The following is a 132,033-nucleotide window of genomic DNA, read 5'->3' as shown; positions in this document are numbered from 1 at the left end:
TAGTCTCGCTGAGTATGTGCCGGAGTTCGTTCCATGGTACTCACGCTCTGCTTTCTTCCTCTTTTGTCTTCTTCTCCCTCCTTTGTTGGCAACCGTTGGCCCGATTCTTTTGGACAGGTTTGAGATGACGACGTTAGCAAGGTTACCCTTCCGGCTTGGCCTTGGCAGGGTTATGGACGCCACTGGTTATCTTCGGGGCTCTTAGTCCCATTTGTATCTTGTCCGTATTTTGACGCTTTATTTCCTTTATTTGTGACTTGGATCTTTGTATTGTATATTTGTATTCTTGACTCGTTGGAGTCGTTGTTGTAATATATGTTCTTTTCTGGGTTCCATCGTGAACTGGATGTAATGATAATACCTTGTGTTAATTCCTCTTGCATCACGTGTGTGCTTCATCGCTCACGTCATGTAGGACGGCGTCTCTAAGATCGATATCGTGCGGATTTTGGCGGGATCGCTCGAATCCGCAGAATACCGGTTTTGGGGGCGTCACAAGTTGGTATCAGAGCCAGGTTTGACGATACCCCTCTGGTCCGCTCTGCCTGTAGGATAACCTTGCCAACGGACGTTGTTGTGTCTAGCGTCAAAAACTATTTTCTGAAACTTCGTTGGACAGATCTGATTAGCTCTGCTTTTTCTCCTTGCCTATATTATGTCTTCTCTTACCTATCCGATGTTTTGAGTCTTCTCTCTTATCTGAGTTTTTTTCCGAGTCTTAGGTTTCCACGTGGGTTGGACGTTCCTTTGCCTTCACCTAATAGGATCGATCTTCGGAGGATCCCGGCAGAAGAGCATCATCATCGGCGGAACAACGACTTCTTGTTGGTGGTGTCGACCAATCCGCCTGGAGCAACAACTCTTGTTAGTGGTGTCGAGGAGATCGACGTGTCACCAGAAGATCTGATAGCTTCACCTCTCTTCCCTCGCCCCGAGGTTAACATGGTGAAAGAAGACTCGATAGTTTAACCAACTCCCCCTTAGCTTGGTCCCGAGGTTCCTTGTTAGTGGTGTCGGTTGTAACGGAAAATATTCCAAACTAGTTTTGCTTGTTGTTTTATTTTTCGCGTCAGCGTGACGTCATCTGCATATTTTTCTGGCATATTTCGACTGTGAAATTATTTTGTCAAAAACCCTATATTTTGTTTTGCTAATATGTCCCGGCGATTTAATAAAGGCGCCCCATCCTTTTCTTATTTAAATTAAACTCAAAATAATATTTTTCGGTCCGTTCTGGTTAAATAAAATGTTTTGTCGTTTTGTTAAATTAAAAGTAGGCATAAGCCTGCCAAAGTTTTGGCCCAAAACTAGCCCAAGCCCGCCTACCCCTTTGGCCTATTTAAAGGCAGTGTCTCCTTCCCCTTCTTCCTCCTCCCCAAACCCTAGCCTCCACTTTCCCCAAATTCTCGATCTGAAATCCCCACCTTTCTTCTCCAAAATTTCCACGTGTGTTCTTCCAAAATCCCCAACTTTTTCCTGCTTTTTCCTCTCTAATTTCTGGTCGCCGGCCGCTTTTCTCTCCGTCGCTTGCCTTGTTTCCGCGTCGCTCCTCCGACAGGCCCTGCCTTGATCTCCGCGCGCAGGAGAGGAGCTTCCTCCGCCCGGTTTCTTTTTCGCTCGCTGCACCGCACCTCGTCGCTCGCGCCAAACCACAACGCCGCCGACAGCCGCAGGTCCACCAGCTTCCGCACCGCGCCAAGCATCGCGCCACATCACAGCAACGCAGCAGCATATCTCCGCTTGATTCCGTGCACGTTATCGCGACGCCGCTGTCGACACGGCAACGAGCGCACGTTATCGATCTCTGCGTGTGGAAACTCTTCGAAAAAAATTAGAGAACCATGGCCTCGACAATGTACGTTTGCCTGTGTACGCGCCTCGGTTTACCCATCTGCAGATCTGTTCTGCTTGCTCGACCTATGAACGGAGGGAACCAATCTCCCCGGCCGCTGGGCACTACGGCGGGGCATGTGCCGTTCCAGGACCTCTTATACCGCGGGCTGGAAGAAGGCCTCGTCGTCGCACCACCGCCACGTCCAAGGACGAGCCACACCGCCGGGAGCCGATACAATATGTTCGTCGGGGTAAAACTTCTTTCACACCTCCTGGCTCCCAATATATGCATTATCATATCCTACACTTCTCATATCTAAATTCATATGCTAAATTTACATCTGGACAATACTTCAATTGGATTAAACTGGATTAATTCGTAGGACATACTACTATGCAATATGGTGAAGTCAGACAAAAGTTCTTAACGAGGCCACCTAGAATGTTTGTCGACTTTTAACTCCTGAACAGAAAAGCAAGAAAAGGTTGAACACTATCTCTTAACTACTCTTTTCGTTCCTAAATGTAACCATAGACAAGCTTTGAAAGGAACGTCGTCCTAGCAACCAGCAACCTAAAGGAATAAGAACTACTGTGCTACCACGATGTCTAGCCCTGATGCTCCTGCCAAACGCCATTGCTTGGCATCGTCTAAAATGTGCCTGCTCAGCTTTGTTGCATCATACTATTTTCTTTGTGTATTGCCGAAGACCCCGTCATTCCTCCTTTTCCACAGACCCCAGCAGATAGAATCACCATTGAATCAAACCCTTTTCTTCTTGCTTCCTCCAAATTTCTCCTTTCAATGGTGCTTTCAATCACCATTGAACCAGCAACCTAAAGGACTACAAGAATATGGTCTTCTTAACTACCACTTCCATCACCGCCCTTGTTGCATGGAAGGTTTGGAACGAGAGGAACGCTCATTGTTCTGGATATCAAAGAGGCGAAGCTTTGAGTCACTGCGGGCGCCAAGTGTTGTGAATTTCATTCTGGGGGAGTAGTCTCCCTCTTAGCCCTCATGTTTTCATGAGTTGGTATCTCTTTTTGGACTTTTATTTGTCTCAGGCCTTGTACTGCCACTCTGTTTCTTTCTATCTTAATAATTGAAATGGCAAATCCTTTTACCATTTTTTGAAAAAATGGTCTTCTTAACCATTATACTTCTAACTAATCGTGGACTGTTTCCTCTAACAATTTCTCGTGCGATATGAATTCGAGTCCAAGTCTGTGAAAAAAATCCCCATACAGACGCTTGTTTCGTAGACAATGCTGGCGGTGGTCAATGTTAATGTCAACTTATGTACTAGCATTCAACAAGTGCAAATATTTACAAAGCCCTAACATTTCTGTTTAAAACAACGTCTAAGTGTACAATATAAACCACAAACCACTCTTAATTATACATGTGACATTTTCAGTTCACCTACTTGATATTGTTTGTTATTTTGCAGATGTTTTCTGCCACATTTGCTATCATATTGGCAGCGGTAATTATCTGGGCGACAATTTCGCCTCGAAGCCCTGAACATTTGAATCGCTATCAAATGACAGCACTTCTAGTTTTTGAGATTACGGTGACGGTGCTTGGTTATTTGATTGCCAGAGATCCAGATGACACAATATAATGCCAACACTTTACCTTCTCGTACAACTGTCCAACAGAGAAAGATTACGATACAAAAGGTTCAATGTAAAGAGAGTAGATCGCGTTCCTGCCTCCTGTCCACCAGAGACTAAACTTAAGGGAATAAATCATTGGTCCAGTGGCACGCGGGTGGCTGTACCTCCACTTCAAGGGATTGAATCCAGATTTGATGTCTTGTATTTATCAGTACAAGGTAGCTTTTAGTTCTTTAACAAGTTGCTAGACGGAGCAGAATCATTTCATACATTTTCTTGTGATCGATATTAAAGAGTTATCTGTGTGGAAAAAAGTACTTCCACTGCTATAACACTATGCATTTGGAGTTCCGGTAGTAGGATCTTTACCAAAGTAAGTCAGCTAGACAAGTACTCGCCTTGAGCTCGGCAATATATATCGTGAGGCAAAATAATTGATGCATATATATAACACACTAGCTAAATACCCGCGCGTGCCTACGGAACAACAATAAAATATTTGAACAACGATTAAAATGTGGCTCTATTTTATGTCATGGGTGGCACGCTTCTCTTTTACAGCCTTGTCTTACTCTTGCTTCTCCCTCTGTAGCAACCACTATCCACACCTTCTTCCTGCCGTGTCTATTTCCTGTGCAAATATGTATTTCTTTCTTTCAGTCCTTTGTCTATTTTTCCACCCCGTCTACGAAAATATAATTGGCTCCATCTAGAGTTAAATTTACCGGATGAACTGGACTAATAAACCCGGCCGGAGGGAGTATCAGATTTGATTATTAGTAAATTCATTGCTTAAACATGATGGTTTCTGTTGCGAATTAATCAGTATTGCGAGTTTCTATTGAGCACAAGCAGATGCGATTTTGCATGCCATTACATCAACCTAGCTAGGTAGTACCAGATCAGGTCATGCATATACAATCTCAAATTAAAGTTACAATATTGCGTACCTTTTTTTTTCCGATGAAAAGCGCTTTATATTACTTAAAAGGCTTAAGCATTACACCCGGCCTCTGCATAACTATGATACACACAGCCGCTCAATCCAAGAGTTTCAACATAAAATAAAAAGGAATGAGGCTCTCTACAAGTAATCATCACAGAAACTACAAGAGCGCCTATGGTGATGGAGGACCAATCCGTAGATTACGCTGCCATCCATGTTGGATAAAAATATCCCTTGCTATATCCTCCAACCGTGTAGACACCTCCATAAACAGATCGCGATACTCCACACGCTGTAGAGACGACCATGAACGGAGCGTAGCTGTGCACCGGTCGATAACCTGCATAAGAGAAGAATTTTTATCATTAAAAACCTTGTCATTTCTACGTAGCCATAGTGACCAAATCATGGCAAGCGCTCCCACCCTAATAAGTAGTTTAAACCTATGATCCACACCATTGAGCCAAATTGCCGAATATATTCGCAACGCTACGTGGTGGGTATAAGGTAGAACCTATCTGGATGACTGACCATATAGATCTAGCAAATTTGCACTGGAAGAATAAGTGTTTGATAGTCTTGTCATGGTGACAGAAAGACACACTTTTTACTTTCCTGCCAATTGCGTTTTGCAAGGTTATCTTTGGTAAGAATTACACCTCGAAGAAGATACCACGCAAAAACCTTAGTTTTGAGTGGGATCTTTATTTTCTAAATTTTATTGTTGTTATCAACTGGCATATCTGGCTGTATTAAGGCTTTGTACATAGAATCCACAGAGAATTTACCACTCTCATGTAGATTCCAATGAAATTCATCGGACCCCTGCGTCAAATGGACCAAAGCCAGACGGTGTAGCAAGAAATTCCAAGATGCTAGCCTAGGACCAACGAGATCTCTTCTGAACGACACATTTGGTGGTGAAGTTTCTAACACCTTAGCGAGCGTATCACTTTTGTGCCACACAATATTGTACAGAGCTGTATATTGTTCTCGGAGCATGGCATTACCTAGGCATTTATCCTCCCAAAACCTTATTTCCGAGCCATCCCTAGAGAACGAACCATATGGGAAGAATAATTTCTTCGTCGCTATTAGGCCAGCCCAGAAGTGAAAGGGGTTCATTTGAATATCCTCTTTGATCAGTAGGATATTCATTTGAAAGCATCCGATCGATATACCAATAATAAAGTCTCCAGTCAACTGGTGGAATACATGGCATCAACCTGGGAGCATTAGCCGATCTGGTACATCAATACATGTTCCTATGCCCATTCCAATCTTGTCTAACTTTGCTAACTTCCCCTTCTATACCCGTATCTTGTTCGTTCTGGAAACACGTCTTCCTATTCCATCTTTTCCCGAATCTCCCTTAACGGAAGAAATAGAAGCTCGAGAAGGAATACCACTAAAAACCTAGTTCGCTCTCAAATAAAAACCTAGTTCACTCGCTAAAGCATCCATGGCTGAATGGTGAAAGCGCCCACCAACCTAGAAAGGCAAAATGGGTCAAAAAGTAGGTTCGACTCCTGCCGGATGCACTGCCTCTTAAAGACAGAAACAGAGGAGGGAAAGAAGGTAGGGCCTCTTTGATTCACAGGATTCTAGAAACGCAGGAATAGGAAAAACGCAGGATTGCAGTGTCATGCCCACTCTAATCCTACAGGATTTCATATGCACCAAGTTTGTTTGATTCTATCCTACAAAAAACAAAGGATTCTGGAAAAGAGGTTTGAGTGGATGTTAGATTTCCTATGAAATCTAGTGCAAAGTATTCCTTAGGAAAAATTCCTGTGGGATTCAATCCTACAAATCAAACAACCACTATAGGAAAAATTACGAAGGATTTGAATCCTCCAAGATTCCTATGCAAATCCTTTAAATCAAAGAGGCCCGTAGTATAGGGAACATGCTTTTGGATTCTTATCGAAAGTGAATCCCTCTAACACTTCTGTTAGTGTTTTATGAGAAAATCTTTGCAGAGCCTAGACACAACAAGTGTGAAAATCCTTAGTCACTAGGCAAGAAAGCTCGATGGGAACAAAAAGGATACAATTAGTTCAGAATAAAAAAACATGTAAAATTTCAAAGGAAAGAAGGAATGGCAAGTTTCCCTCCATTGAACATCAATCAATCTATAAATAGGTAAAGGAAGGCGTATCACAGGGGTATTTTTATTTTTTCTATTCACTTCCGTGGGGTTATAAATGGAAAACATGAACACAAATGAAATCGTATTGAAATTACATAAAAAAAGAAAAGGGAGGAGTAGCTCTTGGTTTAAAGAAAAGGGAGGAGATGGATCGAGTTCAGTCTTTTTCCTTTCTTTGATGATCTTCAACACATCTATTTTAATTCCCTGTGAGTGAAGGATTTCTCGTATGGAGACTCTCCTCTTGAGCGCTATCTGATCTGATTTTCTTATTTCAAATATGGGACGGGCTCTGTTGTGTTGCTATTCTGGTGTGTGGCATCACACCATTTTTCTCTCATGATGTCACCGATGAGTGGAGTTAAACTGATGCTGGTCTGAAGATGCTTCCGTTGCAGGATTCCATATTTCCAACGCGTGCCTATGAACATCAATAGCTTCCCCTTCTGTTTTACTTTTTTGGCCTTCTCTGCATTGTGATCTGGATTCTGGAAGTGGACTAGAACAGGGCATGGAGGGGGTGGAAACTCTGCAATGACAGTGTTGTGCTGAATATATTGTATCACAAGTGACAGATGATGAATCAATTTGTGTGTGCAATACTGATGCTAAACCTCTGCGCGAATGTGCACACTGGTGCTGTGGTGTGCACAGCTAGCTAAATGAATCACTTCTGTGAAATTGATATTTGCTGGCTTGATTATGCTAATCATCAAGATTAACAGCCTGCTGCACTAACATGCCGACGGTTTTCTTTTGACTAGTTGACTGATCTCCTTTTTTTATGTATTAGCAGGATGTCTCTGAAAAGATAACTTCTGGATCTAACGGGATTTCTGGTGAGAAATCCAGTAGATCAAAGTCCAAGAACCTTGCTGTCAAATCAAAAGCAAATCTCAAGGGTGCTTTCTCCTTAGCTGAGCTAAAAAATGACACCTCCAAAAATGGAGGTAAGCAATGCAGGTTCAGATTTTACTTGGTGAAGTAGGACTTCTATGACACTTCCATTATCCTTCTTACTCTATTGAATGGTGTTTCAGGACCTCATACACAGAAAAGGTATCAACTAAAGGACTTATCATCGAGATCAATGGTAAGAAACGGTTTCTCTTTTGGCTTAGTAGTGTTGAAGATTTGAAGTAGTCTGCATTTCAGTTTTAAACAATAGCGGAATTGTCTCAAGAGCATAGCCAACACATGAATTCTGAGCACAATTAAGGTGTTTTTACGGCTATTGCTTTGATGCCTTAACCGATTGGGTTTCACGATCGACAGGATTTTCAGGAAGTTGAATGGTGAAGGCCAAATGTATGTGTAGGAAGTAGGAACATTGTTACCTGTGGCATCAATAGGAATTTCATATGTGTTTGCTTGTCTTAAACTTGCAGTAATTTTACACTATATAGTAAATTAATCCTTGGCGCCAAGTTTTGCACCTTTACTAAGATTTGTCACCTGATGAAAAATTACTAATGAACTTACGTACTTACTATATAAATCTTGACATTAAGTGCTAGGTCTGGTGCAACTGCTCTTAGATGTTTATACACACGTAATTTTTATTGTTATTGAGTCGTAGTCCTAGTCATCTATTAGTCGGTTATTAGTTGTGTGGTTGCTGGTGACCTCGACTTGAATAAGCAGTGATGGATCTTCAGAGACATGAATTCAGGATTTAATGAAGTGATAGAAGCATGTATTTAGAGATATGAATTTTCATGGGCTAGTATCACAATATTTTTGTAGGTGTTGGTGTAGAATGTGTGTCCTGTACTCCCTGTAATCATCTCTGCTTAAAGAAGGCCATATATCTTTTTACTAGTGGATCCTTCCGAACTCTTCTACTTTTCTAGCATAGGATACTGAACTAGTCTTGTGACAGGATACTACTGTTGATGTGAAGGAGAACCAAGGTCAGGAAGTAGCACATGAGGAGAATCCCAAGTCATGTGAACTTGAATATGGAAGCTACTGCCTTTGGTTTGTTGAGCACAAGGAAGTGATGAAAGATGCTATTGTGAAGAGGCTTAAAGATCAACTTTTTATGGCAAGAGCCCATTATCCTAGTATTGCAAAAGTGAAGAGCCATGAAAGATTTACACGTGAACTGAAGCAAAACATTCAAGAACATGAGCGCATGCTCAGTGATACCATTGCAGATGATGATCTTCCACCGTTGTGAGTCTCATCTTAGTGTTAATAATAACTGCTTCTTTGATTTTAATAAAGCTTATACTTCATAAATGATTAACATGAGCAGTAGCAATTTCACGACTTTTTTTTTTGTCATACGGTTTATTAAATATTTTCTGATCCTATCTAAATTGGGTTTAGTACTAGTCAGACTGGTAACATAGAAATATGACTTATATTCGACCAATGTGATGTCTAATGCTTCCATCTGGCATTTTTATGGAGACCTTAAACTATCCGTGATTGTACTTAATGCACCCCCCTCCATTCCATTTTTTCCCTGATATCTTTATCTCTATATGTGGACAGCATGATTTATTTTCATTTCAATAATTATATGTTCGGTTGGTGTATTGACATCATATAGATTATATAGCTTATTTGAGAGACAGTGCTATCATGTCTTTCTTTATTGCGTCAACTCAAAATTTCCTTGTTTCAAGCAATGAAGTATACAACACAGACAAAGATGTGTATAGCATTACTTTCTAAATACTGCATGTATTTTTATTTTGTCTGTTCATTATTTCCAAAGGTAATGGCTACTTACTCTTTTCAGGTTTACAAAGAAGCTAGAGAAAATGGAGCACACAATTGAAAGGGTCAAGTCATGTGACGTAGGTTGCTCTAATGTTGAACGGAAACTTAGACAGCTACTTGATCTAACTGAAGATGAAGCTAATTTTCACACAAGGCAGAGTGCATTTCTATATCATCTCGGGGTCCAGACTATGCCGAAAACTCACCATTGCTTGAACATGAGATTGACATTAGAATATTTCAAATCCACATCTATTCACACGGACCAGTTAAATGAGCAAAGGCTTGATAGCCCTACCTTCCATCACTATGTAATGCTTTCCAGGAATGTACTTGCAGCTTCAACTACTATTAACTCAACAGTTATGAACTCCAAGGTGTAAGTTCCTCCAAATGATTGAATTTTTAATAAGAATTCATCTCGGTGCTAATTTATGTCTTATGGCACATTTCAGGATTCTGGCAGCATTCTTTTCCATTTGTTTACCAATGCGCAGAACTTTTATGCGATGAAACATTGGTTTTACAGAAATTCCTATCTGGAGGCTACTGTTCACGTAACTAACATTGAGGATCACCAGATGCTCTATAAGGATGGTGATTCTCTTGAGATGCAACAATTATGGCCTACAGAGGAATTCCGTGTCACGTTTCGTAATCATTCTCAACCTTTCCAGAGGCAGATGAAAACTGAATACATTTCTGTTTTTGGCCATTCACATTTCCTCCTGCCTATTCTTCTCCCTAGCTTGAATAGAATAGTTGTTCTGGACGATGATTTGATTGTCCAGAAAGACTTGTCATCTCTGTGGAACCTCGATATGGGCGATAAAGTGATAGGTGCTCTAGAGTTCTGTGGAATTAGATTAGGTCAGTTGAAATCTTATATAGAGGAACATAATTTCGACACTAATTCATGTGTGTGGTTCTCTGGTCTGAATGTCATTGAATTGGAAAAGTGGAGGGATCTCGGCGTTACCAGCTTGCATGATCAATCGCTCCGCAAGGTCAGTAATACATGCCACTCTCTCCATCTTGATCATTTCTAGAAAACATAACTCATCTGATGCATTACCTTCACTTTTGTAGTTGCAAAAGGACAGTTCGTTATCACATCGACTTAAAGCACTCCCTAGAGGTTTACTTGCCTTTGGAGACCTGATATATCCTTTGGAAGATTCATGGGTTCAATCAGGTCTTGGATATGATTATGCAATTAGCCGTATCGATATAGAAAAGGCTGCTACTCTGCACTATAATGGCGTCATGAAAGCTTGGCTTGATCTGGGGATACATGATTATAAGAACTATTGGAGGAAGTATATGACTCATGGGGAGAGATTCATGACAGAATGCAACATACATCAATAGCAGTGACAAGATGTAATGCACACTGCATTTGTGGGAATTTGAAGCGGCAAACCTCATGAACTTGCTTGAACAAAGGGATTGCAATGAGAAGAAACTGGATGCAGATGAGTCAAGTACACCTCCACTGTGTCAATACGTCAATTTGACAAAGGAAAATAAGCTAAACTGCTTCCTGCCAAAACATCTCCAATTTTACAGCTAGGGAGCCAGCAGGGACACCAGCATGAAGCCTGTTTGTTATAGAGTCAGATGAGTCTTTTCATTTGCTGCTTGGAATTGCAAAAGTGCAGCTCCTTGCAGATCATTTTTGTATAAATTCTTTCATGCTATTCTTTTTGCCCATTGTGAAAGAGCTACACCGAGGAACAACATTGTTGACAGCGGCACGGCATGTACAGAGAACAAATGCCTCAACCAGCAACAATCTGCTTGTCATTCATGTGCCGCAAGGACGACTGTTAATGTCGTGGGATGTTGATCTCAATAGATGGCATGGTATGTTGATGTTTGATTGGCACTATCGCGTTTTCTGCAATGATGGCACGTTCTAACACATACAGCCTGATCAGCTTCAGTAAGACTGTAAGCTTAATCTGTTAGGTGATTGCTGATTTCTGTAAAGAACACATTGGCAGCTGGTAATACAATATATTTCCCTTTCGGCACTTGTAAGTCTCCGACAATGAATCGGATTACCCAAATACCTAATAGGAAACTGACCTTGTCCGCAGCCAAACAATTCGGCATACAGATTGGCATCGTCTTGAGCCTTACCGAAGCAAAACAACTCACTCTTACGGAAATTGATTTTTAGACCCCATAACTGCTCGAACGCTGACAAAATTAACTTCAGGTTTCGTGCCTTTTCGATATCATATTCCATAAAGAGGATTGGGTCGTCAGTGTATTGTAGGATAGATAATCCACCATCAACAAGATGGGGAATCACATCTTCAATTTGGCCATCATACTTTGCGCGCTCAGTCATGACGGCGAGCATACCAGCCACTATATTAAATAGCATGGGCGATAATGGGTCACCTTGTCGTAGCCCCTTCTTTGTCTGGAAGTATTTGCCAGTGTCATCATTGACTTTAATGGCTACACTAGCTCCCGACACGAAGCTATGAATTACAGCACGCCACTCTGCAGAAAAACCTTTCATTCTGAGAGTCTGCTGGAGGAAAGACCACTTAACTTTATCATACGCTTTTTCAAAATCAATTTTTAAAATCACACCATTCAACTTTTTCCTATGTAGTTCGTGTACTGTTTCATGAAGGATAACCACCCCATCTAGGATGTTACGGCCTTGCATAAAAGCGGTCTGAGACGGACGAACCACATGGTCTGCCACAGTGTTTAGCCTTATCGTAGCAACTTTGGTGAAAATTTTAAAACTAACATTAAGAAGACAGATGGGCCTATATTGTTGGATCCTTTCTGCTTCTTTAACCTTAGGTAATAAAATTATTTCACCAAAATTCAGGTGAAACAATTCTAGTTGTCCATTATGAAGAAAGCTGGACAAATCTAGAAGGTCCGATTTGATGACATCCCAGAAGTTCTGGTAGAACTCAGCCGAAAAACCATCTGGACCAGGGGTTTTGTTGTGTTCCATTTGGAAAACCGCCTTTCTTACTTCCTCCTCAGAATAAGGTGCAGCAGGTAGGTTATTTTCTTTGGCTTTTGAGCTCAATTTCATGTGCGGAAAGCGGGCGAACTTCTGCTAACTATTCGAGGCCGTCAATAATTGATGAAAGCCACTGCTTTTCTTTTTAAGTAAACCTGTTGTGTGTAGTGCCCAACCACCAAGGTGTTTGCGTGTCGCACGCATTTTATTGTTCCACCTCTGTATTAGGGACAATAGGTCTTTCACATATCTTTTTCACCATGTCCTGAAAGCCCTCACGGTGTAACCATCCAAGTTCAAACTTGAATCGGTGAGTACACTGTGGCCTAGGCAATCCAATGGTCAGCAAGATGGGAGCGTACCTTGGGTTCATAGTTCCAAGTCACGTCTCTTGCCAAATTCATCCACTATGCCTATAGCTCTCTTCTGGCCTTCTAGGGTACCAATTGCTATCACTGTCGGCTGTCGCCGCCGCTAGCAGCAAGGATAGGCCTAAAATTGAGTGGCCTTCGGTCCCTTCTTCCAAGATCCCTAGACTGTTTATCGATCGATCTAGTCTTTTTGATCGTGCATGGGCCACGTGCGGGTTACAATTTTTTTAGGCCGGTCTGATCGTGCATGGCCCACAGGCGCTGGAGACAATCGATCGATCGATCTGGTCTAGCGATGACGTACAAGACCGATTGCAATTTAATAGTAAAGATTGTCAAGGTTTTTTAGTTCAACTTTACAGGCACTTGGGACTAACAACTTCTACTAGGGGTCACTACCAGCTATCGACTTAAGTCCGGGAACAAGTGGGGCGAGTAGTGTACTTGGAGCCAAAGGTGGGAACTCAAAGGATCCAAAGCGTGGACCTGTACGATCACACACTTAAGGGGTAAGAACCCACTCGGACTGGATCGGTCATAGAGTCCCAATGGATCTCAAGTGTTGAGCTCATATTGTAGTGGAGGAGATTTACCCACAAAGGGTTCTAGAAGTTCCACGACCTAGCCGTCACCACTTCCGCGCACAACTTGCATGAACTAACCTAGCAGCCCGCCGCACGACGTTTCTCCTTGTACATGCGGATACTTTGGGGGCGTTCTTCCTAATTGCAGCAAATAAAGCTACTAGTAAACTGAAGTAATGGTGTTTCTTACAAAATAAAATTGGACCAGGTTTATAGATTCACTTGATCTCTTCTTCGGAAACACGGTGTCACAAAATAAAATCCAAACATGCAAACGATAGGGTTATCAACTTCGAATGGTAACAATGCTATGTTGAATGGATCGAACACAGCATATCAAGCCATGGGAGTCTATCATTGTTTCTTTGTGATAATTCATCATATGGAACACTGGAACACTAAAACATAAGAAACACATGAACGAAACAGTTAAACTAAGCGCAAAATAGGCACTCACAATGTCTGCACGTCCTCCTCACCCAGTAAGAATCTCATGTTAGTACTGTATAAAAGAATCCAAGTGTTCTCAATCCAATGAGCACTGAGCAAACGTATATTGGATGAGATCACATCCTGGAACCATGTGATTGGGGGAAGCCGTAGCGAAGTAATCAAAGAAACACCACCAGAAGCATCTACTGTAGAAAGGCAAAATACCAAATCACTACAATCCTAAATCAATATCCTGAACTTCTCTATATGGCAAATTCATGTACAAACGCCCTTCTCAAAACTGCTAACTAGAAGCATCTACTATGGAAGCACTCGATCGGTTGGCAAGCAAGGCACCTTTCTCTAAATTTCCAGCTTCTCATTCCTGGGCGATACCGCATCACATGCCGCTTCTGTGGCATGACTGCAATAGAATGTGCAGAATACTTAGGAGGCAACATCGGTATAGGGAAAGCTAAGAGAAAGTTAAAAGAATGGTTAATGTACCTGTAGGTAAAACAGAACGTGAAAAAAACATGAAACAGCTAGGAAAATTAGGACAGCGATCCATGCGTCGGGTGCTAGCATCACGTAACCATAGAGGATAACTAAAATGGTAATCCCTGCATAGACAAGTTTCATATATGTGATCACAAATCATGAGGTATATATATTTCGAGCGAGCAGGTAAAGGTATACATATTCATAGAGTATGGATAATAACATAGTTGCTCCATTTATATCTAAAGAGTTCATATGAAGAAATACAAATTTAGACTATAAGTTACACAAGTTTCATTAGGTAGATAACCATTTTAAGTGATTGTACTATGCTACTTTTGTAGTGGTCACATTTATAGTTAAGTGGCGGCATTTATAGTTTAATTAGGCCGAGGGACAGACCAAGCCCCAATGGCTGCATCGCCAAGTTTGCTGAAATGCTAGTCCAAAATATACACTGTGCTATGAGTCCAAACTAAAATGTTCAGCATTCCAGTTTTCATAATAAGTTTAAATATGCAAATTCCCGTTATAAATGTACCCAATTGTTTCAGAGTGTCAAATTTACACACTTAATTTTCAAATATGGTATTCTGGAAATAGGATTTTGGATTTTTGTGAACATGAGAAATTCATAAGTGAAACTATGAAGTGTTACTAGGTTAAACTGAATTAAACTTTTGCATTCAAATAAAACTAGAGATAGTCATAGTAGATCAAGGCACACAAATAAACAGCCAGTGCATTCTCATAAGGCTCGAAAAGAAATACACAGGGAGATTGATTCGTTTACCTAGCATAGAAAGGTGGCTGGATAGCCGAGCATACTCCATCAGAAGCCTAGTCTCGGGGCACAAACTGGCAGCTACTCCTAGTGACACCAGGATCCACCAGGAACAGAAAATGATATTAAACAACCATAGCTCATTATCAGAGAAGTTGTCCGAGCTAAGAATTCCCTGCCTCCCCATGTAAGGGAAGAGGCGGAGGGACATACCAAGCCCCAATGGCTGCATCACCGAGGTACCCCCCTACATCATGTCAGAGTTACAATTAGTTCTTGTTTAGTTCCTAAAAGTTTACACATTAAGACGATCTTTGAAAATTACATATATTCAGTTGAAGATATGAGGTTCACATCTGGGAATTGAACTTGGGTTAGCTAATTTTCTATCAGAACCAAATTTAGCATGTTCACAAAATCTAAAAATTATACAACTTCCAAAGTTCAGAAGAAAGAATGCAGAAAAAGTACTAAAGATCAGAAAATAGCATTTACGTTCGTAAGACAATTGTGTGCTTAGTGTTTGTGGCGTGTGGGTATTTATTCGATCAGCAAAGATAGTAACAAACACACTACTGAGCTAGTTTAAAGAACACCCACGACAGAGAAATAGCCTGTATTGCAGGCATATGTTGTACTATTTCTCATTTCCTTTCTTCTTTTGGTTTGTAACAAATCTAACGAAGAATTGGTAGAACAAGTTCGACCTGCCCAGCAGTCCAATTGGATCACTCTTGCAAACTGAAAGATCAAAACATCTAGTGGAAGAGAAGAAACTTATCCAAATTAACATGCATATGCAAATATTCTACAGTGAATGGACAGGAGGTACTGCACATTGCACTGTATATAGCCAATGTGCATCCATGAACAGAAGTCAACTTTCCCCCCGAAAAAACCGCACTTCTATAGTTGACAAACAATATAGTAAATATCAATTACACATATCCATGGCGCTGCAGTAGTGAACCAAATACAAGAACACCACAATGTATAAATTCAGAACCAAGCCAAGGCGAGTAATGGTAGTTTTCCACTCTTCTTGGCCATCGCCAAGCCCAGCGGCGACTGTAGAAGTGCATTTCTCATTCCCTTTCTTCTTTTGGTTTGTAACAAATCTAAGGAAGAATTGATAGAACTAGTTCGACCTGCCGAGCAGTCCAATTGGATCAATCTTGCAAACTGAAAGATAAAAACATCCAGTGGAAGAGAAGAAACTTTTCTAAATTAACATGCATATGCAAACATTCTACAGTGAATGGACACCAGTACATCACAGAGGAGTACTGCACATTTGCACTGTGCATAGCCAATGTGCAACAGAATCCATTCCCCAAAAAAGGCACTTCTATAGTTGACAAACAATATAGTAACTACCAATTACAGATATCCATGGCACTGCAGTAGGAAACCAAAGACAAGACCACCACAAGGTATAAATTCAGAACCAAGCCGAGGCGAGTAATGGTAGTTTTCCACTCTTCTTGGCCATCGCCAAGCCCACCGGCGACAAAGTCCCGGTCCAACCCCCCTGAGCATGGCCATGGCCATGAAAGGCACCACCATATATCTTCCTCCCACCTCTCCACCCCCAACCCCATGCCAGGATTCTTGCCGACAAACAAAAACACCATTGCAGTTCTTGCGCCTAATTAACAACCCGCCTAATTGGCTACTTTCTTGGGGAAGAAAGTTCTTGGAGAAGAAAGAAAGGAAATATACCTCGGCGAAGGATCGCACGGAAGAAGGCCGAACTCTGGAGGTGCAGAACGCGGCAATCTGACCCAGGAGGCCTCGATTCTGCTGGCGGGCGAATCCCAGCATGGTGGCCTTGAGGTCGGCGGCCATCCGTGTCAAATCCTCGGATTCCCTCGCGAGGTCGTAGGCTGCGTCTGCCAGCTCGATGTTGACCTCACGAGCGGCCATGGACAGCTTGGCCGCGCAGGCCCCGAGCTCCACTGCCGCCCGAGGCCTGGTGTACGCGTCCGCGACGGAGAGGGCCATGACGGCCCGCGCCATGGAGTCCGCGGACTCGGTGAGGTGTCCCGAGGCGGGAGGATCCACCTCCGCGGCCGCGGCGGCGGTCTGCCTGGCCAGGTCCACCAGCTGGCTAGCCCGTTCCGCTCGGACGGCCGCGAAGGCGAGGACCGTGGAAGCTAGGAGGGACCTCTCGAGGTCGTCGACGTCGTCGACGTCCTCCATGGCTTCGGAGTGCCGAAGATCTCCGCGGGGCGGATGGGGGAAGAGCGGGAGGCGGTGGCTTCCTTGGCAATGCGGCCGGATGGGGAATTGTTCTTGGAATCGCGGGAGAAAAAGAGGGGCGTGCAGGGGAATCGGGAGATTTTATAGAGGGATGCGATTGGGGTATGGGGACTTGGGGAGAGGGGTTGGGGCGGCTGGGGGAGGATCTCTTGCTCGTAGCCTCGCCTCAGAGCAACGGCGCCGTATCCGAGCGCGGCCGAGCGCATCGTCCCTGCGTGCCTGCAGCCCCGAACCGCGTCTGCACGGCCACGCCCGGGACGGTTACCCCGCGGCGAAGGAGCGGCACCGCAGTGGCATGCCACGGCGCCTGGACTCTTTGCTGCAGTCACGGGGCGGCGCCGTCGAGCTTGTGCTTGATACGGGGCCTGTTTTTGCTGCCATTTTGGGAGGGGAATAGGAATGCGAAAGGAAAACCCAATCCCATGTTCGGCATAGGACCGTTGGGTTTGGCCGTACGAGAGAACTGCGTAGACCGTTTTGCCCTCAGCTGTCCGCGTTGCTATTTTTGACCCAACGGAGGTGAATTTAGGGCATCTCCAGCGGGCGCTAAAATCTGACGCGCTAAAATCGTTTTACAGTGCCTGTTGTAAAGACCCATGCTATAAACTTGTGTAAATAGACCTTGTATGGTCCATATAAATAAAGTGCATTTCATGACATGCAATCTAGGCATTTCTAAAAAAATTAAAAATCAACTCTGAGTAAAACTTCGCAAACTTAGACCTAGAACCACATAATTCCTTGTTCCCTTAGCTTATTAACATGTATATCTAACCCCTGGAATCTAATAATGTTCAAACAATAACACACATGTAAAATTGGTAAGGATAGTATTTGAATCAAGTGAAATTTGCTCAAATGCGCAAAATGGCAGAACTGGAAGATTAATTATTAGGTGTGGATTCCTTCATGTAAAGGTCATTAAATTTTATATCTGGGCCTTATATGCTATAATATAGCTCCAGTAAAAATTTCATGATTTTAGGAGTTCAAATGCACCTACCTCCAGTTCAAACTCAAATTGAGGCATATTTGAGCTTTTGAGCAAAATTCAGTCAAATACATTTTAATTTGAGTTGAAAATTTTACAGGAGATAGGTTATAGGTATATTAGCTCCTGTGAATTTTGGTAGATTTTATTGCCTAGCTTAAGGTCCCAATAAAAATAAAGTAGTGCCTCTGTACCTAAAAAGGGCATCAACCAGTATAGGCGTATTTTCCTTTTTCTGTCTCCTCCTTTAAATGGCCCCATTTGAGTTTCCTCTTTCCGTTTTCCGCTTTCTCTTCAGTGCTGGCACCATTTTCCAATTCTCTTCTTCCTTCCCGTCTTCTCTTCTTCTCTTCTGGGAGGCGCTTCTCGCCTTCCCGCTTTTCCTTACTGCATGCATGCGGGGCCTGCTCGCCAGCGATCGTCTTCCCCGTGGCACCGCCCCGCCAGCGCGACACCCCGGCAACCCTTCTCACCAACCCCGCAACCCACCTCTTCCCCATCGTCGCCCTCCTCAGTATAAAACCGGCCTCGGGTGCTCCGGTTGCCTTCTTCCTTCCTCCGTGAACTCTTCGCGCCCTCGCCTCGGCCAACCGAAGCTCCCAACGACCGGAACACGCGCGGCGCAGCAAGCTCCGGCCGCGTCCGGCGACACCGAAGAATGTCGCCAGTGTTCCCATTACACCGGTGCACCCTGAGCTTTCCTCTCTACTCCTCTCGCTTCCCCTTGCGACGCTGAGCCAAATCCCCCTCTCAATTGCACACTCCGGCCCGAGAAAACCACAGATCCCCTTTGTCTTCCCCAACTCCGACGAGTTTCTTCCCCGACCGATTCTCTTTTCTCGGTAAGCCTTCTTCCTCCTTATGGCCTCTATGAGCTCCCCTATACTCCCCTCTACTCATTCCTTCTCTTTTCCTGTCTCGAAGCTCCCTGAGCCGACATCTTGACGTAAGCTTCCGCCACCGGCGTATCGCCGCCGTCGAGGGCTCCACACGTCGTTCCATTCTCCGATCCGACACCAACAACCGCTTTCGGGAACCTTCGAGAAGCTTCTACCCCAGATTCAAGGTCTCAGACGTCTCCCCGAGCTTCAGCGCCGTCGTCCCCTCCATCTCCGGCGAAGCTCCGCCGCTAGCTCCCTCCGATCTTCCCTCCGGCCTCACTTCAGCGAAAACGAGACCTCGGTAAGCTCCTGTTGCCTCCCCGCTCTCTCCCTTCCCCTCTGCACCGCCGGAAGGCAACTCCGGTGAGTCCTCGACGAGCCTCCGGCTGCCTGGGAGCGCACTGCCCGACCAGCCGACACTGAACCCCCTCACATTTTGAGCCAGGCAATCACCATGTGCCACGTGTGTTGATGCGAAAATCTCCACACGTGACCTGGGAGATCTGCTTAACTCCAGTGCAGGGTCAATCCGGACGCGGTGAAGAAACCAAGGCGTGCCAGTTGCTTTTGTCTGCAAAGCAACAAAGGGAAGGAAAGTTAGATTACTTGGGTCATCGGCCCAAGGGGGCCGATGCACAGCCGATGGCTACCTGTTGCGAGAAGCTGACTATGGCAAGTAATGTATTCGTTTTGACTATCGGCTTGTAATCTAAAACATGCATGAGCCGATATGACAGTAACGCCAGTTGATTTGTTTTTAGTGATTTATATGTTTTATATGACAAGCTATCGGCTAAACGCCCCGATAGAACTATAAACCAATTCAACAACTAGATCGTTCTTGTTTTAGCTAGTTCGATAGGAGATCGGACCCAACCGTTGCAGCCCTAAAGAGGAAAACTAGAACAATACTAAGTTTAGCCGATTCAATTGATTTATAGTGACTCGAGTAAAACAGATCTAAAATAAAGCAACCATATGAATATAAGCTACGATAGATCGGACCTAACCGAGACAGTATGCAGCATAGATTCAACATGATGAACTAAAAATCAATCTAGATTACCGGATAACTAGCAAATATGCTGACGCAATTAGAATATCGGAATTAACCGAGAAAGTACTAATTAGATCAACATAGTTTACCAAGGTGACGAATCCAAGTCTCTCGCCGAGATCGGAGCCGATGCAGCCCGCTCGAGACGAGAACTCGTCGAAAAATATGAGGCGATGCGCCGAAAGTTGTATTGATTGTTGATTCTTGATTACAAGCACCCGGGGCTATATTTATACCCGCAGGACCGTGGCCTAAGGCCGACTCGAACACGACTAGGACTCTAGAATCTGATACGATTACAACTGACTCCTGCTTCTCCGGGCCCATCATTATCCCTGCGCTCCTCTTGCCGGGCCCACATCCGGTCGCTTCGTCTTGCCCCGAACAGCTCGCCGCAGGGCACGCTTCACCTTCGTTTTACTCGTGCCACTTTCTACCCGCAGCCACTGATTTGTAGGACCAGCCGATTTCTGGCGTTAACACATGCCCCCAAGTCCGGGGTATGGGATACCATGCGCCGGATTTGTTTTCCTCTTTTACAGCACCCATTTACTGCCCGTTATATCAATCTTTTCGCCACAGAAGTTCTCCTCACCCGAACTCTCCATCTTCACCTCTCTGCTTCCATTGCGCTCTTGCTTGCGATCCATCACGCTTCGTCTCAGGCGAACTTCTGGTACTGGCCGTCGTTCCTTCGAGGACAAACTTCCCCAACCGATCAGCATTTCTGCAGCTGCTTCATCTCCGATCTTCATGGCCACTCCGGAGTCCGTTCCTGAGGTACCTATCTCCTTCGAATCTCTTTTATCCATCTTTTGCTTGCTACATGTTCTTCTAGTTCTTCTTTTTTACTGCTCTGTCCTTTACTTCCGTTTAGAACCTCAAGAACCAGATCATCATCCCCTGTGCTCAAGTTCCTAGTCACTACTACCTAGGACCCATGGGTAGTGAAGACCCTTTAGAATTCATAAATGCTGAAACCAATAGGATCCCCTTTAAGAACAGCGTTGCTTCGGCGAGCGACTGGCAGAATAGTTTTAGATCTTGGCCGAGCCATATTGCGGGATGGAGGAACTGGTACCGCTGCGTATCGGCTGCTATGACCCAACATTGGGATGAGATGAACATCAGCCATTGCATCGGCCTGTCCCTGGCAGAACAAGAAAAGAATGAACCTCTGTTGGCTGCCGCATCTTACTTTTGGTCCGATGCTGTAACGTCCCAGAATTTTACAATTCTGGAACGTTAAATAAAATAATTACTTTAATTGAAATATTAGCTTTGGAATTATTTTGGTTGTGAATTTCTGAAGGATTTGAAAATTTTAAGACTTATTTAAATTTTTCCACGCCATGTTTGAATATTCAACAAAAGAGTGGATTAACATGACTATCCAAATTATACAACATGGTTGGGACATTTATGTAAGTTCAAAGTTATTCTATTTTGGACCCATATGCATCTTATGATTTCCACCGGATTATTCTTTGCATCCAAATAAATCCTATGTCCTATTTGAAGGATTTACTAACACACTAAGATTCCAATTTGGATGCCATGACCATTTGAGAGCATCGTTGGAATTATTCAAATCGATTAGAAATGTTCTCCAACAATTATCTAAATGATAAAGAGAGGGAATAATATGACTTTCCTAGTTATAAAGTTGTCAACATATTTAACGATTCACCTATGTTTCTCTCTATATTTGCTTTGTCGTGTTCATTTTGTTTTCGAGAGGAAATTATCAAATATTCGAGAAGAGGATAACGTGACATCCTCGTGTGCAAATGTTATTCCAACATTTATTCCGTTGTTGAGAGTGGGATAACGTGACTTCCAAAATTATATATATAGTTGGAAACATTTGCTATGATTTCAAAGTGAGTGATTTGGTGTTATAAAGCTATTTGGGAATTTATTGAACCATATAATTATTATGAGATTTTATTTGGAGTTCAACCAAATGGGATATTTAGCTAAGGAAGGGTTTTAGTGCAAAGTATGCCAACACAATATTTTATTGGAGTTTAAACTAATTTATGAAACAAAGGTTTCATAATAGATTTCAAAACCTATTTTATTTATTACTTATAAAGCCCTAATGACGTTTATATAAGCAAAATTATTTTACTTATTTTATTTTCAAAGGATTCAAGTCCCAAAAGCTCATACTTTGGAGGATTTGAATTTACAAATTTACTGGAATTTATTTGGACTTATTTGATGTTAGGAATCAAAAGTTATTAATAAAAACAGAAAATGGAAAAAGAGAAAGGAAAAAAAGAAAAGGGAATGGACCGACCCAACTGGGCCGGCCCATCTCCACAGCCACAAGCACGAGCTCGTGCTCTTCTTCCTCCTCTGCACCTAAGAAGGAAACCACTCCTTCCATGTTTTCTTCCTTCGATTTCTTTCCTTCCCGTGCGTTTTTCTCCGAAAGAAAACCACCCTATCAATCCTCACCATCCCAGGACCGATTCAGGAAATCAATTTGAAGCTTCCTCTCATAATCATAGTTTCCAAAAGAGGCGCCCCGAATGTCGGTCGTCGACATCCACGCCCGATCTCCCTCCTCAGCCACTATAAAAGGATTCCACGCGCGTCACTTTGAGCCTTTGCCTCTCCTCTCCCAATCCAATGTAGAAAGTTTGGCCTTAAAACCTCTGTACAGCCGGCTACATCGACGTCTTCCTCCACCGGTCACCGCCACCATTGATGCCGGTGAGATCACCCCGAACCTCCGTTCTTCAATTCCTTTCACCGGTGCACTCACGTGACCATCTCCTACCTCCGTGACAAGGTTATGCGATCCATCTCTATCGTTGGCCGCGCCGTCCCCGACCCCATGCCGACGCCGCGCCCGGAGCTCCGCCCGTCGCCATCCGGAGATGCTACGACCGCGCAAGCCGCGTCACGATGTCTGCCTCGATGTCTTACACGGCCCCATCGAACCCTACATTGACATCATCGCCGTCCTCCTTCAACTTCGGCGAACTCCGTGTCTTTTCCGGTGAGCAACTTTTCAGTCGCAGCAGTTTTTGATTAGCCATATTTAGAAGCCCATATCTTTTGATCTGTGTATCATTTTCGGCCGAATCGTTCTGGTGTAGTTAGAACACATCTTTTACGTTGATAGGACTCCATCAACGCGTGGAGGAACAGAGAGAAGGGCGGCACCATGCCGCAGAGGAGGAAGCGCACGAACACCCGGAAGTCGTTATCCTGGTGTTCGACGCCCGCCGGGAAGATCCGCGTCTCCCCGTGCTCGTTGAAATTGGAAGCGACGGCGTGCCGGAGCTTCCCCAACGCCTCGCCGTTGTAGCCGGGGCGGAAGAAGGCTACTTTCGCGCGCATCTCCCGCCTCTTCTAGTCCTTGGCGGCGGCCGCTTTGAGTGCTGCCTCGGTCTTGCTGGTCGCGGGCTTCTTCGAAGACTGGACCTCCTTCCCCTTTCTGGTGGTGGGGGGCGCCATGAGGAGCGAGGGTAGAAGCTGGCAAGAGCGTAGGGATGCGAGATGCGGAAGAGGATGGAGGCAAAAGGGCAAAGTGTTGCTCCCCGTTGCCAACAGTGGAAGCTTTATGACGCCCGGTCGTGTGGTAACGGCCGGTTCCGTACCCTACGGGTGCGCGGGGATAACTCCTAATCATTGGGAGTAATGCGCGGAGTGGCCATAACTACCCCATTTAGGGGGGGGGATTAGGGCGGAAATCTCGCGCCCACTACTCTGCTTTTGGCGGTGCCGTACGCGGGGCAGCGAAGGGACGCGGGCCCGCAATTGATCGGAAGCCCACGCGTCGGTTAAGGGCGTAGCCCGGCAACCGGCTAGGAAAGACCCTTCCGGGGACAGGTGATGCCGGCCCACGCCCGGGGGCTACTGTCGTAACCAGTGGCACCCGGGGTACCACCGCTGGGCGACGCGTGGCCCCCTCCCCCGGGTTCCCGGGAAGGTCTCATCCCGGGGAGCGCCAACGAACTTCCCGGCAAGCTACCAGCCCGAAATGGGCTAGCGGGGCTTCCAGGAATATTCCCGATTAGTCACCTCCCGGGAAGCTGCTTTCCGGGAGGAGGTTCCCGGGCACGCTGGGCCCGGATGCTTCCCGGGCCGACTTGCGGGGACTGGAGGCTCCCGGACGCGTTCCCCCGCCTCGGGTTGTGGGGCCCACTGGACAGCGCCACACGGCCGCGTGGCGGGCGGGGAACGCGCGGTCCCACCAAGGCAAGGAGTAAGGCGCGCGGCTCAGTAAACGAGCCGACCGACGGGTAGTTACCCGTCGGGTCGAAGGAACAGTGGTTGTCCAATCCTACCCTAGGGTCTTAGGCCCCTAGCAGCGGAGGTGGCACCCATGCATGCCACCAACTCACCAGGGAGAGTTGCATGCCTCCCCGTTGGACACTTGTAGCCCATGCACCGTTGCACATGTGGCATCCCCTTGTGTATGAAAGGAGGACCCATGCCAACGGTCTAGAGGAGGGGAGGGGAGGTTTTGGACGGGCTAGTCAGTTGGTCAGTTAGTTGGTTCCGACGAAGCTCGCTCGATAGATGCTTAGTGGTTCCAGTAGGCAGCCAGCGGAGAGTGGTGAGGAGTGCCTAGCCACTGAGAGAAAGCCCGGGAGCTTGCCTGGCAACCTGTGAACATTTGATCCGTAATCAATATCAGCTCAGACAGGCAGGACGTAGGGTTTTACACCTCCGGGTGGCCCGAACCTGGGTAAAAATCGTGCGTACGTCTGTTCTTGGACTAGCGCGTACCCCTAGCACTTTGCCTCGCCGGCCGTGCCGGCGATCATCCGGTCTCCACCCCAGACGCCCCTACCGAACCTGAAAGGGGGACGTGGCTGCACGCCCCCGGTGTCGGAGCACCGAGCGACGACAGTCTCCATGAGCTTCTGTAGTGCATCTTCGTTGGAACTTGCTATTCACAGTATGCTTTTTCTGGATTAGCCACATTTCGAAATTAATATAAATTGTTCCATTGATCCGTTTGGTTCCAAAACTTCTGTAGATCATCAATTGGATCATTTTCTACACATTAGTGAACTCCTTGCACAACTTAGGATTGATCTACAGAGGTGCATCTTCAATCAAAAGTCGTATCTGTTAAGACTGTCACATCAGTTAGCTGTCTTCCGGAGCCTATATCTTTTGAGCCATTACTTCAAATTAGATGATTCTTTCTGTAATGTCAAGATCAAATCCAAATATACATCCTAGACCTATTTTAAAACCTTTCCAAGTTCATCCACACTAGTGCATAGTCATGGCAAAACAGTACCTTCAACAGTTTTCCACACTTGGCCAATTCTAAGCCTTTAGTTACAGAAACTTTGTTATAGATTAGCCTTTTTTGTAAGCCTGTATATTTTGACTCACAACTCATATTTAGGTGAAACCAGTGGCTTTTGAAATACCTAGTGCTCCGGCACAGGCCTGGCTTCCGCCCCCCGGGCCCGACTGCTCGACGTGTCGCAGCCTGTGAAAGCGGATTCCTGATATGCGTGTTCACGGCAGGCGAAGAGACGGAGAGGATCAGAGTTAACCAATCTCACCTCAATGTTAGATGCTCGAATTTGGTTGGAATCAACTGGGATTTGGACATCCTTTCTTTTTATCTCCATATCCTTTTGCTAGAGCTCAAATGCTTGATTTTCAGTTTGTCTCAATCACTTTTTTGAAAGCCATTGGATCTTCATTAGATGGTTGGATCTTCATGTGTACTTTTCGGGCCCGCGCTTCACACCCGCACCTGCAAACCCTCTAACCCATTAAGAGGACACCGAAGAGACTCGGTAGTCCGTAGAGTGGAAGCTTCTTGTTTCCTTTCTTTTCTTTTTCATTTCTGCCGGATAGGGGAAGGAGACTCGGCGAGCTTGCAGGAGGGAGCGAGCTTGCGGGCTATTCTCCCCGGTGGCTGCGACGGCGATCTGTCGACGGGTTGTGTTCCTTGGTGTCTCATCCATTCCCCCCAGATACATCGCCTAGGGTTCGCAGAGGTAAATCCCCCCCCCCCCCAATTTTTCTCAATCAATTGATTCGAATCCCTGCGTTTCTCCTCGAAATCCATCTCCTAGTGGTTCGCAGAGGTAAATCTCCCCCGTCTAGCCTTCTTCTCCGGCTCGACGACGACAACCGGTCGGCCTATCGGTGTCCCCGGCGGCGGCATCTCTTCCTCCAAGAAGCACCCTAGCGCTTTGTTGAGGTAACCCACTACAAATTCCCCGATCTATTTCGAATCAACTCGATTCGAGTTGCATACAGGACCCCATAGTTGTTTCATGAAGCATGATGTATTTTGCGTGTAAATTTTCCCCATTTCCATGTGTTTTTTCTACTATTCTAGGGTTTGTTTGTGTTTATTTTCATTTCCTTTTCCATTTTCTGGGCTAACCTAATAGGCTTTGGTTTCATTCCCCACCCCATAGTAAGAGGTTTTAGGGATATGAATTTTTTTTTCACTTCTATGTAACTGTCACAGCCCATCAAAGGGCCCAAGGAGGCCTGCGGCGCACGCAAGGGCAGCAGCCCTGCGGCGGCCCCGCCGTCGTCATCCGATTTTCATCAAAATAAATATTAGGGAATAAATATTTAGGAAAGAAATAGATTGAGATATATTAGGAAAAGAATTCAGGATTTGCTTTGTAAAACGTATTCCAATCTTCTACAAATTTACAAACCAACATGCTAAAATTACCTCTTCAATGATCTTAACTGCCACACGATGATGAAGTCACCCAATGCCCCAAAAAGCTTCGGTCTCTGAAAAGTCTTACCACATCAAACATCCAATGGACTGTTAGGACTCAAGTTATGGACACTACAAGTTGGAAGCACATAAAGGATCATATATATATTCAGTAACCACTTGAATGCCGACTGAAATATTAACAATCAAGTTTCAGAGAAAACTGAAACTGAAATTAATATGAGCAATACACAACTGAGCATATTTTACTCACATTGAAATCTCATGATGATACAACAAACCGACCAACGTGGATTGCTCAGATGAAACCTCTCCTCAACCCGCGACATGCGACTCCACACACACGGTACGCATCCTCCCATAGCACAGATGCCACGCAGCTACACAACATTTGTATCACCAGGGAAGCATCATTGGACACACACGAAGCCACCTTCGCAAAGTCAACCCAGCACTTCTACCTCTCATGAGAGATCCAACACTAGCGACAGCCATCTCGCCCCTGGTGCAGCAGATGCCCCCCCTGACAGCGAGTACATGGATCATCAACTCACCAGCACAACAGGCGCCACCTGAGACGCAACACCTCCTCTATCCACGACGCAACTTCCCAGATGAGTACGTACGGCATCTGACAGGAGGGGCACACCTTTGGCCCATCCACATGACCAAAGACGCGCCACTGGAGGACTGGGACACCTTCAGTCGGTGTCTCGCACGCAACTTCGGACCGCCCATCAACGGCGACTTTACCGGCGATCTGGCGCCACCCCGACAGGCCAACGCCCCGTACGACTACATCTACGCTTTTGAGTTCACCAACGGACTCCACGCCACGCTACGGGAGGCACTACGGCGGAAGGCGCCCCGCACGACGGACGAAGCGATCCAACTCGCTCGTCTGCTCGTTGTCCCTCCGCTACGTTTGTCACACGACTCGACGACAGGAGACGGACACAACGCCATGGACGACTCGGCTATGACGGCCGGGACGCCTCCAGGGCCGATCCAGCCGGCTCCCCCGATCCTCGACGATATCGACGCCCCCGTCCCCTACGAGCTCTTCAACGAGCTCCGACTTGCGAGCTCCGCCGACGACGACATGATGAGCGTGCCACACGCACAGGTGTTCGACCGCGCCAACCTCGTCGCTACCCTGGAGGCTCTCGTCTGGCCGAGCCTCGCCAGCACCATCGAGCTCCGGGCGGGAGCATCGGCCTGGAAGCCGCTCGAGGCGGTTGCCCGACGTCCTCGCCACCGGTGCAAGCCTCCCTGGCGAGCATCTTGCTAATGGAAGAGCTACCACATAGCTTCTTGCCATTAGTGACGGTCTTCTTCTTCGACGACAACGGTCACCACCCCGCCAGCTTCAACGGCGTTCCCATTGGTCCAAGAGAGCAATGGCCTCCCACCCATCGGCCCAGCATTGAAAAAGGTCAGCAACCTCATCTTCGGCCAGCTCACTCACTCTATACAAATAGATGCAACAATCTTCGGGACATGTTGCTTCGTCTAACCCGTCAACGTCTACAGCCGTGCAACAACACAGCGCGAGGACGCGCTGTCAGGAAAAGGGGGAGGAGATGTCACAGCCCATCAAAGGGCCCAAGGAGGCCTGCGGCGCACGCAAGGGCAGCAGCCCTGTGGCCGGCCGCCGCCGCCGTCATCCGATTTTCGTCAAAATAAATATTAGGGAATAAATATTTAGGAAAAAAATAGATTGAGATATATTAGGAAAAGAATTCAGAATTTGCTTTGTAAAAGGTATTCCAATCTATAAGGAAACCTTTAGAGATTGCTTAGTGTGCAAGGCAATATTATTTAGGAAATAAAATAAAAGGAAATAGGAATTAGATTGCTTAGAAGCCATGTCTCCTTGGGACTATAAATACAAGGGGATCCTTAATCATTTGGAATTAAGAAAGAAATAATCAAAGGGGTAAAACCCTCAGCTCTCAAGCCTTCAAGCTCTCTCTCTCTCAGCCTCGCGCGCCGCCGCTGCCCCATCACCACCGTGCGCACGCACGCGCGCCCCAGCTCGCGCGTGCCGCCGCCCCAGCGCCGCCGTTCGCCGCTGATCACCGCCCACCGCCGCCCTCACAGTCACCGGAGCCCGTCCGGACTGTGACAGTAACGTGCCTATTGAGATTGATGGAGTGTTTAGGTCTCTAGTCTGTGAACTCTAATTTCTGCATTCATAAAGTCGGCATTAATCTCATTTATGCGACCACCAGCGCATTCGTCTTCCACGGCCCACCGTCGCCGCCTCTCTCCTCATCTGGCTAACTAATGGGGCATTAGTTAGTCAGTCCCATGTGTCTTGGGTTGAGCATGCATTTATCTGATTCTTAATATAGGTTTCTTATGAATGTCTTCCATCATGAAAAAACATATTGGTGATATTTGTCAATCTGTGGATTTATAGTCAAGTTGAGCATGCCCTGACCAAGCGGGATTTGTCAATCTCTGTGTATTTAGTCCAGTTCGTGGTGGTGGTCCATAACTGCCTGCTTCCGACGTCATCGGCATGCTAAATGAACTCTGACATCATTTGTTTAGATTTGATTACCCCAAATTGGAACCCAATTTTGTTGTTGATTATTTTCAATTTAACTATGTCTTATTTCTTTTCAATTAAGCTTCATTTTTCCCTACTTGTTTTATTCTTTCTGTCACATGTTAGCATTTAGCTTGGTTATCTTCCTTTGTTAATATTCTATTCATGCCTATCTCCAGGAGAGTGTGGTTGGTCCCGATCAACAACTGCAACAACAATTTTTATGCGTACTGTTCAGTAGCAACTCTGATTGTCCTTTTTTTATCTTCAGGTCAACAATAGCAGCACCACTTTTACAGTTCTGCAGGTCGATTAATACAACCTGGAGATCATCAGGTTTTCAGCTTCCACCAGTCTCCTTATTTTCTGTTTTCAATTTGTGTAGTGCCCATTTCATGCTATCGACTCTTAGCTGCATGTGTTTTTTTACGAAATATTCATTCTTAACCCATTGATTTGTTTTGTTTAAAATATTGCAGCTAACCTGTGTGTTTGAGTAGGTTAGGGATTTGGCTGGCTTTGTGTTGTCTAGTCATGCTTGGGCCAGATAGGTAGAGCTCTGCCTACTGCATTTGTGCATGAATGATGTCTTTTTGAATTCAGTTTCAGTTGCATTATTGTGTGAAATAATATGTAGATTATACATATTTTTAATTTCCTTTTGTTGGAACTTGGTAGTGTAACCAGCAGTCAGCATTCTTTATTTATTGTTGGCAGAAAAATGTTACTGATAACAAATATTTGAACATTTTTTCGTTGTTAATTTGGTTCACATCCGTATGGTATAGTCTTTTATTCTCTTGTTTTATCTCTTAATTGTAGGTATATACCCCGGATCTCCTTGTTACCATGTGAGCAGGGCTCAGATTATTTCCTGTTGTTGCATAGAGCTCTTTGGGCTCAGATTATTTCCTGTTATTTCCAATCAATTATCCTTGGTCCAACGGGGAGAAGGATAAATCCTTCCAATTATCCTTGGTCTCACGGGGATAAGGATAAATCCTGACAATTATCCTTGGTCGCACGGGGGAAGGATAAATCCGTTCAAATATCCTTGTTCCGACGGGGAGAAGGATAAATAGGAACAATTATACTTGGTCGCACGGGGAGAAGGAGATAAAGCCAGACAATTATCCTTGGTCAGCGGGGAGAAGGATAAATTGTAAATATATCCTTTGTCAACTGGGGAGAAGGATAAATCGCTACATTTAGGGTGTGTTTGGTAGCCCGCCTCACCTTGCCAAGCAAATCTCACCTCATACAAGCTGACCTTAGCTAAGCTGAGCTGGGAATTTGCAGTGTGTTTGGTAGCCTGTATCTGTCTAGCCAAGCTGAGCTGAGATGTTGTTTGGTAGTCTGCCTCAGTTTAGGCATGCTGAGCTCAGATTTTGTTTGGTAGACTGTATCTGAGATAAGTTGTGGTTACCTCCTCCCTGAGCCGATGAGATTACCACGCCATATAATTTTTTTAGCAAAGACGTCACTTTATGAAACATATAAGTAGAAAGCATGAACACCAACATTATAAATAATATTTAAAAACACATAACAAGATCCAAAAGTGCATACACGTTCCATAATAAATTCATATCACATAGTCTGCATGCATACATGCTCCCTAATAATCCATAGTACATAAAATAGGCATCCATAAGTTCTAATTCCATTACACCATAGATAGTTTTTCATCTCGCATCAAGTCAAACAAGATCAGGATTTTTTGCAATGATATGCTTGAATGCAGCTTGACGAACATCAGGTTGTCACTTCATAACCGACAAGTTGGGTTAAAGCTTTTGCAGCTCGACTAATATGGATCTCTTTGAATCATTTGTCGGTCTTCACACCTTTCGCCGCTATGCCGACTAGACATCGCGGCATGCATGCTGACATAGGAGGGGTCCAAGTCATCACCATCCCGGTCTTCTTGGCCTTAGCACCTACGTCCGGAACTTCGTCCACAGATTCAGCCATCTACACCCAACAAAATGACAGTTTTCAGCACCAATATGACACATTTCAGCAAAATATAACACATTTCAGCAAAATATGACACATTCCAGCAATATATAAACATATTTCAGCAATATATAAACACATTCCAGCAATATATGACACATTCCAGCAATATATTCCAGCAATATATGAACACATTTCAGCAATAAAATCAAGTATCAAGTCACAACATGATTCATCAAATGTTTGCGACCCCCCTATTCGCCCACATCGCTTGTGCAAATTCATCTCTCTTTTGTTTCCAAGTTTGATTATCATAAGCAACGCCATTGTGCTCCTCATCATCGGGTTCTGGTTCCCATGTTTCCTCCGGTGGAAAATATTCATCCTCTCCAAATTGAAGTATCCAATTATGGAGAACGGCACAAGCTATCACTACTTTTACTTGGGTCTTGTAAGGATGGAATGGCTTATTATAAACAAATTTCCAATGGTTCTTGTATGCAGCAAAAGCCCTTTCAACCGATATCCTCAGAGAAGAGTGTCTTAAGTTGAACAACTCTCTATAATTTTTTGGATGATTCCCTCCACCATACTCCTTCAAGTGGTATCTTGTTCTACGATATGGTGGAAGGAAACCCGGTCTCACAGCATACCCGGCATCAACAAGGTAGAATTTTCCTATGAAATTGCAACTATTAGCTACAGCAAATACTATTGAGAAATATGTAACTAATAGGTTTAAATTATTATCTGGAGGAAGAGACAACCCATCATTCCTCTCCACGGCATCCGCAAGTATAAGGGCATCATGGGCTGATCCCTCCCAACCAGCAAGCACATAGGTAAACTTTAAATCAAAGCCTACCGCAGCCATGACGTTTTGGGTAGTGCCATCTTTTCTACCCCTAAAGGCGGCTGAGATATTTATTGGGACTCTAGCAAGCACATGTGTCCTATCGATTGCTCCAATACAATCCTAATTTGTAAATACAAGTATTTTCTATATCAGTCTTCTCAAAATAAATAGTATCTACATTTTTGAATTGACATATAAGTTTACCTTGAAGTACGGATTGAAGCGGTTGTTTTCTTGAATTTTAGGATGGATTTGAGTGGAGGGAGGACGGATCATCTCATCTCGCAACTCTCCAACAGCATATAACACCGCCTTAAAGTACCTACTAATAACTTCAGTAGATCTTCTAAAAATTGGTTGTAGAGCTCTAAACCTTGTGTTGTGGCCAACTACTAGGAGAAACATTGCTACTTGTTCCTCGACAGAAGTATGGATACTATCTTTCAATAATTTTCTCTCTCTAAATAATTTGCACAAATGAAAAAAAGGTGCTCCTTTCATCCTTAGCTGATTTGAACAATTTATGTCACTAGAATGATAAATATATCTCAAATTTGATTCCCTAGCTATATCCATATCAATCCTACGACCTATTGGTAGCATTGGAGTTTTCCTAGCTCTTCTTGAGATAAAGATCATGTATGCACCAACTACCGCTGCGAGACCGGCTGCTTTCACAATTAATTGTCGTCGCTTTCTTGCCAAATCATCCATCTAAACAAATAAAAACAACAACAAATAGTGCTGTAATACACATCATAATGGCAACTCTAGCAGTGCTGTAATACACATCATAATAGTGCTACAATGGAGGCAAAGAACAACAATATACATCATAAATCTGTCCACAAGCATTGTCCAAAACCACAAGCACAGCACACAGAGAATGGAGGCAAGAACAAGTATGTACCTCGGATCTGGGCAGAGAACACCTGCTGCCTGGACTTTTTGGAAGGAGGAGGTCAGTATGGGGGAGCAGAAGCTTGCAGCCGTCACCGGAGAAGAGGAGGTCTGTATGGGGGCGAGGTCGCCGGGGGGCGTCACCGGAGAAGCAGCTGTCGCGGGCTCAGCCTAGACTGACGGCGGAGCTCCCGACCTCCATGCCGTCGACGAGGGCCTCGAGGGTGGCAGGCGTCGGAGGGCGGCGGCGGGCGTTGCTGGGGGCGTGGAGAGCGGCGGCGGGGGCGTGGAGAGTGGCGGGCGTCGGAGGGGCGTGCAGGGCGGCGGGCGACGTTGGGGGCGTGGAGGGCGGTGGCCGGAGGGCGGGGGGAGGCTGGACGGCGACGGGAGCGTGGAGGGCGGCGGGAGGTGATGCGGGAGGCGATGCGGGAGGGCTGCGGCTGTGGAGGGGAATGGATTGGGGTTTCAGGTGGGGCAGGGGGTCTGCCCGGTTTGCCCTAGCTGAGTTGCACGCGCGCGGAGATTTTTCGGTAGCACGGGGAGTTGTTTTCGGGATGAATTCGGCCGAGCTGAGGACAGAAGCTCGATTTGGAGTTCGCAACCGGCCTGGCCGAGAGCCATTTTTTGCATGAGCTGGGCATGGCTGAGATGCCTCACCCGGTCTACCAAACACCCAAATTTCGGTTGGGTTGGGCAAATCTGAGGTCGGCCGACCTACCAAACACACCCTTATACTACATCTACACTTAGACAACACTGTGGAATGATAACTGCTGGCAAGGATAAACGGATAAATAAAGTTTACTGCAATGCCAGGAACCCTAAATCCCAAAACCCTAAACCCTAAAAACTCTAAACCCTAAACCCTAAACCCTAAAATTCCTAAACCCTAAACTAGAAAGTGATCCACTGAAAAGTCGCAACCCTATTCTTTCTTTTCACCAATGAACTGATCGGTGACTTATGTGATTGTGTGATCCACTGAAAAGTCGCAACCCGGATATCCTTAATTATCGTTTCAGGATTCAATGCTTTATTTTAGAATTGGCTCGATCAAAGGTGCACATTAGTTTACTCCAATACCTACGCTCATTATTCCTTGATTTGTCTTTCCGCGCAAGAAAAAGGAAGTCAAGAGGGAGCTCTTTTTATTTGTAAAGAAGGGCAACCCAGCATGCATGACTCGTTTCTATCTCCTTCGAAGCCCGTCCCAAATTTCGTGGACGATAAACGTGTGTGGGAATAGCTGCGAGTCTGTCAATCTGTTAAGTCGCCAGCTGCCTTGGTCTCCAAGCCATGACTAGTTACATTTATTGTTTCGTAGGTCAAAGAACAAAACATTGAAGTTAAATAATTTGTAAGCAACGACCAACTAGTCAGTCGTTGCACTACTTGCCGTGCAAGGTTGGAGATTCAAAATAAAATATAAGTAATCAAGTTCGTCAGTTCGTGCAGCAGTACAAGCTAGGCACTCGGTAGAGACTGAATAGCAAAGTGTCTCACGGATGATGCATCGGTTGCCTCAAATCCTCAATACAATACCCGGTCGACCACCCAGAGGCGTGCTATATATACCGTTCCCCTCGCTCTGGCTAGAAACAAGCGAACACAGAGAATACTGAAAAGTAAGTACACATACGTACATACAGCTCCATACCATATAGGACAAATGGCCAGTGACGATGAACTGAAGCTTCTGGGCACATGGGCCAGCGCATGGGCTACCCGGGTGAAAATTGCCCTCCACCTCAAGGGCCTAAGCTACGAGTACGTCGAGCAGGACCTCGATAACAAGAGCGAGCTCCTCCTGAGCTCCAACCCGGTGCACAAGAACGTGCCCGTGCTCATCCACAACGGCAAGGCTATCTGTGAGTCGCTCGTCATCTTGGAGTACATCGACGAGGCCTTTGACGCAACAGGCCCCTCCCTCCTCCCTGCTGACCCCTACGAACGCGCGTTAGCTCGGTTTTGGGCCGCCTACATTGACAACAAGGTGCATGCATGTAACGTTACGCTTGAAGTGGCCGGGTTTGTTGTGTGTGCGCATTTTGCATCTCTTTTCACTGTAGACCTCAACACGGTTAGTCCAACCAAGTAGGGCTTAGGTTCCACAATCCAGACCAAAACCCATGGGCGAAACCCCAACATAAACAGGCCCGCATCACTGGCCGGAGGCGTACCTAAGGGTGGACAGGAGGTCCCTCAAAAAAATAAAAAGGGTGGACAGGAGGTCCAGGGACGCCACTGTCACTGGCCCAGGATTTGAACAGTTCTACTTGCAGTTACTAAACTTTAGATGGCGATCGATCGTATACAATTGTTTCAAGCTAATGAATATATTATGTGTGCGTGTGTGCAGTTAGCTGTCCCGTGGGCCCAGGCATTCAAGGCCAATACAAAGGAGGAGAAAGCCCAAGGGCTGAAGCAGACGTTGGCAGCGGCGGAGATGCTAGAAGGTGCTCTCAAGGAGTGCTCCAAGGGGAAGCTCTTCTTTGGTGGCGATAATGTTGGGTACATGGACATCGCGCTAGGTGGTCTGATCACGTGGCTGCAGGAAACGGAGGAGCTCTGTGGTACCAAGCTCTTTGACACCGCCAAGACTCCTCTATTACTGGAGTGGATGGAGCGTTTTAGCGGGTTGGACGCAGCCAAGGTATCTCTGCAGGACGGCGGTAGGTTGGTCGAGTTTGCCAAGATGAGGCGGGCTCAGATGGCTGCTGCTACGACCGTGCCTCCAAAGAACTAAATTGAGCTAGCACGACAACATGACTCTGATAGGGCTCAGAGGATAAATATGGATATTTGTTGCAGAATAAAAACTACATGGCGATGTAGTATTGTCGTTGATTGTTGTCTTCGTCAGATGCTTGATGTAAAAATAAAGAAGGTGTGGCCGAAGCTTGTGATTTTTGTCGAGGCCCTATTTAAGCGGAATCTCTCTTCCGCGGGGCTCCGCCCGTACCGAAACTGGCGGACGAACTATGCTCTAAGAGCCTTCTTCCTGTCCATCTTCATCCTCCCCAGACTCCTCCTTCCCCGAGCGAGTCCGTTACTCCCGGCGCCGCCTCGTCCTCCGCCAGTCCGCCGCTTCCCCTCCCTTCGCGGCTGCCGGCGCTTCCCCTCCCTTGCGCCTGCCTCACCGCTCGCCTCCCCCGGCTGGATCCGACCTGGGGCCGCCTCCCTGGCCGGATCCGGCCGGGCCGCCGCCGCCCCCGGCTCCTTCCCAGGTAAGTTTTTCCTCTTTTGTTTCTTTTTTTCGAAATTAAAAAGTCAAAAATAAAAGATTAAAAGTTCAAAATTAAAACCTAGAAACCTAAAAACTTCCAAATAAAAAGCAAAAGTTCAAAAGATAAAAAGTGCAAGTCCAAAAGATGAAAAGTAAAAATTCAAAAGATAAGAAGTTCAAAAAATAAAAATAACAAGTCACCAAAAATGAAAAAAAAAATCCGACGGTCCATTTTTGGGCTGTCGGAATTCGTCCGCCAATTAGTGCCCCCCCCCCCCCCCCATTTAAGATTCGGTTTTGCTATTGAGTAGTCACATGTTTTATAAATAGAGATATGTCACGTGTTTGGCCGTCGGATCTTAATCCAACAATAGAACATGGGAGATGAGAGAGTAAAGATGAGCATCAAATCTTAATCCAACGGATCTGATACGTCGATTGAGATTTAAAGCTTTTTTCTTAAATAACATGCGACTTAGAAATAGCCACACTCTTTAAGATTTAAGACACGAAAAATAGGAAAAATACAAAATAAAATTAGAGATAAGTTTTCAGAGGCTTTGTGATTTGAGCAGTTAAAGGTGTGCAACACACTCAGAGCAAGAGCAAGCTGAAGCCTTGAGGAAAGTTGATGGCGTAGTCTTCCATCGATCGAAACGATGGGCAAGCCATGTGTGTGTGGGGGGGGTGGAGGGGGTGTATCTCCCGAAGATAAATAGCTACGGACACTTACAGTAGTGTTGTTCTCTTTAGCACTCCCACCGTTTCATAATTCCTCTCGTTGTTTCGGTATAAACTGTTCTGGTTTCTGCTGCATTTGTATCGAGGATGACGTTTGTGTCTCCTACCTTTAGCTCTCAGTTAGGTGATGATGGATGTTTGCTTTGGTGGACATCTAGCATGTATCTTCATGTTTACATTCTATCTCAAGAAATTTGTACTAAAATGTTTGATTTCGTGAACGAAGTTGGGAAGTAACCAAATACAGATAAACTACCAACAAAGAAACTCATAATTATTGATTAAAATCACTTAACGGCGCAGCGAAGCGTGCGCATCCAGATAGTACTGTATTATGTAAAGAGTTTCATGCACCAAAACAGCGCACCCAAAAACGTAAGCTCATGGGAAAAAAAAACAATCCACTTATACTTCAACAGTATAAACGCTGGTCGACAATAACTAAGCATTTACAGCAGCACCCTCATCAATCACATCCTGGAGGACAACACGCCCGGAACTTCCCCATGAGTGCCAGAGTCAGCGCGAGTCAGATGGAAGTCAGGGCCAAACACTTCCAGGAAGGCAGCTCTATTATCCTCAGCAACTTTCTTACGGTACTCGTCAGTGTACTTAGCCGGGTCAACCTCGACGTAGCCAAAGGTCTCCTACTCCTCACGGACGCGTTTCTGGTACTCTTTGAGCTCCAGCTGGCCCTTGCGGAATTCTTCGACGAAGGCAGCATCCACGTCCTCATCTCCGGAGAACTACTTATCCTCGCTGAAGTCTCAGGACAAGATGTACTGGAGATCTTCCTCTGCCATCACGAAGATCTCCTCCTCCTCGTCGTCGCTGTCAGCGTCGTCCGCGGCAGGCTTCTCCGAGTCGCCTTCAGCGGCAGCGGCAGCGGCATCAGCATCAGCAGGCTTCGTCTCTGTGTCAGCGGCGACGGCATCGCCGGTCTTCTCTCCAGCCAAACAGCCGGCCGTCGTCGCCTCTTCTTCAGCGGCCACCATGAAATCGGTGGTGTAGCACGGATCCTGTTTGCTGGTCATGGCTTGATCCGACATGATCCCGAGAGGTTTCGTCGGGCAAGAGTTGGAACCCTAGCTTTTGATTTGGGGTTGGCGCTGTGGTGTTGATCTATCTTAAAGAGAGATTTGGGCTAATTATGGATATGCTTGGGTGGAGTTCGTCTCGGATTTCCGTGGGGCCAGGCAAATTCCAATGGAAGACCTCAATCCATAATTCAGAATCTGTTCGTTAACTCTGCAGTCCAGTAAATCCTTGACTCCACGATTTCTGGCTCCCCTGCCAAAGAATTTAGGACTTGTAGAAACGGTTCTGAACTCCAGACTCAGAAATCATGTTCTGTTCTCTGCGATTTTCAGAAACCTGCTGTTTTCTGTTCTCTGCAACCTGGCCCGTCTCCTGTGGGATCGGTACATTCTGTTATGCTCTGCATTTGCGGCTGATTACAGAAAACAACAAATTTCATCTGTATTTGACTCTCTAGGGAATAATTCACCAGCTGTGTCAGCTCATTAATTACAGTTACATAAAACAGGGGTATGTGCAGAATCATTCCAATACTGTTACAGTTTCAGCTCCAGGTGATTGCAGTTACAGTTACAGAAGCCTTCATCTGTTCCCTTGATGGAACGTCCCATTTGCGCACATCCCACTGCTGATGACCGCTGCACGATGGAAGGCACGGTAAGGCTGAGCCCAATTGCAACTTTACCTTAGAGAAATGAATGGATTGGTAGGAACTGCACTTAACCAGATGTGTTTCTTAACCTGATTTTAACCTATACCGAGTATGAACTCCGACTCCGGCGGTTTCTCCCATGGACTGGCAGCTGCTGCTGTCTTCAGAGAATACCCAGCTGGCACAAGACTTCGACAAGATAACATGCGGTGATCCTACGACTCAATAAAAGCTAAAGCTACGAGGAGCATTGTCTTTGAGCAAGCTCAACGAGGGGGACCACGAACAAGGATTGTGCTTTCATAATATGTACCTGTACACTCAAAGCACACAGTTAGAACCACAAACGAGTTGTCGTCTACACGAAAACCACTAAAAGAGAGAAATGACCCTTCACTCTCCCCCTTTTTGGTGATTGATGACAACCACAAAGATTTGCAACAAGATATTATGATAAGCACAAGAGTTTGAAAAATGGAGACGGGCTCCCCCCTAGACATGTGCATGAATCAAAAATTGCCTTTGAAATGCAACACATACATGTTAAGGACAAAACTCCCCCTCAATTTTACAAACTCACAAAAGGTGGAGCAACAAAATAAATAAGCACAAATGAAGCAAGCTCTACCAACAACGGATATAACGATGTTCAAATACATAAATAGTACGAGATACATGTCTTACCACATGCATAACATAAACATAGTTCAACAGCGAGATAAATAAGACAAGTTCACAAGATAAAAGATCAAATGAAAGAGCAAGCTCGTGACATACCAAGCAAATCCCGCGACCCTAAGGAGCATACTTCTACCCCTTTGACATCGAAACTCCAAAAAGGGACAAATATGCCCAATTACACGTCCCAAGATGCGTTCACCCAGCTAGGAGGGACACCCCTGGATGCTCCACGGTGAACCGGAGTGCGAGACGGAGAGCCATCATCATCCTCAGAATTTGACCACTTGCTATAGTAAGAAATCCACTTCTCCTTTGGAGTGATAGTCTCGTCGTACCCACTAGAAACTGGCAGCTCAAGCTTCTTCATCATCAACGCTTGTGCGGGAGCATAATCCCCGCGTTCGGTCTACGAGGGTATGTCACCGAATCCCTCATAGTTACAGCATTAATAATAGATAGGTCTTGGGCCTTCGGGTTTGCGTAGCTATAAAAATTTTGTTTTTAGCATCGAACCCCAACAAAATAACAGAAAAGCATCTGGAAGACTGCTACAGGACAGAGGCCCATGAAGGACCCGACTAAACCCAGAAGCCCAGAGGTAAGTCGACGGAAGATTCCAGAGGATGAAGGTTTTGTCTCCAACACGGAAGGATCAAAGGCGGTTTCGCCCAGAAGCCCAGAGATAAGTCCAGATCCAGTACGAAGCCGGAGGGGAAGTCTACCTAGTTTAGGCTAGAATAGGAAGGTTCCAACTTGTAATACACGTAGAACTAAGTCCATGACTTGTACGGGAAGACCAGCTGCCTCATATATATGTGAGAGGTGCCGGCTGATTGAACTAAGCACACAATCAACAATCGACATATCGTCTTTTACCCTACTTTTACCCTCAACCTTTGTCCCTGCTTCCGGCTCTTCGGCGACTTAATGTTTAGTTTTCGCTGCAAGATTCGATAACCGAGTTAGTGGCGATCGGGTCGACCTAGCTCAGCCAATAGTCGCTGGAACCTCACACGGGGTCCATCCCAAGGAACTAGGGCTTCTGGTTTAAAGAGCGTTGTCCTACTATCTTGCGTATCGCGCTGTAGGTTAGCCTCCTGCCGGTGCATTGAGGTGCATCACCCTTGCTCCTGCTGGCACCCGAGTTACAAGAAATCTACCCTTAGGTGTTGGACGGCAAACATCTTGGCAACTCCATCCGTTTTGCGAGTGTGGGGCCCCGATTAAAGGGCAACATACGGTGATCCTATGACTCAATAAAAGCTAAAGCTACGAGGAGCATCGTCTTGAGCAAGCTTAACGAGGGGGACGACGAACAAGGATTGTGCTTTCATAATATGTACCTATACACTCAAAGCACCCAGTTAGAACCAGAAACGGGTTGTCATCTACACCGAAACCACTAAAAAAGAGAAATGACCTTTCAGTCTCCCTCTTTTTGGTGATTGATGACAACCACATAGATTTGCAACAAGATATTATGATAAGCACAAGAGTTTGAAAAATGGAGACATGCTCCCCCCTAGACATGTGCATGAATAAAAAATTGCCTTTGAAATGCAACACATACATGTTAAGGACAAAGCTCCCCCTCAATTTTACAAACTCACAAAAGGTGGAGCAACAAAATAAGTAAGCACAAATAAAGCAAGCTCCACCAACAACGGATATAACGATGTTAAAAAACATAAATAGTACGAGATACATGTCTTACCACATGCATAACATAAGCATAGTTCAACAACGAGATAAATAAGACAAGTTCACAGGCTAGAAGATCAAATGAAAGAGCAAGCTCGTGACATCCCAAGCAAATCCCGCGACCCTAAGGAGCATACTTCTACCCCTTTGGCATTGAAACGCCAAAAAGGGACAAATATGCCCAAGTACACGTCCCAAGATGCGTTCGCCCAGCTAGGAGGGACACCCCTGGATGCTCCACGGTGAACCAGAGTGCGAGACGGAGAGCCATCATCATCCTCAGAATTTGACCACTGGCTATAGTGAGAAATCCACTTCTCCTTTGGAGTGATAGTCTCGTCGTACCCACTAGAAACTGGCAGCTCAAGCTTCTTCATTATGGCCTTCTGACGTTGACGAGCATACTTGTCTTGGCGATGGGCCCTGTAGAGGCGCTCCTGAACATCCAAGTTGAGGAAAAAAGCCTTCTTCATCTTGCCATACATCTTTGAGAGCCACTTGGGTTCTTCCTTGGGGGGGGGGGGGGGGGCACAGAGGAGGATGCACCCATACCCATAGGCTCTGAAACAGTCCTAGGCTGCCGGTGGGTCTTCACTTTGAGCCTCTTTGGCTCATGAGGAACCGAGACCATGTCTTGCTCGATCCTTGTCTTAAACTTCTTGGTCCACTCAATAGAGATGAGCTGCATGATGTAGGGTTGAGCTCCTCTCAACCAAAGCAATCCAAAGTTCTTGGTAAAGGGCATGCATCACATCAAGCTTCTCATTCCCATCCTTCCTCAAATGAGTTTGCAACATAAGATCAATGGAGAAGGCACGAATCTCATCAAAGTTACCTCCCTTGACTGTGATGGTGTTGCCATAGATCCTAAGCATGATATCATAGAGGGGCTTGAGGTCTTCAATCTTCCCATGCACTCCCCAACCTTCAATGTAGAGAGGGGCCAGCACGTCCCGCCCACAGTGGGCATAAGCGAGCGGAGGCATAAAACTGGCACACAAAGGACTCATCATGGTGGCAACGGAAGTACATAATGGGTAGGAGGCCAAACTTCTCGCATAACTTCAAAGCTTCTCCAAAGTACTCAAGTTGTGTTAAAAAAAAAGGTTTGTGTGTTCAAGTCAACATCAAATCGATCCTCTAAGCCCATCATGGCAACCAGCGACAGCTCAGCCTCCCGTGGCTCATGGTCCTCGTGCTGGACACAGACTGGGCTCCGCTGGCCCAGCCCATTCTCGTTACCCCTTTGGGACGGCCCACGGCCCACGTCCAGGGAGCAGGACACGAACCCTAGCAGCAGGTCCCTCCTCCACCCCCGCACCAGTGTCTCCGTCCGCCCCCTCCCTGACTCGTTCCACTTCCCCCCGAGCCGCCTCCCTCCCTCACCACCGCCCCGACGCTCGGCCACACAACGCCCGGCCCGGTGCACCTACTCCCCGCATACCCCAGCTCCATTCCCTTGGAAATGGAAGACGACACCACCACGACGGCGGCCAAAGACGCCGTATCCATGGTTCTCCGGCTTGACGGACTTCTAATCGAGATCCTACTCCGCGTCGCCTTCCCCACCACCCTCGTCCGCGCCGCCGCCGTCTGCAAGCGCTGGTACCACCTTGCCTCCGACATGGGCTTCCTCCGCCGCTTTCGTAAGCTCAACCCGCCCCGCCTCCTCGGGTTATACATCCATGGATCCCCAGTTTCGTCCACCCAGAGATTCGTCCCTGTGCTCCCTGAGCCCCCCGAGCTGCTTGCCGCCGCCGTCCGTACCGTCGAGGGCTACAGCTTCCCCACGCGCGAGTCTGAGGCAAATTTGGCACGTCACTGCTGGAACGGCAGCGTCTTCACCACCCTGTGCGGCAATCTATATGGATACCAACTTCAGCATGAAGTGCACAATCCACTTTGCCCCCGTGCTACAGCCATTAGCATCAACCCACCGCTGACGTTCAATCCAGCACCACCAGCGACAGGGTTTGAAGTGCTGACCAGAGAGGAAGAAGACGGCAGCTTATCCTACTATTATGTGTTTATGGAACTTTCCTATGATGAGATTGGGTCAACTGTTCCGCCAAAACATTGGACCGCGCGAGTGTACATGTTGCAGGATGGCATCTAGCGCAGCCATACCACAGCCACGCCACGGATCCCTGTTGGGCGGGCAGGACACTCTGTGCTGATTCAAAACAAAGTCTACATGACTGTCACCATGAGGGATATCAGTGTCTTGGATTTGAATACGTCAAGCTTTTCAACAGTTCAGCTTCCAGATGGAGTGCAGCATCCAGCTTCAGACTTCATGCTGTCCTGCACCCCCGATGGTTCCAGTATCTACCTCGTCGAGCTGAAGGACTTTCAGCTTTGCATCTGGATCTACAAGGGAGGCTGCTGGTCCATTGGGGACAGAATTCTGCTTGTCATGTGTGCGGGTTTGATGATTTCAGATTGCACGATTGAGGACGCACATTCTTCTTCTCCTTGGATTAAACATGTGGGGGACCACGCTGAGTTTGTGCTCTTGCAAATGGGTCGACATGTCCGATATCTGGATACGAGGTGCAGGACATTGCGCACATTGTATGAGATGTCAGCGGAGGAACAAGCTTGGGAGAGTATTGCCATAATTCCTTTCATGATGATCTGGCCTCCCGTATTCCCTTCCCTGAGGTATGATCCTGCCAGGTTTGCCTTTTAGCCTTTAGATAATGTGAACAATGCTCTGTTTCAGTTTAGCAATGAGTGTCTTCGATCACACTGTTTGGTGTAGCTGTAGAATTGTGTTTGGTATATGATTGATATCTTGTGCCATTTTGAAATGCTTCTTAAGTGACAGTTTAGAATGATTGCCTTAAGATCTTTTTCCAAAACGTTGATCCGTAATGGGATTAACAGTCCATATTCTGCATGTTGATGTTGCATAGTTGCTCAAGTATCTCTTATGCATGATTCCTGATTCAGATATATCATAGCGTAAGTTTTTGTTCGCATGGCGAGTAGATATACAAGTTACCAATGGGTAAAATCTTCTTGCGCGGAATTTTTCATATGATCTGCTGGACTGTATCATGAAAAAAAGTATGTCTAGGATATGAAGGATTTCAAAAACTTTGCAGGAAAAATGCATTACTTCAACTTTCTGGCGTACACAATGTTTGGCTATCATTTTAGTAGCCCCGTTTAAAAATTCAAAGTTTGTATCTCCCAATACACTGTTATCCTTAATACCAGCTTCATTGGTTTTAGCATTTCTAATTGAATGACTCCAGGCTTGTTACCAGCAGCATGCTTAGTGCGAAACTACAATTGGACATTCAAAAGTATGAACTTGGTTTTATGTCAGGAGGTTGATGCATAATAGAATTATGTTCTGTATGTGGAATCAAGCTATTGCTTGGTGGATCGTGTATCCGAGTATCTCTCTTATGCATGATCTCTGATGCAGATATATCATAGAATATTTTTCATTTCATATGACCAATGGATAAATGTACTACAATATAACAATTGCAATGGGTAATTTGTGCTTGCATGGAACTTGTGCATTTATGATAAAATTGTTTACTGAACTGCAAAATATCATAAGGGAAACATGCCTCCATAGGATATGAAGGCATTTAACCTGTATCTCTGTAGGAAAGCATGCATTACTTATATAATATTTATTAATGATTTTTGTACTAGCCACTTGTATTTGCCGTTCATTTTAAATCCTGGCAATTCTTGTATCCTGATCTTCGTTATGCTGTCTTTGAAACAGAAATTGCAATGTGCAGAAGTAAGATACCAGGAAGCTCTTGGGATGGTATCTACGTCAAGTGAAGTGGTGGCATCTCGGGAGTTACCTGCATTTCTTAAGTAACCATAGCAGTTCGGACTGCCCTTATTATGTTCTGTAATGGATTTATCAATTAGGAGTTAGAATTCGACTTAACCGGAGCAGCTACTGCCTACTGCTTACTCTCTCCATTCCAAAACATAAGTCATATAGATTTTTCTCATTTGTTTCACAATACACCTCATTTTTCTCTTCATACCCGCACCCGGCCAATAACTACTCACAACCACTTATTATTAATCCAATATGAGTGGTCAGGCACTAGAAACGAGAGTTGCCTTCGTCCAATTGCACAAATCTATATGAGTTGTGTTTTGGAACGGAGGGAGTATCTCCTGCGGCATGATCACTCTTTGGTGACTTGGACTTTCGTTTTGTGTGGTCGAGAACTGAAAAGCCAAAAAAATCATTAAATATAACTCAAAATTCTTAAAAACCTAAGTTAAAAAATGCATATAAATTTGTGAATTATAAAATGTTTGCATCAATAGTAGCATGGCCTTCATCTGTATCTCAAGCAATCAGCCTTTTTACCAACTAAAGTGAAGTTTCTTCTTTTGATAATTCAAATGCATGCTAAGCTAGCAATCTGAGTGGGGATGAACTTATTATATTTGCTAAAAGTTCCAAATATCTCACAAAATGATAACTAAAAAATTCTTCAAGATTTAATTTAGAAGAAAACTCATAGAGATCTCTGAAATAGAGATAGCCAGCCTAAAAGTTCTACATGTAAGCAGATTTACTTAAACATGTGTCTTCTCAACAGGAAACAGAGCTTCAATAATGTCAAGTTCATGATATGAAAAAACATACAGCGATTAATGAAAAGATATGCAAAGCTGTTTCCTATAAAATATGCATATACTGAGAAATTATAAGTAACATCTGTATCTCCAGTACATGCAATTATATGAATCATCTGCCATTGATAACTTATAACTTGCTAAATTACCTTATATTGCACAGATAAAGATACGTAAGACATCTCTTGAGTGTCTCCTTCCTTCTGTAACCACTAAAGGGAAAAAGCACTTGTGATTATAGCAATAATTGGAGCTTGAACTTAATCTGTACACCCATTCACATTCGACATTCAAGGTCTTTATTCCCTTTCGTGATTCTTGATGCATGGTCATGTTGGGAGATTATAGTGGCATATCTATTATTATATATTAAATTGAAATCGGTGGTGAGAGGGTGGGCGACATAGGTAAGGGGTGGGCGCCGTAGGTACAACAACAACAACAACAACAACAACAACAACAAAGCCTTTAGTCCCAAACAAGTTGGGATAGGCTAGAGGTGAAACCCATAAAAACTCACAACCAACTCATGGTTCTGGCACATGGATAGCAAGCTTCCATGCAGCCCTATCCATCGCTAGTTCTTTGGTGATATTCCAGCCCTTCAGATCTCTCTTTACGGACTCCTCCCATGTCAAGTTTGGTCTACCCCGACCTCTCTTGACATTTCCAGCACGCTTTAGCCGTCCGCTATGCACTGGAGCATCTGGAGGCCTGCGCTGGATATGCCCAAACCATCTTAAACGATGCTGGACAAGCTTCTCTGCAATCGGTGCTACCCCAACTCTATCTCGAATATCATCATTCCGGACGCGGTCCCTCCTTGTGTGGCCACACATCCACCTCAACATGCGCATCTCCGCCACACCTAACTGTTGAACATGTCGCCTTTTAGTCGGCCAACACTCAGCGCCATACAATATTGCGGGTCGAATCGCCGTCCTATAGAACTTGCCTTTTAGCTTTTGTGGCACTCTTTTGTCACAAAGAAGGCCAGAAGCTTGGCGCCACTTCATCCATCCAGCTTTGATTCGATGGTTCACATCTTCATCGATGTCCCCATCCTTTTGCAGCATTGACCCCAAATATCGAAAGGTGTCCTTCTGAGGCACTACCTGCCCATCAAGGCTAACCTCCTCCTCCTCCTCCTCGGGCGTAGTAGTACTGAAACCGCACTTCATGTACTCGGTTTTAGTTCTACTAAGTCTAAAACCTTTGGACTCCAAGGTTTGTCTCCAAAGCTCTAACTTCCTATTGACCCTCGTCCGACTATCATCGACTAGCACCACATCATCCGCAAAGAGCATACACCATGGGATATCTCCTTGTATATCCCTTGTGACCTCATCCATCACCAAATCAAAAAGATAAGGGCTCAAAGCTGACCCCTGGTGCAGTCCTATTTTAATCGGGAAGTCATCAGTGTCGCCATCACTTGTTCGAACACTTGTCACAACATTATCGTACATGTCCTTGATGAGGGTAATGTACTTTGCTGGGACTTTGTGTTTCTCTAAGGCCCACCACATGACATTTTGTGGTATCTTATCGTAGGCCTTCTCCAAGTCAATGAACACCATATGCAGGTCCTTCTTTTTCTCCTTGTATCTCTCCATAAGTTGTCGTACCAAGAAAATGGCTTCCATGGTCGACCTCCCAGGCATGAAACCAAACTGATTTTTGGTCACGCTTGTCATTCGTCTTAAGCGGTGCTCAATGACTCTCTCCCATAGCTTCATTGTATGGCTCATCAGCTTAATTCCACGGTAATTAGTACAACTCTGAACATCCCCCTTGTTCTTGAAGATTGGTACTAATATACTCCGTCTCCATTCTTCTGGCATCTTGTTTGCCCGAAAAATGAGGTTGAAAAGCTTAGTTAGCCATACTATCGCTATGTCTCCGAGGTCTCTCCACACCTCAATGGGGATGCAATCAGGGCCCATTGCCTTTCCTCCTTTCATCCTTTTTAAAGCTTCCTTGACCTCAGACTCTTGGATTCGCCGCACAAAACGCCTACTGGTATCATCAAAGGAGTCGTCGAGTTCAATGGTAGAGCTCTCTGTCTCCCCATTGAATAGCTTGTCGAAGTACTCCCGCCATCTATGCTTAATCGCCTCATCCTTCACCAGGAGTTGGTCGGCTCCGTCCTTGATGCATTTGACTTGGTCAACATCCCTCGTCTTCCTCTCTCGAATCTTGGCCATCTTATAGATGTCCCTTTCGCCTTCCTTCGTGTCTAAACGTTGGTAGAGGTCCTCATACGCCCGACCCCGTGCTTCACTCACAGCTCGCTTTGCGGCCTTCTTCGCCATCCTGTACTTCTCTATGTTGTCTGCACTCCTATTCAAGTATAGGCGTCGGAAACAATCCTTCTCTTTAATAGCCTTTTGGACATCATCATTCCACCACCAGGTGTCTTTGCTCATTTTCCACTACACCCGGGCGTCGATGTAGCGCGCCACTAAGGATGCGACGACCCGATCCTTGCTCACTTGTCACCGTATCCAGATCAAGATACGGCGCGCCACCTAGGGGGTGACGGCCCGGCCCTTACCCATTTGACACCACACCCGGGTTCCGGTATGGCGCGTCGCTAAGAGGGTTATGCCCCAACAAAATTCTTTTGGGTTTCATCTCCATAAGAGTGGCTGGGTTTTTTACGTTGGCTCGCCAAGCCTATCACAACCCTCCTCCTTTACCCGAGCTTGGGACCGGCTATGTTGAGGCAACATAGGCGGAGTTGGTGGGCGCCATAGGTCAACTTCATTAAAATTACAACCAATATGCCACTGTCGGTTATTTTCTTGTCGCTGCCACAGAAATAAAAGGCTGTCAGGCTGGATGTTTCTCATGGGCTTTTCTCCAGAACCGTCGGGCTTAACAGGCCTGGGCCGGCCCGGCTGGGCTTGGTGCCGCACTTGGGCCTGGAGGTCGCGTTTATTTTCTTTTGTTCTTCCGTAGCAACGCACAGGGCTTTTTGCTAGTTTACTCATGTTTGGAGATTATAAATCTGAGGCATTCTATAGTAGATCATACGAGAATTTAACTGAACATACAACCAAACAATAAACAACCCTTTCATACTCTTACCTCCAAATTGATTTGCTAACCCTTTCATCTCCAACTAAATCAGCCCAAAGAGGAGTTTCTTTTTGGATATGCAAGAAATAAAAGCCGTTAGAGGAACATAATGCTAGGGCTTCATACAAATTTAATTGGATCTAGGTCAAGAACCACAGATCAGGGACCTATCTCTGCTAGCTCCGACGACCTGGACGCCATGGACATGCCAAGCAGGAGGGAGGAGTCAGGCGAACTCATGATTCAGTTTATTCAAAGAGGGAAAAACAACTACTCCCTCCAAGAGGGAGTCAGGTTCTGTGTGGAGTAAAACCTAACTCTTCACGGCTACACCTCCAGGCCTCTCTCCCACACAGCGCCGACCACCGTGGCCGCCACTGGCAGGGGGGTGGAGAAAGTGTCACACCCTGGTTTTTGCGAGTTCCCCATGAAATAGAAATCAAGGAATTTCACGTTGGACCTATCATTTCATGTGACTAAAATTTTCTTTTTGGATTCATTTGTTCTTTTCTTGCTCCAAACATTTTGAATCTTTTTGAGTTTCAAATAACAAGTTGTTTTTCTACCAAAACATAATTTACTAAAAATAAAACTACTCAGGAAAATATTCCTAAACTAAAAAGGGATAAAACCCTAAATGAAACCCTAAACCCTAGAAACCCTAATCACTTGTAAAATATCAATAAATAGGAAATCAACTCAATTAATTATGGAACAATTCCACAAATTACTTCTAAACCTTATCTAACCCCCTGAACCAATAAAATAATATTTTACTTAATAAAAGTAAATATTTGTGAATAAACCCTAATTCTGCCAAATCAAACTAAATTGAGTTTGAGGGTTGTAATCAGCTTAATAAATCCCCATAAAATCATGGGATGATCATAGAAATCATATACAACTCAAATATAAGAAAAAGGTTTGGTCCACAGTTCAAATTTTGAGAACAAGGATAAATTCAAATTTCGGGCAGATTTGGACTTCTAAAGGGATTCAAACTTTTTGAACTCAGAAAAATATGAGACCACCACCATTAGATGCGTCTTGATGCCCTGAATTCAAATATGCAAAAATATGAAACTGCCTAATGGGAAATTTGAGATCAGTTTGCAAAATTCACTTCTGGCCTAAATCTGAAAACTACTCAAAACCTATTCAAATAAAATCCTATTGACCTGAAACTTTACCAGCCCCTAGCCCTCACCCCATAGAATCTAGCCAAGCCCTAGCCTGCCAGAACACCTTTCAAACAAATGGCTTTTCAGCCTAAGGAAGGATCTGGACAGAACAGTGGCACTCACCTTTTTAGCCAAAACCAAGACTCTACCCAGCCCCTTACCCCCAATCCTTGTTCCTGGGTTTGGACAAGATGCCCAGGGACCCACTTGGCAGCTCCCCACCACTCCATCACCTTCCTCAAGCCCTGGGTGGCCATTGCCATGCCATGAACAGGCACTGGCATGCCATGCAGCCACCCCATAGCCTCTCTCTCTATCCAGCACGTTTCCTCTAGCCATGATAACCCTAGGACGTTGCAAGCTACTTACCTATGCATGCCCTAGCTCCTAGCCCGGCAGGCTCGCCCCCAATCAAGCTCCATGGCGTCGCGGCATTCCATCGAGCACCCTGCGGGCATCGAGGGCACGCGCGCCTCTGGAGCTCCTCAGGCCGCCGCCCTCTCCCTCCTCGCGCCTGCAGCTCCACTGCCACCCCACCTCCACTGTGACGCGCTGGAAACAACCGGGAAGAGCGGCTTTGCCCCTGGCCACGCGACGCCGCCGCGGCACCCAGCCCGCGCGCGCCACATCGTGCATCGCCGTAGGCCAAGGCCGCCGCCCACGCAGCACAGCAACCCAGCACGATTCCTCGCCTCCTTACCTCGCTGCCAGCCCTCCTCGCGCCATTCTCAAATTCCTTTCTACCATAGCATCTTCTTCACCTTCTGACCCTTCCCCCTTCTTTTATTTCAGGCGCGAAGCTCTCCGGCGAGCTCTCGCCACCCGTCACCGCCGGCGACGCAGCCCCCCGCCCGTGGCCGCCGGAGCTTGAAGTCCGGGGCCAGAGGCTTCCCCTCGACCTGATGCACCGCCCCAGCCCACCGCCGGCCGCCGCCGTCCTTCACCGCCGCCGGTAAGAGCTCCGACCAGCCTCCCAGCCGCCCCGTCTGACCGACAGGTGGAGCCCACCTGTCGGGTTCAACCCAGCAGCGCCAAGGGCCGAAACCGTGTTCTCTGCTGGAAAATGGAAAAGCTGAAATACGCGTCTTACCTTTTCAGCAAAAACAAAAGAAAACCCGAAATGCTATTTAGTAAACGTTCAGTAGTTACTGCTATCGAACAAACGCCCATAACTTTCGATCTTCAACTCCAAATCAAGTGAAACAAATTTCTAAATTCCTAAACTTTCATACTCTATCCAACAATAGCCTTTTTGTAATTTTTAGATTTTATGATTTTTACTGCTATTTATTGATTCGGGTATTCTATTCGGTGTTTAGCGCAAACGAGTAGAGGAACCCGCGTACGAGGAGTTCATCGACGAACCCGAGCAGTACCAAGACCTCAACGAGCCAGGCAAGCAACCCCTTGACCATTTTGAATCCCATACTTGCATTATAAGTAGTTTTGTGTTATTAAACATGCATGTTGTATTTTGTTATCGCATGCTAGTTTTTAAGTGTATATGTGTTAGCTAATGTCCTAGTTGAATGAGTCATTACCTTTGAATAAGTTGTACCCCCCTCCATTGTTGCCATTAGGTAAAATAAAAACTTTGGTATTCCCAAGAGTGCCGTATTAGGTTTACCCATACAAGTAATTAGCACCGCTAAAGTAAAAATGAAAATGCAGTGTACTACCACATTTCAACTAAACTTGGGGTGATTTTGAAAACCTTTGGGAGACATGCATTGCCCAAAGAGATTATGAAAGATTACTTTGGTATAAAAGTAAAAGTAAAAATGGAGATGATTTGGATCCGAGTAGGAAAATTTTATTGTGGTGTTTGGAGACTAGTAGAGAAAAGTGGAGATGGTTATTAAGTTGTTGCTTAATGCCAATGTGGAATAATAAGTTGGATCTTAATAGGGTTTTGATATTAGGTTGTAGCCTAATGAAGTGTTGGAGTCTTACTCGGATCAATTAAGGACCGAACTTTGTGCCGCTCCCCCCAAGTTATAACGTACGTCCACATGCCTTTTATGGGAATGGCTTGGTCTACACTACTACAGAATGGCATATAGATGACGGGATATCAGTGTCGGGCGGGCAGGGCCCGTCACTGACGCCGATCATCAGTGTCGGGCGGGACGACGCCCATCACCGATAGCCTGCCCCTCACTCGCCCTTATTCGGCATGGCACACATCAGTAACAGGCGGGCCACCTGACCGACACTGATGACACAACATCAGTGACGGTGCACCTCAGTGTCGGGTCAGGCCACACAGCCCGTTACTGATGTGAAGATCATCTGTGTCATTCGGAATCAATCCGTTCGGGGACCAGAGCAGCAAGCACAGCACATGGCCAGTGATCTTATTTGTGTACAACCTTCCTCCATGGTTAATCATGAAGAGAAAGTACATCCACATGTGCATGCTCATACAGGGCCTAAAGCAGCCAGGAGCTGACCTAAATGTGTACCTGCAGCTAGTAAAGAATGAGCTAGAGCAACTTTGGAAGCCTGGAAGAGTGGTTTGGGACGCAAACAGGAGGGAGTACTTCACGATGAGAGCGGCGTTGTTGACGTGCGTCCATGACTATCCCGCGAATGGCAATACGTCGTGCCAGGTAACAAAAGGCTACAAGGCATGTACGAAGTGCGAGGAAAACATGACATCTCAGAGGTTGCCTGCTTTGTCCAAAACTGTTTACATGGGCCACCGAAAGTGGTTGGATGCTAAAGACCCTTGGAGGTTTGACAAGGAAAGTTTCAATGGTAAGATAGAGTTGGGAACAAAGCCGAGGGAGAATTCCGGCGCGGAGATCTTAGAAATAGTGAATGATCTGGAAGTTGTTCCAGGAAAGATTGTTGTGAAGAAATATAAGGAGCCGGATGGCGTGGTATGGAGAAGGAGGTCTGTATTCTGGGACCTGGAGTATTGGCCACATTTGCAATGCCGCCACGGCATAGATGTGATGCATGTCGAGAAAAATGTATGCGAAAGCGTGCTGGGGTTGCTGATGAACATTCTAGAGAAGACGAAAGATGGACCCAAAGCACGGAAGGACCTGGAACTAATGCATATCAGAGAAGAGCTGTGGGGCGAAGAAGAAGTGTCGGCAGCAGACAAGAATTGTTCCGTGACGGTGACTACGCGATGTCGTCTTGCCTGTTACAACATGATGAAAGACGAGTTGCGACGAATGTGCGAGTGCCTGCATGGCATTAAAGTTCCGTCGAACTACTCGTCGAGCATCAAGCAGTTGGTTGACATGAATAGTCACAAGCTAACTGGCATGAAGTCTCACGACTGCCATGTCATACTCACTCGGCTACTCGCAGTCACAATCAGAGGTATCATGGAGCCGTCAGTCAGGGAGATAATCATGAACTTTGCGACTTCTTTGAAACTAACTCCCTTGAGGTGGATATAGGTGCCCGTACGCACATATTAGACACATTTTGTTCTTTACACTAGAGAACTTCCTAAAAATGCTGAGGAAGTTTCAGAAGTTAGTAAGTAGAAAATTTGCAGGGGTGAAATTCATTAAATGCTATTTTGGAGATTATCTTCACATCTGGCTCGTCAAATCGGTTGAAACGGAAAATGGTTTGCTTAGTTTGTGATCCAAACAGAAAAAATTTGAAGCTAGGAAACCGGATTGCTCTTGGGTTGGCTATGGATCAGGAAGTTCTCTCTTATGCGTACAATTTTTTCTATATTAACTAGTTAATCTCAGCCATTATGATCTATAAATAAAATCAACGCTGTAGATATTTTATCCTATGTGGACGAACATGGCTTCTTTTCCTCCTGTTTTACTTATATAATATAATAGAGACACAACCATTCTCATTAAAATCTAATAACAAAAGAAGTCATAATAAAATATTCTTCCTGTATTTTCTGGTACCTTTGCATTTCAGTTTTTTTAATTGTTGTTACCCTTTTACTAATAACCGAACTGAGTGTACAAATATTCGTTTCGTGATTACATTATTAGAGCACACGTATCTTCATTTGCATTCATATATTCAAATATCATAAAGTCGTCGTCAGTTCGTTAATGGAAATGTTCGTATCCCCTCCTTGTGCTTTAGCTCGTTTGAGTTTATGAAATAAAATCTGAATTGATGTGTCACAAGATATCTAAATCAAGTTTGAGCAGCCCTCGCCTTTGCGTAAGACACGTTACAATTTATTCACTCTGGTTCTTTCCTAAAGAAGCGTACCTCTGGTATTGGGTTTGCTATGTACAGAGGCCAATAGGAATACTCACTCGATGGCTGTATAGTTTTCTGGTTTAGACGCGGCTGGATGGTTGTATAGTTTTCTGGTTTTGGTGTTTTGGTTCTTCTCTTCTTTCCAGCTTTAGTCTAGCCTAGTTTAGTTCTGCTCCGTTTGGTCTTATTCTTGTTTGGTTGGATTTTATTGTACTGCTCGCATCATTTTGACTTGTTTAAGTTTTTTTAATACAAAATGACACACATATGTTCGAGAAAAGAAGGAGTACTCTGCTTGAGCATACACATACTTTTCCAGACCCACCTATAAATGGGTGAACATTGCATATTACTTCCCCAAATGAAGGTTGCAGGTCTGTACATCTACCAGAGAAATGATTGTTAGTAATCAGCTTTAATATAGACTAATATATGTGTGTGTGGCATTCTTTTGTCATCCACAACAGGAGCACAATCTTAAAGTTCTTTAATACAATATAATATTTAAATTTAATGAGCTGAAATCTACGTGTCCACCATCCTTGTGCTGTCTGTGTCTAGCTAGACTATTCGCGTGCATGCACGATAGACTGCCAGCATACGACATACAACTGCCAGGCCGGTGAACCAGGGGATGATCCCATGGATTGCATACGCGAAGTGTTCTGACACAGTGGACACGGTGTGCATTTTTGATTGTATCTAATTAACAAGTGTCATGGAACCAAATTTGTACCTAGCTGCCTGCATGCGGCTGAACATACTCCTTCCATCTGTAAAATAATCATCGTAAAACAACAACATTCAGTTAGAAAACAGTAGCAGTAAAATTCAGTTAGCATCAACGTACAAACCAGTGCAAATTAGCAGTTAGCAGCAGCACCAAATTTCAGAACACATCAGTAGCAGGCTAGCAGCCCCAGTGTCACACCATCACTCTATGTGTGTCTCGCTCTATGTTCTTCTCCATGTCTCTCTGTTCAGCCCAATCACAACCGCAATGGAGTTTAGCACTCCAGCCCCTCCTTCTCCACAAACGAACAGCCCAGATTAGGCTCCCTCCCCTTCCCTCTCCCTCCTCTGCAGCTTGCCTCTCATTGCCGCCGAGAACGATCCCGCGGCCCCTACTGCCCGCGGCTCCAGCTGCCGCCAAGTACCGGCGGTTTCGTGGGGATCTGGTGCCACGGAGGCTCAGGCGGAACTTTGTAGAATGCGCAGAGGAGTCCATGTCGGCACCCAATTGCTCGAGCAGAATTCGAATCGGGGAAGAATTCGTCTCGGATTTGGACTGGCGGAGATGAAGGTGGCGGCGGTGCACGCAGTGGAGGGAGACCGCGGCGGCATTTAGGCTCTGCGGCTGGCCACCTACGGAGGCATCGTCTTCCATGGGTCCTAGGTCACGCGCCTAGGGAGGCAGGGGGAGAGTAGCAGTGTCTCGGTGTGGACCAGATCGTGGGAGGTATCATGGCAGCGGCACCAAACGGATAGACGATCCTCTGGCTCGCCCTCGTTCGCCTCTCAGTCGGCACCGGTGGCGACCCGCGGCGACCCATGGTCGTGGCGGCACAGCTGAGCGTGTGGAGGGGAAAAGAAAAAAAAAACGTTTGGGTGTTTTTCTAACGCACGGTGGTATCTCGATGGCATACTCATAATTTTGATTAAAAAACCTGCCGTCCGTCATCACCAACTCCAATTTAATAGATAGTAATAGATTTCATTAACAAAAACTAACAAGGAAATCGAACGAGACTAAATAAATTTACATATTGGAAACTAGCATAAAGAATTGAAGATTGAAGATGGCTCACGTTGTCCCTTAAGGCCTTAAACTTCTTTCTCCGGTGACGACGCGCGTCGGTGATGCAACACCTGTACGTTGATCAAGCGATGCAGTTAGGGGGCGTGGAAGCAGTGCACGACAAATTCACTCAATCGGCACAACAGAAGAGGGCAGCGCAGGGCAGGACGCAAGGCTTAGGAGGAGAAGCGCAGCGCAGAGCTCAGGCTAAGGAGTGGCGATCACGCTGATCAGGATCTGGCACAGGCAGGCGATGAGGCGGCGATTTGGCGCAGGAAGGCTGCATCGTGAATCAGAAACGATCGGGACAACTGACGACGGGAAAATATCTGATCGATGGAAGTTAGAAACGTTTTTGGGCCAGCCCATTAGTGTATATGCATACCTAGCACTAACGTGCCTCCTACAATTTGGGGCCTGGTGCACAGGCACCGCCTGCACCCGTAGGACCGGGCCTAGTGGTATATCTGTACTCCATGTAAAATTTGAGTGGTATATTTGGAACCATAAAATTTTGAGTGACATTTGAACATATGAGCAAATTTAGGATGGCAAATATGGAATTCTCTCCAAATATATTACTATTTATTAAATTGCAGTTGGCGGTGATAGATATGCCACCGGAAAAAACCCAATGCCCCGATCTTCACCTGCACGCGACTTCTCTGCTGCGCGCCCCCTCCTCCCGATCTGATCCGAGCCACACAAGTAAATCAATGAAATTTATTCCAGAACCATCATATTCTTTAGGGTGGTGTTCAGTATGACATTGTTGGGTGAAAGAAGAAATTTCATTCTCTCAACCCCAATTTAGTTTTATCTCTTCAGTTCGTACAAGGCTCATACAAAGCTAGATCTCTACGGATATAAGAGCAGAAAGATTGGCTCAAATCAGGTAATGTTTCTTACCATGGTTCTCAATCCGTAGCGACGCACGGGCACCTAACTAGTAATACTAATGTTTGTGTTTGGATTGGTCTAAGTCAAACTTTAGCAACTTTGACTGAATTTGCATAACAAAACATCAACATAATTCTACACAAGGTTTTAACCTACTTATGAAACTCAATTTAGTACATAATCTTGGGACATTCTACGTCGGGCACGTCTCCACAAAGCCATAATCTTAAACTTTCGAGCATAAATTGCCAAAAGGTTTTTAAACTAGACGCTTTTGCATAAGGTGTAAGCGCTGCCTGCGTTACGGCCACTCCTCGCTCTCTTGCCGTGCCTTTCCTTTCTCTCCTCGTCCTCCGTCTTGCCCTAAAACTTTCAACGGGGAACCGCTACGAGCTGAGAGGGTGGGAGAGGGCGAGGGCGACTGCATCATGGCTCCCAATGCTATCTCCGCAACTTCGCTGACCTCGATGCTGCCACCGGAGCTACAGATGGTGACTGTCGACCAGGCGATGACACCGATTCCCTGCCGCGTCAAGGAGAGCCTCTTAGAGGAGGATGAGCTCATGGAGGTCTACGATGTCAACGTGCTATTCCCCACTCCACCGCCTCATGTCCTGCCTCATGATGAGGAGGGGAGGGACGGCCCACGTCGCAGCAAGAGGGTTGCGGATCAATCTGATGGTGAGTATGTCAGTATGGTTGACAAAGCTATGAAGAAAAAGGCAAGGGAGCTGCTGGACGTGGAGCAGGCCAAGGGGCCTTCTAAGAAGGGCAAGGAGGTGGCCTCTTCTAGTTCACCGGTTCAGGTCCAGCCACACCTACAGGAAGGTGACCTGCTGTACCTTGGACAGATGTGTGGGTTTGATGACGCAGAACTTCTGAAGGTGGTGCATGCTGCGAAGAAATCTGATGATGAGTAGTTCTCCGTGTACCTGTATGCAGCCCCGTGCATCTTCTTTCCTCTGGCACGGGGAAGTTAGTATCAGTTGCAGGCATTGTATGGTCAGCCTGAGGCAAGTGTTGTTTTCGTGTGACTGTACTTCATGGGGAAGCTTTGGTGAGTGCATCGTGCTGTTTTTCGTCAAGTTCAGAGTATGCCCTGCTGCATTTCTGTTTCCAATGATGAACAATTGCCGCTCGTTGTCTTTATGCTGCTGGAATGTTAGAGGGCTTGGTGACTCAGACAAATGCGATTTTGTCAGGGACACCCTTATATCGTCCGCAGCTGATATAGTTCTGTTAGAAGAAACTAAGTTGCATGATATTTCCACCTTTAAACTTGCATCTTTCCTTCCACAATCCTCGAGTAAATTTGTTCATGTTGAAGCTGATGGAGCTTCCGGAGGCCTGGAACCCAAACAGATTTACTAATGTGCAAACAGTTTTCAAAGACGGATCAGTTTCAGTTCTTTTTGAATGTCGAAGCTCCAGTTTGGCGTTCTGGGCTGCCAACGTGTATGGGCCGAATGCTGACAGTGACAGAGAGTCATTCTTCCAGGATTTATGTGACTTAAAGCCTATTATCACCGGCCCATGGATTATCGCTGGTGACTTCAATTCTGTGAGATCGATTGCAGATAGAAACTCCGGCCACGTAACTCTTGCTGAAACTGAGCGTTTTAACAATCTGATCCGTGACTTGCAGGTTCAAGAATTACCGTTATTGGACATAAACTTTACTTGGTCTAATATGCAAGTAAACCCGATCTTAAATTTTTTTGTTAAAAAACAGGCGACGCCGTGACCGTCCGATCAATGCTGTAAGATTTGTGCTTTTTGCTTTGCGGCCTTTTCTTTTTCTTTGCCTCTGGCTGCTTCTTCTTCCTTCAGTCGCCAGACCTCGAGCAGAGAGGATGAGGACGCGGGGGAAGGGGAGGAGGCGGTTTTGCTCGTCGGAGGCTGCCTTCCCCTTCCGGTGAGCCCCCCTTTCATTTTCTGGTTACCCCGTCCTCCCTCCTCCGTGGACGGCCCTCGCGGGGTCAGCGTCCTCGTGGCTGCTCAACCTCGATGGCGACGACGCGGCGAGCGCAGGGCGCGGCCCTCGAAGCGCCTCCGGGAAAATCTAGAACCCCCCTCCCCCCCGGAAGGTCGTCTCCGAGGTCGCGGCCGTCGGGCGTCCGTCTGCTCCGACCCGCATTATGGCGTCTTTTCCTCGTCGGCGGTGGAGGCTTCTTCTCTTCCCCGTCCGGTGAGCTCCTCCTCCCTTCTTCTGGTGTTCTTAAACATCGATTTGTGTTTCCTTGCTGATTTTTTGCTTACCCTAACGGATAGGAGAGAGGTCAGGTGGTTTCTGCATTTGTGCTCGTCGGCGGCGAAGTTTGTCCGGTCCGCGGTGAGTTCCTCTGGCCACGTTCAACACCCAGGACCGCTTTAGTTCGCTTAATCACACGGCTGAATTTTTGCTCGGCTATTTTTCCGTGGGCGGATGTGTCGACGCGAAGGCATCAGAGGCGGCCGCTTTCTCTTCAATTTTCCTCAGATCTGGTCGATGGCGGGGTATGCTCGCGTGCGTCTGGTGATTTTTGCTTGCTCATACTCTCACAGCGATCATTTGCGGTGGATGGGGTTCTATTCAGGTTTTGCGTGCTCGCCCTTGTGTGGTAGCATGAACGAGAACAAACAGCCAACGTTAGGTTGTGATTGTAGCTCCTAAGCGTCTTTGTGATGGAACATTTTGAAGGCTAGCTGTAGTAGTTTCCAGGTTCAGATTGATTGGTGCAGATACAGTTTTGGTGTAGATGTTATGATGTGGATCTGTCTCTGGACTTGTGATGGCTATTGTTTGCCTTATGTCCACTGAAACCATTGGCTCTAGCAATGTGGACAGCAAGTTTTTGGCTGACAGGTCCAATGACCATACCTCTACTTAGTTTATTTTGAGTGCTAGGTGTAGTGTTCTATTTTCTACTGCTAAATTACCTTCATGAGTTGTACTTTCAGAAATCAGACCCAATTCTTAACAACACGAGAATTGACACTTGTCAATTTTTTTGACCATTCTCTGGACAAGAGCATTTAGGCTTTGATCCAGATATTGAACAAGGTTAATTCTGTTAGAGTGTGTAAGTCTAGTATTTTTCTAAAAATGGACATTGACCAAGGCTTGGTTTATAACCCCTTCCATTGCTCACGTATCCATTATGACCATGATCCTTACACTTGTCTCTTAGTTTGACATTGCTTTATTTCCTTTTGTCTTGTCTCTAGATATGTTTGGCTTCAGGTTTTGGTGTTGCCCCTTGCAGATAATCTCACTAACTTCTTGATGTTTTTTTATTTGTGTGTAGGAGAGAGCTTTCTAGACGGCATGCTATGGGCTGGCTGGCTTTTGAAGTTGGTCCTCTATGGATCTGTTGAATACTATGTAGTATCATGGGCACTAACCAAATGTAAGATCAGTTTCTATTCTGATTTCATTTCACAAATTGTTCTGGTTTTATTGCATGGTATGCCTACCACCATTGTTGTAATATTAATTTAGTTTTGTTAAAAAAGAGAGATTGCTCATATTAGTTTGCTTCCTTTTATATGATGTCCTCATTCAAAGAAACTTCCATGTGAACAGGTCATTTTTTGAGAAGGCTGGGAGGAGTGATATTGCAGTCATCCAAGAAGTCAGTTCTGGTCCTTTTTGTTCATATTTTCAATTCCATTTAATTAATTGTTTCACTAGCAGTTTCTCAGATTTGGCCTTTTGTGCCTCACGTTTTGCTGAATGTAGAACTGTTGGAGAAGCATTTTTGTCCTAAGCTCCAGAAACTACCTGCAGTAGCGGCACAAACATTGTCCGGGCTTAGGAGAGTTAAAAAGTATGTTTTTCCTTGCCTTTTCTCTTCATTTTCCTGTTGTTTTATGTTCCTCAGATCAAAGAATCAATAGGAGGGATGGTGTGTATCCAAATCTGAAGGTTGACAATCCACGGGTTCCTCATAGCCTAGGTTGTTTTCCTTTAGTTTTTTTTTTGTCCTCTGTTTCTTCTCCTTCAAGCTGAACTTGATCGACACCTACAACTCTCACGTCATCCTTTCCATATCAGAAGCATGGCCATGAAACTCTCTTCTGCAGTTTTGGTAGTGCAAAAAGCTGTTGATTTTCAGTTATCAACCTGAATATCAATCTGAATACCAGTTTTGCACCACATTCTCAATCTGAATCTCATTCTCGCATCTTTCCGCTTTGCCATACCTTCTTCTACTCTTTTGCCCCTTTGTTTTGAGTTGGCTTATTTAGTTATTTTGTTCTCCACTCTAAGCTTATTTTTCCTCAAGGAAGCAGAGCTTGTAGTTGTAAGCATATGAATTGGTATCTTTTGATTATTTTAACTTGCATTTTTTTTCATGTATGGGCTGAGAGGAAATAGCAAGGGGACAAGATTGGGGTATATTAGAAATTGGAAGAGTTGTTGCAGGCCGAATTCTCAGTTAAGTTTTCGGTGTCTTACAAATTTTCAGCAAAGCCACTTTATCTGATATTTCATATTTTTTTTGGAAGACTATCATTTTGAATGAATGATCTCTTTTCAGTAAAGATAAATTTCATTACGTTGTGAGCTCTCTGAAATTATCTTTGCATCTCAAAACAACTAGTAGATAACTTGTATTTTGGACGAGACATACCTGGATACTAATAGCTATTAGTTGTAACTACCTGGATGGGGAACCATGTGTAACATTCTTTTCTTGTCAGATTGTTCTACTGTTTTTTTGCCTTCACCTAGGCTCAGAAAAAGTTTGTATAAACAAGGAGTAGTCTGTTACCAATAGGGTTCACAGGAATTGAAAAATAACAAATTTTGCCCAGATCGCAGAGTTATCTTTGTACACGCAAATGGCCACACAATCATTTAATCGGTCTTCTTCTTCTAGACAACATATTTAAGAACAACAAAGCTTGTAGTTTCAGTCAGGCAACTGATTTTTTTGATCGCTTTTATCGCCGGTGGGTGTGGGTGGCGGATGTGGCGAGGTGTTTGATGCAGAAGTTGTTGTTTGTTTTCTCTTCCAATCCAATCCCCTGCGGCCTGGTCTGGTGAGTTCTTGCCTTGCTCTCAGCCTCGCCCTTGTTCGCTGTCTTTGCTTACCTTAGTGAATATTTTGATTTTATGTATAAATCTTGTCAACTGCCTGTCCTTAGTGAATGTTTGTTGGCTGCATTTGTCTGTTAGCTAACTTCATAGGCTTTATAACGATGTCAAGCACGACCAATGCTCAATAATTCACTGAAATTGCAGTTGCTCCATATTACCAGATGCACAATTTGTACTCTGCAATTCATTTGTTTATACATTGAAATTCCAATTTGTTTTTTATGCTTGTTAATTTCTGATTGAGAGAAACAGGGTTTAAAGACTGAAACACCATAGATTTGCCTCAAAACTGTGATTTAGTGCTATATAACCCAATAGCGCAACTGACATTTTGCTTAAGTGCAATTGCAGTGTTGACTTCCATTAATCGCACTTTGCAATTTCTCTGTCCCAACTAGATGGGTTTTTTACGCCTAACTTAGAACAATTTTGTAGTCTTATATGAAGTGCCAAACTGTAACGCAACTTCTTCTCTGAGTGCAATTGCACTGTTTACTTTTAGTTATTGCAATGTTTTATGTCGCAACTAGGAGGTTTATGTGCCCTATTTTGAACATTTTGTTATCTTTTTTGATGCACTACCAAAACAGTACCGTAATTTACATTTTGTATAAGCGCAATTGCACTTTTTACTCTCGGTAATTGAGATTTTTCCTGTCGCAACTTTCGACTGTCCGGGATCTTATTGAAGGTTGGTCTCCGGATGAAGGTGTGACGGATGGTAGAGAGTGTGGAAGATGAATCAATCTCAGCAGTTCTCTGTTCGAGCTCTTTACCACCTTGAGAACTTTGGCGGGGTTCTTGATCAAGCTGCCTCCACAGTCTGGAGTTGTTCGGCCCCAAACAAGAACAAGATTTTTGCTTGGCTCTGGGTTAAAGGGAGGATTAAAGTTAGATCGATGCTCCTTAAGCAACCCATTCTTGTCTTCGATGGTTGTCCCTTTGGATGTAATGTCAGTGAAACGACAACTCATCTCGCAATTCGCTGCCCCCGTTCGGCGCAAGTTTTTCAGATGCTTGGTATTGATACTACTGGTGTTCAGAGGGTCGGTGATCTCTTCACTTTGGGTAAGGATCATACCGCTCCCGATAAAAGCGAAGCCTGGGAGGTGGTTGTGATTACCATCTTGTAGAATACCTGGTTGGCTCGCAATAGTAAAGTGTTTGATGATCGCGTTGTTCCGCCTTCCGTTGTGGTGAGGCAGTGCGTTGTGGCAAGCTGCTCTCAGATGGATTGAAGACTGGCTGGATTAGCTAGTATCTCTTAGTTTTATTTCCTTCTTTGCTCTACTCTCTTTCTCTGCATGTATCCTTTTCTCTGTACATTTCCATCCTCTCATGTTGTAACTTTGAACCTTCTGGTTCCCCTTTTAATTAATATATTAAAGTAGGGGCCTCCCCTCCCGATTTCGCTAAAAAAAAGAATTTCAATTCAGACAAAATTTGCAAATTTTATTAAACTCTAAAAACTCGCGACGAGCACAAGAGTTTTTTTTCGTTCGACAGTACACTTTATTATTAGCTCTTGGATAAACTCTAAAATCCGGCCCATGTTGCCACTTCTTTTGTATTTCTCAATATTGATCACTATACAACTTAGCACACGGTAGAACCCTCTCCTGCTCAGTTGCTGCTTTTCTCTGTCAAAAGAAACCGTTCCAACCCGAGACCAAAATTATCTGATTTTTTCAATTGAATGATCATATGTATACGGTTTCGAATTCAAAAGATTTTTTTTAGAATTCATTCCCAACCAACGCACAAGAATATATTTATCTCACTTTATTGCCTTAATTAATGCAGCAGCCTTTAGAGGTGTGTTGTACTCTCCCCGACTTCGACTATGTTAATGCTAATTACTATGTAGGAATCCTGATTCTTATTTATAGTGATGGTTATATGTCTCATGATGAAGGATATTTGAGATTTTTTATTTATATAAGTTTTTTCAATATTTCCATGTTGGGATTGGTTACTAGTTTTTTTTTTTGGAAACTTGTGGGAATGTGTTCCTATTTATTGATAGGCTTTTGGTTTACACGACCAATCGCAGCGAGCGCTTGTCAAAAAGCTTTTGTAACTAATCGTATAGGTGATTTTGGTCTTTTATTAGGTGTGTTGTACTCTCCCCGATCCATATAAAAAGTGTCACATATTTTATACTAAGTTAGTACAAACTTTGTACTAAACGGACGATACTTTTTAATAGAAGAGAGTACATATTAAATTACTAATGCTGGGGGGTCAGCCGCTGAAAATAACCTCACAGTCCTCGGCTCGGCTCCACCCTCCAGCGGAACAGAGCGCGGGTCGCGCAGACTGCAGACATAGAAAGCTTCCAAGAACAAGACGTCTGGGTGTTCGCGTGTTGTCTTTTTTTTTCTGGTTTTGTCACACGCCCTTTTTTTTGTCTCATCAAACAAAGACGTAAGACGTACGTTTCGTGTCACCAGGGTTAATAATATATTCTATATGGTCTTTATCTGCAGGCGTGCACTTTATAATCAGCCAGGGCAATACTATATTCTACGGCCTTTTGCAGGTATGCACTTTATTAGATCAGCAAGGAAAGAATTTGTTCTACACGAGCTCGTCACCTATATATATGTCTATGCATGTATCCTTTAATTAGCTTCTCCAATGATAGACTGCAACAGACATATATATACTCCCTTGCCTGTTCTAGTTTCCACGGATACGTGAATATAAGTTCTCTGTGCCATTACCAAAAGATCAACGAAAATGGCGTCTGACCAAGGTAATTATCACTCGATCTACTCAGTTTGACATTCAAAAGGCAAAGCAAAGGGTGCCTCTATTGTTTGTTACTGTCTTTTAGGTCGGGATCGGCAACGTAGGCTTTTCCGGTAGTGTCTGTTGCCAAATTACAAGCCAATTGCTACTGGGAACAATATCGCACTGCCAGAGATATGATATTTAGCTGCCAAGTGGGTAGGTCAATGACACCATATTTACTGGGATTGCAAAGGATTAATAGGGAAGCGCTCATGTATCCAGAAAAATAACTAGAGAGTGTCTACACAACTTTTTTTGTATTGCTTCTTTGTACTCTCCCCCCCTCCCCCCCCCCCCCCCCCCCCCTTTTTCTCAATATATGGCGTATTAGGTTTTGTTAAGTCAAAACTCAATAGCATGAAATTTATAGCATTTGATTCATCTTCAAATATATTTACTGATAATTAATTGGAGTTCCGTATCATAAAAGTCACATATTAGAAAAGTATTCTAGTTAAATCCTTTAGTAATTTTAATATGCCATGTATTGAGAAAGGAGGAAGTATATACGAACAAAACAATAAGGTTAAATCATGGTGGCTATTTACACAAACGAATGCTATGGCATGCATATGCGTGCATGTGTATAATATATATAGTTGATATCTCATCTCTGCACCAATTCATTTACACTATTTAAGGAACTAGCCAAATTTCCTTCGCAACTACACATGACTAGTTACTACAACGTATATTTCTATGTTGAAATTATTGTACTCCCTCCATATCCGTAAAGAAGGGTATCTTAGTTTTGTTCTAAGTAAAAAAATAAATAGATTTAGCATGTTTAGTGATTAAAGTATTAACATCTACAATACCAAGTAAATACACTACAAAAATATATTTCATGTTCAACACAACATACTTATATTCATTTGACATTGCAGCTATAAATAAATATGGCCAAACTTCGGAAAGTTTAGAGTTTAGGGTTTAGGCTTATGATTAAAATATAGTTGCACTCCCTCCGTTCTTAAATGTAAGAACTCCTAACTTTGTTCTAAGTAAAACTTTTTAAACTTTGACCAAGAGAATCTACCAACATCTACGATTCTAAATTAGTTTTTAAACTTTAACCAAGTTTACTTATTTAATATCCTAAACTGCCCCTAGCTCTCCCGGCCCCGCTGCATGCAAATGCAGTAACTGCCGCCTCCATTCCCACAGATACCGAAGCGCCAGCTTCTTTAATTATCTCTCAGCTGACGTGGTGCCTTAGGCCACTCCCAACGCATCGTCTCTTATATGTTGTCTCTTAGCCCACAATAAATGTTAAGAAACCATACCCCCAATGCACTGTCTCTTATTTTTGTCTCTAAAGTAGCAGTTATTTAATAACTTTGTGAGAAAGAATTAATGACTTTGTGTTGGTTTGCGTGAAAAGACGGTCGCTAGCATAAGAGACGGTTTCATCATTAATAAGACGTCATGTCATCAAAATGCCTAAGATGACGTGCTAAGAGACTAGCATTGGGAGTGGCCTTAGATGTTACTGCAACTAGAATAATTATGTACATACATGCAAGTAGTATCATTTTGATGTGACTAACAGGCCAGACGTCTGGCCTGGCAAACAATATTTCTCGCCTGTGCAAAAACCACCTTCTTTTCAGTTTATTAGAGCCATCTCAAAAATAACAATAACCAAGAAGCATCTGGTTAAGTGCTAGACCAAGTATTAATGCAGCATATATTGCCACCTTTGTCCTTCATGTATTGGTTAATTGGTTCACATGGAGAGCACAAATTACACAAAATTAGCGTAGATGTTATTAATTTTTCCTATTTTCAAAATAAATGGGCTTGCATTGCAAACAGAAAAGGTTTGGGAGTTTAAGATGTGTCTAATAAATAAAAATTTAAAACCGCGCTAAATAAACCAAATTAAGTTTGATGTCGTATATTAATTTGTAGACGGTACGGTGGTCATTGTTTTTCAGGGCAAAAACTTAGCAGCATAGATGAAAATCCAATTCCTCAACCAGAAGATCCTGTTTACTCATCGGAGGAGGAGGCCACGCGGGACACAGGTAAGATGCCACAAAAACCTAATAATTGATTCCCAATTTCCCTTTGGATTACATGCGCACGTATTCCTTTAGTATCTTCTTGAAGTACTCTTTCTTTTTCATCATGAAAAGTTCTTGCTGATAATTGTGGTTTCGTATCATAAAAATTGAACCATTGGATCGCCACGAAATTTCACGAGATTGTAGTAGACACAATTCCACACAATCCCACCAAAGTGATCGGAGAACAATTTCTTGAGGTAGCCGGAAATACGCGAACAAGTCGGATGTTCGTGCTGTCTTGCACGGGTGCGAGAAATCCAAACAACACTCGGTGTTTTGAAGTTTGCCAGTGATTCCACCGTTGGATCGCGATGAAATTTAACGTTGTTGTAGTACACATGATTATGCACAATCCCACCGAGCGACAGGAAACATGCGAGGAAGTAGGATGTTTGTGCTGTACCGGACGGTCGCAAGAAATCCAAACAACATTCGGTGTTTTGATGTTTTCTAGAAATTCCACCGTTGGATTGTAATGAAATTTGATATTGTGATATTAGACACAATTCCGCACAATTCCACCAAAGGGATCATTGAAAAATTACTCGAATCAGCGGGAAACATGTAAACATCATGCTGTCACGCACGGCCGCGAGAAATCCGAACAACAATTGGTATTTTGGAATTTGCTGGAGTTTTTACAGTTGGATCGCGATGAAATTTCACAGCGACATAGAAGACACAATTCTACAGAATCGCACCGGAGGGACACCTTGCGAGAGAAAAAGGAGGCTGGAGGAAGGAAAACATAGGCGACTGGAGGGCAAGAGGAAGAAGAAAGAAAAATGTAAAAAGACGATCCTACCCTTCGGACTTTGAGGAGGGTGTGTGTATTGAATTAGTCCCCATTACATACTAATAATGTTATTATTGATCAAAGTCTTGTTTTAATGAAACCAAATACGCCAACCTCGTGGAAAGGAGAGAGTATTTCCTAAAAGCATATTTTTTTCAGTACTATGTCACACTAATTTGCAACCTTTATTCAATGATCTTGAACGGCAATCTGGATGGTTCTCCAATCAGCTAACGAAGAGAGCAAGGAGGAGAAGATACCCCAGGATTTCATGGCGAAGATGAATACAAAGGTGAGCAAGGAGGAGAAGATACCCCAGGATTTCATGGAGAAGGTGAAGACAAAGGTGAGCAAGGCGATTACTAAACGGCCCCCAGAGCCGCCAACCATCTGTGAGGTCCCCGGGGACCTAACGGACGGAAACAAGGGCGCCTACACCCCCAAAGTGGTCTGCATCGGCCCGCTCTTCGACAGCCACCGCAGCACGGCCAGCATGCTCAGGCTGGAGAAGTACAAGTGGTGCTGCGTCCGCAAGCTCATCGTGGGGCGCCAGCGGCACGTCGCCGCCACCAGGTGGTCGCCGGAGGTACACGAGCCGCTGCTTCTCGAATGCTTCAGAAAGATGATGCGGCTCGTGCCGCGAGTTCGTGCCGCCTACAGCACCATTTCTTCTTCTTCTTCCTCCTCCAACGACGACGTCTTGGCCTTGGGCGGCACGAGCGACGAGCAGCTGGCTATGAAGATGCTTCTGGACGGCTGCTTCGTCCTCCGACGCCTGCTCAAGTTCGACCGGGTAGCGAAACTAGGATCCAGCAACAATGTTGTCAAGGACCGGCGCGACGAAGATGAATTGGACGAGTGGAGCCAGATGATGGGCCGGTGCTGGGTGTGGGGAACCGTGAAGCGCGACCTACTGCTGCTGAGCAACCAGGTCCCCTTCTTCGTCCTCAGGAAGCTCTCCAAGCACCTCAGTAATACTGGCAATGGCGGCGACCTCGTCAACGGCGGCCTCCAGCTGCTGAGCTCGCTCTATCCTCGCCGTCTGAACTCGGCACCCATCGCCTGCAAGGGCGTGCACCACCTGCTCCACCTATACTACCTCTCCATCGACTTCCCGAGGGACTTGGAGACGCCCAATCGTCCCAATGAGCCACTACTGCTGGAGCCAGAGGCTGAGCTCACGTGGTGGCTGCCGTGCGCCAAGGAGCTAGAGGAGGCCGGCGTTGTGTTCATCCCACGGACACGGGAGCAGGGCGCCACCAGCTTCCTGGACGTCAGGTTCCAGGGAGGCAACCTAGAGATCCCGCCGCTGCAACTATACGACTACAGCGAGCCCCTGTTCCGGAACCTCATCGCCTTCGAGCAGACATACCCGGGCACGCCGGGCCGCATCACGGCGTACTTCATCTTCATGGACTGCCTCCTCAAGACGGCCAAGGACGTGCGGCTCCTCCACCAGAGCGGGGTGCTGGTCAACCACATGAATGGCGATAGGGCTGACACGGCCGTGGAGTTCTTCAGCCGCCTCTGCGCGGAGGTGCACACCTCTGCAAACCGCAACTACCTCGCCGGCGTCATGGAGGACGTCGCTAGGTTCCAGAGAGGGAGCTGGCCCCGCTGGCGTGTCGCCCTGGTGAGCGGCTACCTCACCAACCCGTGGGTGATAACTTCCGTCGTCGCCGCCGCTGTCGTGCTTGCCCTTACTGTGCTGCAGTCGTACTACTCCGTCGCCAGCTACTACAAATAATTAATTAATGAATTCCTTTATACTCCTTCTTTTTCATAAAGAATGGTGCACACGCTTTTCGAGGTGGAACTTTACTCAACAATTAAGCCAGTAATATGTACATTATATGTATAAATTTATATTGTTGGAAACGTTTTTTAAATACGAATCATATGATATAATTTTTGTATCACGTAATCCTCGTATGGTCAGTCTAATTGTTGGTCAATGTAAAATCTCGATATATGTGCGCGCCATTCTTTATGAAACGGAGGGAGTATTATATAATGTGTTGAATACCAAAGTACTCCATAAGGTCTCTTCCAGTTGTATTGCATGAAGCAACCGTACCGTAATGGGCCTGATTTTTAGTTGTAAACAGGGTAATTGTGTTGGTTGCTCTCTGTGTGTGTTAACTGTTTCCCGAGAAACAATCGTTTGTATTGTGTTTTCCAGGATCGAACACAAGATTTCCCAAGCGAAGGTAATTTTCTCAGAGGATATTTATGGGTGGTGGGAGGTATGGGGCGAGGGAGCTTGGGTTTGGGCGTCAGGAAAATCCTTTTCTTTGTTTAATGTTTTCTTATACTGCGTGCTTTATAACAGCCGGCCCTAACAGATTCTTCTGGAGGATCAATCTAATGGTCCTTTCCAAAACCCATTCCAAGCCCTCTTAGAGCATTACGCTTGTGAACCGTACGATCTTGTTCCATAGGCATTCATGGCCATCAGATCCGACTGTCCTGTGGCGGCTGCTCTAGGTCCGTCGTCAAAAACATGTTGAATCGGGTACTGAGGTCCGTCGTAAAAAACCTGTTAACTAGCAATGGGCGATGCCCGATGCCCACTCCACCCATGAGACATCACAATGCGCCTCCTCCCCTTCCGTGCCGCCCCCTCTCTCTCTCAAGGCTTTGTTTGGTGTTAGTGTATTTTTTAGTCACTAGTGTTTTGGTATTTGAGGGTTTGCACCCAAAACACTAGTGGTTTTCTAAAAAACACTAGTACGAGAAGTGTTTTAATTTGGTACAAAAATGAAGTGTTTTGTTGGCGAAAACTAGGGATAATCTCCTCTAAACCCTTTTTACCAAACAAACATTTGGGTTTCTAGTGTTTTTCATTTTGGTGTGGATTATCTCCTAGAAAACAACTCAAAAACTCTAGTACCAAACAAGGCCCGAAGTGAGGCCTCAAAAAACCCTAATCGATGGTGCTGGGCATGAAAGGAGTGTGGATGGTGGTGCGTGAGGACGGCCATGACGGTCACTCCCTGAGTGGCGATGATGCACACGGAAGGATGAGTCAGATCCAAGTGTGAATCCTCCTCCGCCGCCATCGATTTCTATCTGCTCAGGTGCAGCTGCGTGGAGTGTGGCGGCATCTGATCAGATCCCAAAGCTGCTCATTTGCTTCTCTCACCCGCATCTTCTCCGCCTGCTGGCCTCCACCCCCACATCCGCATCATCCGCTCGTCACGCCCCTCAAGGCCTGAGCATCGCCGATAACGTCGTAGTTGGACGTCGGCGGCGCGACCAGCATGCAGTGCCCCTACCTGTTCCTTTGCTGGTCGTCCGCCTCGGGTGGACGAATCCACGCACGCAACGCCCCTACCTGTTCCTTTCTCTCCCCCGACCCCCACACCTTTTCTCTCACTGTCTCGTCTCTCTCTCTCCCCCCAAGCCTCCTCCTCCCCAAATCGCCGCTGCCAAGGGCCTCCTCCCCCCGACGGTGACCGCGTGCCCTCCTTCTCCTGCTCCCAAGGTCCACTCCGCCGCATGCCCTCCTCCTCTTCCCCGCACCGGGATTTTTCGGAATTTGTCTGCGCAGATGCATCCTGGGGGAGCTCCGCCGGATAGTCTTCCCCTATAAATTGTGTCTACAGGCTTAGATAGATTATAGTCTTTTTGTGAACCCCAAATAGTGTCTCTAGATTCTATTCTCCTCTTGTAGTGCGTTCTAGTTCCAACGTGCATCTACGCCTGTATCACCGTGAAGTCACACCCATGGAAGGATGCGCGCTAGCTGCTGGCTGGGGATTAACCAACCTAGCTTGAAACTGTTTCGGATTATACATATAGGTTACTTTATTTTTACTTGCACAGTACTGTCGTACTCATTAATTATGTATACATATAAGTAGAGAGATAGACATGTATTGCTTTACACGCGCGCATGCAGACACATTTACGTACTGATCGACTGACTTGAGGTGTGATCGATCGTTCCCTCTTAATTAGCTCGCGATCTCGCGCATCTATATATGATAGATGCTTTATTTAACGTGCATATATAGTACTTAAGAAGATATGCATGTATGTTGTTGATCACATCTTACTGCAGTCCTTGTGCAGAGCAAATTTGAGCTTCTCATCACCTTTAGCGAGGTCAAAGAGCATGTGCATGTTCTGCTGCTGGAAGTTGCCCAGGATGGACTGCTCCGCATCCTCATGGATGGTCAAGCAGGACACTTCCGGCCCTGCAGCCTCGTTCTCGGCCATATAGTTGGCCCTCGGCAGACGCATCTCGGCTCCCGGGAAGTAGAGTACCAGTTCTGGCCACTCCCTCTGGCCGTCAGCTGGTGCAGATGGCTTGAGCTGGTAACACTTCTTCTTCTCCTCTAGCTTGTACTCCACGGTTTCCAGCCCACTCTCCGGAGCCTTTAACAGCTCCAAGAGTTGGTCGAAAACACCCTTCTCCAGGATCGTTTGGGAGGTGCCCGAATCTACAAACATCACCCCCTTATTCTTACCTTTTGTGCTCCTCCGTTTGAAGCTGTCCTCGGGGAGCCACCTGTGCTTCATATTTTGGCCAACAGAGATGCCATCTAGCTGCACGTGGTACATCCAAGCCCCCACGGGTTTGTCTTTCTCGTCCACGGCGTCGACCAGCGACGTGGTCTGAAAGGGGACAGCGCTAGCGCTGTCCGCCAGGAGGTCCTCCGTGTAGTTGAACAAGAGTCGGCTGCTGGGCACGTCTTCGTCGAGCGCGACCAGCGGGTCTCTGAGGCAGTAGGCGAAGTTTGTGGCCTCGAGCTTCTTCACGAGCGACATGGGACCCCGGTTAAGCCCGACGATCCCGTCGGCGGACTCCGGTATCAGCCCGTCGGCCCAGTCGATGGCACAGCCCAAGCTGATGTGCTTCTTGGTGGGCTCCGAGGACGGCGACATGGTCAGCCTCTCGGTAGCCATGAACCCCGAGACATTGCCGCCGCCGTAGTTCCTCTTGAACATGCACGGCCCGTTGGAGCCCTCCTTATTGCACGCCCAAGGACTAGGAGTGGTGCTCTTGGGCTCGCACTTGGAGTTGCACAACACTGTGTCGGGTTTTTCATGACCAGGAGCCGAGACGTTGGGGTGGGAGCAGGACCAGCGGGCGAAGGTGGACGATGCTTGGCAACGGCAGTTGTCCAGCTTCCTCGTCCACACATGCTCGCTGCCGGTGTCGGCCACGGCGTCGAAGCTCTGCAGCGGCTTGCCGATCTTAAGTTTGATCAGGTACTCTTGGGGTGTGTATCGGGCACTGGCTACGTATTTGGCGTGTGTCTTCAAGCCTGAGCCTGACGATAGCATCGCTGCTCGAAGCTTGGCCCTGTCCTCGGAGCGCTGGATGAGCTCCTCCCTGGTGAAGCCGCCATTGGCGTCCACGTGGGTGAGCTCGAAGCGGTGGGTGGTTCCGGACTTGCTGGTGGACTCCGCGGAGCCGGCCGGCACCGCCAGCAATATGGAACTGGAGGCAAAGAGGATGCTTGTTAGGGTGCGCAGGAGAGCCGTATGTGTAATACTGTATGCTGCCATGGCTAACTTATGCTGGTTGGACTTAATTGGGGCTAGCTCTTGGGCTTGGGAAGCCTATTTATTGGAGGGTTTAGTGCGCCCAGCACCTGCGTGCATGCATATGTACGTTGTTTATTCGCGTGTCACGTCCATAAGAGGGAACCATATGCATGCATACCTTCTTTTTGTTTCGAGACGCCACAAGAGATACGTAACGCTCACACCACAGCTAAGGTCGAAGAATTCGGAAGTCCCAAATGAGGTGCAATGGTGCGCACACATGATTGTGAAACCTGTCCGCCAAGGTTGAAAAGAAAAGTCAGGGGGCGTCTTCCCATTGAGTTTTTATTACACCATACAAGACACACACTCTATTGAAAAATAGTTTCGATCTAGTACTAAATTATATTCTTATTTGAATATGATGATTGTTATTAGTTAACAAGGGAAATAATTATTTAACTTTGCCTATAGAGTGTATAGAATCTATATTGTTTTGAAGCTAGCTCAAAATTAAATGTGTAGCATAGAAAATCCTCATATATAAACGGTTGAATATAGATACATGTCTCTGAGTCCACCCATATCTCTGAGGACTAGAACATCAAATACGGATGTTATTTGAAACCGTTTGTGATGTACCACTCGACACAGACCATTTCGACCGCTGCAAGTTATTTGAGACTAATTTTGAACTTTAGCAGTCCGCGAAGCTTGTATCACATGCGGAAATAATTTCGCAGGATCAATTATGCCCGCATATAAGCGTGGAGATGATAAATTGGCCACTAGCTAGCTAGGCGGGTTCTGTTGTTAATGTCCTTCCTTCGGGGTTTTTTCGAAAAGGAGGTTGTAACTTTCGGCCTTTGCATCAAAATGATGCATACAACCATTTTTATTGATTTATTTAAACAAACCAGACAAAACCACTAAGTTAATGTTCTTCCTGCAGTTATTTTGTTCTTGATGAAAACTAAGGATTGCTCCGCACGATTCCAGAGAAAGCACACGATAGTATGCACAAGGTTTACAGTTTCATTTTGGACAATTTTTTGGTACATACCGAAATTTGGAACGATCAGGACATGACGAGATGGAAGATTCTGTGCTCTGTGGATAGGAAGGTGCAGATGGACATTGGCTATGAAAAATTTGGAACAATCAAGAAGATCCATCGGGCTGTTGTATTAGAATTGGACGTGCGTGGTGCTTGGTGTGCGTATAATGCGTGGTTGCATTATTCCGTGCTAGCTGTAATAAACTCCGCCCCATTTCAATGAAATGAGATGGGGGCACAGAAGCCCCTCAACTTCAATAAATTGTGCTTCAAATCCGATACTGATTTCTGACACAATTAACTTATCAGTTATATACACTTGGTCCAGAAAATTGTTCTGTACAAAGGTGCCAGTTGTACGAGTAGTAAGGAGAAAGATTGTACATTCGTTATTAATATTGATGTGAATGGATGCTAACGAAATGCTGTCCACGTTTTGCAGAATTGTGTGCGACGACACCCAATAGAAATTTTGTGCTATTCCCTCTGACAGATGCGTTGATGATTGGCTACTGCTGGAATCATATTTATTTGAAAGTGAGGCGACCAGCTGGACCATTGTCTCCTTCTGAAGGTTGTGTATGGCTCACCACTGAAAACTAGCTAGGTGTACCTTAACGTGCGTTGCTTTCGGGTCGATTTTTGTGTATTCTTAAATACGTTGTATATAAATGTAACTCATAGATGTATATGGAATTTTCTGTGTGATGTGGATAATTTGTTTGAGCTTTACTTTTCAATTGGGGTCAGAGTACTTAGAAGAAGTATCAGCATATTTTTTTTAACAGAAGAAGTATTAGCCTAGTAGAGTGGACATGCCTTTCTACGTACGGCCTAACTAATTTTGTTTATATACTACGTATTGTATATATCTTGCGCTCCCGCACATGCTGAACATAAGCAAGATAAATAAAACTTCACAACTATGAAATGTGTTTTTTACCCAAAAAAATAATGTGTGACATGATTAATTTTCAGGTGGGGATTTCAACGGAGCAGACGATAGACAACTTCAATGGGTGTGGCTATTTCTAAGTCGTCCAATTTTTAAAAATGGGCCTTAAATATCAGTCAACGTTTCAGAGCAGTTGGATTAAGATCTGATGGTCATTCTCAATCTCTCATCTTCCACTTGATATCGTTGGATTAAGATCCGATGGCTAACATATCGACTGATCTCTAACTAGCAAAACCGAACTTTAATTAATGATGGACTTGCGTACGTGCACTGGAGGGACGTCATGATCTAATTAAGTGACTAAGTTTACCATCTCCAAAGTCAATGTAGAGTGTTGAGTGGAGCAACCATAGCACCCCAGGAGGCAGCCCCTCTCCCAAGACTTCGGCATCCCCTTACTTGGCCTCGCCAGCGCACCCCTTTCTTCGCCTCGCCCGCGCCCGCCATGGTCATCCTCCTCCTCCTCCTCTTTGTGCTGCTGCTGGAGTCTTTGTCGACCAACAGCCCCAGGAAGGCACCGGACCCGCTCGCCGACGACCACACGTGCGACGGCGCGGGGCGCATGATGTGCGCCAATCACACATGCGACAGTGCGGGGAGGGGGGGCATGACGTGCGCCAACCACATGTGCGGCATCCCGCTATGCGTCCGTGAGGTCCTCATCGTCGAAGGTGCGTTCTCCTCCTCTCTCTGTCTCTCTCTTCTGAGTTTGAGTGGTCGAGCGCGACGGAGGGGCTGTGACCTGTAGGCAGGGGAACGTGGCAGCGGAAGCGGTGGGGACGGGCGGAGGAGAGGGGCGTCGTGTCTCGGGCTCTCGGCGGCGTAGGTACTCAACGGGTTGATGTAGGGTCTAGGACGGGGTTTCTGCCTCCGGGCTCCCAATTTTGCTGGCATATTTTGTGTAATGAGACATATCTGACAAGCGTAACCTACATGGTGACATGTTCTAGACAAAAATCAAATTGCAATAACCATATTAATTGTTGAAATATTACATGTATCTAGACATTTTTTAGCCATAGATACATCCATATTTGGTAAATTTTGTGACAATTAATATGAATTGGAGGGAGTAGTTCATACTCGGTCCCCCACAACGAGCTAGTCCTCGCGTGCTCATCCTTGTTGTAAATAGATGACCAACTGCTCATATGGATGGCAATGGGTACCCGATACCCGAATACCCGACGGGTCTAGACCCGATTAGCATGCAGGCCTGGTAAAGAATCAGACCCGCGGGTCTGCAAATGGGAAATTTTTGGACCCGTTGGTCTGGTGGGTCCGGGTCTGGTAGTGCCAGACCCGGCCCCGTATACACGCATACCCGCATCTATATTTGTCAATTTCAGCAAGGCCCGGTAAGAAGGCCCAACACTCCAGAGCCCAGTACTACTTGGTATATAATTGAAAAACCTAACCCTAATCCTCTCTCTTTGTCTTTCCCCAATCCATGAATAAACTCCCCCGTCCGCCGCCCCCAACCCAATCTCGAGCATGACCTCGCCTCTTGCCTCCTCTCCGCCACCGCCGGCCCCTAGCGGAGCTGCTGCAGCCGCCGGCCCGCAAGCCTGCCGCCGCCGCCGCCTTGCCTCTCGCCTGCCGCCGTCGACCCCGAGCGGCTGCCGCTGCCTCGCCTGCCGACTTCCGCCGCTGGCCCCAAGCGGTGCTGCCGCCGCGGCCTCGCCCGTCGCCTGCCGCCACATGCCCCGAGTGGCGCTGCAGCCGCCGCTTCGCCCGCCGCCTGCCCCGAGCGGCGCTCCCGCCGCCGCCTCGCCCGTTGCCTGCCCCAAGCGGTGCTGCGTCTCCCCCGACTACAACTAGGACTTGATTGCTTTTTCATATTTTGCTTCGGGGTCCTTGTGTAAAAACAGGTCTTGGTTGTAATTTTCTTTACTTTTGGACCTTTCTGAGCCGGGTCGGGTATACCCGTCGGATACCCGAGACCCGATCGGGGCCGGGCCGAGAAAATTTTAGACCCGGTGCCGGGTCTGGGTCGCGGGGCGGGTGGCCGGGTCCGGGTCTGGTATACTCCGACCCGGACCCGAACCTGCCGGGTGCGATCCATAACTGCTCACACCGCAAGCAGATCTGGTTGGGATGATGAGCGCCCGAAGGAGGTGGAGACGTGGAGGCAGAGGAGCGAAGCGGCCGGAGCGGGAATTGGGGATGGATTGGAGCAGCGGAAAGAAAGGTTGAAGGGCGTTATTGTAATTCGCCTGGCATGTCAGCATGTGGGCCACACCTGTCAGATACGTGCCACGTCAGCAAAATACATAGCACTTTCCCATATAAGACCGTATTGCACCGTATTTCGCAGTTAGATGGCTGCACGACCGTTTTCTGAGTCCGAGGACTAAATTGGACGGTAGACACAAGTTCAGTAACTAAGTGTGCATTCCACTCGACCACATTCTTTGCCATTTTTCGACATCTTTACTCTCTTTTTTCTTCAAATGACCATCATCTTTTAGGCAACCTGTGTTGAAAAGCCGAAACAGTATCGTTTGAAACTCTTAACAACGAAACTGGCAAAAAAAAACTGGCAATCGGACCAACATGGAAGCTAGGACATGGCGTAGGAGATGGCACGAGGGCAATGGTGAGCTGGCCGCTCGGGCCATATCTCCACTTGGTTCATTCGACAAGTCGCCAACAAAGTCGAGCCATCGTCCGGTGCGTCAACTTAAACCGAAATGGGAGGTCAAAGACAAACTCCAGGATAGCTGAGTTGACATCAATACAGACCAATGCTTAACCCGGTCAACCAAAAAAACTGGAAACAATCTGACCGGTAGGCACCCAGAATTGTTGGGACACCAAAGTCCAGGGTGAACTCTTATTTACCGGTACCGGAATTATACCGGCGGGGGTTTCCGACCGTCGGGTTTGATAATTAACCATGTTCCAAGGTCGAGCGACATCTTATTTACAAACGCTAAGCATGAACCTCCTCACGGGTTAGCTGGTTTTTGAACCGAACGGGTTAGCTGGTTTGATAATTAACCACTTCCCTTGCTCTCGAAGACGGCTGAAATATCCCACATACTCCGTAATAAAGTAATTACCGTTAATTTGACACAGGTTTCTCTTTGCAACCGTCGCCGGGCAGGTACAGTAGTTCACTTCACGGGCTCGGTGCCTCGGTGGGGCCCACGAAACCTATCCCACTCACATTTCGAACCCGACCAAGTTCAAATGCACCCAGCAGCTGAACCGTGGGTCCGAGCCAGAAGCTTCCCCACCTGTTGACCCCCAGGGCTGACAAGATATACGCTTTGCCAGGCTGGCGCTCCCTGGCACCCCCACGCGGCCCTTTATTATACAGCGCGCGGCGGCGCAACCGCGGCGAGCCAACCAGAGACAGTACAGCGACACCAAAACGCGCGCTGCACGGCACGGCCCACGGCGAGGATGGAGATGGAGACGGAGTGGGTCGTGGTGGAGGAGGAGAACCAGGCGGCGGAGGAGGAGGGGATGGGGATGGGCTGGAAGGCCCTGTTCCTGCGGCGGGCGGTGATGGCGGACGCCAGCTGCCGCGCCGCACACGGCCTCCTCGAGGGCCTCGTCGCGGCCTTCGGCGAGCAGGAGTCACTCGAAATGGCCCGCGGCGGCCGCTCGGGGGAGGAGGAGGAGACCCGCCGCGCGCTCGAGGCCGCCTCCGCGGAGCTCGGCCTCACCGCCGCCCACATCGGCGCCGCCCGCCACCTCGCGCTCCGCTGCCGCGCCCGCCCGAGCCCGGCGGATCGGCCGCCGCCGCTCTCCGACTGCTCCCCCGCGAGAGCCCCCGCCGCCGCCGGAGACGAAGACGAAGGCCTCCTCGCCGACCCTGAGGTGCGGCGCGCGCTGGGCCTGCTCCGGGAAGCGGCGGGGCTCGTACGCGCCGTGCACGACCTGGTGGAGAGCGCCCGCGGCCACCTGGGAGCCGCCGGGTTCCTGCGGCTGGCGCTGCGCGACAACTACGACGACGGCCGGGACGCCGCTGCCGCTGCTCCCTGGCTGCACGGCCCCTGCGCCGGCTCGCGGCTCGGAGGCGTCTTGGACGTCGCCCAGGCGTGGGCGCACGCGACGGAGCTCGCCGAGACCACCCAAGAGGCGCGGGACGCGGCCTTCGCCTTCAGCGACGACTGAGCAAGAGGCCTCCATAGGTCCTAAATCTGCTGCGACGACTGAGGAGGCCTCGATCGGTCCGTGCGCTCCGGTCTCCTGAATCTGCATTCGCTTGCTCGATTTCGTTTTGCTTTCCATGCCGTAGCTTGCCCGTAGCGGGACGTGAATCCGAGATGGACCCTGTGTCGATTTGGTTCTGAACTTTTGATCCTTGTCTTCTGACCGTGTCGATGATCTGAGGCTATAATTCAGTACGTACGTCGGTTAGTAGGTTGCTTGTCTTGCTTGAATCGTAGGACTGATAGATCATCCGGTGCTGTTTTTGTTGATCAAACATCCATGCTGATCTGTTGGTTGCTATATTGTTTGCCCTCCATAGCATTCTGCCTTTTAGTCACTTCAGAGTTCAGGTTGCAAGTTTGCGAACCCGGGGCAGTGATCAATTCCACGCCGGACATTTCTTATCAGGCCATCAGTTTCACAGGAAATTATCTGTAGCTGTAACTGCATGATTCTTCTAATCAGGTCATTGCAAACTGCAGCGAATTGAACGATCACTCGGGTTTGCCATATAGCTCTGATTTCTGTTAAACTGATTGCAAATCAATTTATTCATGCCTACCAGCTCATACATGTCTCTGCTTGGCCATATAACTGCAATTCAAAACACTGTCATCCACCCTGCATTCCTGTGTCGTAAAGTCCCCCTGTTTGATTTCAGCAGGATCTGTATAGTCCTCAGTTACCTCCTCCTAGACTACATGGTTCTGGAAAATACAGCACACTAGGCTTGGACATATCGACGGGTAAATTGCATATCTGACATATTTTACAGCCAACATATCACAAACTATGGAAGCAATCTGCAGAGCAACAAAACAGAGAATCAAGTCCAGGGGTATGTTCAAGCAGGATCGTGGTCCAATAATCCAATACAAACAGATGATACCCACAGGCCACGGCTATTAGCTTTCCCAAAAGGAGGATCATCAATCAATAAGACAACTGGTCACATAATTAACCTAATTAACATAATGTAAAAGCAAGGATAAGCTAGATTTGTGTGCTGTATGTAATTATTATTACCACGAAACTGTTTAAGCCATAATTTCTCTCTTTTACTACCATACAGAGCTTGATTTCTAGGTACAATGCTAAACATGAACTAAAATTAGATCTTCATAGACATTCAATAGAGTAACTGCACAGTGAGATCCAGAAAGAAACAAAGAGACCACTGCGTATGATCCCTGCCCCTGGTGTCTGGTAAGTTGGTAACAATGTGCCAATGGATTACGAACTCCTTGTATCCTTGAAACAAGATTACAAGCGATAACCATTACATGATAAAAGCGTTATGCTTGGCAAAATTAGTCCAGCACAATAACAGCGACAAATCTACGATACTCTTGACGACCTACTTTCAGCTTGCTCAATCAGACCACAGATAATAATAACCTCAAAAACGCTTCCTCTTCTTCTCCTTGGCCATGGTACATTTGTCATCCCGCGAAAACATGCCACCGCAGATATCGGGTTCATCAGGGGGAAACCCTCCACCAGGTGTGCGTTCCTCAGGCTCATCATAACAGGACTTGGGTACACCGCTGCTGAGAGGGCGACGGCTACTGGAAACCAGAGCCTTGCGGCGCATGTCAACGGTGACCAAGAACTCGCCTCGGCGGCACAGCACGTCCCCGCGGCTATTGTAGTAGTAATCGCCGAGCAGGAAGACGAGCAACCCATCGTCGCCAGCGCACAGGACAGGGTTCTTGGGCACTGCCCGCCGCGACAGCCTCTCCCGCCTGAAGGACTCACACTCCCAGAGCTTCCGCAGAGGGAGCGTCATGTCACGGTCTCTGTTCCACTCCCACCGGCCTCGGTTATCATCACCCATCGACAGAGTCCAGGTGTTCACGACGATGTCGCTAGGGAGAGGCGGGTCGTCCGGGTCAGGAAGGCCGTCGCCGAGGACGGAGATCTCGACGAACCTGACCACGGACACGGAGTCCCCGACGCAGCCCATGGTGCGGTGGCTCGTCGGTGTGCCCCTTGTGTGTCCTGCGCGGTACTCCCGTTTGCAGTCCGGCGGCAGAGGGACGAACCGCAGCTCGGGATCAACAACGGACCGCAGGTCGCAGACCACGCCGCCGTGAAGGAGGTCGACCCAGAAGGCCAGCTTGCCTCGGGACACGAAGCTCAGGTCTGCCTGGAAGGAGCTTGTATGGGCATATTGCTTCCGGGGAGGGCGAGCCTGCGGGTGAAAGCGCAAGTCCCTGGAGGCCGTCCACGTGCCGGGGCTCGCCGACGATGACCACCGGAAGAGAGTGATGCCTGACGGATTATCCTGATTCGCGCCCGCCCGTCATGTTTCGCGGCTGCCTTCACTGGGACCCCAGCCGCTGTTCCCTCGCCGGCACGGTGGTTGTTTTCGACACCGTGGCCGAGTCATTCAGGTCGATGCGCCTCCCGGTTGCTGCTGCTAATACTAGCTGCTGCACTCGTTTGCACGACATGGAAGATTCGATTGGCCTCAGTTGCTTCGATGATAGCAGTACACTTGCCAAGGTCTGGGTGCTGGAGGACTATGAGAGGGAGGTCTGGTCACTCAAGTACAAGATTAATTTCTCACAGGAGAGCATGTATAACTTAGCAACGACAAGCTCGCAACTGGTTGTGTCCCACGAGGGAGATATGCTGCTCTACATTAATAACTCTAGAAGCTACATGATTCTCTGTCAGGGCAGGTTTCTAGAGGAATTCCAATGGGGATTTTGGCGCTCAAACTTGACAGGACATTTGTTCAAAGAAAGCCTTGTCAAGCATGCTTTCTTCCGGAATCCAGGCAGTGCCCGTACGGATGCACCTTATCTTTTCACAAGTCTCTAATTAAGGTACCTGGACATTCTGTTGATTCCTGCTTTTCTGTATATTTTCCATCTTTGGTGTGCTTGTCTTATTGTAGTAATTGGATAGAGATTCTTTTCTCCTCATAGCTAGGAAAGACATGTTTTACTACGTACCTTTTAATCGACAGTTGATTAGTAACACATTTTGTCACAGATGCAAAAGAAAAGTTTATTACGGGTTTATAGTGTAAAGTAGTATAATTTATATTGTGTCTTGTTGAAGTTAATTTAGACAAAATCAGGTCTTGAAGTTGATACAAAATAACTTCGCCGATTCACTTTCTGAGATCTCTCCTCAGTCGATGTAACCCTGATTCATGTCTGCATGAATTGCTGATGCCTATCAATTTTCTTCTTCTATTAATGCAGAACACACGTTTATTTATGCTTGGAGATACTATTCCAGTATCTTCTTTTTTCGCGCATCCAGAATATCAGGTTTATTAGTTAGTTTGTCGATGCACTTTGTGATATGCAAAGATAAACCCAATGTCTGCAATAACGAACAGAAGCTGTCACTGAACTGATGTTGATCTGTCGTTTAGGGGAACACTTACTCAATTGGTAGGTACACTGGTATCCTTAACAGGGTTGCCCCATCAAAAGAAAACCACCATTTTGCCATGTTGTGTGAGTACAGTCAGGTTACATCATATGTTGAGATTTAATAGTTCAGCAGACACTTTGGTGGATTAATTCCATAACTCTTGTACCCTTTGGGCCGCTGTGCATTTGATGGCTCCTATGTTTCAACTATTTTATCCATGTTTGCTTGCATGCATATATGGATGGGAAATATAGTTATCTTACCTATGATTCATGCAAGTAACACATTGTCACAGATGTAAAAGAAAGTTTATTACGACTTTACGAGTTTATTGTACTAGTAGTATAATTTATATTGGTCTTGTTGAAGTTAATTTAGACAAGTTTATACAAAATAATTTCGCTGGTGTACTTTTGGAGACCTGCCCTCAAGCCCCTCAATGGTTGTAACCCTGATTCATGTCTTCACGAACTGATAAACACCGGATACATTTTGTTGCTGATTCCTACCCAATTTTTTATATTAATGCACTACACATTTAAGACGTGTTTGGTACAGCTCCAGCTCCGTGGAGTTGGTGGAGCTGGAGTTGTGATTAATTCAATAATATAACAAGATAAGACAACAAACCATCTCTCAAGTATTAAGAGCTCCGGCTCCACGAAAAAGTAAAGCTATGAATGACCAGCTCCACCAAATCTGTGGAGCTGGAGCTGTACCAAACATCCCCTTATTTGTGCTTCGAGACACTTTCCGGTATCTTTTTTTTCTGCGCATCCAGAATTTTAGATTTATTATTTAATTTATCTATGCAGTGTTGTGATATGCGAAGATAAACTCAATATCAATAACAATTAACAACCAGAAGCTGTTACTGAACTGTTGTTGATATGTGTGTGTTTTGTGGTAACATTTAGTCACTGGGTACATTGGTACTTCCTCCGTTCCATTTTGTGCGAATACATTCAGGTTACAATTCAGTACAGATACTATATTGAGATTTAAAAGTTCAGCAGAAACATTGGTGCATTAATTCCATTACTCTTGTACTGTTTAGGACGTTGTGCATTTTATGCCTCCTAGTATCTTTTAACCATTTTATCCATGTTTGCTTGCATGCATATGGATGGGATTATTACGGCTATGCACAAAATATAGTTTTTTCCATTGTCTACTTCTTACTCTTTGCATTTGTCGAATTAAGTTTACCCTGGAAGGCCAACACAAATCTTAAGCTTCCATTGATAATAGTTTAATTCTAAAGGGTCAAATTATTTACCTATTATAACTTATTGACAATGCCTCTCTCTTCGGCTTGCAGGCAATGTCAGATCAATCAACTATTCCCTATATTAACAAGGAGTACTGGGCTACATTTTGAAGATTGGTCTTTATGTTCTTCACCCAGTGTGTTCAGTTATCAACTTCCTTATCAAGTTTAGGTGCTGCCAGCCTGCCAGTCGATGAATACGAACTAGATGTGCCACAATTGCGCCCTTGAGTTCAATATAGTATCAATAGCTAGTACAGTTTTTTTCCCCGATCGCAACATAGATACAATACATTGTTTTGCTCTCATTTGTGCCCTTGACTTCATTTCCTTTTGGTTTAATTTAGTATTAATAGTTACTGCATATTTTTCAGTTCGTCTGTCCTGATCGTGATGTTCTAAATACACGATTTTCATTCATTATTATTCTGCAATTTATGCATCCAGTGCATTGAAATAAAGTTATACGTCGTGGCCAGTGAGTTCTGGCTTTAGAAAAGGAGTTATGTACATACACTTTGTGATAAGTCCAACCGAACTGGTTTGAGGTCTCTTTCTTGGCCTCTGTTCCAGCAGAAATGAATATCAGAAATGTGAGGTCATAGAAGTTGGGAAGCCTGTCAGGAAGTTCCTACCATTGTGCTGGCTGATGGTTTGTCAATATCAGGCTAGCCAAAATATTTGTAACAATCCTTCCACAGCTTACGATAGTCCTCTCTGTCAATATTATTCTTCGTATCTAACCACTTGTCAAGCGTGTCAAGGTACAATTCGCAGGCAACGAACTTTTGTTGTTATAAGGCGATTGTCAGGTGTCAAACTTTGTTGATCTGTCACGAACAATTTAGCTGTTCATCTCCCTTGTTCCATAAATAACGACAGTAAACACATTAAACCGGCTTATCCGAAATGCAAACAGCTACTACGAGTCTACGACTGAATAATAGAACAGGTCCAAACACCAGTCATAAACAGTTATGTTTGCAACTTCTTCAGGTGTCATCAACGGAAGGATATATAATCACAAATAGCCAGCTACATTATCTTTTTATTTTTACTCATAATACGCTTATCACCACTTCACCAGTATATAAGATACATCAAGGTTGAAAGTTTACCATTGATATGTGGTTTAGATATGATACAAAATCAAATGCCGGGCATTGAGACTGGCATAGTTGCCCAGTATTCAATGCCGGGCGAACCTCAGCAAAATGGAGTAGCTGAAAGGCGTAACCGTACACTTATGGATATGGTGTGCAGTATGATGAGTTACTCCAGTTTACCATTGAGATTGTGGATGGAGGCATTAAAAACCGCCATTCATATTCTCAATAGAGTACCAAGCAAGTCGGTGTCCAAAACACCGTACGAGCTGTGGATAGGTAGAGTTCCCTCTCTACAACACCTGAGGGTGTGGGGGAGCCCAGCTGAGGCCAAAGTATTTAACCCAAATATTGCAAAGTTAGATACCAAAACAGTGAGTTGCCATTTCATTGGCTATCTTGAAAGATCAAAAGGTTTTTGTTTCTACTGTCCAGACAGATACACAAAGTTTGTGGAAACAAGACACGCCGTCTTCTTAGAGGACGAAATGATGAGGGGGAGCACGGTAGCTCGGAAAGTTGATCTTGAGGAGAAGAGGGCGCATGCACCTAATCCAATGACTCAAGAGCCATTTTTTTCACTATCTGTTGTTGCTGCACGAACAATCCTCGAGATTGTGGTGCAAACACCTGTTGCAACTCCACCCATGGCAACAATGAGTGAAGGTCCGGAACCTGTCCGTCAGGAGCCGACTCAACCCACTGTTGCACATGAAAGGGAGCCGCAACAGCCACCTCCAGAAGATACGCCACATGTCGAGACACAGAATGTGCCAGAAAATGAGGCCCCTAGAAGGTCTCAAAGAGTTAAAAGATCAGCAATTCCTAAAGATTATAAAGTTTATAATACATAAAGAGTTCATATGGAAAATGATCCCACTTCATATGAAGAAGCCATGAGTAGCCCTCACTCATCGAAGTGGCTGGAGGCCATGGAAGACAAGATGAAATCGATGAGTTCCAACGAAGTTTGGAACTTAGAAGAAATTCCTAAAGGAGCCAAAACGGTAGGCTGTAAATGGGTCTACAAAACCAAATATGACTCTAGAGGGAATATAGAAAAGTACAAAGCACGACTCGTGGCAAAAGGATTTACACAAAGAGAAAGAGTAGACTACAATGAGACATTTTCACCAGTCTCATGCAAAGATTCCTTCAGAATCATAATGGCACTAGTGGCACATTTTGATTTAGAGCTGCATCAAATGGATGTAAAGATGGCATTTCTAAACGGGGATTTAGAAGAAAAGGTGTACATGAAACAACCCAAGGGTTTTACCATGGAGGGGAAGGAAAACATGGGATGCCGTCTAAGGAAATCCATTTATGGATTAAAGCAAGCTTCTAGACAGTGGTATCTAAATTTTAATGAGACAATTAAAAGTTTTGGGTTTAATGAAAATGTTGAGGACAACTGCGTTTATGCAAAGTTTAAAAGTGGGAAATATATTTTCCTAATCTTGTATGTAGATGATATCTTGCTTGCTAGCAGTGATGTCAGTCTACTACTAGATACAAAAAAAGTTCTTGTCCTCAAATTTTGATATGAAAGATCTTGGTGAAGCGTCGTATGTCTTGGGCATAGAAATTCACCGAGATAGGAAAAATGGTGTTCTAGGATTATCGCAAAAGGCATATTTAGAAAAGACTCTAAAGAAATACAATATGCATGCGAGCAATGCCACACCTGCTCCAATAGTCAAGGGCGACAGCTTCGGGAAATTCCAATGTCCCAAAAGTCAATACGAGATCGATCAAATGAAAGCGGTGCCATATGCTTCGGCTGTTGGAAGCCTACAGTATGCACAAGTGTGCACTCGCCCTAACTTAGCTTTTATCACCGGGGTACTCGGTAAATATCAAGAAAATCCAGGCATAGAGCACTGGAAAATGGTAAACAAAGCATTGCGTTATGTGCAAGGCACAAAAGACCTCATGCTAACATATAGAAGATCCGATTCCCTAGAGATAAGAGTGTATTCAGATGCAGACTTTGCGGGAGACAAAGATGATAGAAAATCCACGTCTGGATATGTATTCACTCTCGCAGGTAGAGCTATTTCGTGGAAAAGCTCCAAACAGTCAATAGTTGCATCATCCACAATGTATGCAGAATTTATAACATGTTATGAGGGCATGGGGCAGGCGATATGGCTAAAGAAATTTATACCCGACTTGAAAGTGGTAGATTGTATTAACAAACCACTAAAGATGTACTGCGACAATCAGCCCGCAGTATTCTATACTCACAACAACAAGTCGAGTAATGCTACCAAACCAATAGAGATAAAGTATTATGTTGTGAAAGATAAAATCCAAGATCACACTATAAGTCTCGAGCATATAAGGACAAAGGATATGCTTGCGGATCCCTTAACGAAAGGCTTACCACCCAATGTGTTCAAAGAACACTTAGCCGGTATGGGTTTAAGGGAAAGCCTATGATTCCTGGATCGTGTTAGGCCCAAAAGTAAACATAATTTGTTTCAAAACAGAGAGGTATGTTGTAGCTGTCTGATTCTATCGGCAATTGATCTGTGACGATGAAACATGCTCTGCGTACTAATATGTGATGGAACGAGTAAAATGACAAATGTACAGTTAAAAGTATATAGTGAGATCAAGGGGGAAAATGTTAGATTGATCTCCCAGTGGGCCCAACGGCCCATTGGACCCTTGACCTCGCGCCCTGATCGGGGGTGTCCAACCCTGTGATGGTTGGTGGGCCCCCGTCGCACAACGCTATATAAAGTGGTGGGGGGCCAACGGCACGACTTACGAAGTTCAACCGCGCCGTCATACCCCACCGACATCAACCCTAGACCGATCTAAAGGGAGCGCTGGAGCGGCGGGAAGCTCCACCACCGACCCTATTCTACCGCCGTTGTCGCCGGCGCTCACCATGACCGCTCCGGGATCGTCGAGCCAAGGAGAAGGTAAACTCCCTCTCCGTCTCTCTCCCTCACTCTCCAGATCCCAACAATAAAAGGCAAAGATCAAATAAATGTAGATCCTACGGAGATGGGCGGCGGGGAACAATATGCCCTTCCCAAATACTCCATTTAGATTCTATGGAGTATTGGGTGCATGAGAAAACGTCCTTTGATAATGGTACGGGTATTGTGAATCGCCCTCTTTTTGTTTAATCTTTGCAGCTGACTCTTTAACCAAAATGGGTCTGAATTCTTCTCATTTGCGCGCGTACCAAAATCAACTTGTTTTGATAGTAACTGGTAGCTAATCACCTGAGAGTAAGATCCGTATGCAAGTAGAATCGAGATGCTGGATGTGATGCTCAAGGCCGAAGCTATCAGTACGGCCAGGCTGAAGCTTGCAGGTCCAGAGGGCAGTTTGGCGGTTTCCCGCCCGTCAATTTTGGAGGTCCATTGGAGCCTATTGACGATTCCGCCTCTCGATTTTGGAGGCCCATTAGAACAACCGAGTCCCCCATCTTTCGCGGCAGAAAGAAGCCGCTGTTTCCTTCTCGGGGGCGACAGAAGCCGGCCACAAGGCGTCTCTGTCTCTTGATCGATGCTGCTGCCTGCTGGTCTGCTGCCCGGCGTGCATACCGGCCATTAGATCGAGCTATCGCAGGCTGTTCCCCGCCGCCCATCTCCGGCGAAGATGATAACTACGACCTCTACACCTTCTCGCCCGACGAAGAAGCAAGCTGCCTAATTCAATTGTGACACCCGGAGGATCCTGTATGTACAACACATATTCTATGTGGATCTTCCAAAGTTCTGCAAGACCTTAGAAGTTCCAACGACTGCAATAAAGTTCTTATTCTGATTTGTGCCGGATCATCACGTTTTCTCCAGCTTCTACCGTGCATCACACAATCTGCATGGAACCGGCCTATTTCAGTGGTTTACAGGCCAATAACGTGAATGGGGTCGATCACAGTTTGTTCTGTCATGCGTTGTACATATGTCTACTCATGCTTCTGTGGTGTCTTTGCTCTTGAAAGGAAACATGAACTAGATGAAAACCAAAAGTAAAATAAGAATAGGGTGATGATATTAATTAACTGATGCAAAACTATTCTACCCACACTCTTTTAGAATGAGATTTCACCAATGGTCATGCATCTCAAGTTCTAATACGCACGTGTATACCGTACCATTACTTGGTGCAAGGGATGGATGGAACTATTGAAGCTCGATCTATATATCCACACATCGATCTCATTTCGTGTGCCCAACTGCATGCCAAGAAACCACCAAAGGCTTTGTGTTTGATCACACCATTCAGTGTGATATATTATCCGTGCTAGTACTATATATTTGTATTTTCAGTGTAGCAGAGATGAGAGATTGGAGGAAACCAACATGCTACCGAGCAGGCTTTTGCGGCTGCGATGCAGCCAATACACGGTTTGACCTCGGCTTTGGATCCAAAGCAAAAGTGGTGTGGTAACTTTTACTTGAGTCGTCGGGTGTTGGCGTGGATCGGGCTGCAATGGCGATGCAATGCAATACAATGTGTGCCTCATGGTGATCTTCGAAATATCTTTGATGGTATCCCGCTCTCTCATGGACTTCTTCATCACACATGTATAGTGCTACAATTCTTGATTGGGGTTTTCTAAAGCTTGATTTTGAGAAAGCTGTAAATTAGGCTCTACTTAAATGAGTAAACGGTGTTGGTTTCTGAGTGGTACTACGTACTGGATGCAAGTCTTTCATAATGGTAATATTATTGCGAATCTCCTTAGCCAAAATGGTTTGTAGCCCTGGCCCAGTCCAATCTTGTAGCTGAACTCTTCTCATTTGCATACTAAACAGCTCTGTCCGCAAACGACGAGTAAAATGAAGATGCTGGCTTTTGGTGCAGAAGGTGGTGACTGTGCAGCGCGCTCGTTTGAATTCCCAGTTGGCGTTTTTCTGAAAACTGGCCCGCAATTTCGCATGGTCCTTTGACGATTTGGCCCATCAATATTTGCGGCTCTCGACGATTTGGACCATCAAGTTTGAAGGGCCGTTAGGACAGCCCAGTCCCCCAATTTTCGGCCACAGAAGCCCAGAGCCGGCGGAGGACTGGCGGGCGTGTGTTTGGTTCGGGCTTGCAGCTGGAGGTATGCTCGCTATGCTGCGGTCCTAGCCAATAAGAACAGTTTTGCATGCTAAATATGAGAAATGTTGTCGACAAAAGTGATGGTCGATCTCTACCACGTGAGATGATCCGTTACTAACTGTCATGACGGCATAAGCATCCCGACGAGTAGGGTCTGGTGCGATCGAGGTTAGATTATTTGAAATGAAATCTTACTTTAGAATCCTTTCTTCCCGAAGAATCTCAGTAAACTATTGTGATCCACGGAGACGTCTACATCAGTTTTGCATTCCTATCATTACATTCGAACTCGCTCTGCAAACGCCTTCGGTCCCGAGAAAAAGATCGATATCAGTTTGGCGCGGGAGCGAGGAGTTTGAAAAATGGAGTGCAACTTGGCCTACGTGCAGTATATAGTCTTCTTCACGATTTGGCCCATCGACTTTGGAGGCCCATTAAAACAGCCCAGCCCGTCGCCTCTGTTTCCTCTGACGGGGCGACGGAAGCCCACTGGCGTCTCTCTCTCTCTCGATGCTGCCGCTGCCCGGCGGCGGAGGAGGATGGCGGCGGGCGGGGGAGCTCCGGTCCGGCTGCCGCAAGCGGCCTGTCTCCGGAGACGCCCACACAGGTTACGGCGGGTCAGCACGAACCAGCGAGCTCTGCGACCAAGCTGGGTTCTTCTCTCTGTCTTAGGTTCTCTCTTCTCTGCAGTTTCTTAGATGCCTCTGTATTTCCCCCTGCGTGATTTACTGCTGTATTGTTTGTGATCATGTTTTAGATAGAAACCTCAGATTTTTCATCGAGGCCCAATTGACTAATCCAGGTTAATCAGAGTCATTTTCTACAGTGAAGTCGGAAACCTATGACATGACATGACTGGTTCCATAATTGACCCGAATCTGCCTTTTTGGTTGTGTCTTTCAGTATATGTATCACGTTTCTGCCGGATAGGTACACGGATATGTAAGGATCAGGTTGTGCTTTCCTGTCAGCTGGTTGCTCATTTTGTGCATAATACAACCATCGATGTCATACTTTCGCGGTGCCCAGTGTCAAGTCTGCACACTGATGAACAGCAATTCTGTTACCCCTAATCTGAAGGTTTGAAAAAAAAATAACTTAATGTGGGAGCACAATTCCCTAGGGAGTCGATGTTAGCTTCGTCTGCAAGGACTAACAAAACACAAGCATGTGAGGACAACAAATGACAATGAGGTCTTGGAATGTACCGAGGAAGGATTAGTATACTAAAAGCTCTCTCGGTTTTGAAGCACCTGCAGGATGTATTATCGTTCTCAACAAAGGCACTGCCAAACAGAGATAATTCTTTATAGAAATGATGGGTGCACGGAAGGTTCCTTCCTCATGAATCTGAGACCAATATTTGTGCTGCTAGCACTCTCCTGGTTAGTTAACCATTCTAAGAAACCTCCCCTTCACAACCTGTTACTGTTGGCCGTCCTAATACGCGACGCGCTCTACTTCCAGCAGGTCAGCTTTTCATGGCGGACCCAATGACCGCGCTAGGAATAGGCATGAAGGCTGTAGGATGGGTTGCATCGCCCATCATCTCTGAGCTTTTTAAGAAATCCTCTGCCTATCTCAGCTTTAACACATCACAGAAGCTGCTGCAGCTTGCGCCAAAAGTTTTACTGCTGGAACGTGCGATGGAAGTATTTGACAAGATCCCCGACAGGCCTCGACTGGAGCAGCTGTTCAAGGATCTCAAGTCTGCTTTCTATGAAGCAGAGGACATCTTGGATGATGTTGAATATCAGTATCTCAAGAAGAAAATCCAAGATGACAAGTTCAAGTCAGACGGCGTTGAACCTCCACATAAGACGGGTTGGGTGAAGAAACTCTTTCCCAAGGGCCCCCTCCTAAAAAATAAGGTCCTCTTCCCTTTCCGGCATGTGTTTTATTATATGTTTCTACTTCTGATCTCACCTCTAAGTGTCACTGCGGGTTGGGTATTCACTTTTCAGCAACAGATCAGACACGTGTTCAAATCCTAGAAAAAAAGGTCCTTCCATTTTCCATTGTGTTCAGATCTTTTTAGAAAATTTACGTAAAATATTTGGTAATTTCTCAGAACTAATAGATAGATATGTTGCTTGTTTGTAATTAACAATGTAGCAATAAATCAATTATGTGTGACTTTTGTAAGATAATACAACTGTAGTACTATATATAGCTAATAATTTTTTAATCATGTTTGTTTTACAGGAGACTGGTATGCCAAAAAAAGAGCTGAAGGATAGCCTCGAGAAGATTGAAGACATTATAAACAGTGGGTACAAATTTGTAGAGCACCTGAACTTGTCGACCGTCAGTACTTTGAATGGAAGCCATGCTGGTCCTGCTAATTCAGGAGGTGCAGTCACTACTGCGGCTCCTCCGCCAGTAGTAATTGGGCGAGATAAAGATTGTGACAAGATCATAGAAATGCTTCATGACAAGGAAGGTGAAGGTCAACCAGACGCCGACAGTCGTGTATGCTATTCTGTAGTTGGCATTCATGGCATTGGTGGGTCTGGGAAATCAACCCTTGCACAGTTAGTTGGTGCCCGTGAGAAAAAGGACAAGCAAGAGAAAAGGGACGGTCATTTCGACCTTATTATGTGGTTCATGTTTCTCAGGCTTTTAGTGTGAGTGTCATTTTCAAGGAAATATTTGAGGCAGCTACAGGAAGTCCGTGTCCTCAACTCACTAGTCTTAATGTACTACAAGACAAGTTAGAGGAGGAACTGCATGGAAGACGGTTCCTCTTGGTACTAGATGATGTCTGGTACGATATTCAGGATGAGAGGCAGCAGGGGAACCTGCAACAAATACTTTCTCCGCTAAAGGCTGGACAGGCAGGAAGCAAGATCCTGGTGACTAGTCGGACTGAAGAAGCATTGCTAGTTCTGGGTGCTGCAAAACCGAGATGTATTCCCATATCTGACCTGGATGACAGTGGTTTCCTTAATTTGTTAATGCATTATGCACTTGAAGGTGCAGTGATAGATGATCATGCTCGTAGAAGACTCGAAGCAATTGGGGCTGACATTGCAAAAAAGCTAAAGTGGTCACCACTAGCAGCCAGAATAGTTGGAGGACGGCTAGGGAGGAGACTCAGTGCTGAGTTTTGGACAACAGTTAAAAACGGGAATGTCGATGGGACCATGGGAGCCCTGCGGTGGAGCTACTTGCAGCTTGATCAGCAGGCTAGGCGATGCTTTGCTTACTGCAGTATTTTCCCCAGAAGACATCATTTGATACGCGACGATTTAGTTAAGTTGTGGGTGGCAGAAGGGTTTGTAAGAGGTACTAATGAAGGAGAGGAAATGGAAGATGTTTGTCGGGGATACTTTGATGAACTAGTGTCAACCTCATTTCTGCAACCAGGAGGCAAGGTCTTGTACAATGACATGGACTACTATTTAGTTCATGATATGCTGCATGATTTAGCAGACAGTGTCGCCGGAAGTGATTGCTTTAGAATCGAGAATGGCTCGATCTGGAGCAAACTCAGGGAAGGAAAAGGCCAGAGGAGAGAAGGCTGGAGAGGAGATGTTCCTCGAGATGTTCACCATCTTTTTGTTCAGAACTATGATGGCGAATTGATTACTGAGAAGATTCTTCAGTTGGAAAATCTACGCACTCTCATCATTTATGCTGTTGGAGGGGGTACACCAATTGAGGAAAAAGTCATAGCGAGTATACTCAAGAGGCTGCGGAAATTGCGGGTACTGGCCGTAGCTTTGAGTCATGAAGATGACGCAGTAATCAAGGAACCCGATGTATTCTTAGTCCCAGAGTCTATTAGTAAGTTAAAGCATCTACGCTATCTTGCTTTCCGTACAAGCATGTCATGCAGGGTAATTTTACCAGGCACAGTAACCAAGCTTTACCATATGCAGCTGGTAGATTTCGGTCAGTGCAAAAAATTGGTATTTCCCTCTGCTGACCTTATCAACTTAAGGCATATATTCTGCTCGATCGACCTGGATTTTCCTGACATAGGCAAGCTAACCTCACTCCAAACGGTACCAAACTTCACAGTATGGAACGTAGAAGGGTACAAGGTAAATCAGCTGAGGGACCTAAACAAGCTTCGCGGCAGCTTGGAGATCTGCCATCTTGAAAATGTTGAGAGCAAGGTGGAAGCTCTTGAAGCCAATCTAGCTGCCAAGGAACGGCTCACACATCTGTCGCTTGGCTGGGGTGTTGCTATGAGGTCCAGTCATCCAGAAGTTGAGGCGGGGGCATTTGGTAGTCTTTGTCCTTCCACATGGCTTGAAACTCTGTATATGTATAACTACCAGGGTTTGAGGTACCTAAACAAGCTTCGTGGCAGCCTGGAGATCCTCCGTCTTGATAATGTAGAGAGCAAGGTGGAAGCTCTTGAAGCCAATCTAGCAGCCAAGGAACGGCTTACACATCTGTCACTTAGTCGGAGTGGTGCTACAAGGTCCAGTAGTCCAGAAGTTGAAGCAGAGGTATTTGAGAGTCTTTGTCCTCCCATTTGGCTTGAAACACTGTACATATATAACTACCGTGGCTTGAGGTACCCAAACTGGATGGTGGGTAAGCAGAACGGCGGCCTGAAGGACCTGCGTGGACTTAAGCTCCACGGATGGAGCCAACTGGGACCTGCTCCTAGACTTGAGGCTTTCGTTCATCTACGTTCGCTCACAGTCTGGGACTGTAGCTGGGACGCCTTACCAGACAATATGGAGAACCTCACATTGCTCAAGGATCTGATGATCTGTGAGTGCCTGAACATCAGCTCGCTTCCAACACTGCCCCAGGCTCTTGAGGAGTTTACACTCAAGTGGTGCAGTGATGAGCTCATGAAGTCTTGTCAAACAATCGGACACCCAAACTGGGGAAAGATTGAGAACGTTCCAAAGAAAGAATTTACATGTCCAGAAGGTAGCACTCCATTTGATGCCTTATTTTTCCATCTAATGTTTGTACAACGTTGGCTGGGTAACTACATTGTGTTACTAACACTGTAATGTTTGTTAATCTATTTGTTAGGCTATGAAATCGATCTGCTGAGGATACGCAATAAACGTGCATCACTGGGTACGGACATCAGAAGACAGTGAAGGCAATGTCCAGCAAGGTGGCTCCGATAAGAGCCAAACTACAGGTCTGGGCGCCAGGTGTAATTCTTGCAGGATTTGTGCTTATAACCTTTTTTATCTGAATTTTAGCGGAGACGGATTTCTCTGTGTTGTGAAGGGTGAAGAATGTCAAGGCTGCAAACCAATAGGCAAATATTTGTGTAGTAATGTTAGGGATACTGTTTAATTTTGTTACCAGTATTTCTTCAGTATGTGTTTTGCTTTTATGCTCTTTTGAGCTTGTATGCGCCTTATCTGCCAATAACTTCAGTGCCTTCTTTTTAGACTCTTCTTTTTATGATTCTTAACTATTTTTTCCCGAAATGAAGCATGCTGTTTCCCTTGACATGAATCCTCGTTATGCCTGTGTAATTGGTGGCCAAGTTTGAGATATCTGTTCTGCTTGTTTTTCTCGAAAGAGATCTCTTCCTGATCTTGGCCACTTGTTTTATCAACTGCTGTGATCCGATCCAGTTCAGATCACGAAGCAAAGTTGATTCCTTTTTGGTCATCATTCAGCTGGGTTTAACAGAAGAAGTTGATCTTGAAATCATGCCCAAGGATTTAACTCAGGAGAGCTTATTCTGTTTTAAAATAAGAACCTGTTTGATCCCCTGTCTCTTGGCGAAGCATCTTCATTCTAGTGAGCCGAATGGGCCTTCATTGGCGGCCCAGCAGCGGTTGTTTCCTTTGGGCCAAACAGTAACCAGCATAACCTGGATTTGGGTGGGTTTGCTTCTGCGATGGCGCTCGGCGGCGAAGGGGCGGCGATTCCCCACCGTAACCTGCTCCGAGGCCGCCGCCGGCCGCATGGATTCCGGCGACAGGTCCGCACGGGGTCACCCCGCCGGATTGCCAGACCAAGGATGTGGAGGAAGGATGCGTCGATCCATGGATATGCTACTGCTACCCCGCCAGATTGGATCCATGGATGTCGGCGCAACGATATGTGTGAAGGCGAGTGCTCAATCTGTGAGTACGTACGGGCTTACTCTTTCGCATTCCCAGCACTTTTCTGCTCCATACTCTTGCCTATGATGGATTCATGCACGGATACTCATATTCTGCTGTATTAGGTGTAGGTTATGTCTGTGATTAGGAACCGAATTTCGTAGATCGGCTAATGCAACCTGAAATTGTTTCAGCATATAATAGTTAGTCCAACTGAATTTCGTGGACTGTCGATGCAATCTGAAATAGTTTCAGTGTACGATAGTTAAGATGCATACATGACGCGGAGACTACTTTTCCGGGGAGTTTCTTTTGCAGGATCCATCTCTCTCTGGATGTGCCGAATGAAAGGGGAGACGGTGACTTGCAAAGTCTTCCACGCCCAGACAAAAACAGGTCCAAGGAAGACAGAGACTGCAGGTAGTTCACACCCATATATCTATCTCCCCTGCCGGTTTGTGATTTTAGTGTGGAAAAAATGAGTGGATGGGCGTGTGTGCAGAATGGTACTCGTAATTGTCGTCTCCACCGGGTCTTGAGCAGATAAGATTTGAGATGATGCGTCCATGCCAATATATTTCAGTAGTAGAAACAGGGGGTTTCACACCTCTGCTTCGGGGGAAAATAAATATTTATCTGAAAACTAAACCAGTGTATGGTAACTGTAACACTCACTGATAAGTGCCGATTCGTAGGAAATTCCCTCGAAACTGCCTGTTTAAGTTATACACGGCATTGAGTTCGTGATGGTGGGTCCATTGACCATGCTCTCTGCAGGTAACACACACACCTGAGTAGTTAGCCATTCCAAAAAATGCTCCCCTTCACAATCTGTTGCTGCTGGCACTACAATACGTGAAGCTGTACTTCCAGCAAATCAGTTTGTAATGGCTGATCCATTGACCGTGCTGGGAATAGGCATGAAAGCCATAGGTTGGGTCGCATCACCCATCATCTCTGAGCTTTTTGGCATCGAATGAGCTGGTGGCAGCAGCGGAGAGGATCTGGGCGAAGGGTTGCTCGGCCTGCAGGAGCTTCGGGTGATCAGGGTATTGGTAGGTGAACTTGTCGACAACGTCATCCTCCATGAGCATGCGCGAGATGTGTTCCAGGAACAGGTCATCCTGTGGCTGCTTTGAGTCACCATCGGTCGTTTGGGGAAGGTCAAGGAAGACGGACGGAGGCAGTAGCGCAGACTCAGTGACACCTAACAACTCCTCCTGGGTGACAGCCATGGTGGGTACATGCTACTTGGTGATGGTGCAGTGGAAATATGTTGGAATTGGAGTGGAGATATCATTATCCTCGAACCCTGTTGGTTTTTAGCTATTCGAACTAGCTTTACATTCCAGATGGTTGGTTTAATCACCCGCCTGTGCTTATGGACAAAACAAAAAGCTTTAATATGCAGCCATCTTTTCTGTCCCTGTCTCTAGTAGGAATCAATTTTATGTATTGAAGTTTTGTGCTGTTATGATGCACAGAAACAGTCAGATTCTGAACAAGTTTTAACAATAAATTTGTAGGTCAGACAAATTACAAATTCAATTCCAGCCAACTTAGCAGACCCATTTATGAGTGTTTTTCAGTCATTTATCAATGCTAACTTACAAATGTCATTTCTGAAGGAGGAAACTTACAAAAAAGATCCAGCCATCTTATGTGACTCAATGTTGTAAGATTCAGTGTGATGTCACATCAATACTGGAAAATAGGTTATGGATTCTGTAACTCGGCCACAAATGTAAATGGAGTGATGAAACATCTGATGTTGCAGCAATTGACCTTTACAAAGCGTGTTTAACTCGTCAAACACAAACCAAATTCATGTGTATAGATCTCGTATTATGCACTTTTTGAGTTTTTGTTGGGAAACTTGTATTTGTGCACGAAACAAATTAACAGTAACTATCCTTATGCAGGCAAAGAAGCTAATAATCTGTGGCAATGTTGTCTGCCACCTACTACACCAAGTGAGCGTACAGGATGCGCCCCTTCCACACCCACAACACGGTCCTCACGGTACAGGCTCTTGAACTTGTCCGTTGCCACCTCAACGATAATTGGCTTCAGTGGCAGCTGTCTCAGGTCTGCCCGTTGGTTTCTCAGTTATATAGTGTTTTAAGTAAATAGCTCTATGCAACAAGCCAACAACTAAAAGGAGAGAAAAACAATGGTGTTAGATCTCTGCACTCTATTTTCCAACCAGGTGCTCCAAAACATCATATGCAATGTGCCTGAGACCCTGAGTTGGCCTTGCGTATGTCTGTCGGGGTGCATATATATGAGTGCTTTTACGTCTTTCAGATTTTTCTCTCCATTCTTCTGCATACGAGTGTCAAGACCCAACTGAAAATACAAATGAGGTGTACTTTCCAATGTACATTAAGAAAAAAAAACTAAAGCACATGGAATAAAAAACAGGTAGAGAGATTAGAGAACGATAAAATGACCTCTGCACCTTGACTACTTGAGGAAACATCATACCAGCGTACAGGAATGCTAGACATCTGGTGCTGCAACAACTGGAACCTTGAGCAGGCATCAGGAACTAACCAGGACATGGAAACAATTTGCAATTTCAATACATTCCAGCCATCTTACCAGACTTATTGCTTCATGTAGAATTAGTGAATCACTACCAACTGGCCATGCTATATAGTGCCCAGATCCTCATATATCATATCATGTATGATTCAGAAAACTGAAGATAGATATCCAGCCACCTTGTCAGACTGAGAAACAGGTGCAACTGGACAACCTGAGCATGGTTTCTTGTACCTGAGTTACAGATACAAAAAAAAGAGAATAAGAACAAACACATCTGAAGCTGCAGCAGACAAACACATACCAAAAGTTATGAAAAGCTATGTACTATGCATACATGACATAGAAACACCAGAATAAACGTATATCCATCGGTACTCAACCTATCTATATCTATGTCAATTCAGAACCACCAGCGTCATCAGCTGCCCATGTCGAGAGGGCATAGAGCGCCCGACCTTTCCATCCCTGCAGAAGCCACCAGTGATGCTCGTTGATCATCAAATGCTTGTGGTACCGATTCCTCACTTCTTCCTTGAGCATCAGAACTATATCAGGGTCCAATGGCAACTGCCTCAGCCCTGCCCGGTGGCTTCGCGTCTGCCACTCCTTGTAGTTTTGAGGGTGCTCCACCCTGTCTGCACCTTCGCAAGCAATCATGTTCATGGCAGACCGTGCAAAGAAGGCCCGCTCCACCTGCAGTCTCTTGTCGTTATTTCGTGGAATCATGGTCTCCATCACATCGAGCATTGCTGTGAAGTTGTGCAACACATGGGGGAACCGCGTCATGAAGAATGTCGAGCCGTATGACCCATTGCTGATGGCATGGACGAACGCGGATGGCTTCATCTTCTTGATAGTGTTAAGCACCTTGTCCCTTGGGCTTACCCTGTCAAAGTCAAGGCTCTCGTCGATCAAGTTCCTGAACTGGAATAGGCTGTTCACGACAAGCACCTCATCAGGATCGATGTGGAGGTCCTCAGCCCGAACAGCCTCCGGCTCAGCTGTGATGGCGTGGAACTTGATTGACACGCCGAACTTGCTTGCATAATTGTCGAGTCGGTGCCCTGCCTCCTCGATTTGCTCAGACAGACGGAATCCAGGCTGGGGCCTGTCGATGCTGGTCATCCTCACCTCTGGTGGCCCACCCTCCCTGTTCGCCAGCCACCGGATCAAGTCCGGCCACTGCAATCCGGTGTTGATGCCATAGTGCACAATGTGCAGCTTCCTCCTCCCTGCAACGGCATTGTAGATGGTCTTGTTGGAAAAGAGAAATGCCACCTTGACGAAGCAGAAGGTGGCGCTGTACAGATGGTGTGCCTTAATAAGCTCCACAATGGAGGTACGTGTCCCAATGAGCGGCTGGTAGAACTGCCTCCCGGTGCCAGCCAGCCGGGCCTCCAGCGCTTGGGCGAAGTAATGTGCCAGCCGCTGCCTAGCGTTCCCTCTTGACGAGGAGTGCCACTTGATCCGCTCCAAAAGCTCGCTTGCGCTGGACCGGTTGTTGCTGGCCACCGCTTCCGCACAGCGGATCAGTAGCATTTCCAGGTCAGTCACCGCCATCTGTCTGGCACCGCGCCTCCTATGTCTGCGGATGTTCTCCTTGTCCAGAGTGATCAGTATGTCCTGCATCTCACCGGGGTACCTGTCGTAACCATCGAGGATGAGCCTGTCCAACATCTTCTTGAGCTCGTCGTCCTCCGTGTCAGTTTGCACCATCACCGCTATCCGCTTGCTGCTCCTGCCCATGGCTGGCTCCGTCACACCACCCATGTCAAACTTGTTCTTACACCCCCTACTATCCACCATATCATTGTCTCTAGGCAAGAACATTTTGGCCTCCTCTATGCCTTTGAAGAATGCCATGTGCGACATCTTGTTCATGACGGTGCTGCACTCGAGGGGAAACAAGGTACTGCTGAGCTCCACCGTGCCACTCCAGAAGAAAGCTGGATCCTGTACCTTGCTGGGCAGCAAGGCACAGGCAAGCGCATCTGGTGCCGAGGACTCTTGGGCGTCGAAGGAGGCGGTGGCTGCGGTGGAGAGGATCTGGACGAAGTGTTGCTCGGCCTGCAGGAGCTTTGGCTGGTCAGGGTACTGGTAGACAAACTTGTCAACGATGCCATCCTCCATCAGCATGCATGATCAAGGATATCACCGAGGCACGATATTTGTTAACGAGGTTCGACAGAAGCCTACATCCTCGGGGCATGACTATGGGCGCTCCTTTCTTATAATATCGCAATACTGGCCACCTTGTTGGGTGCTGGCACAAGCCACTGGCTCCCACTGTGAGCCTATTGCTATTATGTCGTCATGGTCTTTTTGGACTACCTCATGCTGTCTTTATATATTATTAGGCCTAGGTTACACGTGTTTGACTCCAACACCTAACCCTTCGCTAATTTCAAGTCCAACTGTATCTCTACTCGTACACATATTTGACAGATATCTCAGCAAATTCCACCTTGGTGAATACATCATTCACCACCTTGAAGTACGTGTACCTTGGATTTGAATTATTAATTATGAGTTCCACTGCTACTTCTTGACATCACATGAATTCACCTGCAAACGTAGTCCGTCTTATTCCTTAACAGTCAATGCTCCCGCAAAAAATAAATTCCTCCACACCTTTGTCTTGCGTTCCAAATTTACTGGGTATCCGTTCAATGCCATCAAACACCGATCATAAGGTCACCATATCCGAAAACACGGATCGTCACGCTGATAGCCTCTTCCTTGATTTATGTGAAAGTGAACAACTCACATGTTAGGTGCCACATATAAGAGCTACTTGAACTCATCATTCTTGCTATTGTTGACTGCGTGCATGAAACCTGAAGGAATTTCGCCGTCGCCCTTCAGTCACCTTGAGGCAAAATCACAGTTGTCTCATCCTTTTCAGATAGTCTTCTACATGTCCCATAGCTACAACACGTCATGTCCTTTTGCATCCTGTCACCTGCACTTTGGCGTGTGCACCGAACGTCATAAAATATACGACCATGTACTCTCTAAGACTTTGACATTTCAGACTTTTCTAAACACTTTCTCATATTCCCCATGCCTGACTCTTGTCCATCACTTCAGACCGTCCTGTTGGACCCACTCAGCAACTGAACCTGGTACTCGTCAACACTGTTTCAGCACCCCTGCACACATGTCAAACAACTGTCTGACCGCATATGCCTTGGAAAGTTGTTGTGTTCCGTGCTTCCCACACGCGTTGCCGATATCGCCGCCTCGAGCACCCCTGCGCACGGGTTTGAGGACGGGATAGCACCCTGAATCCAAAAATCGTGGGCTACGGCCAAAACAATGATTTTTCTGCACCGGCCGTAACTACACGAAACCATGTATCAGGGGTCACGATAATGAAAAATAGGCCCGGGAACCAACCCACGAAAACGTCAAGAAGGGCGATTTTTCGGTCCCGACCAGAAACTGCACGAAACCGTGTACCCGGGGTCATGACATAAAAAATAGGCCCCAGGCCAAAAAAACGTGGGGCCACGAAAATGACCAAAATGGTGATTTTTCTGCACGAAGCCAAAACTGCCCGAAACAGTGTATCGAGGGTCATGATATCGGAAAATCGGCCCGGGACCCAAAAAAAATATAGCCCATGAAAACGCCCAAAACGGTGATTTTTTGCACGCGTCTGAAACCGCATGTAACCGTGTACCCAGAGTCACGAACTCAGAAAATCGGTCCGGCGCCCAAAAACGTGGGTTATAGCCCACGAAAACAACCAAAACATTGATTTTTGCGCACCGCCCTGAAATTGCCTGAAATCGTGTATCCGGGGTCACTACCTCGGAAAATCGGTCCGGGACCAAAAAAACGTGGGCTATAATCCACGAAAACGGCCAAAACGGTGGTTTTTCTGCATGATACCGGAACTACACGACATCGTGTACCCGTGGTCACAAAACTCACATCGGGACCCTAAACCCTAATCCTAAACCCTAAGCGGACCCCCTACCGAAATGATGTATGATGTAACCCAAACGCTTCTATAGTAAAAAAAACTCCCTTTTTTCGACAAACTTGGAATGTCCTTATTGTTTTAAACATCAACTAGCAGTTGGTTCGTTACACTCCATGAAGGTTTCGTGGTTTTTTAATCTTATTTGAATTTCGTACGGCTGTTCAAATTTTGCTCAGCATTCGACATTTCTTGCGTGAATTCATATTTGATTTTATTCAAAACAAGAAACTAAATAGGTAGTGGTGGTTAAGATGCACGTGCCTGGAAAAACAAATTTGGGCCAATTCCGGGGAGGTCAAAAAAAAAAAACCCCCTTCCGAAATAACCTTTGATGTAACCACCCAAACGCTTCTCCCGTAAGGAACTCCGTTTTTTCGACCAAATTAGAATGTTCTCATTTTTTTACACACCAACTAGTACTCGATTCATGACTTTCCACGAAGGTTCCGTGTTTTTCTGATCTTAATTGAATTTCGTACTGCGGTTCAAAATATGCTCACCATTCGACATTTGTTAGGTGAATTCATATTTGATTTTATTTGAAACAGCAAACAAAATCGCCAGTCGTGGTTAAAATGCATGTGTAAGCTTGGGAAAAAAATTTGGGCCAATTCTTGCGAGTTCGAAAAAACGGAACACCTTCCGAAATGACGTTTGATGTAACGCAAAGGACCCTCCCGTAAGGAACTCTGTTTTTTCGACCGACTCTGAATGTCATCATTTTTTAATCACCAACTAGTATTCGATTCATGACATTCCACGAAGGTTTCACGTTTTTCTGATCTTATTTGAATTTCGTATGGCGGTTCAAAGTTTGCTCACCATTCGACATTTGCTACGTGAATTCATATTTGATTTTATTCGAAACAGGAAACAAAATCGTCGGTCGTGGTTAAGATGCACGTGTAAGCCTGGGAAAAAAATTTGGGCCAATTCCGGGGAGGTCGAAAAAACGGACCCCTTTCCGAAATGACGTTTGATGTAACGTAAACGGCCCTCCCATAAGGAATTCCGTTTTTTCGACCGACTCAGAATGTCCTCATTTTTTTCACACGACCTAGTACTCGATTCAAGACCTTCCTCGAAGGTTTCGCGTTTTTCTGATCTTATTTGAATTTCGTATGGCGGTTCAAAGTTTGCTCACCATTCGACATTTGCTGTGTGAATTCTTTTATGATTTTATTCGAAACAGGAAACCAAATCGCTAGTCATGGTTAAGATGCATGTGTAAGCCTGGGAAAAAAAATTAGGCCAATTCCGGGGAGATCGAAAAACGGACCCATTTCCGAAATGACGTTTGATGTAACCTAAACGGCCCTCTCATAAGGAACTCCGTTTTTTCGACCGACTCAGAATGTCCTCTTTTTCTTTCACACGACCTAGTACTCGATTCAAGACCTTCCTCGAAGGTTTCGCGTTTTTCTGATCTTATTTGAATTTCATATGGCGGTTCAAAGTTTGCTCACCATTCGACATTTGCTGCGTGAATTCATATTTGAGGTTATTCAAAACAGGAAACAAAATCGCCAATCGTGGTTAAGATAAATGTGTAAGCCTGGGAAATCAATTTGGGCCAATTCCGGGGAGGTGGAATAAACGGACCCCCTTCCGAAATGACGTTTGATGTAACCCAAACGCTCCTCCCGTAGGAAAGTTTATTTTTTCGACCGACTCAGAATGTACTTATTTTTCTTTACACACCAACTAGTACTCGATTCAGGACTTTCCACGAAGGTTTTGCGTTTTTCTGATCTTATTTGAAATTCGTACGGCGGTTCAAAGTTTGCTCACCATTCGACATTTGTTGCGTGAATTCATATTTGATTTTATTTGAAACAGGAAACAAAATCGATAGTCGTGGTTAAGATGCATGTGTAAGCCTGGGAAAAAAATTTGGGCCAATTTTGGGGAGGTCGAAAAAACGGACCCCCTTCCGAAATGATGTTTGATGTAACCCAAACGGCCCTCCCGTAAGGAACTCCGTTTTTTGGACCGACTCAGAATGTCCTTGTTTTTTACACACCCACTAGTACTCGATTCATGACTTTCCATGAAGGTTTTGCGTTTTTCTGATCTTATTTGAATTTCGTACGGCGGTTCAAAGTTTGATCACCATTCGACATTTGCTGCGTGAATTCATATTTGATTTTATTCGAAACAGGAAACAAAATCGTCAGTCGTGGTTAAGATGCATGTGTAAGCTTGGGAAAAGAATTTGGGCCAATTCCGGGAAGGTCGAAAAAACGGACCCCTTTCCGAAATGACGTTTGATGTAACCTAAACGGCCCTCACATAAGGAACTCCGATTTTTCGACCGACTCAGAATGTCCTCATTTTTTTCACACGACCTAGTACTCGATTCAAGACCTTCGTCGAAGGTTTCGCGTTTTTCTGATCTTATTTGAATTTCGTATGGCGGTTCAAAGTTTGCTCACCATTCGACATTTGCTGAGTGAATTCATATTTGATTTTATTCGAAACAGGAAACAAAATCGCCAGTCGTGGTTAAGATGCATGTGTAAGCCTGGGAAAACAATTTGGGCCAATTCCGGGGAGGTGGAATAAACAGACCCCCTTCCGAAATGACGTTTGATGTAACCCAAACGCTCCTCCCCTAGGAAACTTTATTTTTTTGACCGACTCAGAATGTACTTATTTTTTTTACACAGCAACTACTACTCGATTCATGACTTTCCACGAAGGTTTCGCGTTTTTCTGATCTTATTTGAAATTCGTACGGCGGTTCAAAGTTTGCTCACCATTCGACATTTGTTGCGTGAATTCATATTTGATTTTATTTGAAACAGGAAACAAAATCGCCAGTCGTGGTTAAGATGCATGTGTAAGCCTCCTGGGAAAATAATGTGGGCCAATTCCGGGGATGTTGAAAAAGCGGACCCCCTTCCGAAATGACGTTTGATTAACCCAAACGGCCCTCCCGTAAGGAACTCCGTTTTTTGGACCGACTCAGAATGTCCTTGTTTTTTTACACACCAACTAGTACTCGATTCATGACTTTCCACGAAGGTTTCACGTTTTTCTGATCTTATTTGAATTTCGTACGGCGGTTCAAAGTTTGCTCACCATTCGACATTTGTTGCGTGAATTCATATTTGATTTTATTTGAAACAGGAAACAAAATCGCTAGTCGTGGTTAAGATGCATGTGTAAGCCTGGGAAAAAAATTTGGGCCAATTCCGGGGATGTTGAAAAAGCGGACCCCCTTCCGAAATGACGTTTGATGTAACCGAAACGGCCCTCCCGTAAGGAACTCCGTTTTTTGGACCGACTAAGAATGTCCTTGTTTTTTTACACACCAACTAGTACTCGATTCATGACATTCCACGAAGGTTTCACGTTTTTCTGATCTTATTTGAATTTCGTATGGCGGTTCAAAGTTTGCTCACCATTCGACATTTGCTACGTGAATTCATATTTGATTTTATTCGAAACAGGAAACAAAATCGTCGGTCGTGGTTAAGATGCACGTGTAAGCCTGGGAAAAAAATTTGGGCCAATTCCGGGGAGGTCGAAAAAACGGACCCCTTTCCGAAATGACGTTTGATGTAACCTAAACGGCCCTCCCATAAGGAATTCCGTTTTTTCGACCGACTCAGAATGTCCTCATTTTTTTCACACGATCTAGTACTCGATTCAAGACATTCCTTGAAGGTTTTGTGTTTTTCTGATCTTATTTGAATTTCGTATGGCGGTTCAAAGTTTGCTCACCATTCGACATTTGCTGTGTGAATTCTTTTATGATTTTATTCGAAACAGGAAAGAAAATCGCTAGTCGTGGTTAAGATGCATGTGTAAGCCTGGGAAAAAAAATTAGGCCAATTCCGGGGAGATCGAAAAACGGACCCATTTCCGAAATGACGTTTGATGTAACCTAAACGGCCCTCTCATAAGGAACTCCGTTTTTTCGACCGACTCAGAATGTCCTCTTTTTTTTTCACACGACCTAGTACTCGATTCAAGACCTTCCTTGAAGGTTTCGCGTTTTTCTGATCTTATTTGAATTTCGTATGGCGGTTCAAAGTTTGCTCACCATTCGACATTTGCTGCGTGAATTCATATTTGATTTTATTCAAAACAGGAAACAAAATCGCCAGTCGTGGTTAAGATGCATGTGTAAGCCTGGGAAATCAATTTGGGCCAATTCCGGGGAGGTGGAATAAATGGACCCCCTTCCGAAATGACGTTTGATGTAACCCAAACGCTCCTCCCCTAGGAAAGTTTATTTTTTCGACCGACTCAGAATGTACTTATTTTTCTTTACACACCAAATGTGGCCAAGCGGGAGCCGCTGCCGGTGATGGTGAGGAGGACAGCAGGACAGAGCACAACAGCAGAGACAAGTTGGTTAAATAGCGCGGGGAGGAGGAGGAAGAGGAGGGGGCGCGACTTGCGGGGGGGAAGTGAGGTCGGTCTGGCCCAGGCGAAGGGCCACCTCCGTCATTGCGTCCTGCTTTTCCCCCTCTTCTCTGAAAATCTAGCCCGGACCTGTGGTATTCTGAGCTGTAATCCGGACCGGTCGGTGCAGAAGGACTCGGGAAGGGGCGGTGCGGACAGCTCAAGTGGTTTTGTGGGGGTGGCGCTGGGTCCAACGCCACTGGACGGCGGCCTCTTGCCGGAAGGCGCTGGCGTAGGAGAATGGGAGCGGAGGACATCACACAGCACAAGGGCGGCCAAAGGAGCAGCTGCGATGGCGACTCTTGGAGTCGTTGTTCTCATAGAAGAGGGAGAGGAGAAACAGTGACCAGCGGTTGTTCTTGGGCAGCAGAAGGATGGCCAGAGGAGCAGCGACCATGGAGAACCATGGAAGGGAAAGAAAAGGATACAATGGGGTCTTAATTTCCGGTATTTTCACTATGGCCTCTGATTCCCGTTGCCTCTCCCCCTTGAGAGCATCCCCATATTTTCTGATTTCGGTCTTTCCGTCGGGACCTCGGTCTGCAGACCGACCAGAACACCCTATTGTGCTTACTTACATATAGTGGTCCCGTGATCAGTAACCACTGTACACAACGAACTGAATAACATAGCATCCATAAAAAAAAGGGTAGCCCGGTGCATGTAGCTCCCGCTTGCGCAGGGTCCGGGGAAGGGTCCGACCACTTTGGGTCTTTTTGTTTCCAGGACTCGAACCCGTGACCTCAAGGAAACAGTTGTACCGCTGCGCCAAGGCTCCCCTTCAACATAACATCCATACATTACCGGAATTAAAGTCTTACAATAGTAAGGCCATTATGGCCAAGTCTTACACAAAAGTCTTGAAGTCGGAATAGCAAATAAAATGCAGCGGAAAGATAACTTCGTGGACACATCGGTATGCCAATCCCACAGGCAACCGACTGGGGTAAGCGTCCTAGTTCTCGTTCTCGGCATCGTTGTTGACATTCGGATCTTCTTCCATCTCTGGCCACATGACAAGACAGGTGAGTACTTTGAATGTACTCGCAAGCAACCCAGGAGGGTTAACAGAATATTCATGCACGGCTTAGTACAAATAAAGGCTCTATTCTACTTTCATCATTGCATAAAGCCAATTTTACTTTGCAATATGATAAGTAGTTTGTAAAAGCAGTAAAACAACATTTATAAAAGATGACAGTAATAGTAAAGAGTAATAACATGCCGTGATCATGCTTCTACATGAACACGGAATAATTTCATTCTACATTTGGCTACAACCAAAATATCTCCAGTTTTCCACCCCAATGGAGCACACCCATGTGGTCCGTTACATTTATAAAACCTTTGTAAACCTTATGAAAAACAAGTCTAACAATGTGTGGCCTGACCAAGTTTGTCCATGACTGCGGACGCGGCTATTCGAATAGTTTTTAACACTTTGCAGAGGTTGTACGGCTTTACCCACACGATGTGTGTCTCCCATGCTACCATGCGCAACTCAATACACCCCACGGGATGTACAGCAGAGATATCACAACGAGGCGTTTTCGCTCATCAAGTCCCAATGATGAACCTGCTAGATGACATCTTCTCTACAGTGAAGGTAAACCCCAACACCGAGATTTCTGCGCTACAACACTCTCGCTAGTTGGACGTAAACCTGACGCAACTAGGCAGAGAGAGGTCACCTTTGTGTAGAGCATCCTACCATCTCGGTAGTCTCATCAAGAAGTAAACCCTCCTTGCACCCTTCTAACGCCTACAAGTTCAACGATGATCCTAGACAAGATCCTAGCACTACTACAAAACAGCCCATCAGTGTCGGGCGAAATAGCTCGTTAGTGGCGGGCGGGGCGCCCGACACTCACTTCTTGTCAGTAATGACCCCCTCATTAGTGTCGGGTGCCACGCCCGACACTGATGATGCCTCTCATCAATGTCGGGTTCTTCACCGCCCGACACTGATGAAGTATGCCATATCAGTGTCGGTCGCCCGTTTGACATCAGTGTCGGGCAAGCAACCGACACTGATACTGTTTCAGTAATAAAAAAGTAATTTAAAATATTCGTTTCAACACACAATAATACAGAAAAATTCCAAAAATTCAATTAATACACAGAAATACGCAGACTGAAAGCATTGATGTTCCATCGTTTACTTTATTTAGTTACAAGAAAGAATATTATACAAAACATGACAAAGTTCAAGCTAGCTAGTGTTACGTCGCGCAATCAAGTTATGTAGTTCTAAACTCTTCGGTGAGTCCGAGTAACTAGACGCGCAGCTCGTGGGTGGAAATCCCCACTTGGTCTGACGACCTCCTCGTTCAAGAAATGGGCAAGCTCCCTCTGAACGTTATACACTAGCCATTTAGGGAGGTGTCTATGATCCCTTCGGCCCATCCAGTACTCCTCTATAGCCTTGTACGCCTTCCACTCGCTTGAAGTTGGAGACCCACTCCATAATAATGAAGCAACAGTAGTAGCCGCAGTACACACTGCCCTCTGGCTGTTGATTGCAGGGGAAGTGGTACTGATGTTTAAGCTCACTGCGATAGCCGAGTTTAGCCATGTCTTCTGTGAGTGCCATTTTCCAAGCGACGTCCAGGAGTGTCTTGATGGGTCTCCATGGGCGTTGTTCAGCACCCTTCGGCCTTGATAGTGAATCGAAGTACGTCACCGTGGCCATCGGCAGGGTCACGATTAGTGTCACCCAATGGTCTCTGTTTTCAAAAGGTACAAACTTCCGTAAGTAAAGAGTGATAGACATGAGTAGCAAAAGAAATAACGCAGTACATAGTTTTTATTGAAACAATTTACTGCAAATTAACGAGAAGGATGATATCATCCATGTCATGGTATCTCTTCAGGAATGCCTCAAGGTATCGGCCTAACCGCTCTCTTGATTGTGTCTTATGTGGCTCTGTACCGATGTCGTTGTAGCTGAACATCGTGGGGTCAAGTATGGCCACCTTCCTTTTACCTTTTCGCAAGGCTTCCCTCGTTTGGTAGGCACACCACACCCTTAACAAGTTGGCTTCTGGTTGAAGAGGTGGAACAATTCGTTGAACTCCACGCCAAAGGTGATATCTTGTGTTTGAATCCCATCCTCTGACATGTTGTAGAAGCCATAATGTGCTGGCACTTGAACATTGATTTGTTGGGCATGCTGAGTAGAATGAGTTGATGCATTCAAGTAGAAGTCATGAAGATCTTGCATCTCCCATGACATGCCCTTCAAGTCTTCTTGGTTGACCATCGGTCTCCCAGGGTAGAACATAAGCACCTTGCTGCCTTCCCTAGCCACGAAATAGGCTCCGTCGGCCTTCAGTTTTGTACCTTGGACGGGGTTCTCCTTTGCAACGTCATCCCTCATGTCTTCCCACAAACCAATGATTTCAGGCACATGAGGATCCTTTAATGTTTCATCGGATTTGACCTTTGAGGAGTCCGGGTTGTCCTTCCTATCCTTGCCGCTGCGCCCCCTCCTTCTGTTTCTCCGCTTTGTGTCCTAGTAAGTTTCAAACTGGGCCACCTTGTACCTGTCAGAGATTTGGCGGCCACCGATGGACTCCGCCGCGCCCATGAGAGAGTACGGGGGAGGGAGGCTAGCAGCCTTTCCTGTGGTCAGGCGTGCTTTTTGCTGTGGAGGCGACGAGTACGTCCGCCTTGGATCGGTGCCTTCATCGGCTCCGTGCTCCGCGTCATCGACAGGAGGCGGCAAAGTAGGTGAAAGGCCGAGCGGCGATGCAGGAGGACCTTTGCGGGTGGGGGGAGATGGAGTCGGACCGGGTCGGTCTGACGGAGATGGAGTCTGAGAGGGCCGCTGGCTGTGAAGAGATACCAGCCTCCTAGGCCAAATCATGGGGTAGTTCTTACATTCGCCTAGGATGTCCACGCCTTCCTCCGGACGGAAAAGGACGGGATGATCATGATGCTCCGTGACAACGGAGTCCACCATCACACTCACTTGTGTGTCATCCATCAGTTTCCCGTGGACCGTCAGCGGCGACTGTCTGGGCATAAGACGGCCATATGCACCTACAGGCTTCCTAGGCTTCTCTACGTGAATACGACACTTCACCGTTGCCTGCGCGTAACAACAAAATCCATGGTGCGTAAGAGCTTGATTAAGGTAAGGAATTAATGAAAGTGGTACGTAAAAGCATGATTATGGTAAGGAATTACCGGGATGTCGTCGTTAGGACCCGGATCATTGTCCCGGATGCCATCGCTTGGATCCGGTTGGCTTTCGTCGATGTCGACGGTTCGAGTCGGGCTATAATGTGGGGTGACGTCATATTCGTCGACGCCCTCAACACGTGTTTCGGAGGCGGCGCTGCTCTTCGGCGGCCGCGGTGGAAGAGAGGGAGGAAGGAGTTCAAACCTTCCATTCCTACCGAAAGTATGCCTTCAAGGGCGGGGTTCTGCTTGGCGACGGCCTCTAGCAGATGATGTACGAGTACCACTGCGGTTTCTCTTGTAACTGCCTGATCCTCTTCATGCGCCCCCGCCACTGCCTTCTCTATTATTTCTTCATCAGTGGCCTTTCATTTTTGGCCCCTGCTTTGCGTCGGAGCCAGCGGGAAATAAAATTCCAGAGTGTGCTCAGCCTTTTGCAAGCTGGCTGTCATGGCCGACTCCCACCTCTTGCTTTGCACGGAGTCGGTGGAGCAGTCTGACCTCTTGCTCTCCTCCCATTTGTGGGCGTTTTCCTATGATCATAAGACATTAGAAGCAATGTGAGCCTATATGGATGAGTGTGTCATCACTATGAAAAAAACAAGAATACGTGAAACCCTTACCGCAAAGTTTTTGACATGCAGTTGCATCGGTGCCTTGCCCGCCCACTCGTTAGGGACATGTGCTGACATGCATATTCTCTAGCACGTGGGTCCTTCAGAATTTGATGCACAGGAGGCACCCTCCCTTCTGCCTCCAGCTGACGGTCCTGCTTCCGCCAGACCTTCCTCTTTCCCTCTTTCCCAGCACTCCCGAGCCGGTGGTTAAACTGTTTCATCGCGCGCAATTTCTTAAATTTCTCTTGACTCGCAAGGAAGGCAGGGTCAGTTGATTGCTTCTTGAATTCCTCCCACGTGGCCTCATCGGATATTTGAGGCCATTTTTGTTTTACCACCTCCCAGGGTTTGTTCAGCCACTTTCGAGCGTTGTTTTTCCAATTTGCGAGACCATTCCTCAATGATATGTTCGTCGCCGCATCAAATCTCGCCCGCCACTCGTCACTAACTTGGAACCTCTGGTGCACGTCCGCGAAGCAGAGATTTCTAGTGACTTCATTAATGGTTTCCCACTCATTGGTGATTTTGCAATGCTTACGGGCAATGGCGCCACACGTCATTGAGTATGTCGTTTGTGCCTTCACCGACGACACTGGGCGGCCTCTTTCGGAATACTTAGTGACGACGTACTTGAAATCCTTCAAGGGGTGGCTCCCCCTAGGCGTCCTCTTCTTTGTTGCCTGTGAACTAGGCTGCGAAGGTCCCTCGAGTTCTTGCTCATTGTGTCCTCCCTCGAGTTCTTGCTCATTGCCAGATCCATCAGATTCATCTACGGCGTAACGTAACCTTTGTTCCTCCTCAGGTGCTTGTTGGCTACTGTTGTCCATTTTGTGAACTACATATGCAATCAAACCTATCACATATATGTAGCGGAAAATTTTGGCATAACCTAGACAGGAAAACAAAAAAATTCGGCATGACCTATGCTAAAATAACTAGCAATTTTGGTCTACCGAGAGTTCACAACCTGCATAAAAACCATTCCCACCCGCATATATGCTCCCTCGACACGATGGTCGGCTCATTCAATGTCCCGACACGATGGTCGGGCCTCACATAACAACATATAACAATGCCTCTTGACTCAAATTTACGAACAATGTTCTCTTAGCAGTGGATTCAGTTATCCTACGGCTCACATAACAACATATAAAACCATCGAACCTGCTGAGAATAACACAAGTAATTATCGAATAAATATTAGTATTACATCATGGGCCTACAACATGTTCATGTCAAATAGATAATTAAATTAGTGGTCGTACCATCAAAGAAAAAAAAATGATTGCTCCTCCCTCAGATGGCTTGCCATCCAAAGCAAGAATCAATTGTTTACTAGTAGTAATAAACTGGCTGTCTCATACTAAATGTTGTAGCCAAATTAAGAAAAAAAACATTTAACCTTCTAAGCAAAGCAAAGCAAAGACAGCCAAATGCGGAGAAAACGTTAATGGATTAATCAGCCTTCCTTGTATATCGATTCTGTTATTCGTTAAAATTGTTTGCATAGTGCTACAATGGCTGGATGAATGCAGTGTATTAGGTGTTGTCACATGTTAATTTTCCATGATTAGTCCCTCACAGGAATCCCATGGGTACAAGGACAGCAGAAAGCAACATCATGCTCAATTCCCAGAGTGCTAAATGTGTGAATACGAACGACACTTCTCTATGTGTAAAGAGATGAACTAAGCATAAACCTACGGGGGTACGCACCTGGGGTTGGGGTCGATGGAGACGGGGCCGACAGCGGGCGAAGACGGGGCCGGGGTCGACGGAGGCGACGGTGGGTGGCGGAGACGGAGCCGGGGTCGACGAAGGCGACGGCGCGACGGCAGGTGGCGGAGGGCGGAGTCGGGGCCGACGAAGTCGCGGGGCCGGGTACGTCGACGGTGGCGGCGACGGAGCAGGGCGACGTGACGGAGGCGACGGAGAGGGCGGCGAGGCAGCGCTTCGCCATCGGGTGCGGAAATCCCAACTGCGAGTCTATAATCAGACGCGTGGGTGTGGAAGAAGCGGCGGCGCTTCGGCCTTATATAGTGGAAGACATCAGTGTCGGTCGACGGTTCCGCGCCCGACACTGATGTGCTTCTAGGCTTACCCTAGGAAGGACATCAGTGTCGGTCGGGGGTTAGAGCCCGTTACTGATGTTCCCACATCAGTGTTGGTCAGGTGTCAGCACCCGTTACTGATGTGCTCACATCAGTAACGGGTGTGTCCGTGGCGACCGACACTGATGACCATCTAAAAATCTTAAACATTATAAAAATATTGTAGGACCATCTAAAAACATAAAACAATACAATTATAGAAATATTCTCAACAGAAAAACATCACATATTAATTTCAGTTAATTAGTACGAGTACAAATACAATGTCACTACACTCGTTAGCTAGGCATTTTTCTTGGCCTTGTCCTTCCTTCGAAAAGTCAGAACTTCCTTCGCAGTGCTTCTGAGATAGGCTTTCTTTGGTAATTCCTTCTCGCTCCCATCAATGTTTCTTTTCCCTCTCCTTTTCCTTCTGTCAATCATGCGTTCTGCTTCTTTGTCATCTGCAGCAGTCGTCGGATCATGAAAACCTTCGTAGTCTTCTTGTGAACTAACTCCGTCTACTCCAACAATGCTTCTTTTCCCTCTTCTTACGACGACGCGACCTTTATCGCTGAGTCGTCTATGTAGAATAGTTGCTTGCATAGCTTAGCAAAGACCCATGGTTCCTCTCTTGCCGGGTTTTCTCACGTCAACTTCTTCACGCGGAATCTCGGGAGGTAGCACGATAGTCGTGAACCTGTGACTCTCTTCTCTGTCCCCTTGGGTATATCTAACACGGAACATTGGGATCTTTGTGATCGAGTAGTCCAATTCCCAGATCTCCTCGATAACGCCAAAGTACGCTTTGGTTTTGCTATTGCTGCCAGTCCTAGTTTGAGCAGTCATGACTATACCACTATTTTGATATGTGCTTTTACTGTCCTGAGACTTGGTGTAGAAGGTATAGCCATTGATAGCGTATGATTGCCAAGTAGAGACGTGGTAAGCAGGTTTCCGTGACAAATATGCAGCCGTCTCTTCAGATACATTGCTTGTCTGCCTGCCATACTAGTAATTTTTGAACCACGCGGTGAAACTTTTATTGTGCTCCTTGTGGATCCAGACTTCCCCTCTTTTAGGGTTTTCATCTCGAAGCTGTTGCATGTGCATTTCCTGATATGGGCGACAGCAATCGACATGTTGCAACACCACCAGATGTGCTCTTTCAAAGTCGGCTTGCCTGCCTCTTCCATACACATTAAGTTGCTTATGTCCAAGACGACCTTGGTCATCAAGCTTTCCCTTGTGCCGCGATTCTGGAATGCCTATTGATTTCTGATCGGCCAACCAATCAGTGCAGAACTCGACGCACTCTTCTGCCCTAAAGCCTTCAATGATGCTACCTTCTGGCTTTGATATGTTACGAACGTAGCGCTTCAGAACCCCGTTGTATCGTTCAGGCCCACACATGTTGTGCAGAAACTAGGGCCCTAGGCACAATATCTCATCGACTATGTGGATCATTAGATGGACCATGATATCGAAAAACGTCGGAGGGAAGAACACCTCAAGCTCACAAAGAATCTTTATGATACTCTGTTGCAATAGCAGGCACCGTTTAACGGTTATTGAATTCTGGGAGATGCTATGGAAATCATGCAATGGGAATGTGGCGCACCAGAGAACTTATCGTCTGGCTTAGGGGTGGACTCAAAAATTGGCGAAGGCAAATAGGAGCAGGTGAGCCAGGGCAGCAACTACCCTTTCGCTTTGAGATGATAGTGAAAAAAAGGGTCCTGCAATTTGCACAAACTATGTAGTAGAATAAATAAAGATGTGTGTAATTAATTCTTTAACCAAAAGATGAGCTTGCTGCATAAAGGATAGATGTGCAAAAACGTAATAATCATGCATAGACTATACGACTTTTTTCCCAAAAACAATCCAAAAATAAAAGGCATAAAAGTACAAAAAAAATAGGAATTTGATAGAAGGGGTCAAATTCCTGGAATATTATGTAGGAAAAATGTGGTTGATGGGTTGTTTTAGAGTTCAGACATGAAAGTTTTAGCAGGGCATATTTTGAGTGGGCTGCAGCTAACTGGCTGGGAAACAATTCAAAATAAGTTTTAGCAGGGCTTATTTTGGCTTATGATTTTTTTTATAATCCTGATTGTGTATCTAATATCCTACTAGTATCTCCCAGCTAATATAATAAATATACAAATAAATGTAACAATACAGAATCTAGCCATGCGTGGATCACCGTGCTAGTTATGCATTTAAAAGTTCAACATGATTTGGATCCTTAAAGAAGTATTTGTACAGAATAATACAAGAAATTAACAGGAATTCTTTTCTTTTTGATCCAAAAGGAGGTTTTCTAAAAGCAAGCATTCATCATATGTACCTTGTATATATCAGCACATCTGCAACTTTTAATTTTGCATTCAAATGCAAAACTATTTGTAGCAGCCGACAACTCAGAGAAGATGAAAGTGGAAACTCCTGCAGGCAATGCACCGTGAGCTGATTGCTTGTTAGTACTGAAGACTGGAGTTTCCTTTCATAGAAGATTCTTATGGGTAGGGTTCTTTCATGCTGTAACTATTACATCTTTTTCTAGACTAAATCATCCATTTACCTTAGTTTTAGCATTCATTGATGTTGTGTTAGTACTTGCAGATAGTACCTGGCCCAGTGAGTTCCCGAAAGCAAGGAGCAGTTTCTAGCTTCTTTCGGGGCAACGAGTGACCCCACTTGAACCTCAACTTCCTAGCCGACGATGTTTCACCAATTTCACGCTCACCTGAATAAAAAAATCAATTAAATGCTGTTGTACTCGTGAGAAATATATGGAAAATAAATTGGAATATAGTTTGAATAAACCATGTTCAACCAAGTGTATCATTTGCACATGTGCCTAACACCAGGTATAACGTCAGCAAGGCCATCCAGATGGCAGTAGCAGTTATTTAGGAGTTAACATGGCTTTTTGTAGGAGTATTAGGCACTAGCACCTGTATATAAGAACTGAGGAGGTCACCCTTATTATCAAGCAAGCAAGTAAAAAATATTAAAGAAGCTCCCCCTGTTCTAGCTTGGAATCATACGAGAGACTAGGATGCAATTTGGAGTCTGAAATAAATATTCCAAGTCAGTGGCCCCAATTCTATAAATAGTTATTGCCAATTTAGCTGAATGAATTACCTGCTTGCTGGTATTCTTCAACCGAAATGGACTCTGTTCCTGCTTGGCATCTTTTTAATTCAACAGGCTGTAAGCTACCTTCAGCCCTCAAATAGTCATTGTTGAAAGATAAATTCAGTTGTTGTTTTTTGTACGTGGACAGATGTTTTTGAAATCATGTGGCGGCCAGTTGACTATGTGACCAAATTGCTTAGTTCTAACCAAGCTTCAGAGTTTGAGTGGCTAGTAGACGATGTCAGCACTCCTGCACCCTGAAACAACAAAGTAAAATTTCAGACATATTAGACTCTAATACTAGACTACTAGCACAAAGACCTTTAGCTACAGTGGAATATAATCTGAACATACCTGGGATGAGCATGTCGACGATAGAGCACCATTGCTAAGTCTTTCCAGGCGACGGGTTATGTCGGCATGGCTGATCACAGGGTAGAACCGGAGGTGCTTTGCAATCTTCTTCTTCACGCGTCGGAACTGGTCGGTCTGCTTCCATCCCATGAAAATGCGGTATGCTGCGCTGCAATCCCGGCAGGAGCTGATGAGGTTGTACGCCTCCTGGAGCGTCCCCTCCAGGCCATTCAGCGCGTTCACAATCTCGGCTCGCTGCATCATCTCTGGGTCTTGCAGCATCCGCAGAAGGTCATTATTTATCAGCTGCACGTCCTGCACGAGCTCCTGGCAGGTCTCCTTGTTACGGCGAACCGTCTGTGCTGCCTGTACGATCATCGAGATGAGCCCCAGCGTGTCCACTCCCACCAGCTGTGCAATAGTGGCTGCCCGCTCTAAGTTGTCCCACTGTGCCGTAACCGTAACACCTGTCACATTTTTTTAATAGCATTACGTTCTACTGTGTACTAAGTATATATAAAGTACTCCCTCCGATCCATAATAAGTGTCTTGAACTTAGTGCAAAGTTGTACTAACTTAGTACAAAATCCAAAACACTTAGGGTCCCTTCGTTTAGACTGAGCCTTGTGCTTATTTGGCTTCTAGAGCCAACAAGTCAACAAGCCAAAACAAATATAAAAAATTCAGCCAGCTGCCAACAACAAGGTCCAGCCCAATTTGTATTACCGAGCAGAAGCACCTCAAAACGCGCTTCTCGTTTTGGCGGGAGCTGGAAGAAAAATCCCACGCCCTGCCACTTAATCCGTATTTACGGCAAAACTGCCACTTGGTGGAAATATCTGCGAAACGTTTTCTTTTCTTTCTCCTCCTCTATTCCCCTTCCCTATCCTCAGCTCAATCCCGAGCAGAGCACAACGAGGCGACCGGGGCGCCCGATCCAGATCCACCGCCGCCGGGCGCGCTGCCGGCTCGCCCTCGCCGGATCAGCGCCGAAGGCCGCCTCCTTCCCTCGTTCCCCTGCTTCTCCTCCCACCGGGCTGCCCCTAGAGCTACCAACCGAGCCTCCTCCGCCGGTGCCGAACCGCTGCCTGACCGCCGGCCGCCCACGCCAGATTCGTCGGGATCCGCCTCCTCCGCCGACGCCCGACCACCTGCCCGGACGCAGCCTCTCTTTCTCCTCCGCCCGACGGTGCTTCATCCCATCTCGAAGTGATTCAGCAGCAAGGTGAGCATCTCCACTACGATGTGTCCCAATATTTTCATGCTAATAACGGTTCTTCAATCCGCGAATCTTTTGCTGTTAAAAGACGAGTACTGTACTTTGTGCTTGTGCTGACGAGTTCTTCAGTCTGCGAATCTAGTAGCTATGAACTGGTATTGGAATTGTTGCTTGTGCTGATGATTCTGTCCATGGGTGTATCCATGTTTGTAGTTTTTTGATTCTATCATATGATCTGAATTTGTCCAGTACACTTCATTAGATGATTGTAGGTTGTATCCATGTCCAGTACACTTGTTTAGATGATTGTAGGTTTGTGACTTATTTTTTATGTTTCTTTCGTAAGTGAAACAATGGATGGTGATAAAACAAGTCAAAAGGCAGTGTGGGATACCGATGCGGCCAGGATTTTTTGTGAGATTGCTTGCAAAGAGGCCAACGAGGGCAATAGGCCTACCAAGACTTTGAGCGTTACCGGTTATAACAATTTAGGTGAAGAGTTCCATAGACAAACTGGTAGGCTGTATACTCGTAAGCAATTCAAAAACTGTTGGGATGAATTGAAAAGCATTTGGACAGCATGGGTGTATTACATGCAAAAGGCTAGTGGATTTGGATGGGATCCTGTAAAAAGAACTATAACAGCAAGTGAAGAGCAGTGGGCATACCTGATCAAGGTATTTGTGTTTAAATTAGTTCTCCATTTTATTCATATGCTATTTTGTAATGTACTAACAAAACTGATGAATTATGTGCAGGTCCATAAGGATATTAAACGCTTTCGAAAAGGCCCCCCGGACAACTTGGAATGGCCAGAGAAAATGTTTCAAAGAGCAAGTGTGACCGGCAATTCTTCGGTGATGCCCGGTGCTGAAGAAGATGACACCGGTGAGCGCCAAGACGTGGATGGTATTGTAGACTTGGAGGCTGGTGATGAAGGAACACCTCACCCTAGTCCTTTGCCTATGCCAAAAATGAAGCGCGTGCGTGTGTGTGTGTGTGTGGGGGGGGGGGGGGGGGGGGCAAGTGCCATTCCTTGCAGTCCGAAGAGGCCCAAGAAAGATCCTTATGGAAAGGATTTCAAAAGATTTGTTGATCATGTCATTAGTGAAGAGAAATCAGAGGCATCTAGCAATGTGTCCGTTGCTAACAATTATTTTGTTGCATCACACGTATACCATTCTTGTATGTATGCATTCTTTCGTACTAACACATACATCATTGTGCAGGAAAATATTACCTTGTCGATTCTGGCTATCCCAATGATACCGGTTATCTTGCACCATACAGAGGACAGAAATATCATCTACCTGAGTTCCGCATAGGCCGAGCACCAAGTGGTAAACAAGAGTTGTTCAACTTTGCTCATTCCTCACTCCGTAATGTAATTGAGCGTTCATTTGGTGTGTTGAAGCAAAAGTGGCGCATCTTAGGCGATGTCCCGAGTTACCCGGTAAAGAAGCAAACCAAGATTATCATCGCTTGCATGGCACTTCATAACTTCATTAGAGAGAGCCATTTGTTCGACGAGGATTTTGATAAGTGTGATCGTGATGAGGACTACATGCCACCAGGGCATGTGGTTGTCACAAATGGGTGGAACCATGAGGGACAAGGCAATGTGAACATGAATGCCACTCGTGAAACTATTGCCAATGGACTGATGGCCGATAAGGAATAATTAGACTATGAAAAAATGTACTTAATATTACTTTTGGGCTATGATTATCCGTTATGACATTGTATGGTTAACTTTTTGGACAACGATTAATTATGACAATGGCTATATTAGTTGTACTTTTCTTATATCAAAGTTAAATAATAGTATTTTACGTCGAAAACAACTCTTAAACTCGTCAGTTGTGCTTACATCAGAAAACACAACACTTAATCAAAGTTTGCAATAGACAGGGGCATTACAGACATTCCACTTCCATCCAGCTGCAGCCATAGTTTCACTGCCACCCTAAATGAATAGCAAATCAGTTTCAGCTCCAGCCTTCCAGCTCCAGCAGAAAATCAGCTTCTTCCAGCTCCTAGCTTGGGTTCAGCTCCAGCCTAAACAAAGGCAGCTTTATTATGAATCGGAGGGAGTACATTTGCAAAAGAGTTTTTTACAAGAAAAGGACTTTTAATCAAAGCTATGGAACACTCCTAAATAGAAGGGGAGTATAGTTTGTTCTGTTTGTTCACTGATAACCAACACAAACACCATTTCGAGACAATGTTCTCAAATATCAGTTGTCAGCAAAATTCCTTGGTTTGACCAGGATTAACATGACTACAATATGAAGCAACATCCAGGGAAAAATGAAGACTTTTTTCCGGCCGACGGAACACTTGGATCTACAGGTGACACACCACATAGTTAAAAACAAAGAAGGGGGAGGGGGAAGAAGAGACTAGTGATCAGAGGAAGGAAGGAGATGGAGGCAACAGCGTACCTTAACAATTAATTGAAGTTCGGTAGATCCTCCGGTGGTATCCAGCGAACTGATTACAGCCAGCAATGAGCACAAGCAGGCTGCGTTTGATCTTATTCGAGAAAAAAGAGAGAGTACTGCAGTGGAGACATAAGCGGCAGCCAGCGTACCTGAAACCAGAGAGAGCACACGCCCCCCAAAACCGGCTCTGTGGTGTGTGGACTGTGGAGCAGAGCAGGTAGGTGGAGGGAAGTTGGGAGGTCATCTGCACAGAATGCGCAGTGAGGATGGGACATCCGGACATGGGTGTTCCTGAGTTCTCTTGACTTCATTGACCCAGCTTGAATGATGGTGACGACTGCCAGTGTACGTCAAGTAAACTTACCGTAAGACCGCGAGGTCGTGGCGACGCGGAGTCGGCGGATTGAGAAAAGAGGACAGGTGCGACGGGAGATTGAAACTTCCTGGAAAGCGAGGAGGGCGGCCGTACCTTTGCCCAGCTGATGCGCGCTTGCTTGACCTTGGCGTTGACGGCTGCTCCGCGTCCGTGCCCTTCTAGTGCCAGGTGAGGACATCGCTCTGCTTCGCCACGGCGGCAGCGCGGGCACAGTGTCAGCTGCGGCGGGGCATTAACACCTCGGCCGCGGCTGCCGCGGCGCATGCGCCGCCACCGTTCGGAGAACCAGGACGACGAACACCCCGACCGGCGGGCGGCTGGCAAGGGGGTGCAGGGGCCACCAGGTGGTCTCGAGCTCTCGGCGCCTCCACGGACCAAGGTTGTCAGAGTAGACAGCTCCGACGAGTTCTTCCGGCCGCGTCTCGGCCCCGCAAAAAAGAAGAAGAGAAGAATAGATTCACCTATGCTTCAGCTTTGGCATCATGGTCCTCAAGAAGTCAAGAATATTACTACTACCAAACTTTGTGTTAAAAAAACTTAACAATGTGATAAAAAAACTTAGTGTTCTCAACACCAAACTTTGCCCACCGAATTGCACACCTTTTTTTTCAATATTGTTGTTAATAATTTTTGCAAGCAACATATATTCTTTTGAAGAAAGGGTCGAAAAAATTTCTCGCAAGAACTGAAAGATGGTAATTCCTCTAAAGCATCCAGTTCAGACAAAACCATTGCACTATTTTGAATCAGCAAAGCAAGGCGGGAAAGATGTTCACTCCAATTTCTAAGAGCCCTTCTTACGTTCTTGAGTTTATTATTCAAAATCATAGCAGAATTATGCCCTCTAACCGAAGTCTGCCATGCCAAAGCCACAGTGTACGTCTTTAAACCGCCGACGCTGAACCCAAAAAAATTCAAACCTTTTTTTCAAAAAAAAAAATCAAACCTAAAAACTTGAAGTCCAGTTCAGAGACGCAAAAAACCCTATCAAGCTGCTCTAGTACAGAGTAGTCTGCATATTACTCCAGACGTAAACTAAACTTTGCGCTCTGGTAAATGTCATTGAAGCAGAGAATATCATCCACATTGCCCCCAGGCCTGTTACAATTGTTATCCATAGAACGGATGAAATTAAAATCTCCCATTAGAATCCAATTATTATCTGATCGAAATTATCTAATCCATAAAGCCGATCCACAAAAAAACTGTCTTCTTTCACCATCACAAGGGCCAACTGTCATTCGATTGTGTGCTCTCAAAACGAATAACCAATGGCCAATGCCCAACTATCAGTATAAAGAACCTGACCAGTGAAAACTGAACTGTTCCACACTGTCGAGAGTCCCCTAGAGTTTCCCTCCGCAGGAAAAAAAACATAAATTTATTCAAACGTTTCGGGCGGAATTTGCGAATATAAGAGTGATCAAAAGTCTCACGCTTGGTTTCTTGTAAACGGAGGATACAACAACAACAAGCATCAATGTGAGACCTAATAGCAGTGTGCTTATGATCAGCATTTAGACCCTAGTGTTCCAACACAAAATATTCCAAGACCGGACTTGAGTAGACGTAATACTGCAGCGGAAATAAAAGTGTTCAACTCTGAAGGAAACTTATTATTAAAGCACACACTGAAATGAAACACAGCTAAGCAGCTGCAGTTGACGAAGTCCCCTGAACATCAGAGCCCTCCTCCTGCAGGATCGACGTCGACACCTCTTCAGGAGGAATACCACAAATATCAGTAGACACTTTCTGGAGCACTGCCGCAGGCGTAGATAGAGGAATTTCAGAAGCAACAAACGCCTCTCCAGAACCCAAAAAGCTGAGTCACCCTTGGCTTGACCTTTGACGCTTTTTGTGAGCATCAGAAATCTGGTGTGACTTAAAACCACGGTACATGTTCAGACGAGGACTGCGTCGAAGTTCCGTTGTGACTTCGGGAGTGGCAACCTTAGATTTGCGTCCCCTTTTACGCGTGTATCCAGGCTCAGTAGGATCAATCGCCATCGGAGTCACCGGACCATCCCCTGTAATTTCCGAGATGACAACAGAGGAACGAGGCTGGACCCTAAGAGGGAACACTGAAGGAGCATCTGAAAAAACACGCTTACGGGCAACCCTTCGATGAGGAACAATAGCAGTACTGTCATTGGCTTCATTCTCCACTCCAAATATTAAAGGCTGGGGAATTGCACGTGACAAAAAATCTCTTGATGAGGCTCATAGGTGGAACCGAAGGTAGCAGTAGCTGACGAGCTCCGCAAAAGAGATTTGGTGCCCCAAATGAAGACAAAATAGACCGAGCAATACGAAACTTCAGAGGCACCTCAACACTGACAACCATAGCAGATTCAGCACTTGAAATCACCATGTCCATACTAGGACCCTGAGGAGACTGAAAATTCCGAACCAAAGAATCATCCGAGAGGTGCTGCTGGTTTGCGCGAGTGGCCACATATGGTGGTCGCGTACTGAGCTGCTTGAGATGAGGTGCGGGAGCACGTAGTTGTGGTCCTGTGGATCTGTAGCTCATCATCATAGAAGGTGGTGACATTGTTCTACAGAGATTGACGGGTAAGATTGGTTCTGGTTGGACAGCACGTGGTTGTGCTCCAAAGCTGCCATGCGGCACAGATGCTGGAATAAAAGGTGATGACGTGCTGGCCACATATGGTGGTCGCATACTGAGCTGCTGGAGCTGAGGTGTAGGAGCACGTAGTTCTCCTCTGGATCTGTAGCTCGTCATCACAGAAAGTGGTGACATTGTTCTATAGAGATTGCCGGGTAAGATTGGTTGTGGTTGGACAACATGTGGTTGTGCCCCAAAGCTGCCATGCGGCACAGGTTGGCCCCTATAGCATTAGCCTCTGCAACTCTACTTTCTTTGGCTATCTTGACTTCGAAGTATTCGTTTGGATTCCCTGTTCTCGCATTTGCTGCTTATGGCAATCAACTTCGTAGTAGATATTCTGGCCTCGAAGCACTCTTTGTCCTCTCAGATGAAGCATTTGTGCACTTGAGTTCCAGATTAATTCTAACTAAAATAGGAGCAGTACTCCTGGCCCCGAAGCATTCTTTGTCCTCTCGAAGCATTTGTGCAACTGGATTCCAGATTCTAACCAAAATATTGTTATTCTGGCCCCGAAGCACTTTTTGTTCTCTCAGAGGCAGTGTGCACTTGGGGTTTCAGATTCTAACAAAAAAAAATTAACGTCTTTGAATGCACTTTCATTGCGACTAAATTAATCAGAAGCTCTTTACCCTTGTAAAGAAAAACAAGAAGCTTAATTCATCTCAAGAATTAAAAAACCCACTTAGTCATCTAAATATTCAAATCGCCCGGAGTTAACTCCAACACGCCAGGCTTTGACTGTAGTATTTTGGGCCACCCGGTGCATTTTATTTACTAGTTTGTGCAACTCACATATTGACTTGTATATTTTCATCATTTTTAAACTTATGTGTCACCTCGCAACTATTATCAAGGCTCACTATAATCATCATTGTTGATCTTATTCTTGGCCAAGTATACCAAAGTGGGATTTTGTTGACACTAGGACCGGTACTACCTCTAGTAGATCACGGCAAAGCCAGATTGCAACAAAAAGGGATCTTCTTATTACTTCCTCAAAACAACTTGCAACCTAAATTCTCACTAAATAAACTTAAGTTTCAATATCTACTTAATAACCCAAAACTACACAGATGTGCCATTTTCCTTGGAGATAATTCCATATTTGCCACTCAAATTTTGTTCATATGCCCAAATGCCACTGAGATTTTCGTTGTTTCAAATTTGCCACTCAAATTTTGTATGTGGTACAAATATGCCACTGCGGTTAGTTGACCGTTAAGTAAGAGATAAAAAGACAATTTTGCCCCTACATAGTATGTTGATTTCTTTTACAACAAAGTACTTATTTCAGAGAACTTATAATTCCAGATTTTTAAGATGTTAATAACACGCTGTTTCGGAGTAAATTTCAGCAAAAAATTGAAATGAATAATAATGACTGCCTAATATCAGAGAACTTCACGATTGGCACATGATTGCCCTGAGATTTACTAGACCATGGATGTCTCCCTAATTATTGCATATTGGTTTCTCCGGTGATTCATCAATCATGATCCTGCTGCAAATGTGGACCCAAGGGTATATTTTGGTCAATATGAATTTTTTTGACAATTGTTCATCTCTTACTAGCGGTCAACTAACGGTTAACTAACGGTAGTGGCATATTTGTACTCTATGCAAATTTTGAGTGGCAAATATGGAATTCTCTCTTTTCCTTGTATGGCGATCGGCCAGAGTTAAAAACAGAAGTCATATAAATTGTCAGTATAATTTTCTACCAAGTTGACCAATATAGAAAAGAGCGTACGCGCCGAATGAAGCTCCATAAATAAAGAGGCAACAACATAACACCTTCTGGCACCGCCATCGGCTGCCTGTGACAACCTCTCATACCCACTTGTTACTTACGGAAGAAATGTGGATACATCAGCTAATCTAAGAGATGGATTTTCCGATTCAGGTAGCTGCCAGAGCAAATGTATATATAAAGAAGGAGATGTGTGATAAGGAGGTTTCTGATTCACATGCTCATCAAGATCCCTTTCATTTCAAGTTGGTCAATTTCGTCCTAGAATATCAGATGGCAGGAACAACAAAGATTTGGAAAAAACACGGTTTAATGAGTTATCAGTCAAAAGGTGTTCTGACTTCAGAGAGAGCTTGATGTCAGTTTTAGCGGAAGAAGCAGCAGCAAACAACTCTGATACAAAGAGTCGGACAACATGGAAGGAAGATCTCGACCAGAACATAAGATATCTTGATCCAGTACAAACAGCAAGGTTGGCCTCGTCCTAATCATCTGCTCCAGTTTACATAACATAGTCTCCCCTTCCGGCTAACAAACTATTAGTTTAGACAGCCAATATAAGAGGTTTTGGCTATCAGAAAGGAAGATAAATGTAGCCCACGGATCTTCCTTGTTGGTGTTCTTGTCACTGGCGTAGACAACATCCAACATCCTCCTGCAACCCTTGTTCTTCAAGCGGCACTTCTGTTTCAAGCAAAGCACGGCAGGGATTAGGATGAAAATAACTAAGAACAGGATATCAAATGAACTAACAAGACAAGTGGCTACTACAATGGCTATCAACTACTCCCTCCGATCCTAAATTATTGTCTCAAATTTGCCCAAATATGAATGTATCTATTCTTAAAAAGCGTCTGCATACATGTAATATTTCGACAACAATTTAGGATCGGAGGGAGTATTATGTGGCACTCAAAGGCCAAAAAGCAATGTATTTGTTTCAGCAAAACGGATAAAACGGCTAAGGTATCCTAAACCACTAGTCAAATAGAACAAACAACTGCTCGCATAAGGTTAAAACGTCACCCAGGAAACATATTGTTAGATCAGATTATACATTTGTCATATATATAGGAGGAAAATCACAATCAAAATATATCCAAATCGGAGAAGTTGCATAAAGCCAAGTGTGGCATGTGAAATATAAGGATCTACGATTGAAATCTGTGTGCAAAATGGCATGCTTCAGCATTCGGAACCATAAAAGTTGGTTCCATTATACAAGAACATTCTGAGAATAACAAGTATGAACGATCTGAGACATGATAGTTTGAGGTAAAGAGTTCAAAGGCAGTCCGAGTTTATATAATGCAACATATATGACCATAGGAGAAACAAAGATGAAAGAGATAAACTCTAACACTTTCAATTGCTGAACCCTATGTGTGTAATTTTTCATATGCATATCTCCATTTTCCTTCTCCACTCACAAACCAATGACCACACACCATGCGCAGGGGACACCCTTATCATACAGTAGTCCCATGCTAGACCCATATCTTGCAAGTTTCTCCTTGATAATAACTCAAACAAACAACTTCTATTATGACGAAACACAAATAAACTGTACTCCCTCCGATCCATAATAAGTGTCGCTCATCTAGTACAAAGTTTGTACTAAGTTAATACAAAATGAGCGACACTTATTATGGATCGGAGGGAGTAGTGTTTATAAATTATCACTCGACATGCGGCAGAAATATTGTTGCTGAAGTGGTAGTCTTAAAGTGTCCTAAGGAATCAATCATATACCTACACCATTACAGTTATACCGAACAATGTATCATTACGCACCACTGGGAAAAGTCATGAAGCATTGTCAGTACAGAAATGCAGATACTTTTCACAACTAATTGATCACAATGGTGTATTGATCAAAACAGAAAAGTCAACCGCTGCTAAGCATAAAGCACATTCCAAAACAAAGCAACAGACCAAAGGAAATTTAAACAGTTCACATTTCATTTGGAGGACATGATAGTCTAAACAAGAGCATTGATAACCCAAAGACCAAATACAAACCTTGTAGAATCATCCTTGAGCGCTGGGAATGTGGGAGGCCAAATCATCATGCAAGGATGGATGTGACAAACGTATCGATCCTTCTCTGTCTTCTCATACACTTTACGCAGAACCCTGCGCTTGATATCCAAGTAGAGAGTGTATGAACCCATCTGCAAGAACACAAACTCAGCATTGTCTCCCACCTGGGTTATACTCACAGCAGTAGTATGCTCATCCTCAACCATGACATCAGACATCTCAAAAGCAGCACACATCTCACGCAAACATATGGTATCCACCAGCAACCAGTTATCATCCTTGTGGAGCCAGATGCGAAACGGAAGTTCCTTCAAATCGATGAGGTAAACTCCGGAATCATCTGCCCGTGAGAATACAGTCCCATATTTATATCCAGAAGACCACTCTACCCCTTCTGGAAGCTGAATAGTGAAGAAACTAGAGCTCGCCAAATCCAACACAAGAATGTTGTTAGAGGTTCCCCCAACCATGTAGATCCTATCGTGGATGAGTACAGGTTTTGGCCACCATAGCGGATGGGGGAGTTGTGTCGTGGCTTTGGTAAGCAAGACCCGGACACCATCTCCCAACATGTGTACCTTCCCGGTAGATCTTCCAACAATAACATTGATCTCCATTGCCAGCCACATGTACGATAAGCAGCCGGCGCCTCCTGTGGAAAGGAAGCGAGAGAAGGTAGGTTTATGGCCATCGTCTATCATGGCACATGTTGGTGCTGGGAGGATGACCACGCCTCTGTCAGGGAACAGCGGGTTGTGCACTTCATATGTGTATTTGTGGTTCCGGAATCTGGAGAAGAAGACACTGTCGTTCCAGCATTGCTCAATCATTATTGTCTCAATGGTGTCCAAGCTTAAGGTTGCCATGCGGCGGAGGACGGTGGCGAGCTCCGGCTCTTGGGTCTGGGTCAGCATCGGCACGAAGCGAGGAAGAACCTTGGCCGGTTCGGGTGTATCGGTAAAGAACATGCCATTGATGTACAAGCCGAGGAGGCGGGGCGGGTGGCGCTGGCGGAATTGGCGGAGGAAGGCCCGGTCGGCGGCCTTGTGGAACCAGCGCTTGCAAACGAGCGCGGCGCGGACAAGGGTAGTGGGGAGGCCGACCCGGAGGAGGATCTCGTGGAGGAGGTTGTCGTCATCGAGCACCTTCGACATGAGGGCCGCGGCTGCTGCCGGCGAGGGCAGGGAATCCATTGTCAGCCGATCTCTGGGGGGTGGGGGGTGGGGGGTTTAGTGAGGAACGATGTGCATACACAGATTTCTAGAATAAGAAAGAGAAATCAAAATCTTACACTTATGGTATCATTCCCCACCTCTGCTGCTTGGGAAAGGTAGGAATTTAAGAAACAAAATTGGGGCAAAAAAAGACTTACCTGGAATCGCGAGAGTGGAAAACGGCTTTGTGGGGAGTGCAGGCACCGACTGCCGTCGGGGGTTCAATTTGGACCGCCGGCGGAAGTCCTGTCCCAGGGTGGACGCCGGTCTGGCTCGGTCCAAGCTCGTCGCAAGCTGTGCGGCGGCTGCTGCCTAGGAGAGTCAGGGTTCGTAGGAACTGAGAGGCAGGTAATTTTGACCTAGGCAAATGCGACTGGACTGGGCTGGAGGCATCTATGAGCCGTGAAATCTGAGCGTGGGCCGCCAGTGGGCCAAAATGGCCAGCTCACTGAGCTGGACCGAGCTCAGCTGGGCTCGGCCTGAAGATGTGACGAGCCATTTTGGTGGGCTCAGCTTGGTCTAAAAAAATCAGGCTCGGGCCGAGCTGGCTTGGCTCGCCACGGGCTTGGGCCAGCTCGCCGAGCCCAGCTCGAACGTCCACCCTGAGTCCCGTCAATGCGGCGTTTCGTGGGGGTAATGAGCAGAGCAGGCAGCCCACCAGGACAGTGTGAGAAAAGGTAATCTCCCATGAAATTCATTCACATGACGCCTAGCCGCACTCCATTTCTATCTGCCTGTTTCCAAAACAAAATCACAGCGAACTTCAAAGATATTTTTCTGAGAAATAAAAAAAAATTCATGCGTACAGTTTGAGATCCCAAACTAGAATATTTTCCAGCATGCAAAGAATAACAGAATAGCAAGGAGGATGTCATTACATGCTTAATCAGGAAGCTTCTTATTTAACTGTAACCACTCTGAAAATACTTCTCTTGCCATCAGCACCTGCTCCTTTCTACAGTAATTAACAGGCTCAGTGATTGGCTTTACATTGATTAAAGCCACACAACGGGCAAGTCAAGATTACAAGATCCTTCCATTTGGTCCAAGTACACAGCCCCAGTCCCGACCGACAAGTCAACAACTGCTCTTCTTGACAGTAAGATGCTGAAAGGCATGGGACGAGCAATTTGTGATGACAATGACTTTGAACAGCCAATCAGTGACACTTTGGGACTGGTTTGGACAGTCCAGGAGCCTAAAGCTCATAAATCACGCGGAGAGACTCAAAGACGTAGACCAAGACTTTGAGAGTCTTTGGATCCAGGCAGCTTCCGCTGTTGCAAGGTCACCTTTCTGGCTATCACATGCATCCGCTCCGTATCTGCAGGTTTCCTTGATCCGCAAGCCCATTCCTGACTGCAACACCTATAGTCTTTTGCTACCTAGCTTACCGAATATTCCAAGAACTAAATCATCAAGTGATTCTTCTTGCAGCATTCTTTATTCGTGCAGGCTCCGCACCTTGGGTTCTGCCAATTTCTTCTTCATCGTGCTTGCAGCTGCAGCATCGTTAATGGCCGTGCAGGGATTCAACTATGGCGACTATCCCACTGTCAACCTCCCAACACTGTTGATCAATAAAAAGCCTCCCTCCCAAACGGCTTGAGCTACATGGATGGTACAACCGTCCGTGCTATCGTCCTCCGTTCACCAAGGGCACAGCCTTTTTCTTTTGATGGATGGTCCTTCGCTGAAGGGTTCTTCTGTGCCTCCCTCTGTGATGTCTTCCTCTTTTCTGTCTTCATTGTAAGCACTGACAGTGGCGGCTGGTTCTATGACATGTCAACTGGACAACAGGTTATCTGGTTGGCCAACCAGGCTAGCCCTGTCAGGGAGAACGCCACCCTTGAGCTTACTAGGAATGGCAACCTCATCCTCCGTGATGTCGTTGGGATCATGGGAGGATGGTTTGGTCTAGTGGTAAGACAAATCCATGACTAGCATGGAGATCACGAAGCTCGGCAACCTGGCAGTCATTTGATCATCCGACTGATTCATTGGTCCCCATGCAATCACTTCTGCAAGGTATGAGGCTCACAGCTATTACATCTTCAACAAATTCGACTCAGAATCAGTTGTACTATATACGGTACTCCCAGATGGTTTATATTGTTATGTTGAATCCACACCACCACAACTCTACTTTTCATATGCACCGGTGCAAAATTACAAGACACGAAATGATCCAACAAAGGTTACCTTCAGGAATGGCAGCCTGGGCATCATTATGCAGTCTAGTGAACATAGAGATATCTTGCTGCCACCGGCTCTGTCCAGCCAGTACATGAGATTAGAGTCTGATGGGCACCTAAGGCTGCATCAATGGTCTGGTAACATAAAACAATGGACTTTGTCTGATGCAATGCAGATCTCCCGTGATTGTGCTTGGTGCTTACCCAACGATGTGTGGGGACTATGGGATATGCACAAATGGGCAGTGCACATGTCTTTTTCAAAGTAATACCGATTCATACTACTTCAAGCCGGTAGACGAGCGGAAGGCAAATCTTTGTTGCATGCCACTGATTCCAATTTCTTGTCAGGACATGTAACACCATCATCTCTGTTGGAGAATACAATGCAAGCTTTTACAATGTTCTCAATATTATAAGAAAGAAGACATTACTATGGAATACTCTAGAATATAAAATAAATAAAAGAGAAAACCTTCTAGTGTTTAGATATGCATGAAGAA

General features: G+C 45.7%; 13 protein-coding genes, 2 long non-coding RNA genes and 2 pseudogenes across 23 annotated transcripts; 10 read left to right on the top strand and 7 right to left on the bottom strand.

Moving 5' to 3' along the window:
* The first annotated feature begins 1,376 nt into the window (after positions 1-1,376).
* Positions 1,377-3,793, top strand: LOC112271401. Its single transcript, XR_002964286.1, has 2 exons — positions 1,377-2,084; positions 3,288-3,793. It is a non-coding gene; the product is annotated as an uncharacterized LOC112271401 (long non-coding RNA).
* A 3,560-nt stretch (positions 3,794-7,353) lies between these two features.
* Positions 7,354-10,658, top strand: LOC100829314 (probable galacturonosyltransferase 7). The gene is made up of 6 exons (XM_024461490.1): positions 7,354-7,504; positions 7,595-7,647; positions 8,437-8,732; positions 9,307-9,664; positions 9,743-10,294; positions 10,386-10,658. The coding sequence occupies exons 2-6, from the start codon at positions 7,645-7,647 to the stop codon at positions 10,656-10,658; spliced, it is 1,482 nt and encodes a 493-aa protein (XP_024317258.1). The 5' UTR covers positions 7,354-7,504; positions 7,595-7,644.
* A 3,023-nt stretch (positions 10,659-13,681) lies between these two features.
* On the bottom strand, positions 13,682-17,633 carry LOC104583893. Its single transcript, XM_010237902.3, has 4 exons — positions 16,686-17,633; positions 14,973-15,210; positions 14,186-14,301; positions 13,682-14,102 (listed from the first exon to the last, which is right to left on the bottom strand). The coding sequence occupies exons 1-4, from the start codon at positions 17,163-17,165 to the stop codon at positions 14,079-14,081; spliced, it is 858 nt and encodes a 285-aa protein (XP_010236204.2). The 5' UTR covers positions 17,166-17,633; the 3' UTR covers positions 13,682-14,078.
* Positions 17,634-34,795: 17,162 nt separating this feature from the next.
* On the top strand, positions 34,796-35,875 carry LOC100828712 (probable glutathione S-transferase GSTU6). Its single transcript, XM_003573140.2, has 2 exons — positions 34,796-35,122; positions 35,489-35,875. Exons 1-2 carry the CDS (start codon positions 34,799-34,801, stop codon positions 35,873-35,875), a joined length of 711 nt encoding a protein of 236 aa, XP_003573188.1. The 5' UTR covers positions 34,796-34,798.
* Positions 35,876-43,247: 7,372 nt separating this feature from the next.
* LOC106866441 lies at positions 43,248-45,196 on the top strand. Its single transcript, XM_014900661.2, has 2 exons — positions 43,248-43,832; positions 44,923-45,196. Exons 1-2 carry the CDS (start codon positions 43,363-43,365, stop codon positions 44,942-44,944), a joined length of 492 nt encoding a protein of 163 aa, XP_014756147.1. The 5' UTR covers positions 43,248-43,362; the 3' UTR covers positions 44,945-45,196.
* Positions 45,197-58,796: 13,600 nt separating this feature from the next.
* Positions 58,797-63,486, top strand: LOC100840011. 6 transcript variants are annotated; one of them, XR_001406536.2, is made up of 7 exons: positions 58,797-59,166; positions 59,250-59,310; positions 59,420-59,474; positions 60,266-60,367; positions 60,544-60,592; positions 60,700-62,006; positions 62,756-63,486. It is a non-coding gene; the product is annotated as an uncharacterized LOC100840011 (long non-coding RNA). The 6 variants fall into 6 exon arrangements; XR_002964769.1 differs by having other exon boundaries at positions 59,420-59,484; XR_002964768.1 differs by having other exon boundaries at positions 59,420-59,493.
* A 1,199-nt stretch (positions 63,487-64,685) lies between these two features.
* LOC100839706 (UPF0481 protein At3g47200) lies at positions 64,686-69,617 on the top strand. Of its 2 annotated transcripts, XM_024461036.1 has the most exons (4): positions 64,695-64,822; positions 64,904-65,016; positions 66,801-66,890; positions 67,959-69,617. In XM_024461036.1, exons 2-4 carry the CDS (start codon positions 64,995-64,997, stop codon positions 69,473-69,475), a joined length of 1,629 nt encoding a protein of 542 aa, XP_024316804.1. In that variant the 5' UTR covers positions 64,695-64,822; positions 64,904-64,994; the 3' UTR covers positions 69,476-69,617. The 2 variants fall into 2 exon arrangements, with proteins under 2 accessions (XP_003570749.1, XP_024316804.1); XM_003570701.4 differs by lacking the exon at positions 64,904-65,016 and having other exon boundaries at positions 64,686-64,822.
* A 1,942-nt stretch (positions 69,618-71,559) lies between these two features.
* LOC104583891 (aspartic proteinase nepenthesin-1) lies at positions 71,560-73,296 on the bottom strand. The gene has a single exon (XM_010237900.3). The coding sequence runs from the start codon at positions 73,246-73,248 to the stop codon at positions 71,779-71,781; it is 1,470 nt and encodes a 489-aa protein (XP_010236202.1). The 5' UTR covers positions 73,249-73,296; the 3' UTR covers positions 71,560-71,778.
* A 5,241-nt stretch (positions 73,297-78,537) lies between these two features.
* On the top strand, positions 78,538-79,742 carry LOC104584335. The gene has a single exon (XM_010238630.3). It carries the CDS (start codon positions 78,654-78,656, stop codon positions 79,368-79,370), a length of 717 nt encoding a protein of 238 aa, XP_010236932.1. The 5' UTR covers positions 78,538-78,653; the 3' UTR covers positions 79,371-79,742.
* A 799-nt stretch (positions 79,743-80,541) lies between these two features.
* On the bottom strand, positions 80,542-81,865 carry LOC112271717. Its single transcript, XM_024461489.1, has 2 exons — positions 81,788-81,865; positions 80,542-81,696 (listed from the first exon to the last, which is right to left on the bottom strand). The coding sequence occupies exons 1-2, from the start codon at positions 81,863-81,865 to the stop codon at positions 80,809-80,811; spliced, it is 966 nt and encodes a 321-aa protein (XP_024317257.1). The 3' UTR covers positions 80,542-80,808.
* An 8,877-nt stretch (positions 81,866-90,742) lies between these two features.
* On the top strand, positions 90,743-95,615 carry LOC100827798 (annotated as a pseudogene).
* A 2,850-nt stretch (positions 95,616-98,465) lies between these two features.
* Positions 98,466-100,992, bottom strand: LOC100827494 (scarecrow-like protein 33). Its single transcript, XM_003573138.2, has one exon. It carries the CDS (start codon positions 100,988-100,990, stop codon positions 99,245-99,247), a length of 1,746 nt encoding a protein of 581 aa, XP_003573186.1. The 5' UTR covers positions 100,991-100,992; the 3' UTR covers positions 98,466-99,244.
* A 16,436-nt stretch (positions 100,993-117,428) lies between these two features.
* LOC104584333 lies at positions 117,429-118,117 on the bottom strand. Its single transcript, XM_024461046.1, has 2 exons — positions 117,655-118,117; positions 117,429-117,557 (listed from the first exon to the last, which is right to left on the bottom strand). Exons 1-2 carry the CDS (start codon positions 118,030-118,032, stop codon positions 117,480-117,482), a joined length of 456 nt encoding a protein of 151 aa, XP_024316814.1. The 5' UTR covers positions 118,033-118,117; the 3' UTR covers positions 117,429-117,479.
* A 378-nt stretch (positions 118,118-118,495) lies between these two features.
* On the top strand, positions 118,496-120,670 carry LOC100826880 (L10-interacting MYB domain-containing protein-like). Its single transcript, XM_014900052.2, has 4 exons — positions 118,496-118,879; positions 119,220-119,550; positions 119,632-119,782; positions 120,103-120,670. The coding sequence occupies exons 2-4, from the start codon at positions 119,227-119,229 to the stop codon at positions 120,552-120,554; spliced, it is 927 nt and encodes a 308-aa protein (XP_014755538.1). The 5' UTR covers positions 118,496-118,879; positions 119,220-119,226; the 3' UTR covers positions 120,555-120,670.
* Positions 120,671-120,700: 30 nt separating this feature from the next.
* Positions 120,701-122,196, bottom strand: LOC106866299. 3 transcript variants are annotated; one of them, XM_014900054.2, is made up of 4 exons: positions 121,682-122,180; positions 121,467-121,561; positions 121,318-121,366; positions 120,701-120,931 (listed from the first exon to the last, which is right to left on the bottom strand). In XM_014900054.2, the coding sequence occupies exons 1-4, from the start codon at positions 121,955-121,957 to the stop codon at positions 120,893-120,895; spliced, it is 459 nt and encodes a 152-aa protein (XP_014755540.1). In that variant the 5' UTR covers positions 121,958-122,180; the 3' UTR covers positions 120,701-120,892. The 3 variants fall into 3 exon arrangements, with proteins under 3 accessions (XP_014755540.1, XP_014755539.1, XP_014755541.1); XM_014900053.2 differs by lacking the exon at positions 120,701-120,931 and adding an exon at positions 120,939-121,219 and having other exon boundaries at positions 121,682-122,196; XM_014900055.2 differs by lacking the exon at positions 120,701-120,931 and adding an exon at positions 120,939-121,219 and having other exon boundaries at positions 121,787-122,193.
* A 5,864-nt stretch (positions 122,197-128,060) lies between these two features.
* On the bottom strand, positions 128,061-129,314 carry LOC112271716. Its single transcript, XM_024461488.1, has one exon. It carries the CDS (start codon positions 129,312-129,314, stop codon positions 128,061-128,063), a length of 1,254 nt encoding a protein of 417 aa, XP_024317256.1.
* Positions 129,315-130,949: 1,635 nt separating this feature from the next.
* On the top strand, positions 130,950-131,799 carry LOC100825941 (annotated as a pseudogene).
* The last annotated feature ends 234 nt before the right edge of the window (positions 131,800-132,033 follow it).

Source organism: Brachypodium distachyon, chromosome 3, assembly GCF_000005505.3.
Source record: "Brachypodium distachyon strain Bd21 chromosome 3, Brachypodium_distachyon_v3.0, whole genome shotgun sequence".
Taxonomy (NCBI): Eukaryota; Viridiplantae; Streptophyta; class Magnoliopsida; order Poales; family Poaceae; genus Brachypodium; species Brachypodium distachyon.
The sequence above is the reverse complement of the archived record's forward strand: the minus strand, read 5'-3'. Positions and strand labels throughout refer to the sequence as shown.

Coding starts and splice junctions, on each gene's coding strand:
- LOC100829314 (XM_024461490.1), top strand. Junction 9,665..9,742: donor CAACAGTTATGAACTCCAAG/GTGTAAGTTCCT, acceptor GGCACATTTCAG/GATTCTGGCAGCATTCTTTT. Junction 10,295..10,385: donor ATGATCAATCGCTCCGCAAG/GTCAGTAATACA, acceptor TAGTTGCAAAAG/GACAGTTCGTTATCACATCG.
- LOC104583893 (XM_010237902.3), bottom strand. CDS start 17,165: ATGGAGGACGTCGACGACGTCGACGACCTCGAGAGGTCCCTCCTAGCT. Junction 15,211..16,685: donor CCGTGCGATCCTTCGCCGAG/GTATATTTCCTT, acceptor GACATGATGTAG/GGGGGTACCTCGGTGATGCA. Junction 14,103..14,185: donor ACGTTCTGTTTTACCTACAG/GTACATTAACCA, acceptor ATTCTATTGCAG/TCATGCCACAGAAGCGGCAT.
- LOC100828712 (XM_003573140.2), top strand. CDS start 34,799: ATGGCCAGTGACGATGAACTGAAGCTTCTGGGCACATGGGCCAGCGCA. Junction 35,123..35,488: donor CCGCCTACATTGACAACAAG/GTGCATGCATGT, acceptor GCGTGTGTGCAG/TTAGCTGTCCCGTGGGCCCA.
- LOC106866441 (XM_014900661.2), top strand. CDS start 43,363: ATGACTGTCACCATGAGGGATATCAGTGTCTTGGATTTGAATACGTCA. Junction 43,833..44,922: donor CCCGTATTCCCTTCCCTGAG/GTATGATCCTGC, acceptor TCTTTGAAACAG/AAATTGCAATGTGCAGAAGT.
- LOC100839706 (XM_024461036.1), top strand. CDS start 64,995: ATGATATTTAGCTGCCAAGTGG. Junction 65,017..66,800: donor GATATTTAGCTGCCAAGTGG/GTAGGTCAATGA, acceptor ATTGTTTTTCAG/GGCAAAAACTTAGCAGCATA. Junction 66,891..67,958: donor GGAGGCCACGCGGGACACAG/GTAAGATGCCAC, acceptor TTCTCCAATCAG/CTAACGAAGAGAGCAAGGAG.
- LOC104583891 (XM_010237900.3), bottom strand. CDS start 73,248: ATGGCAGCATACAGTATTACACATACGGCTCTCCTGCGCACCCTAACA.
- LOC104584335 (XM_010238630.3), top strand. CDS start 78,654: ATGGAGATGGAGACGGAGTGGGTCGTGGTGGAGGAGGAGAACCAGGCG.
- LOC112271717 (XM_024461489.1), bottom strand. CDS start 81,865: ATGTCGTGCAAACGAGTGCAGCAGCTAGTATTAGCAGCAGCAACCGGG. Junction 81,697..81,787: donor ACCTGAATGACTCGGCCACG/GTGTCGAAAACA, acceptor GGCGCGAATCAG/GATAATCCGTCAGGCATCAC.
- LOC100827494 (XM_003573138.2), bottom strand. CDS start 100,990: ATGCTGATGGAGGATGGCATCGTTGACAAGTTTGTCTACCAGTACCCT.
- LOC104584333 (XM_024461046.1), bottom strand. CDS start 118,032: ATGATCGTACAGGCAGCACAGACGGTTCGCCGTAACAAGGAGACCTGC. Junction 117,558..117,654: donor CGTCGACATGCTCATCCCAG/GTATGTTCAGAT, acceptor TTGTTGTTTCAG/GGTGCAGGAGTGCTGACATC.
- LOC100826880 (XM_014900052.2), top strand. CDS start 119,227: ATGGATGGTGATAAAACAAGTCAAAAGGCAGTGTGGGATACCGATGCG. Junction 119,551..119,631: donor AGTGGGCATACCTGATCAAG/GTATTTGTGTTT, acceptor AATTATGTGCAG/GTCCATAAGGATATTAAACG. Junction 119,783..120,102: donor TGAGCGCCAAGACGTGGATG/GTATTGTAGACT, acceptor ATCATTGTGCAG/GAAAATATTACCTTGTCGAT.
- LOC106866299 (XM_014900053.2), bottom strand. CDS start 121,957: ATGCGCCGCGGCAGCCGCGGCCGAGGTGTTAATGCCCCGCCGCAGCTG. Junction 121,367..121,466: donor TGTGCTCTCTCTGGTTTCAG/GTACGCTGGCTG, acceptor GGCTGTAATCAG/TTCGCTGGATACCACCGGAG. Junction 121,220..121,317: donor AACTTCAATTAATTGTTAAG/GTACGCTGTTGC, acceptor TGTCACCTGTAG/ATCCAAGTGTTCCGTCGGCC.
- LOC112271716 (XM_024461488.1), bottom strand. CDS start 129,314: ATGGATTCCCTGCCCTCGCCGGCAGCAGCCGCGGCCCTCATGTCGAAG.